The 112,907-nt window shown below is 32.4% G+C and overlaps 5 protein-coding genes across 10 annotated transcripts; 2 read left to right on the top strand and 3 right to left on the bottom strand.

Annotated features, from left to right (window-relative positions):
• Positions 1-6,718: 6,718 nt before the first annotated feature.
• LOC139487960 (cytosolic Fe-S cluster assembly factor nubp1-A-like) lies at positions 6,719-45,124 on the bottom strand. The gene is made up of 11 exons (XM_071273242.1): positions 45,035-45,124; positions 43,208-43,312; positions 41,748-41,881; positions 25,440-25,508; positions 22,025-22,057; positions 19,676-19,766; positions 16,743-16,897; positions 16,050-16,160; positions 9,088-9,190; positions 7,955-8,038; positions 6,719-6,915 (listed from the first exon to the last, which is right to left on the bottom strand). The coding sequence occupies exons 1-11, from the start codon at positions 45,063-45,065 to the stop codon at positions 6,845-6,847; spliced, it is 987 nt and encodes a 328-aa protein (XP_071129343.1). The 5' UTR covers positions 45,066-45,124; the 3' UTR covers positions 6,719-6,844.
• Positions 40,481-53,563, top strand: LOC139487959 (tektin-3-like). 4 transcript variants are annotated; one of them, XM_071273238.1, is made up of 7 exons: positions 40,481-40,636; positions 47,595-48,340; positions 50,215-50,285; positions 51,215-51,358; positions 51,798-52,020; positions 52,279-52,433; positions 52,733-53,563. In XM_071273238.1, the coding sequence occupies exons 2-7, from the start codon at positions 47,624-47,626 to the stop codon at positions 52,944-52,946; spliced, it is 1,524 nt and encodes a 507-aa protein (XP_071129339.1). In that variant the 5' UTR covers positions 40,481-40,636; positions 47,595-47,623; the 3' UTR covers positions 52,947-53,563. The 4 variants fall into 4 exon arrangements, with proteins under 4 accessions (XP_071129339.1, XP_071129341.1, XP_071129338.1 ...); XM_071273240.1 differs by lacking the exon at positions 40,481-40,636 and adding an exon at positions 44,844-44,949; XM_071273237.1 differs by lacking the exon at positions 40,481-40,636 and adding an exon at positions 45,099-45,259.
• A 4,972-nt stretch (positions 53,564-58,535) lies between these two features.
• LOC139487956 (galactokinase-like) lies at positions 58,536-71,270 on the bottom strand. Of its 2 annotated transcripts, XM_071273233.1 has the most exons (7): positions 71,019-71,270; positions 70,203-70,389; positions 68,793-69,054; positions 67,823-68,004; positions 62,662-62,812; positions 59,725-59,887; positions 58,536-58,675 (listed from the first exon to the last, which is right to left on the bottom strand). In XM_071273233.1, exons 1-7 carry the CDS (start codon positions 71,178-71,180, stop codon positions 58,604-58,606), a joined length of 1,179 nt encoding a protein of 392 aa, XP_071129334.1. In that variant the 5' UTR covers positions 71,181-71,270; the 3' UTR covers positions 58,536-58,603. The 2 variants fall into 2 exon arrangements, with proteins under 2 accessions (XP_071129334.1, XP_071129335.1); XM_071273234.1 differs by lacking the exon at positions 67,823-68,004 and having other exon boundaries at positions 68,797-69,054.
• A 1,555-nt stretch (positions 71,271-72,825) lies between these two features.
• LOC139487957 (peroxiredoxin-like 2A) lies at positions 72,826-109,794 on the top strand. Of its 2 annotated transcripts, XM_071273235.1 has the most exons (7): positions 72,826-72,877; positions 73,434-73,693; positions 102,438-102,606; positions 103,200-103,274; positions 103,809-103,943; positions 104,561-104,696; positions 106,572-109,794. In XM_071273235.1, exons 1-7 carry the CDS (start codon positions 72,875-72,877, stop codon positions 106,691-106,693), a joined length of 900 nt encoding a protein of 299 aa, XP_071129336.1. In that variant the 5' UTR covers positions 72,826-72,874; the 3' UTR covers positions 106,694-109,794. The 2 variants fall into 2 exon arrangements, with proteins under 2 accessions (XP_071129336.1, XP_071129337.1); XM_071273236.1 differs by lacking the exons at positions 72,826-72,877; positions 73,434-73,693 and adding an exon at positions 98,854-98,882.
• LOC139487955 (galactokinase-like) lies at positions 91,451-98,923 on the bottom strand. Its single transcript, XM_071273232.1, has 7 exons — positions 98,384-98,923; positions 95,831-96,017; positions 95,068-95,332; positions 93,931-94,112; positions 93,326-93,476; positions 92,310-92,472; positions 91,451-91,822 (listed from the first exon to the last, which is right to left on the bottom strand). Exons 1-7 carry the CDS (start codon positions 98,543-98,545, stop codon positions 91,751-91,753), a joined length of 1,182 nt encoding a protein of 393 aa, XP_071129333.1. The 5' UTR covers positions 98,546-98,923; the 3' UTR covers positions 91,451-91,750.
• Positions 109,795-112,907: the final 3,113 nt, after the last annotated feature.

Genomic DNA, 112,907 nt, shown 5'->3' with positions numbered 1-112,907 from the left:
CTTATCCAACATTGCATTCCGGCAATTAGTCTCCAATGTAACAATAATATTTTCATTATTGTTACATTTACATGTACATGTAAACCGTAGCCAGCGCCAATTTTGTTTTGTTGGTTCTCGATGTTTGGTTTCAGAAATCTCCCTTTTGGTCAATCACCATCACATCACTATGATTACTACTTACAACCCATAAATAGTACTATCAGAGACATAAATGTCTGGTACTATCCACCCAGTCAACAATAAACAATCAGTCAAATGGATTGTATACCTGTCTTGTTCACATATCAAGGTGGTGAATAATGAACAAGGTTGATCTGTTACTGTGTCAATATATATTTGTTCCGCCTAACTTAAGTTCCCTACTGGTCTTGGATGTTATTAATAAAGTGTTAGTTCCCAGAACTTGTGCACTTTTTCTAAGACAGCATTTCTACTACTAGTAGATACAAAATAAGACGTTTTTGTCCGATTGCCAAGTAGACAACTATACATGTGATGCTAGTGTAATCAAGGAGACAACTGTACATGTGACGCTCATGTAAGCAAGGAGACAACTGTACTTGTGACGCTCATGTAAGCAAGGAGACAACTGTACGTGTGACGCTAATGTAAGCAAGGAGACAACTGTACGTGTGACGCTAATGTAAGCAAGGAGACAACTGTACATGTAACGCTAATGTAAGCAAGGAGGCACCTGTACATGTGACGCTAATGTAAGCTAGGAGACAACTGTACATGTGACGCAAAAGTAAGCAAGGAGACAACTGTACATGTGACGCAAATGTAAGCAAGGAGACAACTGTACATGTGACGCTAATGAGGAGACAACTGTACATGTGACGCTAATGTAAGCTAGGAGACAACTGTACATGTGACGTTAATGTAAGTAAGGAGACAACTGTACATGTGACGCTAATGTAAGCAAGGAGACAACTGTACATGTGACGCTAATGTAAGCAAGGAGACAACTATACTAGTGACACTAATGTAAGCAAGGAGACAACTGTACATGTGACGCTAATGTAAGCAAGGAGACAACTGTACATGTGACGCTAATGTAAGCTAGGAGACAACTGTACATGTGACGCTAATGTAAGCAAGGAGACAACTATACATGTGACGCTAATGTAAGCTAGGAGACAACTGTACATGTGACGCTAATGTAAGCTAGGAGACAACTGTACATGTGACGCTAATGAAAGCTAGGAGACTACTGTTCATGTGACGCTAATGTAAGCAAGGAGACAACTGTACATGTGACGCTAATGTTAGCTAGGAGACAACTGTACATGTGAAACTTATGTAAGCAAGGAGACAACTGTAAATGTGACGCTAATGTTAGCAAGGAGACAACTGTACATGTGACGCTAATGTAAGCTAGGAGACAACTGTACATGTGACGCTAACGTAAGCAAGGAGACAACTGTACATGTGACGCTAACATAAGCAAGGAGACAACTGTACATGTGACGCTAACGTAAGCAAGGAGACAACTGTACATGTGACGCTAACATAAGCAAGGACACAACTGTACATGTGACGCTAATGTAAGCTAGGAGACAACTGTACATGTGACTCTAATTTTTTTGTGCAGTTGTATAAACACCAATGCAATGTCTGATATGATTTAGGATCGATAGTACTCATTATATCTTTGGTTGTGTTTAAATTTACTAACTTGATCAATGGTAGTATCGATAAAAACAACAATCAAAGATATAATTGTTGTAATAATAACAATTCTTACAGAATTATTTATCTAAAGAGGCATAAAAACCAAAATAAGTTGTCCATTTTTCTAAAAACTCAATTATTTGTTAATGAATACATTTCCCCAGTGTTTTTTAAATAGTTACTACAAGGAACATTTATGTAGTAAGAGACTAGTAGCATTTGTCCCAGTAGTTCAATAGCAGAAGTTAACGATGAAAGGTCGTCGGCGGACACTAAATGAACTTTGAAAAGATTTGACATAGAAATGAAGCGTGTGGCATCATTGATGCAATACATGCCACCCTAAAATTATTCAACATTGTATCTATAAATATCATTATAAAGGTTTCAAAATCAAAATGTTTTAGAAAGTTTAAAATTTCATAACTTCAGAGATAATACCGCAATTTACCCATCAGAATCAAGAACAGCAAAGAAATGTCATACATTTTGGACAGATAGACTGAGTTGAGTGGTGTCCTATGGTCAAAAGGATAGTTGATTTATTGACAATTGAACTTGTCATCTCCTGATACCTCTGGTAATGTGGATAGAAAGATGAAAATGCTTCTTTTCAAAGGGTTCTTTTGGAACTTATGTGACCTAATTTGCATCCTGCATGCAATACAATACATCAATTGTTTGTAAGGGGCTTCCAAACTCAAGATATCAGTGGTAACCTCTTATTTGTTATGTCCAGTTTACTATGGGGCCTCATTTACAAAGTTTCATTAAATTACGTTGTGCAGTTTTAGAGGAGTAATGATGACAAGCTGTTGAAGTAGTATATTTCTAAATTGAAAGTGGCTGTTCTCATATCAAAATACAAGAATGTGTCAGAGGACACAAATGCCCCATCTAGCTTTGCAATTTTACATGTTTAAAGGGGCATAATTGTAAACTAAAAACGAGCCCTATCAGAATAAATATGCTTATCCATTTACTTTGAAAAAGTACAAAAATTACAACATCCCAACTACATATATCCTAGGTCTCTAAAATAATCCACATTCTATGTCAGTATTCAAATCCTTATTTAAAACCTTCTCAGTTCACATTTCATATTTAAAAGTAACGCCACCCAAATTTGATCTTGATTTGTATTTTGTGGTAATTAGCAGTATGTATCAGTTATAACATTTGGTTGAGGCAAACTGTATGGACAGTCAGACTGAAAAGGTTTCCACTTAATTCTCCCTCCGGTGATGACAGGGGGCATAAAAATTGGTTGTGATTTTATCTTAACACTTAATTTTTAAAGGGAAACTTCGCAAAAAAATCAAAAATTGATATTATGTTCATTCTGTATAAAAATGTTCAAATTCATAGATATTAAAGTTTTATTCCGCTAGATAAGCGATCACCATCGATTTTAAATTTAGAGTATCAATTCTCCGAGATCCGCCATCTTGTCTTCTTTCCCGATGAATAAAAACGATATGTCTATAAACCACAAAGAAACAAAACTACAGTAACCGATGTAGTCGTAATTGCGTGTCGATATCTTGTCAATCGTACGGTTGTTTAATACGACTAACTAACTTGATACGGAAAATATTCTTACTTTTTTTAAATTACCATGGTCTGTTGTTTTTAAACTGTTGATATTGGAATTAGGTGAAAAGTCAAAGTTGAAATCATAAATAAGTGTTCCGTGAAAATTGTTTTCGAAAATCTAATTTGTTCATAATTCTTTAAAGTAATAAACTTTTTTCAAATATATTTTGATCTTCCCTTATCTGATCACCAGCATGGCTAAAGGTATTACTTCCAAAGGTATTGTGAGGGGTGTGAGGTGACACGTCCAGGTATTCAAGCGATTTCCTGTCGGGCTTGCAAGTTCATGCATCGTTTCACTTCTGCAGGTATTGATCAGTGTACACGGCTGATAACTTATAACTTATAACTTTCCATTTTGAACTATCAGATGTATAATATACAACTCTGTCTTACTTGTCATTACTAAACTCATACGCTTGTTTATAAATAACATTTCTGGTGTAAAGAATATAATTCATAATATATAAATAATACCCAAAAAATAAGATTTGATGAAATTAAAATCTATTTAAATATTTTTTCCAAGGGTGAATTTGGGAAAATGTAATATATAGTCATTGTCAATAGTGAAGGACAGATTGGAACAGACCAGAAATATTGATTTAAAAAAATGTACGCACTTGCCGACGATTCGTTTATACGACTGGATATAAAGTTACGGAACTATAGCGCAATTTAAAATATATACGTGTATACATTGAACATACGAAAAAAACATATATTTTGAATAAATAGGGGTAAAAGTGTTGTAAATAGACTAGCCAACGTATGCCAACAGTATGTAATCATCGAATGTCGATAGACTACAGTTGTATACCAAAAGAAGAAGAGAACCAATTTGATTTAAATACAGGTCGATGTATAACTTTTGCTTTGGTTCATTGAAGCTGTGGACCTAGGAAAATCACAGATTTATATTTCAATAAGATTGTTCTCAAACAAAGGAAGGAATTCGTCATCACAATTGTTATATATGCCACTGGACGAACACTAATTATCCCCAGGGGATGTAAATATTTTGCTGGGAAACTTTTGAGTATCAAAGTTTCAAATTAATTTAGGGATTTATTTTCTTTCTTGGTATTCAATAACCGAAAAAAGAATAAATTACTTGTTCGCTAAATAGGGATATTCTTGTCAGATAAAAGAATTTTAGTTATATTTAAAAAATAAGGAAATATGACATTAAATTGGTTCTGTCTTTTTTTAAACATCGTTAAAACGATGTGTGTCTAAGGTGAACGCCACAAGAACCCTGTAATACTAGTACGAGAGTATAGCATGTAAACATTCCTTCTCAATAATATGGTTGTATTGGAAAACTTTTCATACAGATTGACAACTCATTGTCCGATATGCATGTAATATTTGCCACATGACGCCCATAGTTCTTTCTACCATCATCACCTTATTCCTTGATATTGCTGTAAACATCGATGGTTCACACCCAAACAAAATGGGAGTAATGAACCTTCAGAGCTTCTCCGTGTTATACACTTGTGAAATATATAGACGAAATTTCTGTATTGAAATGAATCTACATCTCACAAACAGGATTTTCAAATAACGATTTTGAGTAATCACCTTACAAACCAATATAAACGTATGGCAAGATATAACCATGAAGGAATTTAGTTTTTGTCAGAACTCATCACTATATCATAAACGTATACGTATATATATGCATACAGTTTCAAATATCAAGAACAAGCGTTCGATGTCGATAGTCTGTTCTCTAACTGTTCAGAGTTAGACATGTCACTTGTTCATTCTTGGAAGCCTTCATATTCCCCGTCTAACGATGGGAACTCTTTCTGATTGTGTTGAATATAAATGCTTGTATGGTAATTCTGTCGTTTATCTGTACAAGCGGTTGCATTTCCTCTCCTTTCCCAACAAACAAACGAACGAAACGCAACTAGTCTGATTTCTCTGGAGCTCATCCTCAATGGCTCTTATACGTCAGGAAACTTACATGTATACTAATAATGATTGTTTCATGAACAACGATGTATGAACGAACTATTATAAATTCGTCAATATCTGTAATGCATGACTAAAGTATAACTTTTATTACAACTACTGTATTACTTATTTGGATTAATGACGGCTATCATGTTCAACATTGCACAACTATTATCATAGAATTTTAAAAAAAATCCTCAAAAATCCTCAAAAGATATAATGCCTTAGCTTAGATAATTAGTATTCTTTTCACAAAAAGTTCGTGTAAATGATTGTCAAATGAAATTAATTATGTAAGAATAAAATGTTAAAAAGAAACTAAAAAAAAATTATGCATGTTGTATGTTGTATTTTTTTGTCAATTAAAAACTTTAAAATTGCAATAGTTTTATTAGCATTTAAACACAGCCAGATTTGAATACAAGTTAAGAAATTCCTGTAAAGTCAATGATATCAAACAGATGTACAATGGTATATCAAATTGGGTAATATTGCATTTAGTTTTTATTAAAGATTAAAACTACTATTTTTTGCTTCATATTTGAATCTTTACGCCAATTGCCGCTAAGAAAGTAATCAAAAATTGTTTCCTTTTATTTTTATACACTTTCGGAATTGCGAATCTGAATTTTATTTTCAATTAATTTACACAATTTAATTATTGTATCTTTATTCTCATCGTGTATTTAATCTTAGTGTATTAACATCATGACAGCATATACTCTAATCCTTTCTATTTATCCTTTCCAAATAACAACATTTATACCTGTGTACGCTTGAACTCACACCTGCGGCTAAATAGCTACAAGGTAAACGAATTGACCTCAAGCCGAGAAATATACAGTGACCTTTACAAAATAATATACACACTCTGCTCACACATTAGTTGCATTGAAATGATATCAAAACAATAACGGTAAATAGAACTGAAATATTTTCAGTTCAATATCAGTAAAAATGTTCAATAAATATTTTATGAAAAAAATCTCAACAATAATTAATTAAATTTATTCAAAAACATTTACTAGAGATAATTTTATAGGAGTTTAATTCAATCAATACAAAACGGTATATATATGCATATTCACTTTCGTTCATTCTTATATTGTGGTTTATAACTTCGACCATTCGTCAGCTGTGCGCTTTTAATTACGTATATTGTCGATAAGCTATAAGAGTTAAACAGATTTTATTTTTTCCCAGAATTCAATAAATCGGGCTAATACGTCACGACCCACTCGAGAATTCAACCAAAAAAGTTACAAATACTTGATTTTCTCCGTTATTAGAAGGAATATAAATTTAAAACTTTGCAAATGTGTTTTTTATGTTAAGATGAACATAATTAGATGATAAGTAAAAAATCGCGGAATTTCCCTTTAAGGGATTTTCAGGGTGTGCGTGCCGGGTGTGCGCCCATATGAATCCATTCTTGTCATATATAATAACCATACTATATGATTTCAAACTATGTTAATAATCAAAAGATATTTTATTAAAAAGATTTTGTAATGTTTGACTTGGTACATAAATCATTCTTGGCACAAGACAGGGTAAAAAAATCCATTTTTCAGTGCAGCACTAATTTGTTGATGAACTGTAGCTATTCATTTGTCTTCTCTCCTGTATCACTGTTTTGACTGGATGTAAAATCATCACAATACTTTTCAATTCCTAAAATAGAAACAAATGTTGGATTTAAAACCATGTGACATACAGTATTAAAAGAGGAATAGAGCAACGAAAAACTTACCATAAACAAAATATTTTCAAAGAAATTATGATACATCATATTACAAATTTTACTGTGAAATACAGTCCATGAAAATTTTGAATCTAATTATGTCTACTGTGTGAAATCCTCTGCCATGAAATTGTGAGCCTTTCTGAATTTAAAAAAAATATTTTTCATGTGTACACCATAAACTGCTACATAAATTGAGTATGCAGGTTTGTTTGTTATAATATCAATCAAATCAAATGGTTTAATGATACCATTATCTTAAATATAAACTGTTTATAACATTCCTTTTATGAGACTAAATTTCATACGAAATATATTAAAGAAATAATCTCAATGTACACAATAAGTAACATTGGATAACCTCCCTTTCTCAAGATAAAATGTCATACTACAAAATGTATACCTCCATGAAATATTGTCTGTATATGGACAAACTTTCATATGGAAATTTGTCCTTCTCTCAACATTATTTCAAAGATTGAGACAAAATTTAATGACACAAAGTTCTGAAATGTTGTCTTGGGGACACTTTTTAAAATTTTGCTTTACACTAGTAAATATAATTCATTTAGGTACATCACTTTTTTTCGTGTTCTCAATATTATTAAGTCCCTGGCTCCTGACCAGAAAGTTTTCTGCTAAAAATTTGCTGCCAACTATTTTCAATTATAGTAACAGTTGGACTTAATATATAAAGAAAAAGTTGTGTATAGCACTCGGAAGCTTATACAACAGTACAAAATGTAAATGAAAAAATTACCTTAAATATTAAGACACATCACAAAAGTAAAATGATCTTGTGGTAAATAAAAATATGTTACCATCATTAAGACAACCCTGTAACATTTTAAAGTAACTCAGGCAAGACTCAACAAGTGTATTTTGTATGTTTGTGATATATTTTGCTTCTTAAAAAATAGCTACTTTGAGGAGATGACATCCTGTATACTCTGCTTCTGATCTACTTACTATTTATAATATCAATGTAAGCTTTTGTAGCAGGAGAATCTGGTACTGTGGTCAGATAAGACTTTCCTTCATCACAACATTGACCTGAAATTATATACTAATTTATTACAGAGTTGCCTCCCTTTACTTGTTTTTTACTTTCATATTTGTTACAATGAATTATGAAACCACATTTTCAATGTTTCAAAACCTGCCAATCCCTACTGAATAACATACTTGGAATTGTGTTAAATTTCTATTACACTTATTGATAACATCTTTGGTGAAGGGAATTCCATAAGGATCTCAAACTAGAGATCTAGATTGCTCTGGGATCTATACTATGTATAATTTAATACTCTGATAGATTTTAGAAATAGTATTGTCCAACAAGGTATCAGTCAACAAGAAGACATGCCACTCTATCTAAACACATAATTCTCACTACTAAAAAATCTCTTATTCCTTAGTGGAGAGTGGAGAACCAGCTAGGTCTATAGTATGATCCAGTAAGCAATGGAAACTATAAACTACATTCTGATGATTTTACAGATTCTTAAAAAGTACACTATCATGAGACAACAGAGGTAGATTCAAGAGAGATACAAGTACACAGTACCAATGTCCCTGAAATGACAAAAATTCTACTTGTCAAAGGGCAATAACTAAAATTAACTTTATATGAATATCCTAGAGAGCAAAATGCAATTTAATTTCAGATATTATCAATATTTCCAAGGGCACAACTCTTTTACAAAAATTTGATCAGCACTTATTTACAAATTGTCTGAGGCATTACTGATTTGAACCTTTGATGTAAATGAGTTTAAAATTTGGTTAAAATTGTTCAAGTGAGCGCACAAATAACCATATTATTATTATTTCAAAGGGTCAAAACTCTTATACAAATAATTGATCAGCACTGATTTACATAATTGTCCTAGATATTGCTGATACAAACCTATGATAAAAGAGTATAAAAATCTGGCAAGAGCGCAAACAAAACAGACCAACACTCTGTCTTTCTACACAGAAATGCAACATGCCACGATGGGGACAAAAAGGGAGATAATAAATCAGATAGGTTGGTGTTTTACATGTTTGTCTTATATCTCAACGTATATAACTGTAAAAATGTAATTATCATATGTTACCTATTCTAGGATCTAATGGGAGTTTCCCTAGAAATGGTATATCAAGTTCAGCTGCCATTTTTTCACCACCACCAGTAGTTGGTGGAAATATTTGGGATTCAGTCTGTAAAAAACAACAACATGGAAAGTTAAAAATATGAAGTAAACTGTAATAAATAATACTTAAATGCTTTCCAGAAAAAAATCATGTAACTTCAATCATATGCCATGCTTTAGAGCTAAAAGTTGTTCAAATGAGAATTTTTAGATAAGGACATAAAATCCCTAAATCTATGGTGTATAATGTTAAAATGACAAGTTAAAAAAAAACCCAGATATAGATCAATGATTCTGTATTGGGATCTAGCTGAGAATTCTAGAGAAAAATATAGCTCACAATAAGTGCAGACAATTAATATTGTCAGAATCTAGTATGTACCATAACCCCCTAATATGACAAACTTAAACAGTAAATGTTCTAGTAACCAAAAGAAATACTTTACCTTACACTTGGGACAAACAAAACCACTCATATTCTCCACCACACCAATGATGGGTAGATTGTAATACTTTACCTTACACTTGGGACAGACAAAACCACTCATATTCTCCACCACACCAATGATGGGTAGATTGTAATACTTTACCTTACACTTGGGACAGACAAAACCACTCATGTTCTCCACCACACCAATGATGGGTAGATTGTAATACTTTACCTTACACTTGGGACAGACAAAACCACTCATATTCTCCACCACACCAATGATGGGTAGATTGTAATACTTTACCTTACACTTGGGACAGACAAAACCACTCATGTTCTCCACCACACCAATAATGGGTAGATTGTAATACTTTACCTTACACTTGGGACAGACAAAACCACTCATGTTCTCCACCACACCAATGATGGGTAGATTGTAATACTTTACCTTACACTTGGGACAGACAAAACCACTCATGTTCTCCACCACACCAATGATGGGTAGATTGTAATACTTTACCTTACACTTGGGACAAACAAAACCACTCATATTCTCCACCACACCAATAATGGGTAGATTGTAATACTTTACCTTACACTTGGGACAGACAAAACCACTCATATTCTCCACCACACCAATGATGGGTAGATTGTAATACTTTACCTTACACTTGGGACAGACAAAACCACTCATATTCTCCACCACACCAATAATGGGTAGATTGTAATACTTTACCTTACACTTGGGACAGACAAAACCACTCATATTCTCCACCACACCAATAATGGGTAGATTGTAATACTTTACCTTACACTTGGGACAGACAAAACCACTCATGTTCTCCACCACACCAATAATGGGTAGATTGTAATACTTTACCTTACACTTGGGACAGACAAAACCACTCATGTTCTCCACCACACCAATGATGGGTAGATTGTAATACTTTACCTTACACTTGGGACAAACAAAACCACTCATGTTCTCCACCACACCAATGATGGGTAGATTGTAATACTTTACCTTACACTTGGGACAGACAAAACCACTCATGTTCTCCACCACACCAATGATGGGTAGATTGTAATACTTTACCTTACACTTGGGACAGACAAAACCACTCATATTCTCCACCACACCAATGATGGGTAGATTGTAATACTTTACCTTACACTTGGGACAGACAAAACCACTCATATTCTCCACCACACCAATGATGGGTAGATTGTAATACTTTACCTTACACTTGGGACAGACAAAACCACTCATGTTCTCCACCACACCAATGATGGGTAGATTGTAATACTTTACCTTACACTTGGGACAGACAAAACCACTCATATTCTCCACCACACCAATGATGGGTAGATTGTAATACTTTACCTTACACTTGGGACAAACAAAACCACTCATATTCTCCACCACACCAATGATGGGTAGATTGTAATACTTTACCTTACACTTGGGACAGACAAAACCACTCATGTTCTCCACCACACCAATGATGGGTAGATTGTAATACTTTACCTTACACTTGGGACAGACAAAACCACTCATATTCTCCACCACACCAATGATGGGTAGATTGTAATACTTTACCTTACACTTGGGACAGACAAAACCACTCATGTTCTCCACCACACCAATGATGGGTAGATTGTAATACTTTACCTTACACTTGGGACAGACAAAACCACTCATATTCTCCACCACACCAATGATGGGTAGATTGTAATACTTTACCTTACACTTGGGACAGACAAAACCACTCATGTTCTCCACCACACCAATAATGGGTAGATTGTAATACTTTACCTTACACTTGGGACAGACAAAACCACTCATGTACTCCACCACACCAATGATGGGTAGATTGTAATACTTTACCTTACACTTGGGACAGACAAAACCACTCATGTTCTCCACCACACCAATGATGGGTAGATTGTAATACTTTACCTTACACTTGGGACAGACAAAACCACTCATATTCTCCACCACACCAATGATGGGTAGATTGTAATACTTTACCTTACACTTGGGACAAACAAAACCACTCATATTCTCCACCACACCAATAATGGGTAGATTGTAATACTTTACCTTACACTTGGGACAAACAAAACCACTCATATTCTCCACCACACCAATAATGGGTAGATTGTAATACTTTACCTTACACTTGGGACAGACAAAACCACTCATGTTCTCCACCACACCAATAATGGGTAGATTGTAATACTTTACCTTACACTTGGGACAGACAAAACCACTCATGTTCTCCACCACACCAATAATGGGTAGATTGTAATACTTTACCTTACACTTGGGACAGACAAAACCACTCATGTTCTCCACCACACCAATGATGGGTAGATTGTAATACTTTACCTTACACTTGGGACAAACAAAACCACTCATATTCTCCACCACACCAATGATGGGTAGATTGTAATACTTTACCTTACACTTGGGACAAACAAAACCACTCATGTTCTCCACCACACCAATGATGGGTAGATTGTAATACTTTACCTTACACTTGGGACAGACAAAACCACTCATATTCTCCACCACACCAATGATGGGTAGATTGTAATACTTTACCTTACACTTGGGACAAACAAAACCACTCATATTCTCCACCACACCAATGATGGGTAGATTGTAATACTTTACCTTACACTTGGGACAAACAAAACCACTCATGTTCTCCACCACACCAATGATGGGTAGATTGTAATACTTTACCTTACACTTGGGACAAACAAAACCACTCATGTTCTCCACCACACCAATGATGGGTAGATTGTTATACTTTACCTTACACTTGGGACAAACAAAACCACTCATGTTCTCCACCACACCAATAATGGGTAGATTGTAATACTTTACCTTACACTTGGGACAAACAAAACCACTCATATTCTCCACCACACCAATGATGGGTAGATTGTAATACTTTACCTTACACTTGGGACAAACAAAACCACTCATGTTCTCCACCACACCAATGATGGGTAGATTGTAATACTTTACCTTACACTTGGGACAAACAAAACCACTCATATTCTCCACCACACCAATGATGGGTAGATTGTAATACTTTACCTTACACTTGGGACAAACAAAACCACTCATGTTCTCCACCACACCAATGATGGGTAGATTGTAATACTTTACCTTACACTTGGGACAGACAAAACCACTCATATTCTCCACCACACCAATGATGGGTAGATTGTAATTATTTACCTTACACTTGGGACAGACAAAACCACTCATATTCTCCACCACACCAATGATGGGTAGATTGTAATACTTTACCTTACACTTGGGACAGACAAAACCACTCATATTCTCCACCACACCAATAATGGGTAGATTGTAATACTTTACCTTACACTTGGGACAGACAAAACCACTCATGTTCTCCACCACACCAATGATGGGTAGATTGTAATACTTTACCTTACACTTGGGACAAACAAAACCACTCATGTTCTCCACCACACCAATGATGGGTAGATTGTAATACTTTACCTTACACTTGGGACAGACAAAACCACTCATGTTCTCCACCACACCAATGATGGGTAGATTGTAATACTTTACCTTACACTTGGGACAGACAAAACCACTCATATTCTCCACCACACCAATGATGGGTAGATTGTAATACTTTACCTTACACTTGGGACAAACAAAACCACTCATATTCTCCACCACACCAATGATGGGTAGATTGTAATACTTTACCTTACACTTGGGACAGACAAAACCACTCATATTCTCCACCACACCAATGATGGGTAGATTGTAATACTTTACCTTACACTTGGGACAAACAAAACCACTCATATTCTCCACCACACCAATAATGGGTAGATTGTAATACTTTACCTTACACTTGGGACAGACAAAACCACTCATATTCTCCACCACACCAATGATGGGTAGATTGTAATACTTTACCTTACACTTGGGACAAACAAAACCACTCATGTTCTCCACCATACCAATAATGGGTAGATTGTAATACTTTACCTTACACTTGGGACAGACAAAACCACTCATATTCTCCACCACACCAATAATGGGTAGATTGTAATACTTTACCTTACACTTGGGACAAACAAAACCACTCATGTTCTCCACCACACCAATAATGGGTAGATTGTAATACTTTACCTTACACTTGGGACAAACAAAACCACTCATATTCTCCACCACACCAATGATGGATAGATTGTAATACTTTACCTTACACTTGGGACAAACAAAACCACTCATGTTCTCCACCACACCAATAATGGGTAGATTGTAATACTTTACCTTACACTTGGGACAAACAAAACCACTCATGTTCTCCACCACACCAATGATGGGTAGATTGTAATACTTTACCTTACACTTGGGACAAACAAAACCACTCATATTCTCCACCACACCAATGATGGGTAGATTGTAATACTTTACCTTACACTTGGGACAAACAAAACCACTCATATTCTCCACCACACCAATGATGGGTAGATTGTAATACTTTACCTTACACTTGGGACAAACAAAACCACTCATATTCTCCACCACACCAATGATGGGTAGATTGTAATACTTTACCTTACACTTGGGACAAACAAAACCACTCATATTCTCCACCACACCAATAATGGGTAGATTGTAATACTTTACCTTACACTTGGGACAAACAAAACCACTCATGTTCTCCACCACACCAATGATGGGTAGATTGTAATACTTTACCTTACACTTGGGACAGACAAAACCACTCATGTTCTCCACCACACCAATAATGGGTAGATTGTAATACTTTACCTTACACTTGGGACAAACAAAACCACTCATATTCTCCACCACACCAATGATGGGTAGATTGTAATACTTTACCTTACACTTGGGACAAACAAAACCACTCATGTTCTCCACCACACCAATAATGGGTAGATTGTAATACTTTACCTTACACTTGGGACAAACAAAACCACTCATGTTCTCCACCACACCAATGATGGGTAGATTGTAATACTTTACCTTACACTTGGGACAAACAAAACCACTCATATTCTCCACCACACCAATGATGGGTAGATTGTAATACTTTACCTTACACTTGGGACAAACAAAACCACTCATATTCTCCACCACACCAATGATGGGTAGATTGTAATACTTTACCTTACACTTGGGACAAACAAAACCACTCATATTCTCCACCACACCAATGATGGGTAGATTGTAATACTTTACCTTACACTTGGGACAAACAAAACCACTCATATTCTCCACCACACCAATAATGGGTAGATTGTAATACTTTACCTTACACTTGGGACAGACAAAACCACTCATATTCTCCACCACACCAATGATGGGTAGATTGTAATACTTTACCTTACACTTGGGACAAACAAAACCACTCATATTCTCCACCACACCAATGATGGGTAGATTGTAATACTTTACCTTACACTTGGGACAAACAAAACCACTCATATTCTCCACCACACCAATGATGGGTAGATTGTAATACTTTACCTTACACTTGGGACAAACAAAACCACTCATATTCTCCACCACACCAATGATGGGTAGATTGTAATACTTTACCTTACACTTGGGACAAACAAAACCACTCATGCTCTCCACCACACCAATAATGGGTAGATTGTAATACTTTACCTTACACTTGGGACAAACAAAACCACTCATATTCTCCACCACACCAATGATTGGTAGATTGTAATACTTTACCTTACACTTGGGACAGACAAAACCACTCATATTCTCCACCACACCAATGATGGGTAGATTGTAATACTTTACCTTACACTTGGGACAAACAAAACCACTCATATTCTCCACCACACCAATAATGGGTAGATTGTAATACTTTACCTTACACTTGGGACAAACAAAACCACTCATATTCTCCACCACACCAATGATGGGTAGATTGTAATACTTTACCTTACACTTGGGACAGACAAAACCACTCATGTTCTCCACCACACCAATGATGGGTAGATTGTAATACTTTACCTTACACTTGGGACAAACAAAACCACTCATGTTCTCCACCACACCAATAATGGGTAGATTGTAATACTTTACCTTACACTTGGGACAAACAAAACCACTCATGTTCTCCACCACACCAATGATGGGTAGATTGTAATACTTTACCTTACACTTGGGACAGACAAAACCACTCATATTCTCCACCACACCAATGATGGGTAGATTGTAATACTTTACCTTACACTTGGGACAAACAAAACCACTCATATTCTCCACCACACCAATGATGGGTAGATTGTAATACTTTACCTTACACTTGGGACAAACAAAACCACTCATGTTCTCCACAACACCAATGATGGGTAGATTGTAATACTTTACCTTACACTTGGGACAGACAAAACCACTCATATTCTCCACCACACCAATGATGGGTAGATTGTAATACTTTACCTTACACTTGGGACAAACAAAACCACTCATGTTCTCCACCACACCAATAATTGGTAGATTGACTTTTCTACAAAATCCTATTTCTTTCCTTACATCCTGTAAGGACACTTCCTACAATGAAAAATCTGTTGTTGTTATTTCTGCACTTGACTTCTGAGGTACATAATAAAAGATTTACAGATAAAACATTTGAAAGTGTGAGTGAATGCAACTTAAAGACTTCCAATATTTCTGTTTGCCATAATATTAAAGACTTTTAGTTCGAAAAAAAAATCTTTACATGGCCAAAATTAAAGATGTCAGCAGACTAAGAGAACATCATTTCTTGTCACATCAACATGTCAGTCCATGTAAGAAAATTTGGTCAGTGTGGTTTCGGGTACTGTCTAATTTTTTCGTTCTTAATCTTGTTCTCCATTTTCTGTTTTACTTGTTTATCAAGTACACATTCAAATCTAGTAATCAAAACAGCACAATCTACACAGAATTAAATCTCATATCAATTACAACCAAGAATGTAAAATAATTTTTATGATAATTAGAATTTTTCTATACCTGTGTTGGGTTGGAAAAAGATGTTTACTTTTAAAAGATGCAAGACAAGTTCATTACAGAGATTATACAGTTTCAAAGTAGCAAGTTCTGATAACAAAGTTGCCTGTATCATGTAGGCAAAAGGCTTAGGTTTCTTACCTGAGGAGTTGTAATAATAACTGCACCATCAACTGAGGATTCACTTAAATACTGAACTACAGACAAATGTTCATCAGAGGTTCCTGGAGGGGTATCAATTATTAAATAATCTAATTCTCCCCAATCTACATCCCGTAGAAACTGTTTTATCAATCCTGAAAAAGATGTGTATATACATGTATAATATTAGTTTTTGGGTTGAACTCATTTAATGAATGGCTACTATTTATTTTGAATTTATTAAAAAAAAAAAAAATTTTGACTCTTCACATGTAAAATGTAAAGAGTCAAAAATTTATTTTATGGTTCAATAAATCCAAAATAAATTATTGCCATTCTGTCACATTATAAATAAATTTCTATTCAAAGTAAGGCTCAAAGATTTTTTTATATTATTTATATTAACAAAAACAACGTACACACATGTTAGCATATGAATACACATCAGAGTGGGCCTGTCGCCATAAAAATTGAGAACATTGAAAAATAAAAGTAATATTTTTAACCTCTTCAGTGCTGTAACAGTTTAGAAACAGTTTAGTTTATTCGATAGCCTTTGTAAATACAATGGTATACAGAAAATAATAACAACAAAGTTACCCTCAGTCACAACTGTGAAACATGAGGTTTACATAGAAATATTTAAATATGTACCAGATTGTCTAAAAAATAAAACGTTTGATAGCTAAGTAATATTTTGACGAAATTAAGTTCCCTTTTCACTTTTGAATTGAACAACTTGCTTTTATGTAGAGCACATGTTAGTTAAGAGGTTTGAAGATTCAGATTCATGACTTGGTCTTAGTCTTTTGCATGATACTATCGGCACATGGGTATTGTAATTTCCATTTCCAGATCTAGATGTTTCCATATTCGGTTTGAACAGATTATCATCGATAAACAGCTTGTCTCTAACCAACAGTACTTTCCACTTTTCTTTTCTGGCCTGTTTTGCCACCGGTTATAATATTTTTTGTTGTTGTTCTATTTCTTTTGGAAATTGTTCTTGTACTCCAAAATGTGTCCCCTTTAATTTGAATCCATTTTTTAATACAATTTCTTTGTCCTTAGTTAAAATGAATTTTGCCAAATCTGTGAACTGTAACGAAGTTGATTTTTTTGTCAATGTTTAACTTTTTTTAATAAAGAAATTAAGTGTATCTTCTGTGTTTTCTTCCAAATGAAATTGAATTTCAGTAAAGATTAGGTTGGTTTTCATTGAGCTCGATAACATCATCTTCTCTGTTACTCAATCTGAAATCTATGTTGTCATTGCGATCTTTCTGTCGCAATTCTGCAGTTTTCAAACTTGTTATGTTTGAAATGTTTTACAGTAGTACAGTCCTGTAACTGCTTATACCCATGTACACCTATCCACCACTTTGTGCATTAAGTGACCCATGTTTTCAGCACTCGTTTCCATTTCAGTGCTCTTTTTCATCACAGACTCTAAATTATTTTCTATATCATCGACTCTATGGGCAAGTGAGTTAACCGTGCTTTGTATTACGGCTATCTCTTCAATTTGCTTTTCAAATTTCTCGAATCGATGCTGAAGATCGCAAACAACTTCTAATAAACTGTTTAGAACCGTAGCAGTTTTGGTATCAAAACTATATTCAAACATTATTATTTCACAAAAAAGTCTTCTTCGTATACAGTTTTACTTTATCAACAAATATATCATCGGTATTAATGTATCAAGGTATTGTATCTAAGGCGCCATATTTAAAACAATCTTCAGAACAATAGGATACTATGGGAGATGGTGCTACGTTGATGTCGTCAAGATAAAGGTATCGCTGATTTACAATTTTCACAAATTCTGCAAGTTGGCATTGATTTTTTTATATACTCAGTTTGCATTTTAATGAATTACCCTTTTACTGAATACTGTTGCACTTTTCATTCAGAATAAGTTCCAAAATTTACCGTAATATCCTCTTTTTCAGGAGCTCAAATTTCATTGTCATTCCTTCGCAGTACATCCGGTTGTAACCAATCAGAAGACAGTAAATACGCCAAATTTATTTATTATTTCATGTATTTAAAATTTAAACTCAAAACTAACAAGACATACTACATATCTTAGAAGTATAAACATGAATATAAGTATATCTGTCCATAACATTAAATATCTATACTTTGTGACTACTAAGGTGGTACCCAACACCTTAACTAAAATTAATTTGGCTTGTTTATTTTTCTTCAAATTTTGACAAAATATTTACTTTGATGCTTTGACAAAAATATAAAATTTTCAAAAAATTTGAACCAACCGTTTAATCAGAAAAAATACACTGTTTATATAGCAGTTTGACAAACACTTATTTTGATCATTGAGAAGCTTAATATTCCCTTAACAACACAACGTCATTAAAACGTTCTGCTGATTTTTCAGAGTTATCTCCCTGTAGAGTTAGGTACCACCTTAAAGTAAGGCAAAGGAAAAGAAACATATATGGAAGGTGACAAAATATGGTAACCCTACTCCCATAATTGGGAAGGGTATTAATAAAAGTATTCAGAGTTTCATAGAAAAAATATCTTTTGCTTTCTAATACATGATAAATCAAAATCAAAAGAGCTTAAAGGGATTTCAGAACTTCAGTAGCTACTTCAAGGGCAATAGGAATAAATCAGCAAGTTTGATTTGAACAGCAGGAATAAATGGAATGAAAATTAATGAACCTTGTAGACTATTGTTTATGCAGTATGTTTATTGCTTTTATATTTTGAATTGATTAAAATTTTGTTGTGACTGAACCTTTTATAGCTACCTATACAAAATGGTCTTCTTTACTGTTGAAGGCCAAATAATGACCTATAATTGCTTAAATCTTGGTCAATTGGACTCTATAGCAAGTCCACTATAATTTTCTCTAAGTGAGCTACAAAGGATTTATATATCCAAAATTTAAGATAAAACAAACCATTTTTCTTTGGACCCCTCCAAATAACTGCCTCTTCTGGACTTGATAACAAAAACCCAACAGACATCACTGCTAAATTGTCTTCTACATACTGTAAAGAGAAAATAATATTTTATTGATCAATCAAATAAAGTAATGAATCCAGAATAAAATGTATGTACATGTATGTTCTAAATTTCCAATGCAGATATGTGTATAATGTTGTCTCTCAATATTATATAAGCAGTGATAAAGAAGTCCTGTGTATGGAGTTCTAAACAAAATTAAAATAGCAAGTGAACAATTCTGTGTCCTGTAGAAGAATATATGTAAGATTGTTGAATTCTGTCAAGCCATTTCAAGGAGATGTAGATAAACAAATTGAAACTGTTTCACTCTGCCACATTTTACACCTGTTTGTCCTGTTCTAAGTCAGGAGCTTGCAATTGACTGGTTATTGCTCTCTGCTGTTTCTCACATTATTATCATAGGGGAGGGTGTGCACCTTTACACATGTGAAGCCCTGCCGATATGGGCCTGTCCCAAATCAGGACTCAGGAGTCTGTATTTTAGTGGTTGTTGTTGTTGGTACATGTCTGTCATATTTGTTTTTTTTTGGAAATAGTTTCATAAATTAGGACTTAATTTTTCTCAATTAAATAATTTCATAATTATCTTGTAACTTCTCGATTGAAAATATAGATTTTTTTAGATTCTAGAAATAAGTCAGGACTTTTGAGTCCAGGTGAGCAATTCAATGACATAAATGCTGGATAAAGGTTCGTCTGAAGAGGTATAATCCTTGTTTTAATTGTAGTCAAATATTAGTTAAAGACATTAAAATGTACATAATTAATTTGAAACTTAAATTAAAATCATTTTAAATGACTTTTAATTTTCATTTTCATTTATCAGCCATTATCAGGTACAATTATGAAGTCAAGCGCCAATAATTTAATTACTGACAACAAATAACTAAGACATATTAATAACATATAAAATCTTTTAACCCTATCAAGAACTAATTATACAATGCACTTATTAGTTTGAATCAAGCTGCCAGTTTTGACTATTGCCATGGAAAATAAAGTGCTGGTGGTATAATATGCAGAACTGCAAGATTATGTAACAATCCTTCATAAATTTTAATCAATTGCTCACAGCAAAGTCATGAGGAAAATTTAATTGACTAAACTTAAGTATGAAGTTGATATTTCCATTTCTTTATTTTTATACTAGTAATGAATCTAGCGAGGAAGAAAATACACCAAATATCTGAAATGTCGGAATCTTATATTCAACAGAAACGTCCAAATTTACATAGATATTTCAATGTTACATTTCTTATGAATAGAAATGTGTAGAAAGAAAGCATTTCGATTTTATCTGTAGAGTAAGCTTTACAAAGGTTTTCAATTTAAAACATCTTAATTATTAAAAGGGTGTGCCTTAGTCAAAAATCAATAGCTTATCTAGCATAAACTACAAATGTTTGAATATTAATTATATTTTAAAGGATTCATTTAATGTAAGTGAAAAGGAAAACTGTGTAGACACATAACATGAGGTATTTAAAACATGACATGTAGATAGGACTAATATAAACCATAGGTATTGTGAGCAAAAGTAACAAATATAAAACCGTTGTACCTGTAACAGTTATTGCGAGTTAGGTACGTCTGATCACCATACCTATTCTGAGATTGTTTTAGACAATAAATGACATTCAACCTGACAACTTAAAGTACTATTGTCATGATAGTGAAGAAGATTCACAAATTTTTAGAAATTTTTAAATATAGTTAAACCTGTATACAAGTTAACTCATAGGGACCAGAGGAAATATATCTAATAAGAGAGTCGACCTTGTAATTAAGATTCAAAATGAATTGTTATTACTATAAAGGGCCTAGAAGACCAAAGAACTGTAGAAATACCAAATTAGTAAATTACATAATATTATCCAAGAGTGTGACAAGATATCTTTTTCATTCAACTCTATGAGACAGAGTGTATGTGTACAAAAAATAATTTTCCTACATTAACAGATGTTTTGACCACATTTAAGATCCCTTACAAGGCAGTTTTCCATATAATTCATATTTACAAGGGGTATAACTCTTTAAAAACAAATCATTTGCACTGGTTTATATGAAGATGTCCGAGTCATTGCTTATATAAACCTCTATTAAAAGATGTAAAAATTGAATTGAACATTGAGAGCACATTCCAACCAGATGGACAGACACAGGTATTTAGAGGTCACCCACAATACATCATGCTAGGTACAATAAGATATCAAATTTCAGTTATTATTCAGCCCCATTCAGTCCTTTATATAGCACCTTGTCCTTTATAATGATAACTTACAATAGGAGACCATCCTGATCCACTCTGATGAACCTACAAAAAAACAAATGTGTATTATTATGATTAAAATTTATTCTGGTATTGAAAAAACAACAACCACTTCACTCAACAACATGTAAAAAAAAAAAATTCACTTCCATGCAATTAATTTATATGAAAGTTAATTGAAAAAAAAATATTGTTAAAAATCTCCTTCAAAATCATTGCAAAAAGGAAAAAAATCAATGCATTGTTACTAAGAAACAAAATAAATAGCATCAGATTGAAGGTTTTTAAAAATAATCAAAAACTATACTGATGATTTTTTTAATACAATTACATCAGTGTTATAAGGTTGAGAGTGATGAGGGGAGGCACACTTTTATCCCTCTGTGTATACATTCGTTAACTGATCTTAATTTTAAATTTCTAGATCTATTTGTTCAGTCTATTGTCTGATGACATTTCACACAAAGTATTTACACCATCTTTTGTAACTTCAAGTTTTTGTGTTATAGACAATATGTAAAAAAAAATTGTAACAGTTACACACTTTACAGAATATTGGCCTATATAACATACCTTTAAAATTTCAAGTGTTTTATTATGGTAGGTATGTTTGTATACCATTCTTCAAACAGATGATCTAGTTATCCCACAATGTGAATTGACATTGTCAGATTGACAGGTATGACATCTATGGCTATACAATAAAAGGTTATGTTTTGATCTCCTATGATTTTATACTAGGGTTGCCAGAAAAAAATCTCAAAATTCATCAGGAATGGAATTTGAATTTGTTGAAAAAAATTATACATAACCTCTTCAAAATACTAAAAGATTTGTTCACAATGTAAGAGGTAAAACGAATTCAAAGAGATAAATTCAGTGATATACCTTGTAATCTATACTATTAAACGAGAAGACCTCATTTTGGGTGTCGCTTCTCTTCTTTCCACAATAAATTAATCAACACGCCTCTGTGTCCTATAGGTACAGTGCATAGTCGCATTTGTCATCCATTCATATGATTATTCAGATTGAGTTATTTTGGGAGAAAAACGAGAAAAAAGGCATCCGGATATTGTCCCGTCATTGGACGAAATTTTAAGTCAGATTAGACTTCCGGTTTGCGTTTTTCTGTATACTTTGAACATACATATACAAAGAATAAAGTGTATTTTCAGAATTCTATCTGATATCATTTTCAAGTTTACTATCTACGGCGGTCACAGAGTTTATTAAATAGAGAGAGAGTCTGTATACCATATCAATGACCACCATGGATCGATTAGTAAACTTAGAATTTACTATCTACGGCGGTCACAGAGTTTATTAAATAGAGAGTTTGTATACTCACATGTGTATACTATACCAATGACCACCATGAATCGATTAGTAAACTTAGAATTGAAAGTAAATACACTATATTTATATAGTTACTGTAATGAATGTTCATATTATACAGATAAGCGCTAAAAATATTCATGTGAACTTTTGATACCTTTTCTAACTTGAAATTCTCCAGTCATTAAATCTTTTACAAAATTCATTGATTACAAAAAAAAGAAGATGTGGTATGATTGCCATGTTGAGACAACTCTAGATAAGCGCTAAAAATATTCATGTGAACTTTTGATACCTTTTCTAAAATTCTCCAGTCATTAAATCTTTTACAAAATTCATCAGTTGATTACAAAAAAAAAAATAGAAGATGTGGTATGATTGCCATGTTGAGACAACTCTCCACAAGAGACCAATATGACACAGAAATTAACAACTATAGATCACCGTACGACCTTCAACAACGAGCAAAGCCCATACCCCATACTCAGCTTTAAAAGGCCCCGAACTGACAATGTAAAACAATTCAAACCAGAAAACTAGCGGCCTTATTTATGAACAAAACATGAACGAAAAACGAATATGTTACACATAAACAAACGACAACCACTGAATTACAGGCTCCTTACTTAAATGTTCATAACATACTAAAGGTATGTTCATATTGAAATTGATAGAAAACCAAAAATTGGGAATTTTGGAAATAATGACCTATGACTTATGATACTTTTGTTGAAATTCTCCAGTCATTCAATATTTTACAAAATTCTTCCAACAACACTTTGCATACTTTAAACTACGCTCTGAATGACCGCGATTTCGCGGGTGTGTTCTAGTAATGATTTATTATAGCATATTGACTTGACATTTAGGTTCCATTAAATCATTTAATACTAAACAACATGCACAGGTCATAATATAATACTCTTGCTTCTATGTTTATATATTTTCCTTCTAAATATATATATGGCTAAGCCTATGTTTTACTATAGGGATCCCCAAACATTATTTAATTAAAGAAATAACAAGTGAAACTGTGAGCTACTGCTCACTGATGATACCCCACCCATATACTTGACGGTAAACAGGAAGTTGTTGAGTGATGAATCTGCAAATTTATCACACAGTATAGTTGACTTATAGTAACTTTGAAACCAAATTTCAGAAATCCTTGTAATGTAGTTCCTGAGAAAAATTTGCCGAAAATTTTCAACTTGGATGTCATGTGTAAAATAATGAAAGTGTTCAGTAAACAGGAAGTTGTTGAGTGATGAATCTGAAAAGACATCACGCAGTATAGCTGACTTAGTAACTTTGAAACCAAATTTCAGAAATCCTTGTAATGTTGTTCCTGAGAAAAATTTGACAAAAATATTCATGGGATGGACGGACGCACAGAAGGACAGAGGTAAAACAGGATTACCCCCACTTTTTTTATGGTGTGTGTTATGCCCTTTCCAAAATGGATATTTTCTAAAAGTATCATTGAAATCTAGACACAAGTTTAAGAAAAGCTGCAGATGCAAATTTAAGACAAATGAAATGAAAAAAGAGAATTTAGAAAAGACACAGTAATCTATTAATCCCAACTTATTGATGTAGAAGTTCTATGCATATCAAATACTTTCTATTTTTACAAGCAAACTAGATTGATAAATCCCATTTGATCTCGTTCTGTCATTTATGTAATATCAAAGTCTTATAAACTTAAAAGAAAGCTTGAAATCAATATTTTACAGGAAGCAGGTAGAAATATCGCTCCTACATGTCAATGTCAACATGATTTTTGACTGAAGTCATCTTAAACTTTTACAAGATATTGATATAGGCCTTGTTTTATGTCCAGTTAAAATATGCATTTAATTAAGACAAGCAATAATATTCTTTCAAACATTTTCACTAAAACATATTTCATTTTCTTATTGGAAGCAACTTTAAATCATTTTCATTTGTAGGTTTTGCTTCATATTGTTTCATTGATATTCCTTACAAACATCTATTCTATATCCAATCTTAATCAAATCCCTACCTATGAATCAACCCTATAAGAATATTTGAAGGTATATATGAATCTCATACAGCATATTCTTACCTGTTCTCCTTCCACACCAAGTATTCTAGGAATGGATGGACCACATATATCAACGTCTAAGACACCAATCTAAAATGACAATAATAAATGTATTCAAAACAATGCATTCAAAATTTTGCTTATTAGAAATACCAGTAAGGTAAAATTTCAATTCTGTCAGAAGGTGCAATCAAGTAAAATACAACTATTGACTTATTGTTAATCAGAGTATAAGATCATCCCGAATATGCATGAAATAATTGCCACTGGACAACAATTAATTAAAGTATGAGCAAATTGGAAACAAAACAGAAATGAATCGTGTTTGAATATGAATTGATGCAAGCATCCTGTTGTTTACAATACCCCCTGTCCTGGTGACAGATAAACCCTTGTCCTGGTGACAGTTTAACCCTTGTCCTGGTGACAGATAAACCCTTTCATTTGACTCCTACTCCATCTCATCTTTGAACTGAAAATTGCATAACTCAAATACACATTTCTTGAACTTTTACAAACCTCTTTTATATTGATAAAATTGCTTGGACTTTTTGCATGGTAAGGTAAATTAATTAGTAATAGCAAAGTTTAAAAAAGATGTAAACAAGAATGTGTCCATAGAACACAGATCTATGCACTATCATTTTTTATGTTTAGTGGACCATATAAATGTGGTATAAACTCTAATTTGGCATTAAAGTTAGAAAGATCATATCATAGGGAACATGTGTACTAAGTTTCTTGTTGATTGGACTTCATCTTTAGCAAAATCCACCTCGACCAAAAACTCTCACCTGAAGCGGGACAGACAGACGAACAAATGGACCAGAAAACTTAATGCCCATAAATAGGGCATAAAAACACATAAGAAATGACCTTTTATACAAATAGAACAATGCCTAAAAACATTTTCTTAAACATCATGAGCATGTATTTGTATTTTGCCAGGTGTATTGTATTATTGAGTTGTACTGCATAATAAAACACTTGCTGTCTGTTTATAAGGGTTATAGAAAGTTTGATGTCCTTTTGATTACTACTGTTGTCCTTGACTGCCATCCAAGCAAAAATTGCTATTTCCTTCATAACCAGTGCAAGTTAGTACAGGTAAATAGGATGTAAATCTTGAAAGAGGAAAACAATAGAATACTTCCACCATGAAAACGTGACATTTGTATACAGAAATCAGGAATTTATAACTGATCATTTTCTCTTATTGTTAACTTTCCTTTCCATGGTAGTATTATTCTATTGTTTCCAAGGTGAAATTTGTATATGGCAACTTATTACCAGAAAATTGATGTTCGTATTGGCCATAGTTTTTCAAACATATCATACTCAAATGTGTGGAAAATCTTACAATATCTTTACATGGATTATAAGTGGAGAATGAATCTTTACTTCAACCCATTTCTATTTGAGAGTTACCATGGCTATGGCTATCACTGCACTCTCATGCAACTATAAACTTTCATTAAATCACCCCTTAGTTATGTAAATGACAATTACATTGTCAACAAATTACGGGACAACTATTTAAAAGCTATAAAAAAAAATATGACCAATTGTGAGCACCTTGTTTGAATAGCGGATAAAGGAAACTATAAAAATTTTATTTTTACCTCGGTGAACAATTTACAATATCTTGAATGCATTTATTATTTGTATATATGTGTTTATATCTACTTAGTGTTCTGGAACTGATCATCAAACTTGTTTAAAAGGCCATTTACATATCAATATGGACTAACATTTATGGATTGGAAATACTGTCAACATATTCATCAAATACAGTTTGAAGAAATTAAATCAATATTTTTGCATTAAATATGGAATACCATAATTATATTAGACTTACTCCTACATGATTTAAAATAAAAGCTATTTAACATTTTAATGGACTCCATATACTGGATACAGAGGGTCTACCACTGAAATGAATTTCAAATTTTCAATGTTTATATGTAGACAAAATGTGCCTAGCTCAACATTGTCCAGTGTGAGGCTGGTAGAGAGGGTCTTGATAAATGTCACCTGCTTTATTTCCATATGTGATTTATTTAATCATTTACCTTTTACATAAAAAAAATACTTATAGGAAGAGGAAGGGATAAGGGATATTGGGTAGATCAATCATCAAAAAAATTCGTAAGGGTTCCACGGAACCCAGTGTCTCGCCTACTTTTGCTGTTAATCGTAGACTCAACAAAAATGAGGAAAAACATCAATAAAAATTTCCCTCTCGATACTGTCTTTTGATTGAAAGAAGCTTACAAGTTTGGTAAAAAATCCAGGATAGTTTATGAATCTAATAAATGTTTTATAGACTTTAACTGCAGACTGTATGTAATGTTAACTGGAAGAAAAACTAAGTCCATTTATAAGTAAAATACAGAAAAAGTGAATTTTTTTTTTACAAAATTTACTTCTGAATAATATCTTATGATCAGAAACAAGCTTTTGTCTAAGTTTGGTAGAAATCCAGGATAGTTTAAGAACATTATAAAAAATTTTAAAACTTAAACCACAGAGTGAATGTTTTGTTTCTGGCAAAAAAACTAAGTCCATTTATAAGTAAAATACGGAAAAGTGGAAGTTTATTTTTACAAAATTTTCTTCTTGATACTATCTTATGATCATAAACAAGCTTCTGTCCAAGTTTGGTACAAATCAAGGATAGTTTATGAAAGTTATTAAAATTTTAAAAACTTTAACCACAGAGTGAATGAAAGGTTTCCTCGCAGAAAAACTAAGTCCATTTATAAGTAAAATACGGAAAAGTGGAAATTTATTTTTACAAAATTTTCTTCTTGATACTATCTTATGATCATAAACAAGCTTCTGTCCAAGTTTGGTACAACCACAGAGTGAATATTTGTGGACGCCGCCGCCGCCGCCGACGGAATGTAGGATCGCTTAGTCTCGCTTTTTCGACTAAAGTCGAAGGCTCGACAAAAACCATAGATATGAAATGAAAGAACTATTTATCAACACAGAAAAGCAATAGTACTTAGTCTAATGTTTTTTTCATCTTGACTGTGATATAAACATATTCAGTGAACTGTCTATAACTAAGGTTTAATATATCAGAAATACCTCTGTGTTAGTGATTCTCAGGTCATTCTAAGGATAAGCATTCTTTTAAAATACCTTTACCTTTTATACATGAATACTACATGAAAATCCTCTGCCTTAAATTGGGAGGTAGAGACTACTCCCATCTATAACCTTGGGTAAATTTATGGTTTGTTACTCAACAGATGCCATTAACTGAATAGCAAGGTTTGAAATGTTATAACTCAATCAGGCTTGTAAAAACATAACTGATAAAAAGGTTAGGAAATGTGGTTGAATGCAATGAGAAAACTATCAAATAGAGTTGAAATGACTTGAATTTAGCAACTATTATAAGTCACTGTACCCTGTACAGTCATCAACAATATGAAGAAAACATGTACCATAAAGTCAGCAATAGTAGGACTTGACATGAATAAAACTGTGAAACAATCTAAACCAGAAAAAAACCAGATACTCCGCAGGGCGCTGCTTTATACAACCGCAGAGGTTGAACCCTGAACGGTTGGGGCAAGTATGGACACAACATTCAAACTGGATTCAGATCTAAATTTGGATTGTGATTAAATAGTTGACACAGCATAGGTTTCTGACACAGAATGAATGTGGTCTAATGAACTTAAAATTTTTTTTTGCCTTTGAGCATTCACTATGCTGTTGAATATTAATCCTCTCAAAACTAGAGGCTCTAAAGAGCCTGTGTCGCTCACCTTGGTCTATGTAAAATTGAGAAAGGAAATGGTGAATATGTCAAAGCGACAACCACCCGACCATAGAGCAAACAACAGCCGAAGGCAACCAATGGGTCTTCAATGTAGCGAGAATTCCCGCACCCGTAGGTGTCCTTCAGCTGGCCCCTAAAATATGCATAATAGTACAGTGATAATGGACGTCATACTAAACTCCGAATTATGTGCATATTAAACAAAGGACACAAATGGATTCATGACAAAATTGTATTTTGGTGATGGTGATGTGTTTGAAGTTCTTACTTTACTGAAGGATTTTGCTTCTTACAATTATATCTATAATGAACTTTGCCCATTAGTAACAGAGAACTATATTTGGTAAAAATTTACATAAATTTACCAAATTAATGAAAATTGTTAAAAATTGACTATAAAGGGCAATAACTCCTTAAGGGGTCAATTGACCATTTAGGTCATGTTGACTTATTTGTAGATCTTACTTTGCTGAACATTATTGCTGTTTACAGTTTATCGCTATCTATAATGGTATTCAAGATAACCAAAAACGGCAAAATTTCTTTAAAAATTACCAATTGGAGGGCAGCAACCCAACAACCAGTTGTCCAATTCATCTGAAAAATTCAGGGCAGATAGATATTGACTTGATTAACAATTTAACTTCTTGTCAGATTTGCTCTAGATGCTTTTGTTTCATAGTTATAAGCCAAAAACTGCATTTTACCCCTATGTTCTATTTTAGCCGTGGCGGCCATCTTGGTTGAATGGCCAGGTCATCGGACACATTTTTCAAACTAGATACCCCAAAGATGATTGTGGCCTAGTAGTTTCAGGGGAGATTTTGTAAAAGATTACTTAGATTTATGAAAAATGGTTAAAGATTGACTATAAAGGGCAATAACTCCTAAAGGGGTCAACTGACCATTTTGGTCATGTTGACTTATTTGTAGATCTTACTTTGCTGAACATTATTGCTGTTTACAATTTATCTCTATCTATAATAATATTGAAGATAATAACCAAAACAGCAAAATTTCCTCAAAATTATCAATTCAGGGGCAGCAACCAAAAAACCGATTGACCGATTCATCTGAAAATTTCAGGGCAGATAGATCTTGACCTGATAAACATTTTTATCCCATGTCAGATTTCCTCAAAATGCTTTGGTTTTTGAGTTATAAGCCAAAAACTGCATTTTACCCCTATGTTCTATTTTTAGCGGTGGCGGCCATCTTGGTTGGTTGACCAGGTCACGCCACACATTTTTTAAACTAGATACCCCAAAGATGATTGTGGCCAAGTTTGGATTAATTTGGCCCAGTAGTTTCAGAGGAGAAGATTTTTGTAAAAGATAACTTTAAATTACGAAAAATGGTTAAAAATTGACTATAAAGGGCAATAACTCCTAAACGGGTCAACTGACCATTTTGGTCATGTTGACTTATTTGTAGATCTTACTTTGCTGAACATTATTGCTGTTTACAGTTTATCTCTATCTATAATAATATTCAAGATAATAACCAAAAACAGCAAAATTTCCTCAAAATTACCAATTCAGGGACAGCAACCCAACAACCGATTGACCGATTCATCTGAAAATTTCAGGGCAGATAGATCTTGACCTGATAAACATTTTTATTCCATGTCAGATTATCTCAAAATGCTTTGGTTTTTGAGTTATAAGCCAAAAACTGCATTTTACCCCTATGTTCTATTTTTAGCGGTGGCGGCCATCTTTGTTGGTTGACCAGGTCACGCCACACATTTTTTAAACTAGATACCCCAAAGATGATTGTGGCCAAGTTTGGATTAATTTGGCCCAGTAGTTTCAGAGGAGAAGATTTTTGTAAAAGATTACTTTAATTTACGAAAAATGGTTAAAAATTTACTAAAAAGGGCAATAACTCCTAAACGGGTCAACTGACCATTTTGGTCATGTTGACTTATTTGTAGATCTTACTTTGCTGAACATTATTGCTGTTTACAGTTTATCTCTATCTATAATAATATTCAAGATAATAACCAAAAACAGCAAAATTTCCTCAAAATTACCAATTCAGGGGCAGCAACCCAACAACCGATTGACTGATTCATTTGAAAATTTCAGGGCAGATAGATCTTGACCTGATAAACATTTTTACCCCATGTCAGATTTGCTCTAAATGCTTTGGTTTTTGAGTTATAAGCCAAAAACTGCATTTTACCCCTATGTTCTATTTTTAGCCGTGGCGGCCATCTTGGTTGGTTGACCAGGTCACGCCACACATTTTTTAAACTAGATACCCCAATGATGATTGTGGCCAAGTTTGGTTTAATTTGGCCCAGTAGTTTCAGAGGAGAAGATTTTTGTAAAAGATTACTTTAATTTACGAAAAATGGTTAAAAATTTACTATAAAGGGCAATAACTCCTAAACGGGTCAACTGACCATTTTGGTCATGTGACTTATTTGTAGATCTTACTTTGCTGAACATTATTGCTGTTTACAGTTTATCTCTATCTATAATAATATTCAAGATAATAACCAAAAACAGCAAAATTTCCTCAAAATTACCAATTCAGGGGCAGCAACCCAACAACCGATTGACTGATTCATCTGAAAATTTCAGGGCAGATAGATCTTGACCTGATAAACATTTTTACCCCATGTCAGATTTGCTCTAAATGCTTTGGTTTTTGAGTTATAAGCCAAAAACTGCATTTTACCCCTATGTTTTATTTTTAGCCGTGGCGGCCATCTTGGTTGGTTGACCGGGTCACGCCACACATTTTTTAAACTAGATACCCCAATGATGATTGTGGCCAAGTTTGGTTTAATTTGGCCCAGTAGTTTCAGAGGAGAAGATTTTTGTAAAAGTTAACGACGACGGACGCAGGACGACGACGGACGCAAAGTGATGGGAAAAGCTCACTTGGCCCTTCGGGCCAGGTGAGCTAAAAATGTTTGAAGAAATTTTCTTTCATTTATGAAATCTGAAATGAGAAAAATTGAACCCCCCCCAATTTTTTTTTCACATCTCCCTTTCCCTTATTCCAAAACTGATCTCAATTCAAATTTATTATGGAGTTTGCAACCATAACAACTCATTTAAATACATCATAAAATATTAAAATGTAAAAAAGTGCTTGTTATCACTGAATGGTAAAGATTGTTTTAATTTATCAGTTGGTAGTAAAAGTGAATATACATTGTATATTGTGTAAAACAATGATTTAAGTTGATTCAACTACTATTCTGGACAAAGAAAGAGAACTCCAATTTAAAATTTCTTGCTATTGCGCAATATTGTGCAATTAGATATTTCTTGCTATTGCGCAATACTGTGCAATTGAAAATACTTGCTATTGCACAATACTGTGCAAGTGAAAATTTCTTGCTATTGCGCAATACTGTGCAACTGAAAATTTCTTGCTATTGCACAATACTGATAAATTGAAGATTTATTGCTATTGCTGAATACTGTGCAATTGAAAATTTCTTGCTATTGCACAATACTTAATATTATAATTTTGGATCCTGATATGGACCAACTTGAAAACTGGGCCCATAATAAAAAATCTAAGTACATGTTTAGATTCAGCATATCAAAGAAGCCCAAGAATTCAATTTTTGTTAAAATCAAACTTAGTTTAATTTTGGACCCTTTGGACTTTAATGTAGACCAATTTGAAAACGGGACCAAAAATTAAGAATCTACATACACAGTTAGATTTGGCATATCAAAGAACCCCAATTATTCAATTTATGATGAAATCAAACAAAGTTTAATTTTGGACCCTTTGGGCCCCTTATTCATAAACTGTTGGGACCAAACTCCCAAAATCAATCCCAATCTTCCTTTTATGGTCATAAACCTTGTGTTTAAAGTTCATAGATTTCTATTTACTTATATACTAAAGTTATGGTGCAAAAACCAAGAAAAATGCTTATTTGGGTCCCTTTTTGGCCCTTAATTCCTAAACTGTTGGGACCTTAACTCCAATAATCAATCCAAACCTTCCTTTTGTGGTGATAAACCTTGTGTTTAAATTTCATTGATTTCTATTTACTTATACTAAAGTTATTGTGCAAAAACCAAGAATAATGCTTATTTGGGCCCTTTTTTGGGCCCTAATTCCTAAACAGTTGGAACCAAAACACCCAAAGTCAATCCCAACCTTCCTTTTGTGGTCATAAACTTTGTGTCAAAATATCATTGATTTCTATTTACTTAAACTAAAGTTATAGTGCGAAAACCTAGAAAATGTTTATTTGGGCCCTTTTTGTCCCTTATTCCTAAACTGTTGGGACCAAAACTTCCAAAATCAATCCCAACCTTCCTTTTGTGGTCATAAACCTTGTGTTTAAATTTCATACATTTCTGTTTACCTCAACTAAATTTATAGTGCGAAAACCAAAAGTATTCGGACGACGACAACGCTGACGCCAACGTGATACCAATATATGACCAAAAATTTTCAATTTTTGCAGTCGTATAAAAATGACCTGATTCATCATTTTTATGTACAAAAGAAATAACAGACAGCACAGACGACAACCAGTTAATTATAGGCTCTTGGCTTGGAACAGACAAACAATGTGTGGTGTAGTGTGGTTCAACATGTTTGTAAAAGCTCAAACCTCCCCCTTAAATGAGAGATTACATAATATTATGAATCAGGCAATTATATATAGTAATTGTAAAATATATTATTGTTTGTAATGCCCACAGTATAGCCATCTTGGTAGGTTGGCAGGGGTCAAAGTTAAATACAACATGTTTGAACTACACTTGAAAGAAGGAAATATTCCAAACATAACAAACATTATTGGTAGGTCTACCTTACAAAGTTATGCTTCCTTCTCTGTTGGCCAAAATAGGTCTAAATGATTAATCAATTACAATTTTTCTTTCTTTTTCTTTCTTTTGGTTATGATGGCCATCTTGTGTGGCTTACAAAATAATATTTCTGAAGACTACTGTTGAGACTACTTTACTATTAACTTGTTTCAATTCACTATGTCATTGCACCATATATATATTTAAACTATTGTACTACTGTGTTGTGTTTAGAAAACAGCAGTCATGTTTATTGAAAAAAATCTCAAAACTAGACAAGTACAAATATAGAGATGGCAATTTTCCTAGTGATATCATTCAGAGAGAACTTGACTTCAATTAACAGAATGGAATAGACTTAGAGGTTATTACAAAACTAAAATATATTGATAAATAAGGTTCAAAGTTGCTTTGTGTAGACATCCAATAAATCTAAGTCTTTTATTTCACATCTATTTACCACAATCCATTATCTCTTTGATCAGCAACACCTATCAATCTACCATACCTTTAATTAACCAACAGGTAATACAATTTGTGTTAAAATTATTTGTTTAAATAGGTCGTTATCAAATAATATCAATGTGTCTATTACAACATCAAGAAGAAAAACAATAACCAAAAAAAGGAACAATTTAAACTGATTACATATACATGTATATATTTATTTGTTATTTCAATCTCTATAATATTTAATAATGTAATTCAGAATGGTCAACAACCAAAAAGTCTGTTTAATTGTAGATAATACAGTAGATTAGGTGCTGTAGACTGACACATGACCTTATGAAGTATTGTAGCTAATACAGTAGATTATGTGTTGGATACTGTCATGTGACCTTAAGAAGTAAGGATTAATGTAATATTCAACAAAAGATAAATATAGATCAATAAATTCTCATATATAATGTTGGCCAACCCTGGTATGACAAAATTTTCAGATAAGTTTGGCAGTAAAAGGACTGGATTAAGTTTATATGTAAATGACAATTTCACTTGAAAAGCTTAACAACACAGAATCAGTGTGGGTCAAAGTTACAATATAACAATCAAAATTCATTCATTTAAGGCTCATACATCAATTTTATTAATCTTCAAACATCAAAAATTATACAGCCAACTGGAATTATAACATAAAATTAACAACAGTACAAATTAAAACCAATTTACCATATAATTTGCAAGGATTGTAAATTGTGAAAATTTCATAACCCTATTTTTCAAGACACACGAGGCCCAAAGGAGTTTAGAATGATAACCTAGGTAAAGAATACCTTCATACACAAGTCTAGACATAACCTTTTTTGATTAGATCATTCCTAAACAAGAATGTGTTCATGGTACACGGATCCCAATCTGTACTATCATTTTTATGTTCAGTTGACCAAGAAAATGGGGAAGAACTCTAATTTGGCATTAAAATTAGAAATATCATATCATAGGGAACATGTATACTAAGTTCCTGGTTGATTTGACTTCAACTTCATCAAAAACTTTAACCTGAAGTGGGACAGTCCTATGTTAAACAAATTCCCTCTCTGGTGGCCATCTTGGATGATGGATCCACTTCAAAGTAACAACACTTGGTCAGAACCTCATTAGGAGCATTCATGTCATGTAATTTTCAATTCTATTCAATGGTTCTCATTAATTTTCAATTCTATTCAATGGTTTTCATTCTATTCAATGGTTCTCTAAAAGAAAATATTTGAATGTATTGTCTATAGGGTCCTATGTTTAACCAAGTCCTCCTCTGGTGGCCATCTTAGATGATGGATCAGCTACAAAGTAACAGCACTTTAATGTTCTCATGCAGGAGAAAATTGCAATTAACTGAATTATGTAATTATCCAGTATGTGGAGTCGACTGTACATTATAATAATATCTACATGTTACAACCAGTTACCATAACTGACAGCTTTTACATAATTAATATAATAGATAACTATAATTACTTATATAATCTCATCATAACATTTTACCTTTAACCTAATTTTCACACCTTTAGTATTAATTAAGGATGAGTCTCTCTAATTAGTTACAGTAATTTCATAAAAACAAAAAATCTGCCTAATATCATTTAATATCAAATGTCCCCAATTAAGATAATAACGAATAATTTGCTGGGACTTGTAAAATACTTTCTAAATATGAAAACCCTCTTTTTAAAAAAAAAAAATCTGATTCCTAAGAAGAGGATTAAAATAAGAATCAAATTCAAAATTAGACTGGAGACATCTCTTTTCATGGTGTGTATTATAGGCGTTTCTGACCATACATCTCCGTAAACTTCTCTACTGCATCTTCCTATGATTGATCGGCTGCAGTCCTTTTGCGCCAATTACTGTTATTCAAGGGTATCATTTGCGCCAAATTTTGTTTTCCACAATAAATCCACATGTGTCAATTGCGCTGATTTAACTGTACATATATATATCATAAATATTAATGATTAATATATATTTATTCTTTTTTTTGGCTTAAAAAGAAGATGAGCATCTGGAGAGAAATTCACCATGCGTATGGGCTGAAACTGTCTACCGCAAGACGTACCAGTAATGGAGCAGAAGCATTCCACAGGAACTATAATGAACTGTTTTAAGCATTTCATCCTTCAATGTTTGTGTTTTTGGACAATAAAGTGAAGTTACAAGCTACTACTTACATTAAATTGGGAAGTACCCATGTAGCAGCAGTAAAAAGATGTGTTTAAGAAAAGAAACACTTGCAGTGTAAACTGCCAGTTCCAAGTATGAATAAAGGAGTAGGGAAGTCATTTTTCTTCTTATTGCGCAATAGTATGTTTTATTTTTAGTGCAAATGATACCATTCGATTTTAAAACAGTTTGTGCAAATGTAGCATTGGAGAAAAAAGTTATGGCGCAAAAGGAAGCATTGTATGTGATCACACACATCTTAACATATTTAAACTTTATTTGTTTGGTTCTATTTCATATAAAATTTGAAAAGCAAAAAAATCTTGAATTATACTTATTCATATCAAATTTCAAAAAATTGATCATTATGTTTGACTGGTAACTGGTACCCTATTATCTTTAATATTACAATTGATCTAATTTCTCAGCTACCCCATGTAGGTCTATTATTTATAAGATTACTTTTGAAATAATTCACCTATCAAAAAATCTTTAAAATGTCAAAATTCTCGTTGAAAACAAACTGAAAGTAGAAAGGCTTAACAATGACAGTTTGATTAGAGATTTAAATAATTAAAAAAATTCAATTCAGCCGAACCATAAAAATGTACAAAGGGGATTAATGAGAAACTTTCAGAGTTACCAAAACTAAAGGCCATAAACCGTTCAAAGTTCGTGAATAATAAAAAGACTGTACCGAGCGTAATTGTTTTCTGCTAAAAAATTTATGTGTTGGGTATTACCACCTAAGATTAATAAAGGTCTAATCAATAAGATAAAGGTGTGCTAACCATGTTACTTACACATTAATTAGATATTAATCAGGTCTTTATGATCAGAATTATTGATATAAGTATCATGCAAGTGCAATAAATTCACACATAAAAAATTCATAAAAAACTGAAATGAAATAAAATCAATAAACTTATACTTTAACAGGTGTTTAAGCTTCTAAAGATGTACAAGTGGGTCTGATCCCAGATCCCGCTTATTGTTTAGTGAGAATCCCATATCCCGCTTCATGTTGCCATAACAGTGCATGCAATTTTCTGTGTCCCGCTGTACTTAGTTTCCTGTTTTCACGCTTCATTATTGGACTGTCAGGTTACGTTTAAAAAAATAAGCCAATCGCGCGTCAAGCTTAGACCCCAATGAGACCCACTTTAAAGACATAGTCCCATAACAGTGTTAATACATACCGTAATTCTGAATTATTTTGCTCATTGCTTTGTCATCTTCTCTAAGTTCTGCTACTTTATGTCAGAAATTTCATCTGCCAAAAACCTCCCAATTGTAAATGGAAGAAGCTCAAGTGAAATAGGGCCAGTTGAGTATCAGTATCAGGAAATAGAAATGAACAACCATTTTTTTAAGTTTTGCCTCACATGTGTTAAATTATCAAATTGAAATATCAACTCAGATGATGACACATTTTAAGTAAAATAGCTCACTTTTCTGCAAGCTCTTCATCTTTTATATCAGCTTTGGATTTCAAATATTTTGGCCACGAGCATCACTGAAGAGACATGTATTGTCGAAATGCGCATCTGGTGCAAGAAAATTGGTACCGTTAATGTTATTTCTGAGGTTTTTAAGTAAAACAGTCAATTTTTGTAAGGCTCAAAGACAGACCTTCAACTAAAAATCAGAAACATTCTTTATGATTAAAGAAACCTATGAGACAACAAATGAATGTAAGGGTCATCAGTTTCAAAAACAATTTTAAACCAAATATATATGTCATACATGTACCTGACTTTTCAATACGCCTTTGCAGTAACTAAAATGACATAAATTTCAACTGCTTTGAGCAGAATATTACTGTTAAATTACAAGTACCTTAAATAAATAGTAAATTTTCTTCAACACGGTCTGCATTAACCAAACAATTTTTTATGACTGTATGAATAATGAGCATTTAACCATTTTGTTTAAATCAATATTGTAGCTGATCAAACCTTAGTAAAACAGAAACAAATAGTCTAATCTATGAATAATAATCATTTTTTAATTTCACAGTTAATGCACTGTTAGGTGGAAACAACATAACAATGTAATCTAACTTGTTTTAGATCAATTATTGAAGGTTTCTCTTTTCAAATCATCAATGGAAGTAAATGAGAAATACATTAACTGTCATATAAATATTACCATACTTAGTACTAAGTATAAAGTACCTGTACATGTATTCCCAGACACGACAAGAAAATAATTAACCGACAAATGTGTGTTCACACCAAATAAACCTCACTTTAATGTAATTTTAAGTCTTTGGATAATGGAAAATGTCTATTACAATAAACCGATAATTTAGTCTCTGTAAATAGATCATTACTGCAAGGAACAGAAATTGAGAGAATTTCAAGATTCCCAACATGTATAACACAATTTGTAAATTATGGTCGAACAAGGTTTTTTATCATAAAAATGTCCAGTTAAATCCTCCTGAATTTCATAATCACTGGGTTTATTATAAGATAAGAGCTTCACACCACAAAAACATGAAGTTAGCTATCCTCAGTCATGTCTATTGGTCTTAAAATTGTACCACATATTTTTTACTGTTCATATAAAATAAGGAGATGTGGTAAGAGACAAATGAGACAACTATCCAATAGAGTTACATACTCCTTGGTATGACTTGGTATGACTAACTTCATCTTAAAATCTATCAATTGTATGGGCTGTGGATTTAATTTTTTTATTTGATTTCAAATTGCTTGGACAGAGAAAAATATGGTATTTTCATAAATATTTTATTTTAGTGGTTATTTATGGTTTTCTTACAAGCATATACAAAATTTGTACTTTGTTGAACATTTACATTTGTGGTCAAGTTTAACCAACCAATTCCATTAAATGGATATCCCACAGGATATCCCACAGTACAGTACATGCCCTGGTCAACCTTAACCAACCAATTCCATTAAATGGATATCCCACAGTACAGTACATGCCCTGGTCAGACTTTTAATAATTACTATTTCTCTCTCACTTTATTAGTAGACCTTCTATCTTATGCATTTTTTTAAATAGCATCAACTATATTGAGAACAACATAAGCGTATTCATGGAATAAATACAATAGATTATTCATAAATTGTCTACCTGTTGAAAACTTATGCACAAGGTCATTGATTAAAAATTGTCTTTTTTCTAGCTCTAAATTCAATTTGCAATATTAAAATCCAAGATTAATGTCTGCAAAATTTCAAATAGATACATACATGTAGTAGAACTTTATCTCTTAATCCTGCTTAAATCTTCTGAAATCTTGAAATCGATATAATTAAAACCTTAATTGTTTAAAATTTACACCCTTAAGATAAGCAAGGATTATAAACATTAAACAAATTTGCACATAATTTAATCATATAACCCTCCCTTTTCATTCAAATGCTAAGAGTTGTTACTTTGTAAATATTTTAAAATCTAATATGTTCCTATAAATAAAATTACTTCTGTAGATATCAAAGTAATCTTTTGATATTTTCATGACAAAAAATTCAATACAATATGCTATAAATCAATAGAAGCTAAATGAAATCATAATCTAGTTTTGTCCTGTTTAAATCCTTTTGACGAAAGTACTTTTAAACATATCAAATTAATAAGACAGTTATTTTAACTTAAACAGTTTATAGCTGAATTCAATAATTGAAATGCAAGACAATTGAGATAAAACAATTTTCTTAAACTAAACAGTTAGTTTAAATATTGAACTTCAAAGAATTGAAATATAAATCGTAACAGAATAACTTTAAATGACCAGTGAAGCAATCATGTCTGACAATGCTAAATTCAATGTCGCTTTACCTATAGATTAATCTACTAGGGCAACGGCCTTATGGGTAGAATGTTGTCATGGTACTAAGTATTGTTGATAGGGTATACCGGACGTAGAAGTTTTAAAGGTAGATTTAGGTGGCTGTCACTTTATACCATTACATTCACAAGTGGTAAGTTGATTCTTATTGTTGTTCATAGATGAGGTGGCACATTTTAACTTTGTTTCCAATATTCTTTCATTTAATATTATTGTTAATCAAATATGTACTTAAAGAGGAATACAATTCAATTTCAATCGGACCAGTCCTCTCCGTTAAACAATCTCCATTTGCTGATTTTATACAAGTTAATTGGTCAATTAGAACAATTTTCACCAATAATGATATTGATTATCTATTTGTCAATAAATCAACAATTGTCTGTTAAAATCTTAACTGATAAAATCAAGTATAAATATTTAAACACATCTTTTTATTTAGGAGAGCTTCTACTATTTTATGTACTCAAAGTCCCAATCACGAACAAATGTTTACCATAAGAAAGCTATTCAAACATTAAGAAGATAATTCTTGATAATTATCACCCTTTTAAATCCACTTAATCCACACATTATGTGTAATGGCAACTAAGAAGACTGTAAAATATCGTTTGGCATAGTATAATATATCCTTGTTTTGATTATCCATTTTAATGTATTTTTCATTTTTTATATGCACTCTAATCTGGATATTCTGACTTAAAAATGCTTATATCTTCTTTTTTGTCATACTTAACTTAAAAGTTTATAATTCTTCACTAGTATTGACTTCCCTGATTCAATGATACACAAACATGTGATATCTGTACATGCACAATTCAATGCTGTACTACATGTTTCAGAAGTCGAAGCCATATATACATGTATGCCTAGACAAAGCTTTTTCACAACCACTTCAGAGTATTACCAATAAAAAAAAATCTGTTTCAAAATTATTAAAATATTTTTGTATCAAATGGAGTATTTTTCAGTTATAATTTTGTTCCACAGAGGTTGTATGTAGTACAAATTTCAAAATTGGTATACCCTTGAGCAATCCCATTCTAATTTTAGTTAAAGAGAAATACTACAGCATGTACAGAGTATAGTACCTGGGTATTGAAGTGGGTACATGACACCTATAAATACCTACAGCATAGATATTTATAAGACATCAAGTGTATTTTCACTCTACTACCAACTGTGCGAGGGCTGTATAGCCATTCAAGGTCGAAAAAAACTTCCATCATCATCACTCTACTTACCTGTTTTTCATTCCCTGAAGCTAGTCCATGTGCCAGATGAGCTGTAAATGTACTTTTCCCAACACCTCCTTTTCCAGATAAAACTATGACTTTATGTTTCACAGATGATAGTCTTTTCTTAATTTCGCCCACATCTAAATATAACATGATGATATTGACATGCAATGAAAATTTAAAAACTTATGTTGATTAAAACTATAAAAGAAAAATGTGTCCCTAGCACACGGATGCCCCATCCACACTATCATTTTCTATGTTCAGTGGAGTCAAATGGGGTAAAAACTCTAATTTGGCATTAAAATTAGAAAGATCATATCATAGGGAACATGTGTACTAAGTTTCAAGTTGATTGGACTTCAACTTCATCAAAAAGTACCTTGACCAAAAACTTTAACGTGAAGCCCGACAGACGGACGCACAGGCCAGAAAACATAATGTCTATGAATGGGGAATAAAAAAATGTTTTCTTTATCACTACTTTTCTACCCAAATTTTTAATTTAAAACTACACATGTATATGAAGCAAGAATCAGTTAAACACTCTATTTGCATTTATCAAAATACCCAAGGAACATATATATACAATGTATCCATAAAATAAAGGTTGAAAGACAATTTCAAGTGCTGCATGTGTATTAGACAGTACATAAATTAAATTCTCCCTTCCATTTTTATGTTTATTGCAGTCTCATGCGCCTTCATCTCCAGTAGAGCAATAAGAGGGGACCCAGAAGGTCCAGGCCTCACCATTTGTTGGGCAAATCTAGTTAATTATATAGGGAATCACTGAAGCATGACTCAAGCCTCTCTTAGGCAGTCAGTTGACCCCATCTTACGAAAATTTCTGGATCTGCCGCTGACCATGAATCTATCATTGCTATAAACAATTCTGACTTCTAGGTTCAAATATCAGCTGTTGAAAGGCTTGTATACAGATAGTTTAACGGCCATGGGCCACATACTCTGCCCATAAAAGCATTGGCTAAAAAATTCCCTATGGTTTTAATGTACATGTACTTCTAAACCATTTTTCACAATACAAAGGTCTTTTGCCTTTACAGTATCTTTAAAAGTTCTGCTGCATGTAATTTCATGTGTATATTAATTGATTTATTCTTAATGCCACCAGTGGACTAAGTGTCGTTTTTTTGTTGATAAATCTATTTGTTTTTGTCTAATTACAAAAATTTTGAAGAAAAATATCCCTATGGTAAATGCCTTTTTTTTATGATTTCTTTTCTTTTTCCACCAACCTTTCAACACAATTGCAATATCATGGCAAGAACAATAAATGTACAATGTTACTTTGTTAAGGTCTGAAATCAATGAAAATTTAAACAAAACTTGACAAGACAGTTTGTTTAACCCCATTTTTTTGTTCTAATGAACTCATCAGTTCCACACATACAGGCATACAATTGATACAATGTTACAAATATTATTTATTTAAAACTAACTACCTTTATCTGGTCCCTTTGGTAAGCTGCTTGCACAAATGGTCTGGTTTGGACAACCTGAACATGCATCAACTTTACCAGCTGCTTCACTTTTTGTTCCAGGACAATCTGAAATCATGTTGAAATAGATACATGTAAGCTTTTTACAAAAAAGAATGCAGAACGTTCAAAGGCATTGAAATATCCCCAGCCTGTATTGCAGTAATATTTCATTTTTTTTACATTCAACTTAAAATTGACAAGGCCAAGTATTCATTAACAGATATTGAGTGGATGATCACTGTCAAAAAAGTAAACCTTAAAGGGAATCTGGTTAAAAATATACAATTGGGTACTACAAGTACCATTCTGATTCATACAAATTTAGTTAAAAAGGGACCTACATAAACCATAAAAAATCTATCCATAGTGAATAAATAAACTCATCATAGATACCAGGAATAAATTTAGTATATACGCCAGACACGCATTTCTGATAAACATCCATTGATTACTGATCTTAATTCATGTTAATATCCTTATCAAATTTCTTCTACAGAAAATCTAAAGATTTCAATAAATACATCTAAAACATTGAGAACTACAATTCTTGAAAAGTGTCATGCTCTCTGCTAGGATAAACTTTTGTTGCATTTTAAAAATCTCAGAACCCTTTTAAAACTTATTTATTCAAAGATACATGTACATGTCCACTTGACATTCATTGACATTAAGAAGCAAACAACACATATACTATACTGAAGATAACTATTTTTTTTTTATTTCTGGCTAAATTTTAACCAAACAAGTGAAGGAGCCCATCCAATGCTTGCTAAATATATCATTTCTAAAATCTCAGAACATCTGCCACAGTCCATTCATTTAAAATCTTAGAAACATTGTATATTGATGAAAAGATGTAATATAAACTCATAGGAATCATTTTTTCAAAACTACATTCATTTTCGTTATTTTTTGGTTTATGGAATAAGTATTTAAATATAAATATATATAAAATAATATATAAACGTTAATATTAAATATTAAACATCTACAGATACCCTACAGATATGAAATCATAAATCTCTCATCTCTGATATTATATCTAATGTGTGTGTAATTCATTCATTTAAACTGCCTTTTCTTTTCGGTGTATGTATACCAGACAATTGTTTTATATTTTTTGCTTTTTTAATGACAAGTGGTGAGACTTTAATAAAACAAATAATAAATCTGTCTTATATTGTATCCCATTTAATTTAACTATAAAAAAAATAAAAGCAATAGTTCGTCTAAGAAAAAGATTAATTTATCACCTACTCTCTAGATTACGCAATCAAGGTATTAATTAACTTAAAATGTAATGACACAGAAGAAATCAATATGTTTAACGGTGTATGAAAGGTGAGGGCCCTCATGGGGTTTTTGATTATGTGATTACTTGGCCGTTTTTTTAATGATTATTTGATTATTAAGCCAAATATTTCATGATTATTTGATTACCTAGGACTGTATTTTTAGTTTATGATTATTTGATTACTAAAGATAAGCAAATATTTAATGATTATGTGATTATATTGGCAAAAAAATGGTGATTATGTGATTACTAGGACCCCCCCATGAGGGGCCTCAAAGGTGTTTCTAAGGACAAATAATTTTGTATTCAGTGATTATTAAATACCGAGCTCGAGACGCAGTTACAGGTAGCCGGACTATATTCTATTAAGAAAATAGCTTGAAAGTGTAAAATAAGTTATTCACAAATCGTAAGTTAGTTACAAAATGTATTTAAATTCTCAATCGCATGCCACTGATTACTTTATTGGGAAAAAGAACATTTTTATAACTCACGTTGTGGTGCATTGTCAGGAACGTCAGCCATATTGTTTACAAATTATCTCCCTTAAATTTATGACACGCCCACAAAGGTGCATTTCGGGAAGTCGCTAAAACAAAAGTTAGAAAGCGCTTTTTTTTCAAAGAAAACATTAAACTTTTCAAGAATGCCAGGGGACTTGCTTACAGCCTCATTTCCTTGTGATGCTTGTCGGTGTGCCAAAATTTACTCAGGAAATGGTAAGAATATTTCAATAGAACTCGTCGTTTTCGATTTTTTCCCCCCTAAGTCATTCAATCTGCATATTCTTGGACGTACTATCGTTCTAGTGTAAAAATTTATATATGTTCTGGATATTTTGATATGTTTTTAATTAAAAAAAGCAAGAGAATGTAGAATATGGAAAAAATATGTATCTTTATATTATTTTTTTTAATCTTTTTTTCAAACTACACATTTACATCTACATGACAGTACTAACTAATGCGCTACTGTCACTCTTGTCCTTTTTGTGTTATTTTCATGTATATTTTTTTTATCTGCATGTTTATCTATATTAAATTTCAAAATTCGACACACTTGAATATACAGAGCTCCTTTGAATGTAAAAAAAATCCATTCGTCTCACAAGACTTGAAGTAATATGTACAGCCAAGGACGTATAATACTAATATACTAAAGGATTGTTTCTTATGTATTCTTTCCATTAAAAGACACAAGGCACATAAAAGAAAGTTTTTATTTCAAAGTATTATAAATGCGTAGGGAATTTAGCCTAAACTCTCCATTTCAGACAATTGAAAATAGCTATCTCAATAATTCGTAATTTATTTTCAATAGAGTAGATCTTGATACACAACTTACATCAATAAACCCTATATCCAAGGAATTTCAAATTTCTAAATATAGAATTCCTTGCAAATACATAAGACAACTGAGATATTAATTATGTGTAAAAACAAAGTTTCTGAAGTAATCGGTGTTAATATGTTGATTATAAATGGATAGTGGGTTAATATTTATAGCTGGACGTCTGAAACAAATTCTCTTAGTTTGAATCTCCAGTAATAATATATTGCGTGCTTTCTGCAGATTCAAGATTTTTTTTAATTAAACACCTACATGAAATATCACCGGTGGTTATTGTTTAAAGTATAATTAAAGTTATAATCGGATGTGAAGCAATTAAAACAAAACCAATTAAAAATAACAGTTAATAAAAAAACTATAGATATGAAATTACATGTAAACGTAAATCTGTAACATAATATTTTAAATAAGCGTGATATGATTACAGCACATTATTTAGTTATTAACACATATAGATTTTTATTTGACATTATTATTTGACCCTTGTCGGGCTAGTCAACCGTATTTCGATCGATAGTGCACCAGAGCACTTTCCTTCCTCGTTGCTTGGTGTCTCTAAGCAGCGATAGCCTAGTAAACATTGACAATTTCAATTTGTATGTGGCCATTTAAATTCAACGAGGATTAGCAATTATTAAAATTTATCAATTTTAATATCACACAAGTCTGTGGTGTCTGGTCCGATTCACATCAGGTATTTATTAATTGAATAATTTAAAGATAGTATTTGAATTAAATTTTATTTATTTAAAATTTTATCTTTTAACAAAATATTAGATGTTGACTTGCAAAATATATTATAGATATTATGTGCACCTCATGATTATTTTTTCTATGATACTTTTTAACACTATAAGAATTTTAAACCAAATACTTCATGTATGTTGTGTTAAATAAAAAAAAAATCCACTGAAAGAGGGAATACCTTCTATCAATTTACTCAAGAGAAACCTTAATGTTAAAACAGTAAATGACCGATTAAAGGTCTTAAAGAGGGAGTGTAGTTCCACGTGTTTTTATTTTTGGTATAATTTTACAAGCTGATGCTATCATAAAACCACGTTGACTTAGCAAACATGTATGCATCTAACTATTTTCAGTCTATTGCATACTGTTCAAGCACATTGCACGTATTATTTGCTAATTGGTGATGACGGTATAAATCCACATGCACAGGAGCTAGTCTGTCACAGTTTAGCATATTTCGTTAAATATCAAATGTTCTGATATCATGTACTGCGACAGACAAGTTTAAATGAAATCTCAGCCATACAATCCAACATTATGCATCCAAAAAAACGTTGATGATAATTCGTTCCCATTGAATAAAATTATGTATCACAGACATATCTTCATAATGAAACAACAAGAACCCCAACTACAAATATAGTTTTATATTTACATTTCTGAAGTGTCGTACATTTTTTCACTCCATGTAAAGACAAAAGCTGTTATGACTTAAAAGAGAATTAAGATTCACTAACAAATGAGTCAAAATGGACGAAATACTTGATGTCAACAAGACTTAAAAGTTGAAACTAACTTTTTAAAGGTTTATGATACATGCATATGCATCAAATGTTATTTGCAATGTTTAGTGTTGACATGAAAGGACGGTTTTCCCAGCTTATTTCATGTCTTTATAAATGTTCTTATGTGTTAACTTTCAGTTTATTTAATTTCTACACTTGTTTATGTTTTCAGAAGCCGTACCTATATTTAGACCTCCCAAGATGGAATACTTGGGTCACACACAGACTGCCACCTATATGACCGGTCCAAGGCTTGGTGGTAGTAATACACAAACATTTTTGCCTAGTATAAGTACAATGCAAGCTTCATATAAGGCCAATGACACTTATCCTGCCCCTTCACCTCTGAGGAGATCTTTAACCACACTTCCTTGGAGACCAAGCACATACTACCAAACCGCACGTGTAAATCCTAGTTCAGCTTTAGTCAGAAGTATGCCAGAACCTTTCTCTGCTAGGAATCAACTTTCTGAATTGGACAATGTTAAAGTTCCTTCAGTGTTTGCTGCGGCTAGAAACGCTATGTATACACGATTTTCTCCTAACGATTGGGCTAATTCAAATCAAAGTAATTATTTAGTTTCGGATAAAACAAGAAGTGCTGCTGAACGTCTACGATTTGATACAGTTCGTCTATGCAGAGAAACGGACGACAAAACAAAGAGAACACAAAGCGACGTTGGTAAACGTCTTGGAGAGCGAATCGGTGATATTTCATTCTGGAAAACGGAGGTTAATCATGAAACAGATAACATGATGACAGAAATTGGAGCCCTGAATGAAGCCAAGAGAATTTTGGAGAAAGCTCTACAGGAGACAGAAAATCCTCTTCACATTTCTCAAGAGTGTCTGTACCACAGAGAAAAACGTCAAGGAATTGACCTTGTACATGATAACCCAGAGAAAGAATTGATTCGGGTAAGACATTTGTTTATATACAGTATGATTGATGCCAATGGTGGATCCAACAGGGGGGTCCGGGAGTTAGAACACCCCTTTTTGTTGAAGATCAATGCATTTAAATGGGGTCATGTACTAGTAGTTTGAACCCTCGCTTAATCCTGGATTGGAAACCCTCTTTTAAAAATTGCTGGATCAGCCCCTGTTTAACTCATGATTTAAATCAATGTCCTGAGCATTTTCTTTAGTAGATAGAACCTTTTACTTACATCTATAAGTAATTGTATTACACATTTCATTTATATTTGGTATTAATGCTGTTTAAATTGCAGACATTTAAAGAATTGGGATTTATGAAATTATTTATTTAAACCGTTATTTGCTTTCCTTTCATTATCCAGTTTAAACCTTTTAATCCGAACAAAGCTTTTTTAATTACCGAAGGGCATTTATAAAAGAGTCATAGTAACGAACATAAGGTTCAGTCTGAGCTGACCCTTTAATTCTATCATTCTCAAAGAATTCCAAAAATATTGCCAACTTCCACGAGTTCATTGAAATGAAGGGTCTATAAATTGGGAAGTAAATGAACTTACTTAAATTGCTAATATACATCTAACATATCTAATTTAAATCTGAGACTGATAGAATTTTTTTTTGGTTTGGAACATCCTTCTTATTCAATATTTTCACAACTACTTAAAAATCGTCCCCAAAAAACATAAACATTTTAGATCTATGCCATTTATAATTTGGTAACATGTTCAAAATTCGATAAAACTAACGGTTCCAATCTTAGAGGTCACACACGGACCTGTTACAATGAATATTTTATTATTTAAATCGTTTTTTTAATCACCTTGATGACAAACAAGTTCAGGGAAAATCTTTTTACTGATTTTTTTTAGCAACACACGACAATGTTTGCTATTTTCAATTTGTAGCAAAACCACTGAAAAACACATACTTATCACTATTAAACTTCAAACTACAAAATATGAATAGCAAAACAGAAGAAAACTACCAGACTTTAACCTGTCAAAAGGACGTTTCCTCGTGGTAGTCTACATATTACGTTTCTTCACGATACTAGAAGTCTACATGACGTTTCTTCATGATACCCTACATGACGTTTCTTCATTATAACCTACATGTACATTAATATTTTCAAGGATGTATTATTGTCACTAAAATTGTTTGTACTGAAAAATCTCGAGACTCCATTAAATATTTAAACTGCATATAAATCATGGGACCGATACATAATGATATTGGTTCCAGGTAAATGATACCAAGACTATGTAAATCATAAGATAACAATTTTATTTTTAGAGTACCCAGTATTTGCAGAGGGTTGTGCTGTTTGGTTTAATTGTATAATATTTGCATAGATTCTTTTGACGTATTCCTCATACAAACCCACATAATTTATTATTGTTTATCTACATAAAGATTTTAAGTTGAAAGCTACAAGATCTAAGTTATTTTGGCTAAAAGTCATAAAATGGAATAAATTGAAGACTGTCATATTAAGTGTGGGTGGTATTCTTGTTATAAATACTTGCAATTGACAATGGTATGCAAATTTGTTTCATAAGTCAAACTGAGAGGATTTCTTGTAGTGAAAAAGTGCTGCAAATTACTTAGCCTTAGTCAAAAGTGAAACTTGTTTTTCTTCAATAGACATTTCAGCTGCTTGCTCTGAAAATGTTTCCCCTATAGTGGAACACTGTTCCGTTTTATACTTTGCGAATACTGCAAGGTGAATTCTGTTTATTCTGGTTTAATTTGATATCCACACACACACACACACGTACATGTATTTGTAAATAAACATAATAGCCATACACTAATAAGACACACTTATATTTTGTCTTTGTTTCTTTTTATAGGAAGTAGATATCATCAAAAGATGTCAAGACAAGATGAGAAATACCGTAGAACGTGCCAACGTCCAACTTGGGTAAGTTAACTATCAAATAAGTAAAATACCAAATTTTCATTTTTGCATTCGATCATATATAATTAATTGAAATTTTAATCATCTGTTCTATTCTGGGTAATATAAAAATTAATACCATGTTTTCCATAATAATATTGTAACAGTGCATGGCTTTATTCTTCATTACATCATTTTCAATTCATATATATATGATGATACTTTTACGATTGTTGATATATATATTGCTTCTTTTATACCTACAGTAGGTTTGCATTCTATATAATCTGAGTTCTCCCATTGGCTTAACATACACCATGTGGTGTTGTTACACCCTTTCATATCGTATGAAAACAGGTTTCCATTTTGAGACTCATGCTACAGTCATTCTATGGTGCACTAAAGGTAAATTTTAATCATAACGATAGTATTCATCATAGTTCCTGGAAGTATGACAACCGGACCCAAGTTTGGTCAGTACGTAATGCAAAATGTAAGCAAGAAGCTTTTCCTTGATTCATAAAAAATGATATCTCACTTGTATTCGGATATCTCTTAAAACATACACAATCAGCAAACACAATTCAAAGTAAAACTATTATGGTTTATCGTGACTATTAGATAATGTTGTCTTTTTTCGAAGCTATCTTTGGTGCTCAACTGTTGCATGCCTGATTTTCATATTCAATTTTCTTATTTTATTTTCTTTTGCATAAATTCTAAAAGCCTTATTTACCTAATCTTTCTTCATTACCTGATCTTTCTTCGTTTTCTGATCTTTCTTCGTTACCTAATCTTTCTTCGTTACCTGATCTTTCTTCGTTACCTGCTTTAGTAACTGTTCATTTTCACACCTTTCTTCGCTACCTGCTTTAGTAACTTCATTTTCACACCTTTCTTCGTTACATACTTTAGTAACTGTTCCACTTACTTGTAATCTCCTTTGCTTGCAGTCTTAACCGTGCTGCACAACACGAATTAGAGAAGGACGAGGGAGACAAGTTCAATGCATTGAACCTTGACAATAGCTGTCATCAGATGAGGAACAACTCCAGGGGATTGTCATTCCACAATGGAATTGCAAGAGTAGACCACACGTATGTAACTTATAACATCATATTTTAGGAATAAAAAAGTAGATTGACAGTGAGGAATAAATTTGTAATATAAATCAAATACATTTGTTCCATTGACAGCAACTGGTGAAAATGGGACAATTAAAAATCTGTAAATCTCAAGACAGTGTCAATCGAATATAAGGACAATATGAATAAAAATGTTTAACAAGACATGATCGAAACAAATTACAAAACCATTAGTACTTCACAGTGTGTACTAAACAACTGTCATTTAAGGGTGTGTTCCTAACTGGTTATCTTAGCTTTCTCCTCAAGAGACACACAGTTGAAGCGTACTCAAACAAGTAATGTTTTAATTTGCTTTCTTTATTTTTTTTATTTTTTTTGTCAATGTTGTATAAATGTATAAAAACAACTTTGACAAAAATGTTTAGTAATAATGTTGTATGTTTTTTAGTGTGTCAGTACCAGAGTCATGGGCCAAGTTCAGCAATGACAATATTCAAAGATCCCAGAGTGAGAGAGCTGCATCCCGTCAAATGAGAAACGAGATCGAAAGTGTGCTCAACTCATGTGCCAATGAAATGTGGCAGGAATGGAACAATGTCAATGTTAACCTGACCAAGAGATGCCAGGAATCAACTGATGCTAGAAACAGACTCCAGACACATCTGTCCAAGGTTAGTGATCCTGCTAGCTTTGTAGACCTTCATTGTTGTTTCATATTTACTTTAGTTTTCTCATACATTTGAGAACGATATTGATACATGAAAACATAAATCAATAGAGCATAGTGTTGTAAATCGCAAAGATTATTGACTATTTTTAAAATCATCTGGGAAAATTCTGATTAAAAATAATGCACACTCCGTTACTATTTGAAATATGATGACCTTTTTTGTTTGGGTCTTGTCTCATTGATATTATTTTTTGTTCAGGTTCTTCAAGAGATTTTCGATATGGAGAAGAACATTGAATTAATAAAGAAAGCCATCCAGGATAAGGAACAACCAATGCAGGTGGCTCATTCTCGTCTGGAAACCAGAACACACAGACCTAATGTGGAATTATGTAGAGATCCAGTACAACACAGGTATATACAATAGTAATAAAAAAAACACATTTAAAGTAACATTTAATTCTGTAAAAAGTGCATCACAAGATATCATTATTAGTGAAAGACTATTTTTCGCTTGATTAAGATGACAATCGTAGAAATACGAGGACATGTGTAGAACTAAGACAAAACTTGTACAATTAAGACGACACTTGGTAAATTAAGATGACACTTCAAGAATACAAATAGAACCTTTTAATTCAGTTGTTATAGCCCTTTTGTATTATTTTTTATATTTTTTTACTGACACGAACTAATCATATTTTTTTTTCCAGACTTGTATCAGAAGTACAAGAGATTACAGAAACAGTAGAATCTCTCCAGATGAAACTTAGAATGGCTGAGAATGCACTCCAAGAACTGCTCCGTACAAAAGCAGCATTAGAACAAGATTTAGCCATTAAGAACAACAGTATTTTCATCGACAGAGAAAAATGTCTTGGCATGCGTAAAACCTTCCCAATGTCACCACGCATTGTCTCAGTTTAGGAACAGTTTAGACATTCAATCAAAAGAATTACAAATGAAAATCTTGCACGTTATTTATGAAAAAAAAATCAGTATTTGAAATACACATTTAAATAAAGTTTATGTCGGCCCTGACTCAGTATTACTGCTAACATAGATACTGTGATAATGTATGCATTGGAATTTGTTGATGAGCAATTTTGTTATGTATATGTGTCTATCATTGTTAATTTTTTTCTGTTTCTTTTGCATAATATGGTTATTTCTTTCTTTCTTTTCTATCATTTGTATTTTGCCGATCTATTTGATAATGGTTCTTCTTGTACCATTAAAAGCTAAAATATATTTTCTAGATAAGAAACAATTGAGCATCAGATGCTTTTGTACATATATATAGAATATCCATCTGTGATACTTAGTATATTTATTTCTGAATATAGCTATATTACCTGTCAGTATTTGCACTTGTGTGATAAATCAATGTTAATAAAATGCATAGTGCTTGTTTAATTAAACTTCATTTAAATGCTTTCTTATTTATTATTATGTCATACTATATGTTGTCATCATATTAATGTTTGCTCAAAACCGTTTTTTGTAAAGGTTGAACACTTTGAAAAATAAAATGGATGCTGTGATTTCGTGTTCCTATTTGTAACTTGTGGCTAATTGTTTGCAGTACCAAAACGAAAACTGAATCTATAGCAATTCTTACACACAAAAGATATACTGTATTGTGGAAATGCGTAAATGTTGTAAATTTGAAGGTTTAGAATATCTTTATTTACTAGCGAAAAAAGTAAAATCACAAAGCTACTGACTGACTCCTAGGAAAATTCAAAACGGAAAGTCCCTAATCAAATGGCAAAATCAAAAGCTCACACACATCAAACGAATGGATAACAACTGTCATATTACTTATATGGATATAACCTGGTTTTATAGCTAGCTAAACCTCTTACTTGCATGAGAGTCGCATCAAATTCCATTATATTGACAACGATGCGTGAACAAACAAACAAACATAATAGTTAAAAATGTCAAAAATAGGGACACAGCAGTCACTATTGTGTTATAATCTTGATCACAAAAAAAAACAAACAAATATGTAACAAAGAAGCACAAAATGGAATATAAACCAGGCACATTTGCAAAAATTAAAGACCATAATAAACAAATTTACCCTTGGTACAATAACACACTAAATATATGAATAAGTACAGAGCCACGTCATATATGTATCAAAACTAACATAAAAATCCATACCGGTATAGACAAAGCACATAGGTTGCTGGTTGATGATATTCCCCGAAGTTACCATCAGTTCAGTGGTAAGAAATGACTACTGAGATAGCAAAGTGTCTTAAAAACTCCGTTGATAAAATAAGAAACTATATCTTTATCTCTCAGGAAATGTTGACAGTAGATTAATTTGAATATTCTATGTATGTCCCTTTTGGGCATACCCCTCCTCATGTATCTATATATCCTTGTTTGTATTTGAGCATTCATGTTGGTAGATCCAGAAAAATGCTCCGAACGAATGACTGAAGAAAGAGGCGGGCGATACCAAAAGGACAGACAGAATTTAGTAGTCGAGGAAAACAGACAACGCTGACAAAAAAGAACAACAAAAATACAACTAAAACAACTAAAAAACTGAACAATTCAAAAATGCACCAAATTAAAACTTCAGTCTGTGCGATATGAACCCACAAACACAGAGCATGAACTCGTGTTCCATTAGGGTAAGCATATCTGGCTCGCCATGTAGCACACATCGTGTTGTTTCTGAAAATAAAAATCCAGTTATAACTTAAAAGTTCAATTCAATGAAGAGAATAGGACGGGATTGTGGTTAATATCCGTTGCAATCTAAGGTAATATAAAAGTGGTATTTTATAATGATTTTTTAATTACATATGGTAGGTTTTCCCTTAAAAATATACCAAAGCATCTTATTATCGGTGCATGAAGGCAATATAATACAGAATGTTACCTTTTTTTTAACGCTTTAAGGGCAATTGATATCAAAACATAATGAAAGTGGATTTAATTTATAAAACATTTATCTAAGGATTTAAACTTGATTTTTTTCTTAAGTTATATTGATGAGTTTGTGAAATTTTAACTGAAAATAATCCTGCATATCAATTTAAAACTTGACATTTTTAACCAAATTTTTAATACACGTAATACACAATACCCTCTCCAGTACAATGTAATGAATAATAAGTATACTGTTTCCCCGCCAACAAATACAAGAAAACGCTATAATAATGGATAAATCTTGATATATTTCTCTTTTCACAAACAACACACCTGAAGTAGTACATACATCTAACTTTTGATAGAAGGTCATTAAAGAGTATACTTGACAGATAACCGTTTAGTATGTCTTAAGTGTACCCGATGAAGTTTATATCAGTTTCGATTATACATTTTTGATGGCGATTAAATGACATATTTAATATTTCTTCGCATCTTAATTTCAAAGGATAATGAGGTTAACTTCTAACGTTGTTCAAAGCGTGTTTACGCATTTTGGTTTGTCAATGTTTAGGTTAATCTATTTATTATCAAGGCTATTTCTTAGCACTGGGTCGATGCCATCGCTGACACAATGATCATCAGCTCAGTAGTAAGTGCGTTGATACCGACATGATGTGTAACCTATACTTATTTCAAATCCTCCGTTCATGAATTAACAACTACTCCCTATGGCGAAGTTGACATAAGTTGACTTTGGTTGTTCTGTTCATACAGCTTTGACGTTGCTGCTTATTTACGCACCCCTGACTTTCAAATGTTATTGATTGAGCGTTACCGGCGAAGGTTAATCTAGCGGAGCGCTTTGAACGCATGAAATGTATACATTTTTCATTTCATCAACAGTCGCATAAAAAGACAAATCATTGATAAAATACTGATTGAATAAGATATAGAAAGTAAGTCATAATGTCAAAATTACACCACCAATGAAAAACAGCAATCCAAAAACTTAAGTCAAATTCACCTTCTTTTGACACTTAAATACACCTTCTTTTGAAAAAGCTGGTTCGTTTGGTATTTAGAATAAAAGATTGTTACACTTTCAATGCAAATCCTTTAAGCTTTGGTGTCAATTTGCAGACTTTTGTACTTAAATTGCAATCAATTTTGTGAGTTTACAACCTATTGGGTTACTAGCAAGAGACTTCATTGGTTAAGAAAGAAATGAAAAGTCTGTGGCAGAATACTTGTATCTGTCTATCTGACCACTTTCGACTTGACCCCAACTTAATCAGACAGCATGTGCAATACTTGATAAATCAAGGCAATTAGTTACTGATGAGGATTTCATCAAAATGACGAACTTTTTGATCGAAAACAAACCTGTCAAGTTTTGTGGATTGACATTTCAGCAGACAGTTCATCCCCAATAGGTACTGAAATATGGACAAAAGAAAGCAGTGAAACATTCAAACTCATAACTCAAAAGTAAACTGACAACCCCATGGCTAAAAAAGAAAATGACCAACATAAAACAATAGTACACAAAACACAATAAATACAATTAGACTAAGCAACACGAACCCCACCAAAAACTGGGGGTGATCGTAGGTGCTTCGAAGGGTAAGCAGATAATGCTCCACATGTGGCACACATCGTGTTGCAAATGTTAGTACGTACCAGGGAATAAGTCTTATTTGGTAGGTCACATTCGTGAAAAGGGGACGGTATTGTGGTTACATATCCGCTATTATCTGTGAAAACGGATATTCAATAACAGTCAACCGACTCGTGATGGCGTCCATAAAATTTACGAAGGGATAATTTCAACCTCACCTTTGTGAGCTCTTGTTTTAATAGCTTCATCGTGAGCAGCAACCTTCTATCAAGGAAAAGCATGATAGGATATAAAAGCCTGGGAATATTGTATCAATTGGGAGATAAATACGTCGTATGCAGGCGCTGCTGGAATGTTGATTAAAAAAAATTGAAGTTCACAATTGGAAAGCTGAAATCATCTCTTTGGTTGTAAAGTTTTTAGTTTTCAACCGACCCTTATTGTCAAGTTCTAGATGTAAGTCTAGATATGAGGCAGACTTAACTGTCTTTGCTGTGTCTTTCATCTCAATGTTCGATGGGATAGATGCGTTTAAAATAGCCACCTGATTTTGAATTATTTAGTGAGTGAACATCATCTGTATAGTACCAATCTGCACCACTAATGGCCGATTTGCGTTTGTACTATTAACCAAAAATCATATAGAGCTTATCAAAGACAAAAAGAAAAAGCATCTTGCAACGTTTTTTAATTTCACTTTCAGATATATTGTTTATGTTCGATCACTTTTGAATGGTTTCATGCATCCCATATTTACCTTAGTGGACTTGAGATTGACAATTTTCACCGACGTGATATTTTCTGCTCTATTACTTGATCTTTTCCTCGATATTGACACATATGCACGACTTCAAACGTTATGATTTCAATTATCCAATTCTCAATTTTCAATTTCTTGGCAGTAACATTCCCTTTGCTACTTCTGAGGTAATACGTCACGCCTGTGCCTGTTGAAACTATATGGACGTCATTAACAGGTATATGCTCCTTACACAAAAATTGCTCCAACAGAGTTATGATAAATACTAAGAAAAGCTACTGAAATTTTACGATTAACGTGACGAATTGGTTGACAGTTGTTTTTTAGCCCTCATTTGTTTTTTAATCGATTTTTACGATTTGAACACCGTTATACTATACTGTTGCCTTTATGTTTAGAATACTTTGAAATATGTCTCATTTCTTTTACGATGGCTGCATAAAAAGCACAGCTATCAAATATTTGGGATATTCGGTATTAGTGATTTCAGCTTTCCAGTTTTTGTATGTAGTATATATCTCCTAGTTGCTGCGACATTGCAGACCAAGCATAAAATTCATCGTCAATTCGGAAGTTTTAAGTACGCCAGTTGGTTGATCTGTTTTGAATATCTGTGTCACAGATGAACTCGAATATGTTCCCATTGTCGCAACCACAATCCCGTCCTCCTGCCCGTGATTGTGAAATCATCAATGAGATTCACCACTTACGACTGTCACTAGTGGAACAGGATTTACATATCATTTAAGAGCACCTAGCTGGTATCGACCTTGTTTTTGGTGGGGTTCGTGTTGCTCAGAATCTAGATTTTCTTGTCTGTCTTTTTCGTCGTTTTTAGTTTTTCATCAACTTTTGAATTTTCAATATCTCCATCCTTTAATTAGAGCTGGTATCGCTCTTGTTTTTGGTGGGGTTCATGTTGCTCAGTACGTTTGGAATTTCTCCTTGGTATCTTTTGACTGTTGTTTTCATATAACATATAAATGCATCTCGAAAACCTTATTTTCAAAACGTTGATTTCAAGTTTTTTTTGCATCGGAGGTAAAATGTTTCAGGATTCTTATATCGTATTGAGGTATAACTAGATGTGTGTGTTCAAGGCTTATGGAGTTCCTCTCGTGCCTTCAATATTCATATTGCGCAAAGGATATACATGGCGTGTATTTTAGCAAAACGAAATGATATTACATTCAATACAAAACAAAAAGTACAATAAACAAATAAGATGTGATGATGGTAGATTGCTATGCCAGTATTTATTGGTGTATAATTTAAAATATTAGTATTATATTCATTTTTAAGTGGAGTTTACACTTCAATCCCTCTAGCACCATCAGAAGGCTTGCAAACATAAAAAGTAGCCGACTTTGAGTATTTTGCCTGGAAAGATATTGACAGCACTTTTAAAACAAAAGCTAATGTACGTACATTATTGAAATATATGATAGTTTATTATTAACTGCTGTACCCCTATATTTGACAATTTTACCTATTATGTCTGGTTTATTTTTATTCACACATCATTGTCAATATAATGGAATTTTGTGCGACTGACATACAAGTGAGAGGTTTAGCTAGCTATACTATCAGGTTTAATATAAAATTTTCTACATAAGAAAATTCCTGTACCAAGTCAGGAGTATGACAATTGTTATCCATTCGTTTGATGTCTTTGAGCTTTTGATTTTGCCACTTGATTACGGACTTTTCGTTTTGAATTTTCCTCGGAGTGTGGTATTTTTATTATCTTTATTGCTGCCAGCAGTACTCTAATATTTTTTTTAGCCATATACATAATTTCAGCTGTTGTAAATGTTGTTTGTATTCCAAAACTTCTCATGTTAGGCAAAATATGCAATGTTCATTTGATGTGTTTGAGCTTTTGATTTTGCCATTTCACATTTGGACATGCCCTTGAATACCAAACCAGTGGGGAAATGAATATCCCGTTTTGAAATTTACTCGGAGTTCCGTATTTTTTTTAGTTTACCTTTATCTATGTGAATAATTTGAAGACGACAATTTAGATGGAATGACAAATTCGGTGCAAGTAAAATTTTGTCGCACTATTATGTTGACACTTGTCTTTTATTACACCTCAATACATTATTATGTTAGTAGTTTTTTTTATTATTATTTCTTTGTTATGGAATTTAGCGTCGATATCAGATTTCTGATACATTCTTTCATTATATTTGTACAATTTGTTCTAGACAAGAGTCGATTTTAGCTTAGTACATTGTATTTCTGTCTTTGAAGCCTGTGTGTTGACCTCTTATTTCCCTTCTTTCATTTGAATGATGTTATACATATATAAACTCATTCCTGCTTTTATTCAAAATTTTTTTATTAAATATTAGGTGTTCCGATGTAGTCCTGTTGCATTTAACCTATAAATCTATTTAAGCATGCACACAAACGCACATTACCTCAACATGTTGAATGATTGATTCAACGTTACATCTTTTAACTAATGATACAGTACATCCACCAAATCCCCCACCGGTCATCCGGGAACCATAAACACCATCCATCTCTAAGGCAGCTTCTACTAACTCATCTAACTCATCACAGGATACCTCATACTCGTCTCTAAATATCACATAACAATTTTACTTATTTTAATTCCAGGGTAAACGCACTTTTTTGCATCACATTTGATTTTTAATAAATTATATTGACACATATAGGTGTCCATTTGTAATGGTATGATTTCTATAAGATTTAAACAAAAATATCCATATATTATACTGTCATTTTACTAACTTTCGTCTGTTACTTATCCTTACGCGGACTTCTTTTAAACTGAGTTTTGCTGTATGTTTGTTTATTTCACATTGGCTGGGGAAATATATATAGGTGAGGGTTTGGGATCTCACAAAATATATTTAACCCCGCCGCGTGTTTTCATCTGACATGAACACTAGCCTTTGTTAGTCTGTAATGTTTTTGGTATTTTTAATTTTGGTTCATTTGTTTCAGATGTGGATACTAAGAAATACCAAAGATCTTTTAGAATACATACATTCTAACTCTCTTTCATCTTGCAATAGTATTAAAACATTTGACTTTTATACACTTTACACAAGTATTCCACATTCCGAACTAAAAGACTAATTAAAAGAGTTGGTATTGCTTTGTTTCATAAAAAGGAATGGCCTCATATCTTGACTTACATCTAGAAATTGACAATGAGAGTCGGTTGAAAACAAAACTTTACGACAAAAGAGATGATTATAGCTTTCCAATTGTGAACTTTCCATTTCTAAGTAGCAACAATCCAGCCGCACCTGCATACGGGGTATATATCTCCCAATTGATACGATATTCCCGTGCTTGCATTTACTATCATGATTTTCTTGATAGAAGGTTGCTGCTCACAAGGAAGCTATTTAACCAAGAGTTTCAAATGGTGAAGTTGAAATCATCCCTTCGTAAATTTTCCGGACGCCATCACGAGTTGGTTGACCGTTATGGAAAAACCGTTTCACAATGATTTCGGATATGTTCAATTCGTAACTACAATTCCCTTCCCTCTCATGAATGTGACCTACCGAATTAGACAATTTACCAGATTTGTTATAACATGAGCAACACGACGGGTTCCACATGTGGAGCAGGATCTGCTTAACCTTCCGTTGCACCTGAAATCACCCCTAGATTTTGGTGATGTTCGTGTTGCTTATTCTTTGGTTTTCTATGTTGTGTCATGTTTACTATTGTTTGTCTGTTTGCTTTTTTCATTTTTAGCCATGGCGTTGTCAGTTTATTTTCGATTTATGAGTTTGTCTGTCCATCTGGTATCTTTCGTCCCTCTTTTGTATGTGTAGGAATTTACTGTGGATTCAATTTCGCTGAACTACTGTATATTATCGATGAGGTGCTAGTTTAAGCCAAAGAGACTATCAGTTCAGCCTCCAGGTTGTGTTAAATCGTAAAGTCATTGGAGGCCTACATGTCTGTTGCTATTCTGCGATTTACATGTTGCAATGTACTATTATATTATTTATTTATGTATTTCTCTGTCCTAAATGTTCTTGCGTTTATTTGTGCTATGTTCTTGTCATGTAGTGTTGTAATTTTAGTGGTAATTTTTACATTGTAATTTATTGAAAGGTTTTGCTTGCCATAAAACCAGTTTCATCCCACCATTATTCTTTAAATTTCCTGTAGCCTACTAAGATATAAATGTGGCAGTTCCTATCAACTAGTCCGTTTCTATGCATGATGGCGTTTGATTTTGTTGCAATTCAGTGTTTTGTTTTCCTCTAATAGTTCATGTGTTTCCCTCGGTTTTAGTTTATATCCCGAAACTGCATTCGCTTAATCGATTTATGACTATTGAACAGCAGTATACTACTGTTGGTGTTATAAATTACACAAGAAGCGCATTTCGACAATCTATTACCCTTCATTGGCCGTCAGCAGTGCTCAATGTCAAAAAATTCGAAAATTAAAATAAAATTAGGAATGGAAATGGGGAATGTGTCAAAAACCTAGTACAAATGTAAAAGAGCTGATAAAACAAAATATAAAAAGACCAAAAGTAAAGCCAAAGTCTGATACGAAATATTGTGAAAAAAGACTTCAATTCAGGAATGCTTTCAGCGAAAAACTTAACTCTTTCCACAAGAAACTTCGTATATTTCCGTCTCTACAAAACAAATGGAACCTTGAAAAAGAAAAAAGAAAAACACTAGAAAAACGAACAGTTTTGCAAAATTTATCTATTTTTAAACGTCACATCTCAGTTTCCCTATTATAAATTGATACACGGGTTCTCCAAATATCTTTATATTTGTTTCCTTCATGATAATATTTATCAAACCTTTTATTTTTATCTTTTTATTTTATTTGACATTTTCACCTATTGTTTGTTTTGTTCACGCTGCCGCATCATTGTCAATATAATTTAATTTGATGCGACTGTCGTAAAAGTGAGAGGTTTAGCGCTATAAAACCAGGTTAAATCCACCATTTTCTCCATTTGAAAATGCCTGTACAAAGTCAGGAATATGACAGTTGTTATCCATTTGTTTGATGTGTTTTGTCATTTGATTTTGCCATGTGATTAGGGACTTTCCGATTGAATTTTCCTCGGAGTTCAGTATTTTTGTATTTTGCTTTTTACATCAAATAAGCACTCAACCGCACATACTACATTGCTACAAATGTTAAATTGAAGCAATAGAGTAATGTCTGTGTAAGGAATTTAATTTTGTACCGTAGCACTGAACTGTTTACGACTGAACATGTAGTGATGTGTGTAATAAAAGAGGAAGTATAGCTTATATGTAAAGATTTTTGCTCTCAGAGTATATGATTAGATATGATCCATAACTATATTATGTATGATAAGCTTGTACCTAAGTGATATATGACTGTCTACCATCAGTCGTCCAAATGCCACGAAGTCGTTGTTCTGTAATGCCCCAGCTGCCTCAGTTGTTCTTTTTATTTCCGTAACAACATGATGTGTTCGCTTGTATAAAACGTTGTCCAAAAGGTCCCTTCTATCTATAAGGGAAAACAACATATTTTTTATTTGATAATAATTTAATTTGGACGTAACCTGTCTCTTAATTGGCTGATTTGTTTTGTCTATCAGCTAATAAACATAATTTTGTCATGTGGCCGTGACTTCATAAATGTTTTTCATGATAAACTCATTAAAAATGGAATTTGGAATTAAATAATAAGAATTGACTGTTACATTTTTTGTGTTTATTCGAAATAACCTAAAAATGTGTACACGGGTTATGTTATCTAGTTTGCATCAAATTTTTGTAGGTTATTTCGAATAGACAAAAAAAATATTAAAATCAATCCTAGGAATCTTTTGTACAGTGGATTTCCTCTGTTTATGTAGTTCATACGTGTTTCTCGTTTTTTGTTTTTATATAGATTAGACCGTTGGTTCTCCCGTTGAATGGTTTTACACTAGTAATTGTTTTGGGCCCTTTATAGCTTGCTGTTCGGTGTGAGTAAAAGCTCCATGTTGAAGGCCATGCCTTGACCTATAATGGTTATTTTTTATAAATTGTTACTTGGATGGAGAGTTGTCTCATTGGCACTCATACCACATCTTCCTAAAAGTACATTCTCTGAGCATAGAACGTGTTAACAAAGGTAAGAGAACAAACATAACCAGCATGATTTAAGTATATATAGTTATCAAAGGTACCAGGCTTATACAAATTAATTATATATATATATATATATTTGGTGTCACGATATCACAGTAGCATGGGTTCGAATCCCGGCGAGGAAAGAATTTACAGATCTAACATTGTTGGGTTGATGTTTAGACGAGTTGTATATATATATATATATATATATATGTTAGACACATGTATTATATTATGTATATGTCAAACTATACTAAGGAATGTTACATGTATGATTTTAGTATATATGTTAGACCATACTAGTTCATATTACATGTATGCCATTAAGTGTATGTCAGACCATACTAGGTCATGTAGCAAGTTCTTGTCAGACCAATTTAGAACATATTCACACCTTAGACTGACATTACATCATAATCCTTTCCCATTGTTGTAATATGCAAACCTTGATATAGATTGAATAAAAGGAATGAATATCATATTTAATGGGCATTGTGTTAATTCAATGGATGGAATGAAATAGCACTGAGGTAATTTTGTAAGGACAAAAGGGACAATTTGTTAAAAAATGGCTTCAGGTAAAATTTAATACGTATATATATAAATAAAGGAACTTTGTAGTTTTTTTTATAATTATAAAAGTCACTTACGATCATTCAATATCAGTTGCTAACATTTAATTGAAGAATATGCATGTATTTGTTTTCCTTCGAAAAAGTTCTTTTGCTTTAGACTCCACGTCATATGGTAATTTTTACAAATTTATCGTTTGCAAAAGTATGAATTATCCGAAATACTAAGAATTTTCTTATCCCAGGCATAGATTACCTTAGTCGTATTTGGAACAACTTTTTGGAATTTTGGGTCCTCAATGCTCGTCAACATTATACTTGTTTGGCTTTCTATTTTTTTTTTATCTGAATGTAACTGATGAGTCTTATGTAGACGAAACGCGCGTCTGACGTATCAAATTATATGCCTGGTACCTTTGATAATTATTTACACTACTGGGTCGATGCCACTGTTGGTGGCGGACGTATCGTCCTCGAGGGTATCACCAGCCGAGTAGTCAGCACTTCGGTGTTGACATGAATATCAATTCTATGGTCATTTTAACCAATTTACTGTTTGCAAAAGTATGAAATTTTCGAAATACTAAGGATGTTCTTATCCCAGGCATAGAATACCGTAGCCGTATTTGACACAACTTTTTTGGAATTTGGGGTCCTTAATGCTCTTCAACTTTTTACTTGTTTGGCTTTCTAACTTTTTTTATCTGAGCGTCACTGATGAGTCCTATGTAGACGAAACGTGCGCCTGTCGTATCAAATTATAAGCCTGGTACCAAGAGGCGGATTTAGGGGGGGCCAGGGGGCCCGCCCCCCTCTTTTGAGAAAAAAATTTGGTGGCTTATATAGGGAATCACTGAAGCGTGACGAGATCGGGGCCCCCTCTTAGGCAGCCAGTGGGCCCCCACTTATGAAAATTTCTGGATCCGCCACTGCGGTACCTTTGATAACTGTTTACACCACTGGGTTGATGCCATTGCTGGTGGACGTTTCGTCCCCGATGGTATCATCAGCCCAGTTGTCATCACTTCGGGTGTTGACCTGAAATTCAATTATATGGACATTTTTACAAGTTTACTGTGTGCCAAAGTATGAATTATTCGAAATACTAAGGCTTTTCTTTATCCCAGTTAAAGACTACCTTAGCCGAATTAGGCACATTTTTTTTGGAATTTTGGGTCCCTAATGCTCTTCAACTTTGTACTTGTTTAGCCTCCCAATTTTTTTTTATCTGAGCGACACTGATGAGTCTTATGTAGACGAAACGCGTGTCTGTTGTATCAAATTATAAGCCAGGTACCTTTGATAACTATCCACAGTCTGGTATAAAAACTAGGTTGAATATTATTTGATTACACCTTTGTCCCCTTTTCAATTTTTGTTTGGTTCCATATATGTTTCAATATTATATGTATCTGTATATGTACGAATACGTTTTGGATACACATACTGATATAATATAACGGTAGAGAGAGTGCCGTCGATTTATTGGCGGTGCGCGAGAGCGGTTTTAAAGCTATCAACGCTCGGTGATGGCACTACAGTGTCTTCAGTGTGGTATCACTCAATCACTGTTTTAGTGAAATATTATTGAGAATATTGTGGTGTTTTACTCGTTGGAATCTCAAAACACTTTGTGTTGTTCTTCACTTGTTTTTCCAAAATATTTATTCTTTGAAAATTTTCAAATTTCTTGCCAGTAATTCTTCTTTTTGGACGTGTTTTATTTAAATATTCATTTGGTTCTAAAGCAGGAACCACCCCCTCAACCATCTTGTACAGAAATATTGCTTGATGATCATCTTGTCTGTAGGTCTTGTGTGTAGTTCCAGATTGGAATATATATGAAATATATACGAGTTTCTTGCATTCTGGTGGGAAATATCTAAAATTCGTGCACAGAAAGCCTAATGCATGGGGAGTTTGGTTTCTTCGCTACGTTCGAAATATGGGTAATCTATTTAAGGTCCTCTGAGATTTGTAGGCTTATGTATAGTTTATCTTGGACTTGTTGTAGAATATGTTCGCTTAGACTATAGAAAATTTGGCTCTTGTTTTTTATTCTTAGAATGTAGCATGTCTCTGCGTTGAACCTCATTCCCCAGTTATTTTCGCATGCTTCTAGGTTCTTGAGATCTTGAACTTCATTGAGGATGTCATGGTCTTTCTATGTCTTTATCGATCTGTAGAGTAGGCAGTCATCTGCGAAGAGTCGATCTGAAGATCTGACTGAGTCTGGAAGGTCATTTGTATTACAAAGGAAGAGTAACACTCCTAGGACTTTACTTTGTGGTACACAAAATTTGACTGTCAATGGGTTTCGCATGTGCATCCAGATCTAAAGCCACGGTTTAATGTAAACAAAATTTGCCTTTCTAGATGTTTCATTATGTGCCTGCATATAATGTATTCAAGGATTTTACATGGAACTGATGTTAGTGAAACAGGTCTGTAGTTTTCTGTATCATATTTATTACTTTTTACTACGCAAGATATGTTTTGCGTTTAGCCAGTCCTGTGGTAGGGTTCAAGTGTCTACATATTTTAAGTAGATCACTGTCAGTCCTGGTGCTATTTGGATTGCGCTTTCTTTGCGAATTCTGTTCCAGTCCAGAAGCTTATTTGGGTTTACGTTTGTCAGCAGTTTTTCAAATCCATTTTCAGTTATAGTAAGGTTAGTTATGGTGTCCTCAAAATGGCTTGTTGTTTTTGATATGGTTGTGGATTTGTCTATAATAAATAGTATTTCTGTCTTTTCTTTACTGTCGCTGATGAGCTTATAAAAAAGAAGATGTGGTATGATTGCCAATGAGACAACTATCCACAAAAGACCAAAATGACACAGACATTAACAACTATAGGTCACCGTACGGCCTTCAACAATGAGCAAAGCCCATACCGCATAGTCAGCTATAATAGGCCCCGATAAGACAATGTAAAAAATTGCCTTTGTTCTTTAGTGGGAACATTTCAATGTTGTCATTTTCCGGGATTTGATATATTTCCATAACGGTTTGATATTTTTATACATTTTAGTTTTTACATCATCGTTGATGTGTTTGTCCATTCTCTACCAATCTGTTTCGTGACGTTTGCAACATTCATTTTTTTTATAAATCTTAAAACTGTTTCCTATGGCAATTGCCTCAGGAGATTGTACACATTATTCGTGTAGTTATTTTACAAATTTCACTTTCATAATTAATATACATTCAAAAGTTATTCATGTATAACATTTTATAGTGAACTGTAAGCCATGTACTATGAAAATTATAAGGGAAAATAACTGATTTGCCATAGGGCGAGAAGGGGTGAGTATATTCTAATGCAAAGATACCCTAATTTTCAAATAACTTTGTGAAATAACTTAGGAGCTAATCTCACACAATCATTAGTCAGGAAACATGCGAGTAATATTGTCATTACAAATGTAGTAAAATACGAGATTAGTAGTTTTAGGAATGTGATGTTGATAACAGATCTTTGACATTCTATGTTAAAATTCCTCACAACTTTTCCTACAAGATGCGTAGTTTTTGTATATACTAGTATACACCTTTATGTTGTCCTTTGGGCTTTTTGTCGTAGGGTTGTTGTATCATTGGCGTATTTAACCTAAATCATCTTTGGTTCATTTTGAAAGGAAAATAAAAAACAACTGGATTTATATATATCTTAAACCGGCTAAAATTTCCACAAAAATATTATTACACTAAAGAATTAAAATGTGAGACTTTAATATACATCATCATACTTTGCTATCATTCGATGATTAATGAATATGCTATAATAAAGGCACATGCTTAATTAATTATACTAGTAGTTAGTACCTTCCAGTGTTTTCAATGTCAAATCCCGTAAACTGTTGACACCAAGGATTGCTGCTGCTTCCTTGCATTGTCTTGTTCGTTTTGGGTATTCAGTATGTATCAGCTCATGAGACACGTTAGAATTTATCAATAAAACAACCACGGAATCATCAAGCATAGGTATGTGCTTATTTCTTAATGATCTAAAATTATATTTTTTAAGATATTAAATTAACTTTATGCTTTCATAGAACCTACAAAAAATATTTACTTTTAGATTTTTTAAATACATCTATAACTTGTCATTGACTGTACTGGTAGAAGAGATGAAAATATCCAATAATTAAGTCCAAGTCTCTTAGTGAATTATAAACTTGTCTTAACTTGAGAATCATAAGTATATTAAAAGGGCACTAGCTACAGACCTTCAATTTAACCCCTTACCTAGAAACGGATTACACATAACGTATTGGTGTTCAGTTATTAAAGGGGAAGTTAAAGAAAGGTTAATCATTTGAATGACCAATTCGATCCACAAAAAATCTCATCCTTAAACAGGTAAAAACGAAGATTAACATATATTTTTAACCTGAAATATGAAATTAAACACACCTAGAAAAATCCAATTGCACGAGTTCGCTATCTATTTATATTTATATTCATGTTCATATATATCGCTTATATGACTGTCGACAGTCTTCGTGGGTCAACTCGTTAGTTATTAGATAGTGTCTAGACTACAATACAAACGAAACAATAATACATTTTATCGAGCTGACATGTCTTGTAAATTGGTTAAATTTTAGACTTTTTATATTTTGGATATACGTTTAGTATGTTATAAATCAAATATGAGAAGTTGAGTCAATCGGTGAACATAAATTTGACAGCCAACTTTTTCTGTCGATTTTATTTGAAATATTGCAACGTTAAGATAATTGTTGTTTGCATATCAAAAGCAAAATAACTGGCTAACTTTATTTAATATTACCTACAATCAAGTAAAAGGGCATGGTCCTGTTTCGCTGTCAGTGATATAAACTGGTCCATGATACCATCCATGAGACCTATAAACTCGTGTTCAGCCTCCATACATCTCCGTGCTTTGTCTTCTTTCGACACTTTATCACCCTTCACATTGTTCAACTCGTCAAGCAAAGTGTATGTAGCCACTTGTAATGAAGCAGAACTGGAAACCCCTCCGCCAAAAGGTACTGATGAAATAATCACTGCATCAAATGAAACTATCGACCCTGTATGAATGAACAAATTAAAATAAGATTAATAGTTTTTGAGAAAAAATTATAAAACAATCATTCCCTTATTGTCATTACATTGATCAGATAGAAAAGGTACTGATGTAAGTATACTGTGATAGGGGTTGGCTTTGTCCATACTATTTGTTCATTACATTTAAATATGCATGATAAAAGCTTTACATTATTGTAATAGTGTTTTCGGAAAGTGTTGCATATAGCTCAATACGTTGTTAGTTTTAACTTACTAAAACTGTTAAAGAGGGGTTGATAAAAAAGAGACATATAAAAAAAACAAAGAAAATATCAAAAAGAAAAAAAAAGTAAAACAGAAAATACAATGGGAAAAAGAGCAGCAAGGGGAAACCATTTAAAGACAAAGAAGGGTCTACACCTCCTTGCTTTGTCTTCTTTCAACACCTTATCGTCCTTCGCATTGGGCAATTCGTCAAGCAAAGTGTATATTGCCAGTTATAATGAAGCAATCACACACAGCTATAACTACTTTAGTATATAAGCTGAGCAGCACGCACCCCGCAAAGCCGGATGTGACAATAGGACCTTAACCAATCGGATTAAAATTCAGATCTATCAGAACTCGCGTACTCGTCTTGCTCATGTAAGCGAAACGAAACCAGTGATCTATATTTTAATAAGATTGGGAGCTTAACCATATAAAGTAATTTCTATATGTGTTAAAGTAAGGCATACAATTTTCATCATTTTTGACAGGTTTCTCTTAACACATGGCTCAGCGAGGAACAACTGTTTAAATATCACATTCTAGTGCAACGCATTAAAAATTAATAATTTAATTTAAGACCCAGAATTTAAAAACAAGGATTTAAATTTTGAAATATAATCTAAGATCATCTAAGCATGTTGAAAAACATCAATATTTTGAAAAACATCAATATTTTGAAAAACATCAATATTAATAGACAAAATATTAGAACATTCAGATTAATGTATCAGATAACACATATTTGATGAGGGTGATAGACAAGCTTATAACTCCGAGAAAAAGGTTGTCGACTTTCGCCTCGGTAGATCATGTTTTCTCTGGGTAAAACTTCTGCTCTATCACCCTCTCGTTTTCGGGTTATTCATAAAGTATTAATCTATTCTCTTTGTTGTTTGATTACCAACATAATGTGCTACCACACCGGTCACATAATTTGCCCAATGTAGCTGTCCAGGAACTAAAGGATTGTCTTCACTAGGTAAAGGAAATTCTACGTAATTGTCCTCCCCAACATCTGCTAAAGTAAGAACCCTGCATAGACCACTATCAGTCGCCTTCCCAACAGCTATCGTCACCATTTGAAGTGCCTAAAATAATGTAAACACAGGTTAATTTAGGATTCATAGGCATATTCATATCTGTTTGTGTATTGTGTATTTCACTAATGCTTATATAATCATTGTATTATGATGTTTTTGTATCTTGCCCGACAAGGGCCCATGATTGGTATAATAAAATATTGTCTAATGTTTAATGTCTATCTGTATCAGTATCTGTATTAGTACGTATAGAATCCTGTTAAAGCTTTTATACACGGTAATCTTTCATAGCTTTTAGGATTGCTGACAATTCCGAATCAGTTTACCCGTATGGTTGGTTCGAGTTGCTCAATATTTACTTTTCTATGTAGTGTTTTGCAGACTGTTATGTGTCTTTTCGTCTTCTTCTGTGAGAGAACAGACCACAGTCCATTTTGTTTTCGACTTGTGTTTTTTTCATCCTCCCTCCCCAACTTGGCATCTTCCTTCATCTTCTTTGAACCCACCCTATTGTTCTCTTTTTATCTGTTGAAATATTGAATAAACTTGAGAAAAAAGTAACTATATGGAAAATGTTGGACACTTTTGTAAATTTTAAGTTTTAAAATGAAAACGTCTAGAAACCCAGCTGAATATGTAGTATATTATGTGTGTATTTTAAAAATTAAAGTAATTACCATTGGCAGAACATATCCCTCGTTATAATCTGTATGCTCCCCTATTAGGTTTACCCTCCCTGGTGCGCATGAAGCTTTATTTGGTAGGCTTTCGAAATCGAACTTGAACCTTTCCTTCGCTGTCTGCAATAATTCACTAATATCAGGTATACGACAGGCCATTATGATCTTTATACTCCAGCGACAAACTGTCCTTTTCAAAGCAGTGGGCGTAACACTCTCTTTTAACTGTTGTTTATACAAATTAGATAAAACCATAAATCTGTCATTAACCCTGATAAATCTATGTAATACATAAACTGGTATGTTAATAATTATCTCAGGCACTGAAATCTGAGTCAATGTGATGAAAGTAAATGAAAATAAAAGAAATTTGTGTAGTTTGCTCTTAGTGTTTATAATTTGTTTCATATGTAAATATTGTTGTTCATCACTTTAGACTTTTATATTCTGTATAGTTCTAATGTACATGTATATATTGACTTTGAACTTTCTGTTTAAAATAAATGCAAAATAGTATATGTAAACGGATATATAGATTAAAAAGTTAAGTGAAAGTTATATTAAGTTTGCCAGACTGACTTTTTGAACACAGATAAATGAATTAGTTGATACATGTGTTTAAGGTAGCACAATATAAAGATTTTTTTACTTCCAATCACTAACCTTTAAAATGCTGTAACTTCTTATGAATGCATAAAAAATAATAAAAGAAGTGTATATAGATAGATAAAAGATTAATTTTTTATGTGAATGCAATATTCTTATTATGCAATCATTATGTTATCAATTATTATGTAATTAGTGGCAAAATCTCGGTCAGTTCACTTGAATGAATTTAGCTCTATCATCTCTTTAACTATACAGAAAATTTTAACGAAATCTTAATCAACAACTCATGCGCTTCAAAAGGGTGTCTCAAATATGGGATTCCATTCCATTCTCTCATAAATCTGTAATTAGTGTAAACATCCTAACCACATAAAAAAAGATAATGTTTAATTAGGTGTAAAATTTGTTCTTTACATTCTATCTGAAATCTGAGACACCCTTTTGTAGATAATGGCCATAGGAACAACATATAATAAAACTAACCCTCTAGGAATACCTATGCAGAAGCTAATTTCATTCGAAAGTGGAAATTTGGTGAAAAATATTTTAGACACTGTTAACATTATAATTGGTTACATAAATGTTGCATACTAACATTGCATTAATTTGAAAGAGTAACCTGTTAGCTATCCAAAACTACCACTTTTATAAATTTTCAAGCATTATTAAGAAAGTTACAGCATTTTATACTTGGGAGTTGGAGTTCTGAAATCTTTGTATTGTGCTACCTTAATCCTGTGAAATGGAAACAGATCAACCTTAAACAAAGAATACCATTCATAAGGTAAGCTTTTATGATTTTATATTTATTTAGCATTTTTTGTTATAGCTTTTACACTGTGGGATTACAACAATAAAATAATTTCAAATTTAAGTTAATATTCGCAGGATTGATCAAGAATAACTATCTTTTGGAAGAAAAAAAATATGCCATATATATATATATATATATATATATATATATATATATATATCTATATCTTTATTTGAGGCTTGCCTGACCAACATTTTCTTTACAGTTTTATTGTTTAAATAACTATTGTTTATGCCCCCGCCGTAGCCGAGTGGGTATCAAGTCTTACATTTGTCCTTCTGTACATCCATCCGTCTGTCCGTCTGTATTTTTAAATCATAGGGAAATAATTCATTTAACACAAACAAATTTCTGTATTCAGATGATATATACAGAAGGGGATAGATGTGATGAACAATGTTAAATATGTCAACATTTTAAAGAAAAGATAATGGTGAGAATTTTTAATTATAGTGCCAATTATATTCAAAACATATATACAATAAACTCCTATTTATGGGGGTTCAAATTTTTATTTGTTTATGGGGTACTTTGTACCTTTTATTTTTTTTGTTTTACATATGAAAATAGTACACCTTTGGACTATTTAAAAATAAGCAAAACTCACTCTGCTAGGCAGTGTATAAAGAAATTACTCTCAGACAAACCCAATATAACAAGATCAAAGCAAAAGAAGAATTAGTACAATGTAGCTTTAATCCACCTGCAAATATACTAATTGTGATTTTGAAATGGTAGGATAATTCCTGCAGTAACATTTTGAAAGATGATGCATACATACAGGTTAAAAAAGGGGGGATGAGTATATGCAGATTTAAAGGGAGTCCCCATCTCATGGAGCTTGTCAAATATAGATTATTTATACAAGACATTTGTATGTCCACTACAAATTTCACATTTTTAAAAGGTGTCTCCCCTTTTAAAAAAAATTAACATAAAAATTATCTCAACCAAGAAAAAAACCCTCTAAATTTAATTTTGCATTTCAGCAGAACACCAATCCTTTGCCAGTAGTTAAAGATTTGCCATTTGAGTCTATTGACAAGATGGAACAACCATTATTTAACTTAGGACCTGAATGTCACATCAGCAACAAGAAGGACCTGTTGACAGTTCCAGAGGAAATTATTGGCAAAAAGCTGAAGGAATACGCCATACCATTAAAACGAAAAGCTGTAAAGAGAATCTCTGAAGACACACCACAAAAAGGAAAAAGTGGCAAGAGACAACAGAAAATGTCGACACCAAGGTAAGTTTAGTACAACATAACCAAACAATGACTCAGAATTATTATTGATAGAAAAAAACTTATAGTAACTGAATTTATAAACGTAGCAATCACAAAATGAAAAAAATGAACTACATGGTCAGAGAAGAACAGACAATAAAGTTACATATAAAACACCCAGCACAAAGACTACTTGTATAATGAACTACATGGTCAGAGAAGAACAGACAATAAAGTTACATATAATACAACCAGCACAAAGAATACTAGTGTAATGAACTACATGGTCAGAGAAGAACAGACAATAAAGTTACATATAAAACACCCAGCACAAAGACTACTAGTATAATGAACTACATGGTCAGAGAAGAACAGACAATAAAGTTACATATAATACACCCAGCACAAAGAATACTAGTATAATGAACTACATGGTCAGAGAAGAACAGACAATAAAGTTACATATAAAACACCCAGCACAAAGACTACTAGTATAATGAACTACATGGTCAGAGAAGAACAGACAATAAAGTTACATATAAAACACCCAGCACAAAGACTACTAGTATAATGAACTACATGGTCAGAGAAGAACAGACAATAAAGTTACATATAAAACACCCAGCACAAAGACTACTAGTATAATGAACTACATGGTCAGAGAAGAACAGACAATAAAGTTACACATATAAAACACCCAGCACAAAGACTACTAGTATAATGAACTACATGATCAGAGAAGAACAGACAATAAAGTTACATATAAAACACCCAGCACAAAGACTACTAGTATAATGAACTACATGGTCAGAGAAGAACAGACAATAAAGTTACATATAAAACACCCAGCACAAAGACTACTAGTATAATGAACTACATGGTCAGAGAAGAACAGACAATAAAGTTACATATAAAACACACAGCACAAAGACTACTAGTATAATGAACTACATGGTCAGAGAAGAACAGACAATAAAGTGACATATAAAACACCCAGCACAAAGACTACTAGTATAATGAACTACATGGCCAGAGAAGAACAGACAATAAAGTGACATATAAAACACCCAGCACAAAGACTACTAGTATAATGAACTACATGGTCAGAGAAGAACAGACAATAAAGTTACATATAAAACATCCAGCACAAAGACTACTAGTATAATGAACTACATGGTCAGAGAAGAACAGACAATAAAGTTACATATAAAACATCCAGCACAAAGACTACTAGTATAATGAACTACATGGTCAGAGAAGAACAGACAATAAAGTTACATATAAAAACACCCAGCACAAAGACTACTAGTATAATGAACTACATGGCCAGAGAAGAACAGACAATAAAGTGACATATAAAACACCCAGCACAAAGACTACTAGTATAATGAACTACATGGCCAGAGAAGAACAGACAATAAAGTGACATATAAAACACCCAGCACAAAGACTACTAGTATAATGAACTACATGGTCAGAGAAGAACAGACAATAAAGTTACATATAAAACATCCAGCACAAAGACTACTAGTATAATGAACTACATGGTCAGAGAAGAACAGACAATAAAGTTACATATAAAACATCCAGCACAAAGACTACTAGTATAATGAACTACATGGTCAGAGAAGAACAGACAATAAAGTTACATATAAAAACACCCAGCACAAAGACTACTAGTATAATGAACTACATGGCCAGAGAAGAACAGACAATAAAGTGACATATAAAACACCCAGCACAAAGACTACTAGTATAATGAACTACATGGTCAGAGAAGAACAGACAATAAAGTTACATATAAAAACACCCAGCACAAAGACTACTAGTATAATGAACTACATGGCCAGAGAAGAACAGACAATAAAGTGACATATAAAACACCCAGCACAAAGACTACTAGTATAATGAACTACATGGCCAGAGAAGAACAGACAATAAAGTGACATATAAAACACCCAGCACAAAGACTACTAGTATAATGAACTACATGGTCAGAGAAGAACAGACAATAAAGTTACATATAAAACATCCAGCACAAAGACTACTAGTATAATGAACTACATGGTCAGAGAAGAACAGACAATAAAGTTACATATAAAACACCAAGCACAAAGACTACTAGTATAATGAACTACATGGTCAGAGAAGAACAGACAATAAAGTTACATATAAAAACACCCAGCACAAAGACTACTAGTATAATGAACTACATGGTCAGAGAAGAACAGACAATAAAGTTACATATAAAACACCCAGCACAAAGACTACTAGTATAATGAACTACATGGTCAGAGAAGAACAGACAATAAAGTTACATATAAAAACACCCAGCACAAAGACTACTAGTATAATGAACTACATGGTCAGAGAAGAACAGACAATAAAGCTACATATAAAACACCCAGCACAAAGACTACTAGTATAATGAACTACATGGTCAGAGAAGAACAGACAATAAAGTTACATATAAAACATCCAGCACAAAGACTACTAGTATAATGAACTACATGGTCAGAGAAGAACAGACAATAAAGTTACATATAAAACACCAAGCACAAAGACTACTAGTATAATGAACTACATGGTCAGAGAAGAACAGACAATAAAGTTACATATAAAAACACCCAGCACAAAGACTACTAGTATAATGAACTACATGGTCAGAGAAGAACAGACAATAAAGTTACATATAAAACACCCAGCACAAAGACTACTAGTATAATGAACTACATGGTCAGAGAAGAACAGACAATAAAGTTACATATAAAAACACCCAGCACAAAGACTACTAGTATAATGAACTACATGGTCAGAGAAGAACAGACAATAAAGCTACATATAAAACACCCAGCACAAAGACTACTAGTATAATGAACTACATGGTCAGAGAAGAACAGACAATAAAGTTACATATAAAACATCCAACACAAAGACTACTAGTGTAATGAACTACATGGTCAGAGAAGAACAGACAATAAAGTTACATATAAAACACCCAGCACAAAGACTAATAGTATAATGAACTACATGGCCAGAGAAGAACAGACAATAAAGTTACATATAAAACACCCAGCACAAAGACTACTAGTATAATGAACTACATGGCCAGAGAAGAACAGACAATAAAGTTACATATAAAACATTCAGCACAAAGACTACTAGTATAATGAACTACATGGTCAGAGAAGAACAGACAATAAAGTTACATATAAAACATCCAACACAAAGACTACTAGTGTAATGAACTACATGGTCAGAGAAGAACAGACAATAAAGTTACATATAAAACATCCAACACAAAGACTACTAGTGTAATGAACTACATGGTCAGAGAAGAACAGACAATAAAGTTACATATAAAACATCCAACACAAAGACTACTAGTGTAATGAACTACATGGCCAGAGAAGAACAGACAATAAAGTTACATATAAAACACCCAGCACAAAGACTACTAGTATAATGAACTACATGGTCAGAGAAGAACAGACAATAAAGCTACACATAAAACACCCAGCACAAAGACTACTAGTATAATGAACTACATGGTCAGAGAAGAACAGACAATAAAGTTACATATAAAACATCCAACACAAAGACTACTAGTGTAATGAACTACATGGTCGGAGAAGAACAGACAATAAAGTTACATATAAAACATCCAACACAAAGACTACTAGTATAATGAACTACATGGTCAGAGAAGAACAGACAATAAAGTGACATATAAAACATCCAACACAAAGACTACTAGTGTAATGAACTACATGGTCAGAGAAGAACAGACAATAAAGTTACATATAAAACACCCAGCACAAAGACTACTAGTATAATGAACTACATGGTCAGAGAAGAACAGACAATAAAGCTACATATAAAACACCCAGCACAAAGACTACTAGTATAATGAACTACATGGTCAGAGAAGAACAGACAATAAAGTTACATATAAAACATCCAACACAAAGACTACTAGTGTAATGAACTACATGGTCAGAGAAGAACAGACAATAAAGTTACATATAAAACACCCAGCACAAAGACTAATAGTATAATGAACTACATGGCCAGAGAAGAACAGACAATAAAGTTACATATAAAACACCCAGCACAAAGACTACTAGTATAATGAACTACATGGTCAGAGAAGAACAGACAATAAAGTTACATATAAAAACACCCAGCACAAAGACTACTAGTATAATGAACTACATGGTCAGAGAAGAACAGACGATAAAGTTACATATAAAACACCCAGCACAAAGACTACTAGTATAATGAACTACATGGCCAGAGAAGAACAGACAATAAAGTTACATATAAAACATCCAACACAAAGACTACTAGTATAATGAACTACATGGCCAGAGAAGAACAGACAATAAAGTTACATATAAAACACCAAGCACAAAGACTACTAGTATAATGAACTACATGGTCAGAGAAGAACAGACAATAAAGTTACATATAAAACACCCAGCACAAAGACTAATAGTATAATGAACTACATGGTCAGAGAAGAACAGACAATAAAGTTACATATAAAACACCCAGCACAAAGACACTAGTATAATGAACTACATGGCCAGAGAAGAACAGACAATAAAGTTACATATAAAACACCCAGCACAAAGACTACTAGTATAATGAACTACATGGCCAGAGAAGAACAGACAATAAAGTTACATATAAAACACCCAGCACAAAGACTAATAGTATAATGAACTACATGACCAGAGAAGAACAGACAATAAAGTTACATATAAAACATCCAGCACAAAGACTACTAGTATAATGAACAACATGGTCAGAGAAGAACAGACAATAAAGTTACATATAAAACACCCAGCACAAAGACTAATAGTATAATGAACTACATGGTCAGAGAAGAACAGACAATAAAGTTACATATAAAACACCCAGCACAAAGACTACTAGTATAATGAACTACATGGTCAGAGAAGAACAGACAATAAAGTGACATATAAAACACCCAGCACAAAGACTAATAGTATAATGAACTACATGGTCAGAAAAGAACAGACAATAAAGTTACATATAAAAACACCCAGCACAAAGACTAATAGTATAATGAACTACATGGCCAGAGAAGAACAGACAATAAAGTTACATATAAAACATCCAACACAAAGACTACTAGTATAATGAACAAACTACATGGCCAGAGAAGAACAGACAATAAAGTTACATATAAAACACCCAGCACAAAGACTAATAGTATAATGAACTACATGGCCAGAGAAGAACAGACAATAAAGTTACATATAAAAACACCCAGCACAAAGACTACTAGTATAATGAACTACATGGCCAGAGAAGAACAGACAATAAAGTTACATATAAAAACACCCAGCACAAAGACTACTAGTATAATGAACTACATGGTCAGAGAAGAACAGACGATAAAGTTACATATAAAACACCCAGCACAAAGACTACTAGTATAATGAACTACATGGTCAGAGAAGAACAGACAATAAAGTTACATATAATACACCCAGCACAAAGACTACTAGTATAATGAACTACATGGCCAGAGAAGAACAGACAATAAAGTTACATATAAAACACCCAGCACAAAGACTACTAGTATAATGAACTACATGGTCAGAGAAGAACAGACAATAAAGTTACATATAAAACACCCAACACAAAGACTACTAGTATAATGAACTACATGGTCAGAGAAGAACAGACAATAAAGTTACATATAATACACCCAGCACAAAGACTACTAGTGTAATGAACTACATGGTCAGAGAAGAACAGACAATAAAGTTACATATAAAACACCCAGCACAAAGACTACTAGTGTAATGAACTACATGGTCAGAGAAGAACAGACAATAAAGTTACATATAAAACACCCAGCACAAAGACTACTAGTATAATGAACTACATGGTCAGAGAAGAACAGACAATAAAGTTACATATAAAACACCAAGCACAAAGACTACTAGTATAATGAACTACATGGTCAGAGAAGAACAGACAATAAAGTGACATATAAAACACCCAGCACAAAGACTACTAGTATAATGAACTACATGGCCAGAGAAGAACAGACAATAAAGTTACATATAAAAACACCCAGCACAAAGACTACTAGTATAATGAACTACATGGCCAGAGAAGAACAGACAATAAAGTTACATATAAAAACACCCAGCACAAAGACTAATAGTATAATGAACTACATGGTCAGAGAAGAACAGACAATAAAGTTACATATAAAACACCCAACACAAAGACTACTAGTATAATGAACTACATGGCCAGAGAAGAACAGACAATAAAGTTACATATAAAAACACCCAGCACAAAGACTACTAGTATAATGAACTACATGGCCAGAGAAGAACAGACAATAAAGTGACATATAAAAACACCCAGCACAAAGACTACTAGTATAATGAACTACATGGTCAGAGAAGAACAGACAATAAAGTTACATATAATACACCCAGCACAAAGACTACTAGTGTAATGAACTACATGGTCAGAGAAGAACAGACAATAAAGTTACATATAAAACACCCAGCACAAAGACTACTAGTGTAATGAACTACATGGTCAGAGAAGAACAGACAATAAAGTTACATATAAAACACCCAGCACAAAGACTACTAGTATAATGAACTACATGGTCAGAGAAGAACAGACAATAAAGTTACATATAAAACACCAAGCACAAAGACTACTAGTATAATGAACTACATGGTCAGAGAAGAACAGACAATAAAGTGACATATAAAACACCCAGCACAAAGACTACTAGTATAATGAACTACATGGCCAGAGAAGAACAGACAATAAAGTTACATATAAAAACACCCAGCACAAAGACTACTAGTATAATGAACTACATGGCCAGAGAAGAACAGACAATAAAGTTACATATAAAAACACCCAGCACAAAGACTAATAGTATAATGAACTACATGGTCAGAGAAGAACAGACAATAAAGTTACAAATAAAACACCCAACACAAAGACTACTAGTATAATGAACTACATGGTCAGAGAAGAACAGACAATAAAGTTACATATAAAACACCCAGCACAAAGACTACTAGTATAATGAACTACATGGCCAGAGAAGAACAGACAATAAAGTTACATATAAAAACACCCAGCACAAAGACTAATAGTATAATGAACTACATGGTCAGAGAAGAACAGACAATAAAGTTACATATAAAACACCCAGCACAAAGACTACTAGTATAATGAACTACATGGTCAGAGAAGAACAGACAATAAAGTTACATATAAAACACCCAGCACAAAGACTACTAGTATAATGAACTACATGGTCAGAGAAGAACAGACAATAAAGTTACATATAAAACACCCAGCACAAAGACTACTAGTATAATGAACTACATGGTCAGAGAAGAACAGACAATAAAGTTACATATAAAACACCCAGCACAAAGACTACTAGTATAATGAACTACATGGTCAGAGAAGAACAGACAATAAAGTTACATATAAAAACACCCAGCACAAAGACTACTAGTATAATGAACTACATGGTCAGAGAAGAACAGACAATAAAGTTACATATAAAAACACCCAGCACAAAGACTACTAGTATAATGAACTACATGGTCAGAGAAGAACAGACATTAAAGTTACATATAAAACACCCAGCACAAAGACTACTAGTATAATGAACTACATGGCCAGAGAAGAACAGACAATAAAGTTACATATAAAACACCCAGCACAAAGACTACTAGTATAATGAACTACATGGTCAGAGAAGAACAGACAATAAAGTTACATATAAAACATCCAACACAAAGACTACTAGTATAATGAACTACATGGTCAGAGAAGAACAGACAATAAAGTTACATATAAAACACCCAGCACAAAGACTAATAGTATAATGAACTACATGGTCAGAGAAGAACAGACAATAAAGTTACATATAAAACACCCAGCACAAAGACTACTAGTATAATGAACTACATGGTCAGAGAAGAACAGACAATAAAGTTACATATAAAACACACAGCACAAAGACTACTAGTATAATGAACTACATGGTCAGAGAAGAACAGACAATAAAGTGACATATAAAACACCCAGCACAAAGACTACTAGTATAATGAACTACATGGTCAGAGAAGAACAGACAATAAAGTGACATATAAAACACCCAGCACAAAGACTACTAGTATAATGAACTACATGGCCAGAGAAGAACAGACAATAAAGTTACATATAAAAACACCCAGCACAAAGACTACTAGTATAATGAACTACATGGCCAGAGAAGAACAGACAATAAAGTGACATATAAAAACACCCAGCACAAAGACTACTAGTATAATGAACTACATGGTCAGAGAAGAACAGACAATAAAGTTACATATAATACACCCAGCACAAAGACTACTAGTGTAATGAACTACATGGTCAGAGAAGAACAGACAATAAAGTTACATATAAAACACCCAGCACAAAGACTACTAGTGTAATGAACTACATGGTCAGAGAAGAACAGACAATAAAGTTACATATAAAACACCCAGCACAAAGACTACTAGTATAATGAACTACATGGTCAGAGAAGAACAGACAATAAAGTTACATATAAAACACCAAGCACAAAGACTACTAGTATAATGAACTACATGGTCAGAGAAGAACAGACAATAAAGTGACATATAAAACACCCAGCACAAAGACTACTAGTATAATGAACTACATGGCCAGAGAAGAACAGACAATAAAGTTACATATAAAAACACCCAGCACAAAGACTACTAGTATAATGAACTACATGGCCAGAGAAGAACAGACAATAAAGTTACATATAAAAACACCCAGCACAAAGACTAATAGTATAATGAACTACATGGTCAGAGAAGAACAGACAATAAAGTTACATATAAAACACCCAACACAAAGACTACTAGTATAATGAACTACATGGTCAGAGAAGAACAGACAATAAAGTTACATATAAAACACCCAGCACAAAGACTACTAGTATAATGAACTACATGGCCAGAGAAGAACAGACAATAAAGTTACATATAAAAACACCCAGCACAAAGACTAATAGTATAATGAACTACATGGTCAGAGAAGAACAGACAATAAAGTTACATATAAAACACCCAGCACAAAGACTACTAGTATAATGAACTACATGGTCAGAGAAGAACAGACAATAAAGTTACATATAAAACACCCAGCACAAAGACTACTAGTATAATGAACTACATGGTCAGAGAAGAACAGACAATAAAGTTACATATAAAACACCCAGCACAAAGACTACTAGTATAATGAACTACATGGTCAGAAAAGAACAGACAATAAAGTTACATATAAAACACCCAGCACAAAGACTACTAGTATAATGAACTACATGGTCAGAGAAGAACAGACAATAAAGTTACATATAAAAACACCCAGCACAAAGACTACTAGTATAATGAACTACATGGTCAGAGAAGAACAGACAATAAAGTTACATATAAAAACACCCAGCACAAAGACTACTAGTATAATGAACTACATGGTCAGAGAAGAACAGACAATAAAGTTACATATAAAACACCCAGCACAAAGACTACTAGTATAATGAACTACATGGTCAGAGAAGAACAGACAATAAAGTTACATATAAAACACCCAGCACAAAGACTACTAGTATAATGAACTACATGGTCAGAGAAGAACAGACAATAAAGTTACATATAAAACACCCAGCACAAAGACTACTAGTATAATGAACTACATGGTCAGAGAAGAACAGACAATAAAGTTACATATAAAACACCCAGCACAAAGACTACTAGTATAATGAACTACATGGTCAGAGAAGAACAGACAATAAAGTTACATATAAAAACACCCAGCACAAAGACTACTAGTATAATGAACTACATGGCCAGAGAAGAACAGACAATAAAGTGACATATAAAACACCCAGCACAAAGACTACTAGTATAATGAACTACATGGTCAGAGAAGAACAGACAATAAAGTGACATACAAAACACCCAACACAAAGACTACTAGTATAATGAACTACATGGTCAGAGAAGAACAGACAATAAAGTGACATACAAAACACCCAACACAAAGACTACTAGTGTAATGAACTACATGGTCAGAGAAGAACAGACAATAAAGTGACATATAAAACACCCAGCACAAAGACTACTAGTATAATGAACTACATGGTCAGAGAAGAACAGACAATAAAGTGACATACAAAACACCCAACACAAAGACTACTAGTATAATGAACTACATGGTCAGAGAAGAACAGACAATAAAGTGACATACAAAACACCCAACACAAAGACTACTAGTGTAATGAACTACATGGTCAGAGAAGAACAGACAATAAAGTGACATACAAAACACCCAACACAAAGACTACTAGTGTAATGAACTACATGGTCAGAGAAGAACAGACAATAAAGTGACATATAAAACACCCAGCACAAAGACTACTAGTATAATGAACTACATGGTCAGAGAAGAACAGACAATAAAGTGACATACAAAACACCCAACACAAAGACTACTAGTATAATGAACAAACAAGGGTAGACAAACAAAGCACAAATAAAGAACAAAATGTATAAATGGATCTATAAAAAAAACCAGGACAGAAACAACAAAATGGTGAGACGCTTAATTCTTCAAAAGTAAAGACAAATGATTAACGGCTCAAAAAAGGGGGTTATCTCAGGTCCCCTCTGAAGGATACAAAATCATACTTCAAAGAAAGGGGTCTCACGAGTGTATACGTCAAAACAGCTTTATTAATAAAAACATAATAAAAAAAACAGAGAAATATGATTAAGGTACATATTCAAAAAAAGTATATGCACATGATTAATCCTTTTTTCTTTATTTCAGGAAAATCCAAGCCCTCAGAAAGTTTCCTGATTCCTAAACCTTTGTGATGTTGATGTGAACTGTCCATTTGGGAACATTATTATATGAACAGTCTGTGTACATGTGGACAAATTTCAATAACTTTTTACCGATGATAAACTTCGCATAAATATTTGCAATAATTCAATGACTTTACGAAACGTGAGGATGTCAAGACCTTTTGTGCTTTCTGAATATATAATAGAATTTGTGCATTTTAAAAAGTAATGAAATGGTTTATTTTCAAGTATAAATCACACAAATCATCATACATATAAATTAAAATAGAGAGGATTCAACTTTTTCATTTGATTAATGAATACAGTTTATATCTCCACTGTCTCCTATATATATATATGTATTTAGTTTAAAATAGTTTTTGGATGTTTTAAAAAGTGAAAATTTCTTCAAAACACTTCACTTTACACAAGTAGCTTTTTTTTTAACTTTTAATTTAAATTAATTTATGATAGAAATCATAAAAAAACAATAAAACCTGTATATAAATACACTGGACATGTTATTTTGCTTGAATATTGAAATCATATGTATCTCATCAGGTTGATGACTTTAAAGCGTTCACACAAATTCCAATTTATATCTTTATATCTTTATCAACTGATAAGAAGGTCAATGTGAAATGAGAGAGGAAGACAACTAAAATTATATTGACACAAATATTTGCAGCGCCATTTGTTTAATTCGCTCAAAATTTAATTCACTGAAAACGATTATCACAGCAATTATGGTAAGTAAAATATGTATTTGAATTATGTTGACCCTCATGTTCACATATAGACTTTGAACCTTTCAGTATGTTATTTACGTGTATAATTTGTTGTAATACATGTATACTGATAACCTCAAAATATTAAGATAACTTTAATGTGTGTGATTTGATGACTCGTTGTCTATTTGTGACACCATAAACGGTAAGAGAATTTTTATTGCGGGGATCTTTGTTTCAAAGTAACAGAACTTGAAGAAACCCAGATTTACCCTTAGTTATTAACTTAAAGATCCCTTCGCACATACTATTACTACACTGCGCTATGTCACACCTCAGAGTGTCACACCGGCATTGTTTAATGTGGAAATACATTTTGCCATGATATGACATCAAAGGGAACTTAAATATCCCTTTCTAGATAAAAACAAAATCAGGTTTCCATATTTTTTTTTAACTTTTCTTTATATTTGAATGTATGTAGAATGGAGAATGGGAACGTGGAATGTGTCCATAAACCAATGTTGTACTCTTCTTCTAACCGTTACAAACGCCCTCTACATATCATTTAAAAAAAATGCATTTTCACCGATTTTTACTATTGAAAAACTTTGAATTTGATTGTATGGTGAAAGGAATATATATTTCAAATAACTCTAGATATGCCGTGTATCTTATAATATTTGTCTTTTATACACTGTTACGAGAATACAATTACACATTTTCTCTTTTATATGGCAAGCTGTTTTACTATTTATTCGAATTTCAAGATATCTCCTATAATATATAAGATATCTTCTTTAATATATAAGATATCTTATATAATTTCATTTTTATAAGATATCTCATATATTATATAAGATATCTCATATATTATATAAGATATCTTTAATGTTATATGAGATATCTTTAATGATATATAAGATATCTTTAATGTTATATAAGATATCTCATAAAGTTTATATGATATCTTATAAAGTATATGAGATACCTTATAAACAATTTTAATATAAGATATCTTATATAATTTATAAGATCTTATATAGTTTATAAGATATCTTATATAGTTTAGAAGATATCTAATATAGTTTATGAGATATCTTATAAAGCCAATTATATAAGATATCTGATAAATTATATAAGATATCTTATAAACTATATGAGATATCTTATAAACTATATAACATATCTTATAAACTATATCTTATAAAGTTTATGAGATATCTTGAAGTAAAAATAAATAGCAAAACGGCTTGCCATACTTTTAAGTTGTTCTACTCTGAAAAGTTCTGAAATAATAAATCCGATTTGCTGAATTTATATATCCTATTATAACATCAATCAAAGGATTTTTCTTTTTGATACATCAATTCTATAAAGTTCATTTGGTCCGGTTCAGAATACCTTTCAGATACACGTTTGGTTGAATTACGATTAAGTAAATAACCATGATATTCCACCATGCGAGTAAACGGCAAATTCAATGGTGTACAATTCTGTATTTATCATCCAGTTAGTGTATCTGAACTAATATCCACAATACAAACAGTTCGTATTGATATTAACAACTACAACATGCATATACCAGTCTTTGAACTTACATTTTCGCGAGCATTTTCGTTATTTTTCAGTTACAGAACATGCACATATAGGATACGTATATGTGTATTATTAATTAGGTCTCATTCGGTCTAATAACATCAAAATATAAATGTTAGCAAAACATTGAACATTTTTCTTGAAATTCTGTCCGTTTTAAAAGGGTAAATGATAAAATATTTTTCAAATGGTTTTGTTAAGATATCAAATTGTACACAAGAATTAATTCCCGAAAAAAGCGGGATAACTCAAAAATGAATATGAACATAAATGAGTACATCGTACATGCTTGTTTATTTGGACTGTTGACACAATTTGTAATGCATTTTTGTTTTCAAAGTTTACTCATTTGTTTATGTCAAACAACACATGTGATTATTAGAATATTATATTTATTATCATCTGCACAAGAAGTCTAAATATAAAAAAAAAAACAATCTAGCTTGCAATTTATACATGGTGTAATCTTGATATATTCCCTCTAAAATATTGACCTTATGCTAACAGTAAGACTGTTCCTTCTCTTTATCTTACTATATTGCTTAGCCTTATAATTTCGTGTCATCCCTATAACGGAATCCATAAAATATTGCACAATCTCTTGATATGTGCAAGAAATATGCATGTCCATGCTAATCAAAATCAACATTAATATAGATAAATTCAGTAAAATTAATATTCACTCATAATGACTATAAAAAAACTCAAGTGATCGTTTTATTATCTTAGAAATCACGTCCATTTCGCTTTCTAAATCGACTACACCTACTTGCCTTGAATCTCATACTTTCAACATTTCTGCACGGCCTTTGTTGTCTTCATTTAACTGTGTTTTAAGTCTTTCTGCATGACATTTAATGTCTTTGTTTCCTCAGAATGATCGTTATTTTTTTTAATCCTTGTTGGTATTTTCTATATCTTTGTTTTGACCATGTGTTGGTATTTTCTATATCTTTGTTTTGACCATGTGTTGGTAATTCTTCTACATGCAAATTTGTTCTGACCATCATGTGTTGATATCTTCTACATTTTGTTTTCACCATGTGTTGATATTTTTTACATTTTCACAAGTAGTTTTGACCATGTGTTGATATCTTCTTCATCTTTGTTTTGACCATGTGTTTGTTTCTTGTTCATCTTTGTTTTGCCATGTGTTTGTATCTTGTTCATCTTTGTTTTGACCATGTGTTGGTTTCTTGCTCATCTTTGTTTTGCCATGTGTTTGTATCTTGTTCATCTTTGTTTTGACCATGTGTTGGTATTTTCTATATCTTTGTTTTGACCATATGTTGGTAATTCTTCTACATGCAAATTTGTTCTGACCATCATGTGTTGATATCTTCTACATTTTGTTTTCACCATGTGTTGATATTTTTTACATTTTCACAAGTAGTTTTGACCATGTGTTGGTTTCTTGCTCATCTTTGTTTTGCCATGTGTTGGTATCTTGCTCATCTTTGTTTTGCCATGTGTTGGTATCTTCTTCATCTTTGTTTCGACCATGTGTTTGTATCTTCTACATTTTGTTTTGCCATGTGTTTGTATCTTGCTCATTTTTGTATTGCCATGTGTTTGTATCTTGTTCATCTTTGGTTTTCCATGTGTTTGTATCTTGCTCATCTTTGTTTTGCCATGTGTTTGTATCTTGCTCATCTTTGTTTTGCCATGTGTTTGTGTCTTGCTCATCTTTGTTTTGCCATGTGTTTGTATCTTGCTCATCTTTGTTTTGCCATGTGTTTGTATCTTGCTCATTTTTGTATTGCCATGTGTTTGTATCTTGTTCATCTGTGTTTTGCCATGTGTTTGTATCTTGTACATCTATGTGCTTTAACATGTGTTAATGGTATCTTCTTCATCTATTTTTTCACCATGTGTTGGTATCTGTTGCATAACATGTGATTGATTCTTTTTACATGATCTTTGGTCATATCTTGTTAAGCCTATGTTCAATTTTGTATCCTCTGTCTGTTTATTATGTGTGAAATTTTGCTAATTTATTTCTTTCCATATCTTTTACAGAATTTTGTTCATACATTGTTTAAACGATACTCTTGCATGCTCTTTTTTTTATGTCAGTTTGTTTTGTATCCTTTTATCTATGATGAGTTTATTTGCATGACCTTTGTATTTACTAAAGTGTTGCCATTTCTACGTGACTTTTGTATTTGGTAAAGTGCTAGTATCATCTATATGACCATTATTTTTTTATTAAGTGTTGGCCGATTTCCTGCATGACCTGTGCATTTTACATAGCACTGTTATCACCTACATAACATTTGCTTTTCATCAAGAGTTAATATATTCTTCCTTTGCTTTGAGTTTACTGCATGACCTCTGCATTTAATAAAATGCTGGCATCATCTATATGAACTTCGCTTTTGGTCTAGAGTTGACATCTTCTGCATGACCTTCGCTTTTGATCTAGAGTTGACATCTACTGCATGACCTTCGCTTTTGATCTAGAGTTGACATTTACTGCATGACCTCTGCATTTAATAAAGTGCTAGCATCATCTATATAAATTTCGCTTTTGGTCTAGAGTTGACATTTACCGCATGACCTTCGCTTTTTATCTAGAGTTGGCATCTACTGCATGACCTCTTCATTTAACAAAGTGCCAGCATTATCTATATGATCTTCGCTTTTGATCTAAAGTTGACATCTACTGCATGACCTTCGCTTTTGATCTAGAGTTGGCATCTACTGCATGACCTCTTCATTTAATAAAGTGCTAGCATCATCTATATGATCTTCGCTTTTGATCTAGAGTTGACATCTACTGCATGACCTTCGCTTTTGATCTAGATTTGACATCTACTGCATGATTGACCTCTGCATTTGATAAGTGCTAGCATCATCTTATGATCTTCGCATTTGATCTCGAGTTGACATCTACTGCATGACCTTCGCTTTTGATCTAAAGTTGACATCTACTGCATGACCTCTGCATTTAATAAAGTGCTAGCATCATCTATATGACCTTCGCTTTTGATCTAGAGCTGACATCTACTGCATGACCTTCGCTTTTGATCTAGAGTTGACATCAACTGCAGGACCTCTGCATTTGATAAAGTCGTGTTTCGTGTATATATTATGAACATTTGTTTTATAATTGTATCTTCTATATTACTAGTACATTAAATTTCCTTATATGCTGGTGTTTTCTAGGGAAAATTTTAATTAAGTCTACGCATCTTCTTAATGATATGTTTTTTTTTTTATCTCAAGATTCTTCTGCAACACCTTTTTTGCTGTCCCTGTATTTCCAGCATTCCAATAGGTTATACTTATATCTTGTTAGCCTCTATGTAATGCTGGATCTTTGATTTTGAATATGTTTTGGGATGGTGTTCTTATTGACATTTATTTTCATCATGTCTTTGTATTGTATACTAAATTTCCGTTTTTTCATGAGTTGAATCCTTTTCTGTAATCTTTGCCTTTGATTTTGTCTGGGTAGTATCAGCACCTTTTTTGTAAATATTACATTTTTGTATCTTATTCTTAATATTTTTTGATGTATAACTGAGTTTAGCATGCAACATTTAATTGTTCTGCATCTTGTTTTCTCTTAGTCATCTGTTAATATTATCTTCATGACTTTTGTTCATTAACATATGTTGGTATCTTGTGCATAACATTTGATTTTGAAGTATCAAGTTTTAACTATGACAAGTGCTATTGTCTCAAAATCAGTTCTGGCATCTTCTTGTTATGTGTTTGTGTTTGTGTGGTTTTAAAATTCCTTATTATTCCACGTTTGTGTATCATTGTATTGTTTTTATTACATTGTCTTCTGTTTGTGTATCATTGTATTGTTTGAATTACACAGTCTTCTTTTGTGTATCATTGTATTGTTTTAATTACATTGTCTTCAGTTTGTGTATCAATGTATTGTTTTTATTACATTGTCTTCTGTTTGTGTATCATTGTATTGGTTCAATTACATTGTCTTTATACATGTATTATTGATTATGTGTTGGTATCTCCTACATGATATTTTTTACAATGTCTTGAATTTTCTACTTGATCTTATGTTTTCACTATTGTACACTTGTCAAGCATCTCCTGTAATTTTCCTCATGACCTGCTTTTTAAAATGTTTTATGATCTTTCAGATCAGTGTGACAATTGTTTTTAACTACCTATATTTTATGGATGTATATCTTCATTTTGATCATGTATTGTTTTCTTTTTTTTTATTAACTTTCTGTATCATGCCATGGTATTTTATTTTTCTTCTATCACAACTAGTTTAAATGTTAAAAGAATGAAAACTTTGTTTTTTTTATATATTTTTTTTAAAGATTTGTTTTTAATCAATTATGTTTTTTTAAGAAAAAGTTTTCTTTTAAGACTTAGATTTCTCTTATTTGGTTGATTTTTTGTCTATATATGTTCTCTTAAATTTCTACTAGATTTATATGTTTTCAAATTATCTGTTCCTTCCTGTACAGTTTTAAATTTAATATTTTCGAAGAACAAATAAAAAATAAATAAAAATAAGCTAATAAAACCATATAAAGTTCTTTATTAAACCCAGGTTCATCTATTACAAACACAATATTGCTATATTTCTATAAATGAGATTCCAATCAAAACAGAGATTCCAAGACCTAACAATGTATGAAAGCAGTATTCTCTAAAACACTTGAGATTCAACAGCTAGCTGCCACACTGTCAGAAAGTTAATATAATAACAACAAGTTAATTCCCAATTAATTAAATTAACCATTTATAACAATAAGGAGATTAAGTCCCTTTTAGATAATAACAATAATTCCATTTCACAGTCCTATGAGGAACTTGTGTTAAACAGGGACTGGTTTGGCTCCTCCTGATGGTGGACATACAAAAAATGTAGCTTTACCACTATACTTTTTCTGAAGAAAAAAAAAATCAAGGATTTAACTAACATGAATCTAAAAATCTAAATATCATAATTAAATATAACCATAAGTGTATGATTTAACTACTACAAGTTCATAAATCATTGCAAAGTTTTATTAATGTGAATAATGAAACTGGTTGACTATCACAATAGTTAGATATTATAATATCTGATACATGTATATGTATCTGTAGGAAGCCTTTCCTGTGATCACAATAACTAGTCTCTTATTTTGGTTGGTCATTTCAAAATCTAAATAATAAATGCTCACAGTAATCTCAGAATTAACAGTATTAAACTGCTAATTTGTTAGGTTTTGTCTTTTACCACAGTGACAATATGAAACATGATGAAACTTTATCCACCTTTTTATTTTTAAAGTTTTGCTGTTTATATATCAAGAAAATAGTGTGGCTTGATGCTAATCTCATATCTTTTAACTTACTTTAATGTTGCCGTAAAAAAATGTGTAATTTTACCTGTATATGTTCAATAGCATTATTGACAGCTGATTGCTTCACTAACGTAACTGTACAACCACCAAATCCCCCTCCTGTCATTCTGGAACCATAAACACCATCTACCTCTAATGCTGCCTCTACTAACTCATCTAACTCAGTACAGGACACTTCATAATCATCTCTGTAAAAGATACAAATCCCAATAACTTTTCACTTAAATCAAACCACAACTTTATCCTTAGAAAAATTATTGATAAGTGTATTGAATGAAAATATGTGCCAAAGGGGAAATGGTTAATTGGTATACTGTAAACCAACTTATTTTCACAAGTCATTTATTATCACGACTTTTACGATTAGAAAAATACTGTGAAGGTAAAGTTACTTTACTTTCTTGGACAGAAATCAAAGACTGCATGTGTCAACAAAAATTACCTTTAACACAATGTTTGTTATTACATTTACATATCTGACTTGAATATTTATCTTTTCAAGGCCTGTACTTGAATGAATTTACCAATAATTTTGTCAATTTTTTTAGAAATCTGTATTTTCTGTCTATTTGGGATGTAAAAATCTGTGTTTTGAAATAAAACGTTGACAAAGATTGTTATTTTTACATGTTTTATCATCAACTTGAAACATTGAACTTAATAATATGGCTCTTACTGATTTAACTCCATTGAACCACTTGATCGTGTCAAATAAACCCATTTATTGCCAGAAGAACAGATTTGATGAATAGATACCATCATTACTAAATAACTCTGCTAATTGTAGTTTGATTCTTCAGATTCAGAAGGATCTTAGTGTTTGTTCTTTATTAAAAAGTCTGGCCTTCTTTTACTTTAGGGGTCCCAATTCATATATAGCTATACTAAACTATCCTTTACCTCAAACCTTACCCTAACCCATACCTAAACCTTATACTAACTCAAACCCTAAAACCTAACCCTAACCTAACCATAATCATAAATGAACCCTTAATCTTTACTATCGGGACCCTTAAAGTAAAAGAAAGCCAAAAGTCTAACCGTAGAGAATTATGACTTGCAACCATAAGTTGTCCAAACTTTTTATAATCTCCATTTTCAAGTGCATTTGCTGCTTCTTCTGTACGTGAAATTTCTCCTATCACATGTCGTACACGTTTAAATGTCTCTTCATCTAATTTGTCTTTGTTTTCTGTTATAAAAAGATATTAGAATTAGGATAGAAGTAGTTTATGTTTAGATGAACTGACTACAGCTGAGATTTAACAATCAAATTAGAAAAAAAATTTGTACAATGTCAATATTACTACCTGAAGCACAGTATTACAGCAGAATGCATTGAGTGTGAAGGTAAAGGCAATATCTTTGGTTAGCTTGTTTGCTAGCTGAACCCTGGAGTTATTATTATGTTCTAGATAAACTACCCTCCATTAAGAGTAGACTAGTCCGACAGATAACCAATCTATCTGTCTGTAGGACTGGACTACTCCAAAAGGCGGGTAGTATACCTAACCTAATAATGACTTCAAGGTTCAGCTTACAAGCAAGCTAACCAAAGATTATACCTTTACCTACACACTCAATTCTTTCTGCTGTAAGATAAGAAAAATTAATTGCTATGATGGAGGAATTATTAAGGTATTTACCTTCCAAATCTTTTTCTGTTGCATCCCGAAGGCTTTTCTTTCCCATGGTCTTTGCAGACATTTCACACTGTCGTCTGCGAGTTGGATATTCTGATCCTGTCAGCTGATGTTTTACATTGGAATTTGTGACCAAAACAACAACACTGGAATCTTTCATTGGAACAAGTTTGCTTTCTAATGACCTACAGAGGAAATTGAATAAAATGTTGATAGTAAATAAAGTATTTTTCATCAAATTAAATGAAAAACAAAAATCTAAGTCTTTTCATCTCTAATAAGGAGGTTGTGTAACATGCCATCCTTATATATATTTATCATCTCTAGAATTCAGATAATCAACGCCTAAGGTGTTGTACTAACTTAGCCTTTAAAATTGATAATAAAATTGAGAATGGAAATGGGGAATGTGCCAAAGAGACAACAACCCGACCATAGAAAAAAACAACAGCAGAAGGTCACCAACAGGTCTTCAATGTAGCGAGAAATTCCCGCACCCTGATGACTATTACTGCTTCTAGAGAAAAGATATTTAATTTTCCAGAAAGTAAAAAAACAAAGCAAACAGAGGCTATTCAAGAAAAATATGTCAGAGTTGTGTGCAAAATCTGTGAAACAACCCATTAAGCATTTCCTGACTTGACCATTTGAGCTTGACAATGGTTTATAAACTATCTATCTTTGAAAACTGTTTAAAATTCTCAGTAACTTATATAGGTAATTGTGCTACTGTCTGATTGGTGTATAGTACTCCCTACATCTCTTTTGAATAATAAAAGCAGATTATCATATTTCCTTTGTTTTGATACATAAGATGACATCTGCTTGTCACAAATACAGTGCAGTGAATAAGAAAAAGAAGTTAACATTGTCTGGGGGGGGGGGGGGGGGGGGGCTGATATTTCATAGAATAATGAACTGATTATCATATTGTTTTGTTTGTTTACCCTGGTCTAAAACAAATAAATGCTGCTTAGCAGATTAATTTCTATGACTTTAGCTTACCTGAAGTCTATCAAAAGAGCATGATCCTTCTTAGCCATAGCTTACCTGCAGTCTATCAAAAGAGCATGATCCTTCTTAGCCATAGCTTACCTGCAGTCTATCAAAAGAGCATGATCCTTCTTAGTCATAGCTTACCTGCAGTCTATCAAAAGAGCATGATCCTTCTTAGCCAACATTGATATAAATTGATCCATTATTCCACAAGGCATCCCTGCGAACTCATGTTCAGCTTTTTGACAAGCCAATGCTTTCTGTGTCTTTGGCACAGTTGTATCTAATATCAGACCATTTAGTTCATCAAGAAAAGTATAAGTACCAACTTCTAAGGATGCTGAACTAGATACTCCACCTCCCAAAGGAACAGTTGAAACAACAACAGCATCAAATGAACACATTGGTCCTACAACACATACATGTAAAAACAAAATATTATTCAAACCTTAGCATGTTGAGTATTTTTAATAAGTCAAGTCACTGAAGCATACATAGCACATAAAATGTGAGATAGAATATATAACTATAATATCTTTAAGTGCTCAACAAATAAAAGCTAGAATTATATATGCATTGAAATGACTAAAATACATTCAATACTTTATCATGTTTATTTAAAGAGGGTAAACATAGTTTCCTATAAAATTTATCATTAAATACATTGAAATCTAAAAGCTGTAATGAAATACACTATTTTTTAATATACTGTGGATTCATTAATTTTTGTGGGTATCAATTTTTGTGGATTGCTGAAAACTTGCATTTTCGTTGATATTTGATTTCGTGGTTTTGCTAATCTCTGTATACAAAGCCTATTTAAAATATGCTGTTCGTTAAATATTAGAATTCGTGGTTTACCTCTACCCACAAAACCCAAGAATAATAATGAATCCACAGTACCCACCTTTATAGTTTGCCACAACTCCTTTGACATAATTTGCCCACATTGGTTCTCCAGGTGATAGACTATTTTTGTTTGATGGAATAGGGAATTCCACATAGTTGTCCTTTCCAATGCTTGCTAATGTTAAAACTCTACATATCCCAGAATCTGTCTTCTTCCCAACCAACAATGTAACCAGAGGTAATGCCTGTAAAATAACTAGCTCTTGTTAAAATGTTACTACACATGTATGTACAATCACAGATTATGATACTGCTAGGTTTGAAAAATCATACGTTATAATACTGCATGGGCTGACAATTGGCACGATTGTATGTAATTAAATGTCACAAAATAAAATCCATATAAAATGATAATAAGATACATTTTTAAATTTCAAGAGCTTCCGAATGGTGTCAAATTATTTTCCATCTTGAAATTTGAATATGAATTTGAATTTTATCTTCCTCAAACAAGAAAGAGCAAAAACAAACCATAAATGAGGGTTTGGAGGGGGTCTACAGAATAGGCATCTTTCTGTACATGAGCAGAAATGTCTCGAGGGATCATGTGATGAGTCAATATTGATCCTAAAACATGCACATTTAAAGAAAAAACAATACTTCAAATAATATGCATTTTAAAATATGTGGATATCTATCACTATAATTTTATTTAATTGTTGAAAATTTAGGATCCCATATTTCTCAAAACATGAAAGGCGATCTTCATAGTTCTACATTTTTTTAAATTTCTTTTCAATAAAAAGTTTTTCAGAAAATAGAAGTCTTGTTATCATTGTATCAAATTTGGTGATGTTCACCAATTTGACTTATATTCTCAAATTTGATTTGTAACATACTAAAAGTAATAATACAAATTACAAAGAGTCTGAAATGACAATTAACAATGCATGGACTGGATAATATGTATCAGCATTTCCTTTGTATTTTAGTGTGGACACCATTCAACATTGAGACCAACTTTGAAAGACTTTCTCATTTTCATTCATCCTCCTTCTAGATATGTCTGATATCATAATATCAGTGAAATATTTATTAATATATGAGAACTGATAATTTGAATCATGTTGGGATGTAGGATAAGAAGCACAGGCACTTGTCTCAGATTTTTTTTTATATATATCATATAAGGAATTTTTTTTTGAGACAAGTGCCTGTGGTTAAGTACCTTATGTTATAGTAAGGTATAGAGGAAAAATTTTTCTGAGACAAGTGCCTGTGGTTAAGTACCTTGTGTTATATTAAGGTATATTGGAAAAAATTCTGAGACAAGTGCCTGTGACTAGAAGTCATGATCACAGTCATGTCAATTTTCCTGGGTGAAGGACCAGAACAGCTCTGTTAGCAATGTTTTACTGTAAAAAGTAGGTGTGTGTATTGTAACCAATCAAGTGGAAGCTTTCCCATTTCGTCAGCATTAACCTTGAATGATGTTTTTTTGAAACGTGTAAATTCACATGATCCATAATAATTTCATTGTCTTCAGTTCTATCCATGTAATTCTTTCTTCAGCCAAGACCCAACTTGAAAGCACAAACTTTTAAACATATATTATCTCCAGTCAAAAATGTCAATGGAAAGAGTACAAGTTAGACACTGGCTACGGTTACATGGAAATGTAACAATAATAAAAATATTATTGTTACATAAGAGACTAAATGCCGGAATGCAAAGTCGGGTAAGGAACTGATTAATTACGAATGTAACAATAATTACTGAGGCTACGGTTACATGGCGTTATTGTTACATGAAAAACAGCAATATACGATGGGTCTATTAAAATGTACTTGATAATAAAAATTAAAGACATTTATTTTATATTTACAATACATACAATTATTAAATATTAATTCTTTAATTATTTATTTGCAATGACATTTTCTACATATCCAGTAAGTGGTTTTTGGAGCATTTCTGAGTCCGACACATTTTTGGTGAAACCACTCCAAGCAGCCATCACACACCAGTGAATGATGCCGCACTGTGAACGTCCGTATCACATACTGTACAGTTCCATTCTGCGATATCCCTTTTTGATGATAATGCAACCTTTAATGTTCGCCATGCTTCCGGTGAGAAATATTTTTTCACTCGAGCAATGTTTATGTTCTCATCTAATAGTTTGGTTGGAAGCATGTGATGTAGTTTTATGTCATCTTTCAGTATGGTCACATTGCCGTCCATAACGGATGTAAGGTTTATCTCGGATTTCAGTATCCAACTAAGTTTAATGATTGCTGTTTTTCATGTAACAATAACGCCATGTAACCGTAGCCTTAGTAATTATTGTTACATTCGTAATTAATCGGTTCCTTATCCGCCTTTGCATTCTGGCATTTAGTCTCCTATGTAACAATAATATTTTTATTATTGTTACATTTCCATGTAATCGTAGCCAGTGCCTACAAGTTATTACAATGTATGTAATCTGGCGTTTCAAAAATAGTACTGTTTTTTCAATAAAACTCGATAAACAACTTTCAACTATTTACCTATAAAATACCTTATAATTACATGTTAATAGCAGAGATAACAAATTTATTGTACTTGCCATCGGGAAAACAAATCCATCATTGTAATCCGTGTGTTCTCCGATCAAATTTACTCTTCCCGGACCGTATGCAGCCTTTTCTGGTTTGTACCCAAATTTCTGTTGAAAAGAATTTGTTGCTTCTTTCAATACATCACTTATTTCAGGTATAGTCTCTGCCATGGTAATGTCAATCTAACTAAACTACCCGTTCAGAGTACTATATATAGAGATCCTTGACAGTACAGTAAAACCTCAACATTAACCTAAAATCGAGCCTAAAATCCGGTTTAAATTGATGTCTTTCCCCAGTCGATGAGCGCCCCAGGTTCAGGAATATTTAGGTCAGACAAAAACAATTTATATATAATGTCTCAAGCGGTATAATAATGTCCATCGGAGGTGTGTCCTTACAAGATCAAGATCAAGGGTCCGGTATGCAATTAATCTACAGTTAATATCTCTCTGTTATTCAGTATGACCTGTTACTTTTAGTTTCATATGATATGGACCTGGCATGGTAAATAGAAACTAGAAAATTAATATTCAAATGATTATTTTCTTAGTTAATCAAGAAATCTTAATTTCTGTTTTTCTTAAATCTCTACAATTTGTTAACTTAAAGATATATAGTTTTTGAAAATATTATTAATGCAATGTAATGCATGAAATTACACAACTTTTTGCTATAGTAACTGTAATGCATTAAACTACAATTACATGGCAATGTAATGCATGAAATTACATAACTTTTTGCTAAAGTAATGCATTAAATTACAATTACATGTATTGCAATGGAATGCATGAAATTACACAAATTTTTGCTAAAGTAATGTATTAAATTACAATTACATGTAATGCAAAAATTGCTGCATTACACATTACATGCAATTACTTGCCAAAAATTCATTACCATGCATTACAATTACAAATTTGCATTACCCCATGCCTGATGTGGACAATGGCTTAACATATTGCTGCATTTTCACCTCAATTTACTCAAATTACAGACAAACCTACCTGTCTGTCTGTCTGTCTGTCTGGTCCAAGGACACAGTTATCGTCCTTTGGTTTTCGTTGTCTACGAATATAGTCCCTAGTGTAAACAGTGTATAACTTGCATGTCTTATTTGATACACTTTCCCAATTTATTTCTTGATATTAAATGCATGAAATATCAAGTAGGGGGATGTAATTACATGTAAAAAAAAAATTGGGTGCTGAATCTTTATGTGAAGAAGTAAATTGGTCCAGTTCTAAAAGGTCAAATTTTAGCACGTCTGAAGCTGTCAAACTGAATTTTACACCCCCTTAACACAGAATTGTCAATATTTTGAGTTAGAGCTGGTAGAAGTTTCTATAATTTTGATATTATTTGTCTCACTGGTAGTACACTACACTGTAAAAATCTTTTTGAGAAAGAGCAGGTGCGATTTTTTTAATTTGAATTTATTGTCTGAAAGAAATGCACTACGAAATAACTGTGTTCTCGGGCCTAAGAGATGGATTCCTGAAATCTAGATTCTGTACTTTGGCAACTTTCCTGAATGATTTGCTGGTTTCAGTTTGTCAAACTCAATTAAAGTAAAGGATTTACATCTTTGGTTTACAGAAATTCTGTTAAAATGTGCCATTTTGGCATTCTACGGCTATAATAAGCATTTTAAAGCAGTTTACATTTTATGGCTAAGAGGCATGCTGACTTTCTATCTGACAGCTTTTTTGTTCCTGATATTTGTGTTTCTATGATTAAATCAAATTTAATTAACCATTTGTGAACTCTGGATATAGAGAAAAGTAGATTATCACAGAAAAAAAGTGCAGATATTTGTATTCACGGCCATGGTTAAACGGCCTAATAGATGTATGTAAAATGTGAAGAGCTTTGTACATCAAATCTGTAGTCCATCACAAATATTTCACTAAATCTGTAAAAAAAGCACTTTATTATACTCAGTACACCTTACTCCTTTCATAGGCTACCATTTTTTTTCTCTGTATGATAGTAAGTGGTCCAACTTTATGCCTATTAAGGCTAAAACTAAATGCAAGTTTTCCATTGAAAAGTGAAAAAACTGGCCATCAGACCATATTGTTTCTAAAAAAATTAAATGCAAGAGTCCTTTTGCAATTAGACTTCTTGTATCATAACGCCTTAGCATAGAAATGAGCAAAAAGTTACACATTTTCATTTCTAATAGCTTCTGTGTGCATTTTTATATGTCAATATGGGCTACCGCCTAAATCGACTCTAAATAATTCTCAGTACTACATGGCCCAAGACCATTTTATACTCATGTGGTATGCTTTTTGACACTTTTCTATACATTTAAAGTACATTTTATATATATGAAAGAATAAATTAGGCATAAAAAACTTCAAAATCTTCAAATTGGCTGAGAAAAATGCATATTTATATAAGGCGTCCCTAAATTGGAAAATCTCTATTTTCAGGCATAGGCTTATATAAATTTAACTTTGGAATAATTACAATACATCTGATAAATAAAAGAGTGTTCAGATGCTTTTAATACTTAATATTTGATATTCAAGAGCATTTAAAAAGCAAATTTTTGCAAAATTTAAAATTTTAAGGCCAAAATCTTGACAGTTGAAGATATTTGATTTACACGTCAAAAATAAACATTCAAATGTCTATATTAAAATGACCCTAGTGTCTCTAATATATGTCATATGGCCATGAAACTTGGCAACCTATCTCACAATTGCCTAAGCTTAGGTTATGCAAAGTTTTATAAAGATTGGTCAAGTCTTTCTGTCCTATTAGGTCCAAGGACACAGTTATCGTCCTTTGGTTTTCGTTGTCTACGAATATAGTCCCTAGTGTAAACAGTGTATAACTTGCATGTCTTATTTGATACACTTTCCCAATTTATTTCTTGATATTAAATGCATGAAATATCAAGTAGGGGGATGTAATTACATGTAAAAAAAAAATTGGGTGCTGAATCTTTATGTTAAGAAGTAAATTGGTCCAGTTCTAAAAGGTCAAATTTTAGCACGTCTGAAGCTGTCAAACTGAATTTTACACCCCCTTAACACAGAATTGTCAATATTTTGAGTTAGAGCTGGTAGAAGTTTCTATAATTTTGATATTATTTGTCTCACTGGTAGTACACTACACTGTAAAAATCTTTTTGAGAAAGAGCAGGTGCGATTTTTTTAATTTGAATTTATTGTCTAAAAGAAATGCACTACGAAATAACTGTGTTCTCGGGCCGTCTGTCTGTCTGTCTCTGTCTGTCTGTCTGTCTGTCTGTCTGTCTGTCTGTCTGTCTGTCTGTCTGTCTGTCTGTCTGTCTGTCTGTCTGTCTGTCTGTCTGTCTGTCTGTCTGTCTGTCTGTCTGTCTGTCTTCTGTCTGTCTGTCTGTCTGTCTGTCTGTCTGTCTGTCTGACCTTGACCTCATTTTCATGGTTCATTGGTTAATGTTAAGTTTTTGTGTTTAGGTCTGTTTTTCGAGTACTAGTAAAAGAACCAGGTCATCTATATGTGGAGTATGGAATTGTTGTTTGGTGTATGGAATGATTGTTAGGTGTACATGTCTGTCTGGCAGTTATCATCTGACCTTGACCTCATTTTTATGGTTCATTGGTCAATGCTGGGAACAGTATAACTAACAATATATATGTTTCTGTTTAATGTTAATTTTTTGTGGTTTGAGAACTATAAGCAATAGTTCAAACTATATTTGGTGTATGGAATGATTGTTACGTAAGACTGTCTGTCTGGTAGTGCCTTTGTAATAAAAATATATATATATATATCAATAAAGGATTTTAAGATATACCTTATCATGCTTATGAAAAACTTTAATTATACATGTATTAGGACAAATTACCTGAAAAATATTAAAACTTTGATGTACAAAATAATTTAATTGTTGTTATAGGATTTTTTTAGAAAGTATTATAAATTACTGGAATTAACAACCATTATTGCTTGACGTTGTAGATTAGTTGATCTTATACTTTCAAGGTCCTATGCAATGAAAGGAAGAAATTATCACCATGATATGTGTAACTTTTCTAAATTCTTTAAATTTTTTAATTACAGGGTGATGTCAATATCTAAAGCATTGTTAAGTATAGCAGGAATAACTGCTGGAGCTGCTATCCTTATAAATCTACCTACTAAATTCTTCATGGCTACTGAAAAAGCTACTCTTCAGTATTTACAGACTGCTAAACTACAGACAATAGATCAGACCAAAAACAATTTTTCAGTAAGTATATTATGCATTGTGTGACATTCGTAAACAGAAAGTTCTAAAAGTGGATTTTATGTAATGATATGAGATAAAAGTGTAACACAAGGACCATGATGGAAATTTTTTATGGTTATATAAGGAAGTTTTTGACACCTATTGATATTAAAAAAACAACTCTCTAAATTGATGAAATTACAAAATACCCAACTCCAAGGAAAATTCAACTCAGAAAGTCCCTTACCAAATTGCAAAATCAAAACATCAAACCAATGGAAAACAATCGTCATATTCCTGATTTTGTGCAGGCATTTCCGTAATAAGTAAAAAATGTTGGATTTAACCAATGATAGTTCAGATGGGAGCAATAGATTGCTTACCATATGCCTTAGCAATTATGCTTTAGTTTCTCAGTTTAGTTTATGGATATTCTAGACATCAAAAAACTTTTCAAAAGAGGATCCTAAAGAGTACATAATTTCTGTGACTTTTGGTTTCAAATAGGTCATTAGATAAGTTTACCAGGTTTACAGTGTATGTTTATACAAAACCATCTATGTAAGCTATGCTGAGCTCCCGTCTGAGCTATGTTAATACTGTCTATGTTACAGGCATCAGATCTATGGAAAGATAATGGTGTGGTATTAATGGCAGTCAGAAGACCAGGATGATCTTTGTGCAGAGAGGTAGTTTATAATACTTTCAGAGTTTTGTATGTTGTAGCTTTTGTAATGAAAATAGTTCTTGACACGGACTAGAGGATAGCTTTTATTTGTGCTTTTATTTGTGTTGATTGTCAAGGCAATCTGACAGTTGAAAAATTGCATGCAAAGCATTTAGAGTTGAATGAAATAAAAAAAAAAATCATATAGAACAGAGGTGAAAACCAAAGGTCGTTCAAAAAATAAATGTGTCAGTGTGTCAAATCAAGATGGACTTTGTCTTAGTTTTCCATTTGCCAAATCAACAGAAACCGGGGAAATAAAATGCTTTTTTTAAGAATCTTTCACTTGACTTGACTTCAAAATATTTTCTTAACCAATATTTTATGAAGTTTGCAGAACATGTATATTGGATTTAAAAATGTGGCTTAAAAAGTTGAAGAAAACATAAAAAAAGAAATGAAAAACAGCATTGTCTCCTGTATTATAATTTCATTCTTTTTTTATTTTAAACAAGTATGTTATTGCATGTAGACATTATTCTTGTTTTTGTTTCAGGAAGCTATTGGGCTGTCCTCTCTGCTACCTCAACTCGAAGCCCATAGAGTCCAGCTACATGCAGTAGTTCATGAGACTCTGGGAGTTGATGAGTTCAAACCATTTTTCAAAGGAGATGTTTATCTAGATTTGGAGGTATTTCTTCTTTATTTTCAATTTAAAAAAAGCATGATAAAGTCCTTTATAAAATATTTGAGATTTCTTTCTGTAATACTTTAAATGCAAATTTTCCTGCCTCTGGGTATAGGATTTTCTTGCTGTGTTGAAGACCTATTGGTGGCATTGGGCTGTTTTCTGCTTTTTTGGTTGGGTTGTATCTAGATACATTCCCCATTCTCAATTCTCTTAACGTCTTCTGTTTGAGACTGTCTTTTACTTTTTATTGTTAGATAATGAATACCAAAAGACTATCATCATCACATTGTATTACCTGATATATTTAACATTGATGGGCATGACTTCAAATGTTTTGAATCAGGGAAATTCTGTATTCAATTAAAAGTCAAAACTGATTCTGCTTTGTATTCATCTATATCATATTACCATATTAATGTAAAAGAACACTTTTAAGAAATTTACTCTCTCTATTTGTAAATACAGTATTCCTTTAATTCATTAGCCTTGTAAGCTTCTTTCCAAAACACTTTTTAAGCAACAAGTACAAAATTTACTTTTCTATTATTCATATTTCAAAGGACAACTTTGATAATTTTGTATCTTTAACGTTGAATTGTAAAATATTTTTATTGTAGAAAAAGTTTTATGGACCAAAAGAGAGGTGGACATCATTGTTTAGTCTTCTTAGATTTGGTGTCATGAAAAATATCTATCGTGTAAAAAAGAAAAGTATTCCTGGTAACATGATAGGTGAAGGAAGACTTCTAGGAGGTAATTGATATGTTTAACTTTGTAACATACTAGTTAATATACTGCACAGTCAAATTGCATTGACTGTATATTCATTTGTGATATTCAGTCACTGACTATATCGCCTTGTTTATGACTTATATTTATAGATCATCATTGATATTCAGTCACTGACTATATCGCCTTGTTTATGACTTATATTTATAGATCATCATTGATTATCTCAACAAGATTGGTTTTCTTGCTTGAGCCAATACGGCAAAAGTGAGAAAAACAATTGAATTGAGGTGACCAATGATATCTGTTTATTGCTATTTTACCTATGACGACGTTGCTAATTTCATTAACAACGAACATGTGCACCCTTATTTGTAAAATAGCAATAAAATGTGTTACTGTAGAGTTTTATTTATGACGTCAACAAAACATACAGGTTCATGGAAATTTTAAGCGGTCCTCTCCAAATTAAAAAAAATTGGTTTTTACCCTAAATAATTCATTTGGAACAGTTATATACATTGTCTCGAAATATAGTTTTATTTATACACTGCTCAAAACAGAATAGAAATGCTCTGCTAAGTCTAGTTTTCTACCTGTTGCAAAGCCTTGTATGAATAAAATTTATATTCCCAGACAATGTATGGTTATTCTATATATATATCAATAGACAACTTTCGAGTTCGATGCATTTCCGTCAAAAACTCTTGTTTTAGTGAACGTTATTTGTGCGTTTAGGGGCGTTGTCACTTCCGTTCCAATGTCGAGCGAGTGGTGGGAAAACTATAATTCTTTATTGTACGAATTATTCGGCAAATTGAATTCTCAAAATTGACAATCAGCATTGCTGTCATTAAGGAATTGTCATTAAGTACCTACAGAACAACCATTATTTCTAGTTTATCCTGCACAATGACGATCACTAAGACGCTTGATGAACGTAAATAGTGCAGGGATACAGGCGACCCCCTTTATCTGGTAAATGACGTCATAAAGGCGCGTATAATTGACGAGTTTTTTCCGGTGACGGATGAACTCGAAAGTGGTCTATTGTTCCATTGATATATTAGACTTTTTTAAAGGCACAATTAACTCTCAAAATTAAGGGCAACTAATTGGTCAAGTATTAATCAGTCAGGTTCTAATGTTAATTTACATGTAATGAATGCACATATCAAATATTCTCAACTTATAAAGTATAATTTCAAAATTCAATTAAGGAATGACTTTGAATAGACAGAAAAAATATTATAGTCATTTCTTATGATTTAATTCTAAATTCCATTTCAAACCGGAGTAAATTATGAAAAACCGTTAAAGACGTCACAGTCACATGACAAAATTATGTCTATGAGCTGATAAACAAAATAACGTCAGCCAATTAGAAGACGCATTACATCCAAAATTAAATTATATGACCATAAAGCATGAAATAAGGTCAAGGTCCCTTCAGGATGTTCTTAAAAAGTCAATGAAATGTACATTTTGCTGTGCATGAAACTGGCGGTATGTTTTTTATGAAGATTTCTTAAGCAATATCATTACGAAAAAAAATAAAAAGCTGCAGTAAGTTAGTGACTTAGAGTTATCTTTCTTTGCATAAATAAGAACAGTAGAAAGATATAGATCCTCATTGAAATATATAATATCATTGTGAAGATTTGCTCATTCATTGAGAAATATGTAAAAATAAGTCAAAAGAACATGAAGGATTTATTATAAAAAGTAAATAAAAACAGTTTTTTTTCCATTTTAATGTCATAAATTTTGTTAAGACTACAATGAGAAGTTCTAACTTACCAGTTTATTTGTTTTATAAAACTACTTTAGTTTTGCATAGGTTTGATTTTAAGATAGAGTCAAGTGTACAATATTTAAAGATACTTTATCTTTTTGAAGGTGTATATGTAATTGGACCAGGAGAACAAGGTATATTATTCCAATATCATGAGAAAGAATTTGGTGATCATGCTGATCTGAAAGATATCATGGCTGCTGTTGAAAACATCAAATCTACATAATATATATATAAAATTTGTTTACACCAATAGTGCCTTTTGATCAAACTATGTGTAAATATATATAGATTATATGTTTTTCTTGAATTTTGACTCTAAAAAATTGCAAATACAAATATATGTTCATTTGCTTACTTTTTGAGATATTTCAATTTGAATTTTGCATGTTTGGGGTAAAAAGAGAAATTTCTTGTTTCAATACTTTTAACAAAAACAATAAAGGGAAATTTTCATCCTTTTTCTTATCAAAGTGTTCAAAGCTTACGATATTTAATATAAAGTAAAATTGAAAAAATATCTAATCTGAAGAAAAAATCCAAAACAGAAAGTCCCTTAATAATAACAAATGGCACAATCAAAAGCTCAAACAAAATGAAGGTTAAATACAATAAAATGTGTGTATTCATCATCTTTTACTCTTGTATGCTCTCTTTATTGACTTTCATTTTAGGTCAGGGTTGATACAAACATCAGTTCAATGATGAATAATATGAAAGTCTTGTATTCTTAATGCTTTATTTTGAAATTTATTTCAAAGGAGGTTGCTTTTGTCTTTTTTTAAGAAAAATAATCAAAATAGAAACTTTTGACAATCTTTCACATTTATTTTTTGGAATGAGCATTTGTTCCCTACAAATTCTAGTTTTATAAGTGTCGTACAAAATACAACTTTTTATAAAGGTGCGAATCAAAATATTTCTATTGAATGCCATAAATAAATGATAGAATAATTCACTGAATTATTTGACCTCCATGTTATTCAATGTTTATGTATTTATATTTTATATATCATATATTAATGGGAACAAAGTATTAGAAATGTACATTTACAATGTTTAAACAGTTGTATTTTATGATATTATGCTATTTTCATTATATGACTGATACAAATGGGCAGATTTTGTAAATTATATATGGTTAGTGACAATATACTATTAGCTCACCTGGCCCAAAGGGCCAAGTGAGCTTTTCTCACCACTTGGCGTCCGACGTCCATAAACTTTTACAAAAATCTTCTCCTCTGAAACTAATTGGCCAAAGTTAAACAAACTTGACCACAATCATCATTAGTCCAACCAACCAAGATGGCTGCCATGGCTAAAAATAGAACATAGGGGTAAAATGTAGATTTTGGCTTATATCTCTGAAACCAAAGCATTTAGAGCAAAACTGACAAGGGTGAAAATGTTTCTTATGTCAAGAATTATCTGCCCTGAAATGAATCGGACAACCTGTTGTTAGGTTGCTGCCCCTAAATTAGTAATTTTAAGGAAATTTTGCCATATTTGGCTATTATCTTGAAAATTGTTATAGATAGAGATAAACTGTAAACAGCAATAATGTTCAGCAAAGTAAGTTCTACAAATAAGCCTGCATAACCAAAATGGTCAGTTGACCCCTTAAGGAGTTATTGCCCTTTTATAGTCAATTTTTAACAATTTTTCGTAAATTTTTGTTTTCTTTACAAAAATCTTCTCCTCTCGAACTACTAAGATGAATTTAACCAAAGTTGTAAACAATCATCATTAGGGTATATTGTTTAAAAATTGTGTCTATTCTAATGACCCCACCCTTGAACCAAGATGGCCGACATGGCTAATAATAGTACATAGGGTAAAATGCAGTTTTTGGCTCATATATCTAAACCCAAAGCATTTCGAGCAAATCTTTTTGAAACAAAATTGTTCATTAGGTCAAGATCTATCTGCCCTTAAATTTTCAGACCATTCAGGCAACCTGTTGTTGGGTTGCTGCCCCTGAATTGGTAATTTTAAGAAAAAAATTTTGCCAAATACAACCAACATTTCTTTTCATAATTTAATTATTTCAGCTTTTGGTTATTGTCTTGAATATGATTATAGATAGAGATAAACTGTAAACAGCAGTAATGTACAGCAAAGTAAGACCTACAAATAAGTCAACATGACCAAAATGGTCAATTGACCCTTTAAGGAGTTATTGTCCTTTATAATCAATTTTTAACAATTTTCATAAATTTTGTAAATTTTTACAAAATAATTTCCACTGAAAATACTGGGCCAAGTTCATTATAGATAGAGATAATTGTAAGCATCAAGAATTTCAGTAAAGTAAGATCTACAAACACATCACCATTACCGAAACACAATTTTGTCATGAATCCATCTGTGTCCTTTGTTTAATATGCACATAGACCAAGGGGAGCGACACAGGCTTTTAGAGCCTCTAGTTTTAAAAGCCATTAGCACAATAGTTGCATTTAAAACTGAAAACTAATACAATGTTGATAAAATACAGTCTGGGGTTAAATAAATGTAAGACAAACAATAACTTTTCAAACCTTCATACAGTTTAATTAAACAGAAGTTTATTCATGATTAATAGATGGGGAAGCGACTTTGGCAAGTTTAAAAAAAGACATCTTCAGTTTTTACTTATTTTACAGATACATTAATTTTTTCTTGCTGTTAGCATTACACTTTGTAGCTGACAGCAAAACCCTTTGATTTTTGTTCTTACACTACAGTTATAAATTGGTATTAAATTTATCTAAAATGTTGTGATAATTTGCATTGCCTTTGTTATGTGTATTTGCCATGTTGCCAATGTTATATTATTTGCCATGTTACCTATGTTATGTTATATTTGCCATTTTGTTGCCTGTGTTATGTTTTATTTGCCATGTTGAAGGGATTTTATACCATATCTATGATATCTGAAGTATAAATTTTCTTAATACTTTAGATGGATCTTCTAATGGTTATATATTATCCTGACAACGTTGCGTCCTGATTCATATTGTTATAGTGCCACAAAATCATTGATCATGTTGATCTTATAAAACTAACTTCAACTGTGTTCATTTTATGCTTTAGGTAACTTTTAAGCATAATTCAAGAGCTAGTTTAGATATGATTATATTCCAGTATTCCTCTAGTTATTCCCTGGGAGTTGTTTATATTCAGAAATCATTGGGTGATTTGTTGTTGTGTTTGAGGGCTTTTTAAATAGCCTTATCAGCATTATTGACACTTTGATATTATAATTAGAGTTGTTTGTTGTTATTATAGAATATTATTTTGTTTGTTTTATAATGTTTAAATAAAGGACCAATCTTAACCACACTTGTTTAGTCTTATTTTGTGAAGAAAGACCAACTCTTGACCCCTGTAGAAAATAAAATGCTCCTCAGTGGGCAGTTTGATACCGCATACATCAAACCCTGAACAATTAGGGCAAGTATATTCACAACATTCAAGCTTGATACAGGTTTGAATTGGGATTGTGATTAACTATTTGACACAGAATGAATGTGGTTTAAGAACTTTGAAATTAAGCATTTACCTATTATGGTCTGATATCCAAACTTCAATTTTTAATGAAATCTATCAAAGTTGAATTTTAGACCCTTTGGACCTCAATGTTGACCAATTTGACAACAGGATAAAAATTCCAAAATCTAAATATGATTCAGCATATCAAAGAAAAAACAATGTATTCAATTTTTGTTGAAATCAAACAAAGTTTGATTAAGGACCCTTAATTTTATCTGCTTTGAAAACATAGCCCAATATAAAAAATCCTCAATGAAACCAAAGTTTTTTCATACAATAACAAAACAAGGGTGCAAAAACTGAAATGTCTCATCTGCTTTACTAACCATGATTGATTTTATGATGATAGTCCTAAAACAAGTATCACAATGAAACATGAAAATGATGTCAAGGGCATACAAAAACTGCCAGACTGACATGTACACATTACATTCACCAAATAAAGTTGACTTATTGCCTGTCGTATCAGAAAACAGACCAAAACACAAATTACAGTGCACACACTGAAATGTAACGCCTTCTTTACTGACCATTGATTTTATGTTGATAGTCCCAAATATAAAGCTTTCGGGTGTCATTCGGTTTAACGAGAGAAATGATCATGAAAGAATGACAAAATAAAACTGTCTGTCAGAATGGTTCAACATTATGATCAGTATGTGAGAATATCCAGATTTGAAAGTACATAGTTATTACAAAACAACAAAAGGCAGATTGCTTCTCGACATTTCAATGACATAAAAAATGTAAACAAACATGATTTTTTCACAAATTCGACTAGAAAAACTACTTTTATCCGAATAAGGGCATTCTATTTGAATTAATCAAATGGTTCTCATAGTTATTTTGTATAAACATAATCTGAAACTTGGTAAATAAAGAATTATTTACACAAAAATTGATTTTTCGGATCGTGAAAGATCACGTACCGCATTTTTAAAGATCGTGAAAGGGATCGTGAAAGATCTGATGCTACGAAGATGTTCAAATTATTCTTCAATTATATCATAATTATTATTTGTTAGGCAGCAACCATTTGATTTTCTGGGGGGGGCTATGGGGTTTTTTTCTGGACAAATTTTTTTTCAGAATCAAAAACAAATTATTTTTTTCTCCAAAAACTGGAAACAAACTTTTTTTTCCAAAAAAAACCATAGCCCCCCCCCCCCCCCGAAAATCAAATGGTTGCTGCCTTATTGGTATTGAGAAAAGCTAGATAGGTCAACATCCTCAATAGTAAAATTGAGAATGGAAATGGGGAATGTGCCAAAGAGACAACCCGACCATAGAGCAAACAGAGATTTAAGCATTTCAAAGTTTAATATTTTCAGAAAATGAAATGTAAAATAGTTGGATCATTGTAGGATGAAGCTTTTTATTGTCATGTGAAGTACTCACTTATCACGAGTTATAGGATACACACATATTGTATATTGGATCCTATAAACTATATGTCTGTCAGACAGGATTCACCTGACCCCGAATGTGCCTCATTTCATCGATGAAGATTCATATTGTGGTCAAGTCCGTATCGCTGATTTGTTAGGCAGCAACCATTTGATTTTCGGGGTGGGGGCTCTGGTTTTTTTTCTGGACAAATTTTTTTTTTCGCCTGTGGCGATAAACAATCTATTTTTTTCATGACAAGTCGAAAACAATTTTTTTCTTTCAATTAATTTTAGAATTACATATAGTGGCAGCTGAGGGTGAAACAAACAATTTTTTTTTCTCAGAATCAAAAACAAATTATTTTTTTCTCCAAAAACTGGAAACAAACTTTTTTTTCCAAAAAAAACCATAGCCCCCCCCCCCCCCCAGAAAATCAAATGGTTGCTGCCTTAAGCTTTAGGATAGCTATCTGTTGTTATGATTAACATCGAACTCATTATCATGCATCATTTGGCAATGTTCGTGTTATGTTGTTTAGCCTTTTGGATATATACCTGTATGCTATAGCGCCAAGGCATTTCGTGTATGGTGTACATGTTTGTCTGCATGTTTCATATATGACCATGATGACTTCAATTGTATTTGATATATTGCATGATAGTAAGATGTCTATGTCTGGCTGTCGGTCAGGGTTCATATACTTTTGAGACCTTATGTTCCGAATTAATTGGCCAAGCATAACTTTTACATTTGTCAGTTTCTAAGGCACTGTAAGAATCGGAACACATTTATTTGGTGTACATGATATTTGTAGAGATCTGCATGGCATGGTATTCTGACCTTGAACTCTTTTTATGAACCATTGACAATCTTAAGCGCATTTGACACTTCTAGTAAAACCCTTGATATTATAGACATTCAACAAATATACTATCATAAGTTAAGCCGACCAGATATTACAGCATTTTCACTCTGGTATTCTATAGTCTTTAGTATATGGTTAAATCAATCCACATCTGTGTTGTATACAAAGAACTTAAGAAAGTACTGTTGCACAAAATGTTGGTTATCGTTTAATCACAAATTACTAATGAAAGATGCTGTTTTGCTGTAATGTTTTGTTTGATGGATATCATTTTGGTTTACATGTTGCATATTCATATTATTGGCTAAATAGTGTCGGTCTGCCTGAATTGCACTTGACCGATTCTCAGAGCTGAATCTTTCATACTTATTTAGACACGTTTTAGTTGTTGGTTTTTTTTACTTTCGAGGTAAAGTGTTGAATAGAAAAAAATAATAGTTTTAATGTTCATCCTTATCAAAATAGTTACAGGCTTCAACCTGTTGCAGGTTTATCAAATGGTAAAAAAAAAAAAGATTTCTGATTACTAGTATTAAGTCTGGTCACGCATTATCTTTCACGATCAAAATAATGCGTTGCCTGATCTTTCACGATCAAGTTTGATGGAAATTCAACAAATTCAAGTTTTTCATATACAAATTAATGCTTT

The sequence above is a fragment of the Mytilus edulis genome, chromosome 9 (genome assembly GCF_963676685.1).
Source record: "Mytilus edulis chromosome 9, xbMytEdul2.2, whole genome shotgun sequence".
NCBI classification, from domain to species: domain Eukaryota; kingdom Metazoa; phylum Mollusca; class Bivalvia; order Mytilida; family Mytilidae; genus Mytilus; species Mytilus edulis.
Note: the sequence above shows the minus strand (reverse complement) of the source record. Positions and strands in the feature narration are given on the sequence as shown.

Bases quoted from the DNA above. Each gene is read 5' to 3' on its own strand.
- LOC139487960 (XM_071273242.1), bottom strand. From the start codon at position 45,065: ATGGCTGACGTTCCTGACAATGCACCACAAC. The intron at 25,509-41,747 runs GTAAGTAGAGTG...TTGTCATTTTAG, and splicing joins CTTCAGGGAATGAAAAACAG to ATTGGTGTCTTAGACGTTGA. The intron at 22,058-25,439 runs GTAAGAATATGC...GTTTTTTTGTAG, and splicing joins TTGGTGTGGAAGGAGAACAG to GTTCATCAGAGTGGATCAGG.
- LOC139487959 (XM_071273237.1), top strand. From the start codon at position 45,187: ATGCCAGGGGACTTGCTTACAGCCTCATTTCCTTGTGATGCTTGTCGG. The intron at 48,341-50,214 runs GTAAGACATTTG...TTCTTTTTATAG, and splicing joins CAGAGAAAGAATTGATTCGG to GAAGTAGATATCATCAAAAG. The intron at 51,359-51,797 runs GTATGTAACTTA...TATGTTTTTTAG, and splicing joins ATTGCAAGAGTAGACCACAC to TGTGTCAGTACCAGAGTCAT.
- LOC139487956 (XM_071273233.1), bottom strand. From the start codon at position 71,180: ATGGCCTGTCGTATACCTGATATTAGTGAATTATTGCAGACAGCGAAG. The intron at 70,390-71,018 runs GTAATTACTTTA...ACATTATTTTAG, and splicing joins AGGGATATGTTCTGCCAATG to GCACTTCAAATGGTGACGAT. The intron at 69,055-70,202 runs GTAATCAAACAA...TCATTCATACAG, and splicing joins TGTGGTAGCACATTATGTTG to GGTCGATAGTTTCATTTGAT.
- LOC139487955 (XM_071273232.1), bottom strand. From the start codon at position 98,545: ATGGCAGAGACTATACCTGAAATAAGTGATGTATTGAAAGAAGCAACA. The intron at 94,113-95,067 runs GTAAGCTATGAC...TTTCCTCTGTAG, and splicing joins GCTCTTTTGATAGACTGCAG to GTCATTAGAAAGCAAACTTG. The intron at 92,473-93,325 runs GTTAGACTTTTG...TATCTTTTACAG, and splicing joins GCAAGTCATAATTCTCTACG to AGATGATTATGAAGTGTCCT.